Below are 144179 nucleotides of genomic sequence, written 5' to 3' on the forward strand. Positions count from 1 at the left end.
CGGGAGCGAGGCTGAAAGGAAAGGATGGCCTGTGGGGGGCGTTGGGGAGATGAGAGGGCGAGACACTGGTCTGGGGGAGAGTCGCAAGTGGGGTACAAGTGGTACGCGAGGTGCAGAGATGAAATACGACATCGGACTAAGTTAGAGCTTAACGATCATGTTGTCTTGGAAAGAGAAGCAAATACCAGCAACATTCTCCTAGCAGAGCACGTGTTTAAAGGGAGGCTTGGCGAGGATACAACCGTGAAGAGTGCCCAGGAAAAAGTCTAGAAACCATGAGCTGCCGTGTACACAGGGCAGACACGCTCGGTGCGGGGACAGCGGTACTGAGAACGCCAGGGCGCAGCTTGAGCACGCCTACTGTTTGCACTAGCGGAGTCTGTTTCCTGGGCACACATCCTATCTTGTGCGGAATGTCTGCAAGATTTAGCAGCAGCTCCCAGCCCCTCAGTCCCCTCCCGCTATCCCCCATTGCCTCCCTCCTACCCCTCCCAACCCCCACCACCCCAAGGGCTCTCAGACATTCTTCAGTGCCTCATTCTCACAGGCTCTTTCACCACCCTTTTCCCGCTTATCCCTCCGCTGCATTCCAGACTTGGAGCAGAAATAATCCCTCTCCCATACCTAACAAAAAATGGACCCCTTCCCTCCATCACAACCTTGCACACAGGAACAGCCACTCGTGTGGGCCATTTAACGCCCTGGGCGCCTCAGCCCCCGGTAGAGATCTTCTGTATGAAGTTGTCATCACCCTCCCTCCCCCACGACAAAAAAAAGTGTGAGAGATGAAAATCCTCAAAGGAATTCCTCCGCCATCCAGAGGCAGGATAACGAGATCCGCGGGACAGAGGCAGCAGACAGAGGCACTGCCAGGTCCGCAGACTAACTGTTTGAACGTACACAAACTTTTGCCTCGGGCATGAGGACAGCAACTATCACTCACATTGCTGCCGGGGGAAACTAATGGGGCCCTCGTGCGCCCTGTCGCCGGAAGAAGCAAAGGCTGCCGAAACAGAGCTGAAGGAAGAAGAATAAAGTACTTTAAAGCTGCAACAGGCAGCTCGGGTCCGGAGCTGCGGGGATTGCTCGAGCAGCAGGAATCCCAAGAACTGCAGGCATCGAGGACACCTCCTGAGCCCGTGAACTGTGTGAAGGGGTTCAAGTTGCCACCTACCCTCCTGCATGGAATCCGGGGGATGCAGAAAAAAATCGAAGCAGTTCTCTGAGCTGCAGGGGGTTCCCAACTGCAAGAAGTGGGGAAAATACAACAGATTACGGGGGCTCCCTGTCGTGCAGCAGGGAGTCCTGAAGCAACAGGTACCGAAACGAACCTCTGACTTCCTGTATGAGTATCTTTTCCTGCCAGAGGGGTGTGCATGGAGCACTGGAGCTCCTGGAAGGGAAAGCACTCATCTTCTGCCCTTCTTGCCGGAGTACTGTAGCTGCAAGAGAAGCTTAAGACATTGCAGTGAATTTTGGAGCTGCAGGAATATTACGAAGCCAGCCGCTGTCCTCCTGCAGGGAGATATGGAGCTGCAAATTTGCAGTGAAGACTTAATGTGCCCTCCATCAAGGAGTGTGTGGGCAGCAAGAGGGGAGTGAAAACACCATCTGCCTTCCTGCAGGGAGTGCTGGGACTGCCAGCAGGAGAGTGAGGGCCCAATCTGCCCTCCTGCAGGGAGTGTGGGAGCTGCATGGAGTCGGCTTCATCCATCCTACCTATTAGTGGGCCATATTTAAGACAATCTTGTCCCGACCGCATAGCTCGGAGCCTGTGCCGATCTCCCAGGAAAGGAATAAGCTGCAGAAATGGCTTGCTGAGAAAACACTGCCCTGGGCTTCCCCTCTGCCCTGCTAGTGCGCCTCTGATGAGCTCCACGTGATACTACTGTACTAACCCGGCGAGCAAACGGGGGTCTGATTTGCGTCCTCCTCGGTTTCACTGTATTTGCCTTGAGCCACTGATGTGATCCTCCGACTGTAATTGTCTACTGTATTGGCCCTGAAGGACAGCCCAGCGCTCTGGTTTGGGGGACCGTTTATTTCACTGTACTGGCCCTGAGCCCTGCTTCTGCACAAAGGCAACTTGGACCACCACCTTGTGAGTCTAGGGTGAAAAGGCCCTTGGGGATTTTCTTGCCTCTAACTTTGTCTCGGTTAATAGAGGTCTCGACACTGGGTTATTGCCCGCATTTCACTTCAAGTATGGACCGGCTCGGGGAGAAGGCCAGCAAGCTGCTGGAGAGGCTCCGGATCACCGACTCTGGGAGTGCCAAGTTCGGCCGCCGTAAGCAAGACCCGCCGGCCAAAGCCACCACCACGGCCACCCCCCGGCCGGACACCGACGCCCAGAGGCAACCGGCCCAGCCCTTCCCCGACCCCGAGAAGGCACCCAGGCCTCCCCCGCTGCGCATGAACGCCGCCCTGCGGCCCGGGGAGCGGCCGTGGGGCCGCAGCGGCTCGGGGGACGAACCGCCCGAAGGGGGCTACCGCTTCGGCGGCCACGACAGCGGCTTCCAGGACGGCGGGCAGGGGGTGGTGGCCCGGCGCCCGGACGCCCGCAAGCGAGCCTCGCTGGAGGCGCACCGCTACAGCGCCGGGGACTTCGGGGCGGAGTGGGGCCGGCGGTACTCGCACGACGTCGCCCGCCACAGCACGGGCAGCGACCTGGGCGGCCACCGCTACGGCAAGGAGCACCGCTACAGCACCGGCAGCGAGCTCTCGTCCTACGCGGGGCCGCGGGCCTTCCACCTCCCGGAGGCCGAGGGCGCGCAGGACGAGGCCCTGCCGTCCGGGGGGCACCACCACCCCGGGCCCGAGGCGGTCACCAGCCCCCGCTCCAGCTTCGCCAGCGACACCAGCAAGCACTCGAGCCCCAGGACCAGCCTCAACCTGGACTGCCCCAGCCGGCCGTGCAGCAACCGCACCAGCGGCATCAGCCTGGGCTACGACCAGCGCCACGGCAGCCCGCAGCCCGGGGGCTCCTACTCGCTGAGCCCGGCCGGCTCGGGCGTGGGCGAGGGCAGCGGCGGCCTGGTGCCCTACCCGGAGCTGGACGAGGCGCTGCACCGCCTCTGCCACCTGAGGCCCGGGGCCCTGGCGCAGGACAGCCGGCACTCGTACCCGCCGGCGCTGGGCATGGCCGGCCACCCCGGCTGCGGCCGCCCGGAGCCCGCCCAGCCCGTCCGGCGCTCGGTGGCCGGCTACCCGGAGCGCGGCCACGGCCTGCGGTTCTCCACCGGCGCGCAGTACCAGGAGGAGCTGGCGGTGATGCTGCGCGGAGGAGCGCGGCGCGGGTCCGAGGCTGCGGACGGCCCCGAGCGCACGGGCTTCTTCCAGCAGGTGGCCTCGGCTCAGCCCAGCCCGGCGAGCGCCGGTGCCCAGGAGGCGCTGGAGGCGAAAGAGGACTACTTCGGTGAGTGGAGTGTTTCCCGGTTAAACTAGGTAATCACTGAGAAACGTCACGTCCAGATGTTTCGGCTGCGGTCATTTGATCTATTAACGCAGCTCTCGCTACGATATAGAGCGCTGTGGAGTGGTAAAAGTGTAGTTACACCTATTGATGTGTCTAAAAAAACATGCGGCAAAGACCACAGGCTTGGCTTTTGCATAGTGAATGCACAGATGCAGAAGCCCATTCACACAAGTGAACAGTCACCCGTTTACTCACAGCAACAACTTAAAGTTGTCCCTCCCAGCTTTCAAAACAGAAGAACAGTCATCTCTGATATAGTGACCTAGCGATACACGCAGCCGTGTGCTTTCGAGAGCACACCGTGATGTGTAGCAGAGGACAAAGGGAGAGTGTGGCGGCTCAGGTTTCCTTTAATGATTAGGTATGTCACAGATATGATACTTTAGGATTCCGATATACACACAGAAGACGTGGAAACTGAACAAGTAGGGGACAGAGTGGAGTTCTCACCCTCAAAAACAGCTACAGCCTGCTGAGCAACAGATAAGCTTTCAGTACACACAGCAGATGTACAGTAGCAGCAACATGAGTCCCTCACACACACCTCTATGCAGTGCAGACTTACAGAGACAACAGGCATCCACGTACTGTAACTTACTTGCAGATGAAAGGGTGCCTTTCTAGCACGCTCACACCGGCTACACCATGTGCAGTCAGTGCAAGATTTCAGTGCACACAGGACAGGCACCAACAACTTACCCTAAGTTGTACGCACACAAGGGGTAGAACCCAGAAGCGTTACAGGCTTCCCTGACACATAAAGCGAACGACACAGGTGAAGACTGAGTTTCCCTTGCGCGCAGCACATTTCCAGCTCTACATGTGCATAAGCACCCCCCACGATAACAGTACAGTAAAAGAAGAACCAGTACCACGTCCCGCCACACAATGTAGGCATAGTACACATGGCAGCAGTACAAGCTTTGTTTGCACACACAACAGGTACAACACTGGAAGCAGGAGTAGAAGCGTCCCTCTGATGCAGAACAGGCTCAGTAGGGGAGCAGCATAAAAACAATAGGTACAAAATGGGCAGCACTGTAACAAGTGCCTTAACACAGATGTTCAGCACACATAGCAGTGACGCTTTATCGCTCACAAAGAACAGTTACTGCGTGAAAAAAGCTTTCCTCTTACAAGACAAACAGCTACAACTAATCCCATGCAGCGCAAGCTTTCCTCACACACAAAATGAATAAGGCACATATAGTAGCATTGCATTCATTCACACATGCATACCACAGACCAGAGGCAGTAGCAGTGGAAGCTTTCTTCAATAACTGTACACCTAGATCACAGTAGCATTGTATTCATTCACACATGCATACCATAGATGGCAGCAGTGCAAGCTTCCTTCACTAACTGGACACCTAGAGCACTGTAGCATTGTATTCATTCATACTGTGGTGCAGAGATGACAGCAGTGCAAGCTTCCTAAACTAACAGTACACCTAGAGCACAGTAGCATTGTATTCATTCATGCATGCATACCCTAAAGCAGAGATGGCAGCAGTGCAAGCTTCCTTCGCTAACTACACCTAGAGCACTGTAGCATTGTATTCATTCACACATGCATACCCTAAAGCAGAGATGGCAGCAGTGCAAGCTTCCTTCGCTAACTGTACACCTAGAGCACTGTAGCATTGTATTCATGCACACATGCATAACATAGAGCATAGATGGCAGCAGTGCAAGCTTTATTCAATAACTGTACACCTAGAACACAGGAGAATTGTATTCATTCACGCATGCATACCCTAAAGCAGAGATGGCAGCAGTGCAAGCTTCCTTCACTAACTGTACACCTAGAGCACTGTAGCATTGTATTCATGCACACATGCATAGCGTAGAGCAGAGATGGGAGCAGTGCAAGCTTCCTTCACTAACTGTACACCTAGAGCACTGTAGCATTGTATTCATTCACACATGCATAGCATAGAGCAGAGATGGCAGCAGTGCAAGAATGCATCACTTAACTACACCTAGATCACTGTAGCATTGTATGTATTCACACATGCATAATGTAGAGCAGAGATGGCAGCAGTGCAAGCTTCCTTCACTAACTGTACACCTAGAGCACTGTAGCATTGTATTCATTCATACTGTAGTGCAGAGATGACAGCAGTGCAAGCTTCCTAAACTAACAGTACACCTAGAGCACAGTAGCATTGTATTCATTCACACATGCACACCATAGAGCATAGATGGCAGCAGCAGTGCACGCTTGCATCACTAACTACACCTAGATCAAGTTAGCATTGTATTCATTCACACCTGCATACTGTGGAGCAGAGATGGCAGCAGTGCAAGCTTCCTTCGCTAACTGTACACCTAGAGCACTGTAGCATTGTATTCATTCACACATGCATACCATAGAGCATAGATGGCAGCAGCAGTGCACGCTTGCATCACTAACTACACCTAGAGCAAGTTAGCATTGTATTCATTCACACCTGCATACTGTGGAGCAGAGATGGCAGCAGTGCAAGCTTCCTATTCCAACCGTACTCTTAGAACACTGTAGCATTGTATTCATTCATACTGTGATGCAGAGATGACAGCAGTGCAAGCTTCCTTCTCTAACTGTACACATAGAGCACTATAGCATTGTATTCATTCACACCTGCATACTGTAGAACAGAGATGGCGGCAGCAGTGCAAGCTTCCCTAAATTGCACAGAACAGGTATTTCAAAGGCCACAAGAGTGGAAGACACCCCTGCACACAGCAGCTGTAACAACAGAAACACGGCAAAAGCTTTCCTCGCGTATGGGGGGGGGTACCGTTTATACAACACCAATGCAAGTAATTCTCATACACAGAGCAGGCACTGCAAGGGCTGCATGAGGGAACACTTCCTCGACACACAGCCCAGGTAGAGCACAAATTCAGAGTAAGTTTAAAGTCAGACGGAACTATAAGGGCACAGACAGCGTCAGTTCAAGCACCGGTGACACAGAAAGGAGCGGTATATCACAGGATGCAGTAGTGCAAGCTTCCTTCACTCACATTAGGACAAGCAGCATAAGGCAGGCTGCAGTGCCAGCTGTCCTTGTACACCAGAGAGGTCCAGTATAGTCCGGAGTAAGCATCCTCCAGACTTCATTCTGCATGGCAATCTGCGTGCACTCTGCCCTAATGCACGAAAGTACAGCATGGGCAGCAGGGCGGTAAACTCCGCTTTCACACAGAAAAGGTAGGGACAGCTCAAATATCCATCACTCACGGAGAACAGAACAAGTACATCATTAGCAGAAGGGCACAATGATGGCACCCAGTGAAAATGCAGAACACAGGCAAATGAGTTACAAACTCCCGTAGCGTTCACAAAAACTACAGCAGTCCGTAGAGAACACCCCACCCCCAACCCCGATTCGTCGATAAGAGCAGCGGTGCTGCTAAACGTAACGGGCAGCAAGAGAAAATGGAGTGCTTGCATCACTCATTTTTGGCAAGTAGTCTGGACCGCAATATAGCAAACCCCCTCACATAGAATAGATAGAAGCTTGGCAAACCTCAATCACACACAAAAGAGGTACAGTGAGGGCAGCTGAAGGGCAAAAACCCAGAAACAGAAAATGCATCTCATATACAGTGGTCAGAGCCTTCTCTCTCTTTCTCTCTCTCTCTCTCTCTCTCACACACACACACACACACTTCATAAAGTGGTGGCAGCACAAGTGCAAGTTTCACTCACACAGCCCAGCAACACATAAAGGAAAAACTACACACACAAAACTGGTCGACCACAACCAGTAAATGCACGCTTCTGTCACAGGAGACTAGTTACACCATTGGCGACAGCTGTGCAAGCTTTCTTCTCTGATACACAGAGGCACCAGCGCAAACTTCCTTCTCTGATACACGGAAGCACCAGTGCAAGCTTCCTTCTCTGATACACGGAAGCAACATTGCAAGCTTCCTTCGCTGATACACAGCAGCAACGGTGCAAGCTTCCTTCTCTGATACACAGAAGCATGAGTGCAAGCCTCCTTCTCTGATACAGAGAAGCACCAGTGGAAGCTTTTCTGATTCACAGAAGCACCAGTGCAGGCTTCCTTCTCTGATACACTGAAGCGCCAGTGCAAGCTTCTCTGATACACTGAAGCAAAAGTGCAAGCTTCCTTTGACAATACATGAATAATCCATTGCAAGCTTCCTTCTCTGAAGCCCGGGAACTCCAATGCAAGCTTCCGTCTCTCATACACAGAAGCTTAAGTGCAAGCTTCTCAGATACACAGAAGAACCAGTGCAAGATTTGTTCTCTGAAACACGGAAGCTCCAGTGCAAGCTCCGTCTCTGATACATGGAAGCGCCAGTGCAAGCTTCATTCTCTGATACACAAAAGCTCCAGTGCAAACTTCCTTTTCTGATACACAAAAGTATCAGTGCAAGCAACCTTCTCTGATACACAGAAGTAACGGTGCAAGCTTCCTTCTCTGATACACAGAAGCACCAGTGCAAGCTTCCTTCTCTGATACATGGAAGCACCGGTGCAAGCTTCCTTCTCTGATACACAGAAACACCAGTGCAAGCTCCCTTCTTTGATACATGGAAGCACCAGTGCAAGCGTTCTCTGATACTTGTAATCACCAGTGCAAGCTTCCTTCTCTGATACAGAGAAGCACCAGTGGAAGCTTCCCTGATCCACAGAAGCACCAGTGCAGGCTTCCTTCTCTGAAACTCTGAAGCAAAAGTGCAAGCTTTCTTTGACGATACATGAATAATCCATTGCAAGTTTTCCTCTCTGAAGCCCGGAAACTCCAATGCAAGCTTCCTTCTCTCATACACAGAAGCTTAAGTGCAAGCTTCTCAGTTACACGGAAGTACAAGTGCAAGGTTCCTTCTCTGAAACACGGAAGCTCCAGTGCAAGCTTCCGTCTCTGATACATGGAAGCACTAATGCAAGCTTCATTCTCTGATACACAAAAGCTCCAGTGCAAGCTTCCTTTTCTGATACACGAAAGCATCTGTGCAAGCATCCTTCTCTGATACACAGAAGTAATGGTGCAAGCTTCCTTCTCTGATACAGAGAGGCAACTGTGCAAGCTTCCTTCTCTGTTACACAGAAACACCAGTGCAAGCTTCCTTCTCTGATACACTGAAGCACCAGTGCACGCTTCCTCCTCTGATACAGGGAAGCACCAGTGGAAGCTTCCTTCTCTGATACACGGAAGCTCCACTACCAGCTTCCTTCCCTGATACACAAAAGCTCCACTGCAAGCTTCTCTGATACACAGGAGCACCAGTGCAAGCGTCCTTACACTGAAGCACCAGTGTAAGCTTCCTTCTCAGATACACAGAAGCTTCTGGGAAAAGTTCCTTCTCTGATACACAGAAACACCAGTGCAAACTTCCTTCTTTGATTCACGGAAGTACCAGTGCAAGTTTCCTTCTCTGATACATGGAAACACCATTGTAGGCTTCCTTCTCTGATACATGATAGCACCAGTGCAAGCTTCCTTTCCTGATACACATAAGCACCAGTGCAAGCTTCCTTCTCTGATACACAGAAACACCAGTGCAAGCTTCTCTAATACACAGAAACAGCAGTGCAGGCTTCCTTCTCTGATACACAGAAACATCTGTGATGGATCCTCAGATACATGGAACCTCAAGTGCAAGCTTCCTTCTCTGATACAGGGAGGCACCAGTGCAAGCTTCCTTCTCGGATATACGGAAGTACCAGTGCAAGCTTCCTTCTCTGATACATGAAAGCTCCAGTACAGGCTTTCTTTTCTAATACAGGGAAGCACCAGTGCAAGCTTCCTTCTCTGATACACGGAAGCTCCAGTGCAAGCTTCCTTCTCTGATTAATGGAAATGCCAATGCAGGCTTTTCAGATATAGGGAAGCACCAGTGCAAGCTTCCTTCATCCACCACAAGCCAGTGAGAGTGGGCTTTGTATCTGTGGAGGAAGCTTTGCTTTGGTAATGTAAGACCACTGTGGAAGGGCTGGCTGCGGGGCTATGTGTTTTAGCTGGGCTTTGCTCTTTGGAATATTGTTGCAGCCATTGCGATTGGACCTTGTGGAAGAGCGGACTTGCTTACTCGGGAAGAGGCCCATAGGCGCTAGCTCTGGGCGGTGGTGTGTGAGCGCTAGCTGTGAAGTAGGAAAGATATCTGTGGAAATGGCGATGGCATTAGAGCCCTGACAGAGAAGGGCGAAGAAGCGCCATTGGGTTTAGAGTTTAGGCGCACTTGCTCCCCTTAGAACCCACTGGAGGAAGGCATTAGATGGCAGCTGAGGAAGGTGATTTACGAGGGTGACCTTGAGAATGGGTGAAAGTGCCCACTTCCGAGGCCGGTAGAGGAATGCCGGCTCTGTGGACGGTGAAGGGGTGCTGTCTAGGGGGGTGGTTTAGGAGCTGTGGCTTCGAGGATGCTGCGAAAGAGTGTAAGGGGGGCTTTAGCACTGGTGAAAAATATGTGGCCACGCAGTCGGCTTACTAGCATGCTGGCTCTTGTGACGTTGTGAGACAGCAGGGTCTGGGAATGCTGGCTCTGGTACGGTGTGAGACGGCAGGGTCTGGGAGGGTCTGGGAATGCTGGCTCCTGTGACGGTGTGAGACGGCAGGGTCTGGGAGGGTCTGGGAATGCTGGCTCCTGTGACGGTGTGAGACAGCAGGGTCTGGGAATGCTGGCTCTGGTACGGTGTGAGACGGCAGGGTCTGGGAGGGTCTGGGAATGCTGGCTCCTGTGACGGTGTGAGACGGCAGGGTCTGGGAATGCTGGCTCTTGTGACGGTGTGAGACAGCAGGGTCTGGGAATGCTGGCTCTTGTGATGGTGTGACACAGCAGGGTCTGGGAATGCTGGCTCTTGTGGCAGTGTGAGACAGCAAGGTCTGGGAATGCTGGCTCTTGTGACGGTGTGAGACAGCAAGGTCTGGGAATGCTGGCTCTTGTGACGGTGTGAGACAGCAAGGTCTGGGAATGCTGGCTCTTGTGACAGTGTGAGACAGCAAGGTCTGGGAATGCTGGCTCTTGTGACGGTGTGAGACAGCAAGGTCTGGGAATTCTGGCTCTTGTGACGGTGTGAGACAGCAGGGTCTGGGAATTCTGGCTCTTGTGACGGTGTGAGACAGCAAGGTCTGGGAATTCTGGCTCTTGTGATGTGTGAGACAGCAGGGTCTGGGAATGCTGGCTCTGGTACGGTGTGAGACGGCAGTGTCTGGGAGGGTCTGGGAATGCTGGCTCCTGTGACGGTGTGAGACGGCAGGGTCTGGGAATGCTGGCTCTTGTGACGGTGTGAGACAGCAGGGTCTGGGAATGCTAGCTCTTGTGATGATGTGACACAGCAGGGTCTGGGAATGCTGGCTCTTGTGACGGTGTGAGACAGCAGGGTCTGGGAATGCTGGCTCTTGTGGCAGTGTGAGACAGCAAGGTCTGGGAATTCTGGCTCTTGTGACAGTGTGAGACAGCAGGGTCTGGGAATGCTGGCTCTTGTGACGGTGTGAGACAGCAAGGTCTGGGAATGCTGGCTCTTGTGACAGTGTGAGACAGCAAGGTCTGGGAATGCTGGCTCTTGTGACGGTGTGAGACAGCAAGGTCTGGGAATTCTGGCTCTTGTGACGGTATGAGACAGCAGGGTCTGGGAATTCTGGCTCTTGTGACGGTGTGAGACAGCAAGGTCTGGGAATACTGGCTCTTGTGACGGTGTGAGACAGCAATGTCTGGGAATGCTGGACCTTGTGACAGTGTGAGACAGCAAGGTCTGGGAATGCTGGCTCTTGTGACAGTGTGAGACAGCAGGGTCTGGGAATGCTGGCTCTTGTGACAGTGTGAGACAGCAGGGTCTATGAATGCTGGCTCTTGTGATGGTTTGACACAGCAGGGTCTGGGAATGCTGGCTCTTGTGACAGTGTGAGACAGGAGGGCCATGGTGTGAGACAGCAGGGTCTGGGATTTCTGGCTCTTGTGACGGTGTGAGACAGCAGGGTCTGGGAATTCTGGCTCTTGTGACGGTGTGAGACAGCAAGGTCTGGGAATGCTGGTTCTTGTGACAGGGTGAGATGGCAGGGTCTGGGAATGCTGGCTCTTTTGATGGAGTGAGACAGCAAGGTCTGGGAATGCTGGCTCTTGTGACAGTGGGAGACAGCATGGTCTGGGAATGCTGGCTCTTGTGATGGTGTGAGACAGCAGGGTCTGGGAATGCTGGCTCTTGTGAGGGTGTGAGACAGTAGGGCCATGGTGTGAGACAGCAGGGTCTGGGAATTCTGGCTCTTGTGACGGTGTGAGACAGCAAGGTCTGGGAATGCTGGTTTTTGTGACGGTGTGAGACAGTAGGGTCTGGGAATGCTGGTTCTTGTGACGGTGTGAGACAGTAGGGTCTGGGAATGCTGGCTCTTGTGATGGAATGAAACAGCAGGGTCTGGGAATTCTGGGTCTTGTGATGGAGTGAGACAGCAGGGCCTGGGAATGCTGGCTCTTGTGACGGTGTGAGACAGTAGGGTCTGGGAATGCTGGCTCTTGTGATGGAGTGAGACAGCAGGGTCTGGGAATGCTGGCTCTGGTACGGTGTGAGACAGCAGGGTCTGGGATCGCTGGCTCTTGTGATGGTGTGAGACAGCAGGGTCTGGGAATGCTGGCTCTTGTGACGGTGTGAGACAGCAGGGTCTGGGAATGTTGGCTCTTGTGATGTGTGAGACAGCAGGGTCTGGGATCGCTGGCTCTTGTGACGGTGTGAGACAGCAGGGTCTGGGAATGTTAGCTCTTGTGATGGTGTGAGAGCACAGGCTTTGGGACTGTTTGGGGAGGCTGGCTTTTGTGATGATATAGGAGTGCAGGCTTTGGGCGGTCTAGGAATGCTGGCTCCGGTGATAGTGTAGGAGCTCAGCCTTTAGGACTGCCTGGGATGGTCTGAGAATGCTGGCTCCTGTGATGGTGTGACAGCTTAGGGTTTGGGACTGTCTGGGAATGGTGGGTCTTCTGATGATGTAGGACTTCAGGTTTTGGGAGTGGCTGGGAATGCTGGCTCTTGTGATAACGTGATACCACACGCTTTGAGACTGTCTGGGAATGCTGGCTCGTGATGGTATGAGAGCTCAGGCTTTGGGGCGGTCTGGGGATGTTGGCTCCTGTGATTTTGTGAGAGCTTGGGCTTTGGGGCAGTCTGGAAATGTTGGCTCTTGTGATGGTGTGACAGCGCAGGCTTTGGGACTGTCTGGGGAAACTGGCTCCTGTGAGGGTGTGAGGACACATGCTTTGGGATGGTTTGGAAATGCTGGCTCCTGTGATGGTGTGACAGCTCAGGCTTTGGGATGGTCTGGGAATGCTGGCGCTTGTGGCGTGTGAGAGCGTAGCCTTTGGGAATGTCCGGAAATGCTGGCTTTTGTGATGGTGTGACAGCTCAGGCTTTGGAACGGTCTGGGAATGCTGGCTCTTGTGATGGTGTGACAGCTCAGGTTTTGGAACGGTCTGGGAATGCTGGCTCTTGTGATGGTGTGACAGCTCAGGTTTTGAACGGTCTGGGAATGCTGGCTCTTGTGATGGTGTGAGCGCATAGGCTCTGGGACTGTCTGTGAATGCTACCTTGTGATGGTGTGGGAGCTCAGGCTTTTGGACTGTCTGGGAATGCTGGCTTTTATGGTGTGAGAGCGCAGGATTTGGGACGATCTGGGAATGCTGCCTTGTGATGGTATGAGAGCTCAGGCTTTGGGACTGTCTGGGAATGCTGGCTCATGATGGTGTCGGACCGCAGGCTTTGGGACGGTCTAAGAGTGCTTGTGATGTACGAGAGCTCAGGGTTTGGGACCGTGTGGGAATGCTGGCTCTTGTGATGGTGTAGGAGCGCAAACTTTGGAGTGGTCTGGGAATGCTAGCTTTTGCGATGGTTAGAGCGCAGGCGTTAGGACGGTCTGGGAATGTTGGTTCTTCTGCTGTCGTAGGGGCGCAGGCTTCGGGAATGTCTGGTAATGCTGGCTCTTGTGATGGTGTGAGACAACAGCCTTTGGGATGGGATGAGAATGCTGGGTCTTCTGATGGTGTAGGCTTCGGGACTGTCAGGGAATGCTGGGTCTTACGATGGTGTAGGGGTGCAGGCTTTGGAAAGGTCCGGGAATGCTGGCTCTTGTGAGAGTGAGAGACAACCGGCTTTGGGATGGGATGAGGATGCTGGGGCTTCTGATGGTGTGGGAGCTCTGGCTGTATGGATGGTTGAGGAACTTTGTCTTCGAGGATGATGCAAGAAAGTTTGGTTTTGGGCTGGTTGTAAAAGCTCTGCCCTTGGAGTTGACATGAGTGCTAACTTTGTTGGGTGGTGTGACAAAGCTGTCAGTGGATATGAAATAAGACCCTTGGCAACGGGGGTTGCGAAATGACCATGGTTGCAACACGTCCGATGTCAGGGGTGAAATAAATACTGTTAGGTTGGTGTTAGGTTCCCGGGATGGTATACACGTGATGGCTTAAGAATGGTGATGTAGGGTCGCTGAATCTCAGGATACTGCACGTGATGGCTCTGTGGGGTGGTGTAAAATCACTGACCCTCTGGTATTATGTAGGTGATCGGGCTCCGAGTTGGTTGCTAGCACAGCGTCCTTGGGGTAGTGAGCGCAAGAGAGCGGGCTCTGCGGCGAGGGGGCGGCGGATATGAGCATTAGGTTGAAGAATGATGATCGATGACTGTGGGTGGTTCAGGGGCGCCGCGGGACGGTGCGGATTAGACTCTGACACCGGTGTTGGTGGTGAGATGGCACTCCTTTGAAGGTGTGCCATCCGTGCCACCGCCTCCCTTGCAGAGCGCCGCAGGAATCCAAGGCGAGCTCGCAGACGCCCGCGCCCTGCCTGTCTTAGCAAGTCCTAGATTGCGGCGGGCGCCCTTGCCCCCACACGCCCGGCGGCAGGCTCTGCCCGCAGGAATGTCCGGCATGTCTCCGCGGCACCGTGCCAGCGCCCGCCTGCAGGGAGTAACGGGGACGAGCGCCGGCGATCCCCGTAACTGAGAGCCCCGCATTCTCCCTGCACACGTTCAGGTATGGGGGCGCGTCGTCAACGCCCAGCCCCCGTTAAGAGACCCGTTGAGCTTTCATGCGCGGATGCACTAGCTGGCTGCAGATCACCAGGGCCACCTTATTCTAGTCCAGTCGTTCTATAATCAGAGCTTGGTAACAGGAGTCTGAGCAGTGACCGGGATGTCCCGGGGCATTTTTAACCAGGCCCTAAGTGCAACAGCAGTCACACTGAAGAGTGACAGTAAACCTCAAACCTCAGTGTCACGTGCGACCACAGCAGGCACGCCCCTCTCTCTAACCAGGGGCCTACACAGTCCAACTCCTTCCATCAGGCCTCGGGCTGCTGTGAGAGTCAAGGTCCGGTCAAGACTTAGTTGAATCACTTGGGCTAAATTTCTTGATTGCTTGCCATTACTGAGAAACAATCTCGGAATAGGTGCTGTTTATCGCACTCGATAAACTCAGATCATTGGGGTTTGGTTTTAAAATATTGGGTCGGCTGTCCCTCCGAGGCACTCATAATAATGCCCTGAGAGCGTAGCCCTCCTAGACTGAGTGAGGTCTAGGAGGTCTGGGGATTGTGTTTCCCTACAGAGGCTGTGTCACATACAAAGTGGTGTTTGTGTGCACACCAGGTTTGCTGCCACACAAAGTTCTGGCCAGGTAAGAATTGTACACTGAGGCCTAGGTGCAGAGATGTCACGAGGTGTAAGTAGGTGATCCATGAAAGGGAAGTGGATTTCCGGGAATTGAATTACGTTTATAGAAACCAGGTTAGCTACATCAAGGAATGTTCAATGCATTGTGCTCAGGAAAGGCCATGTAGCGGTTTATGAATGGAGAGGCAGTAGGGACAGAGGAGTCGGAGTTTCTGCTACTGTGCTTTGTGGGTTACAGCCATACACGGTTGTGGGGCTGTTGTATTAATTTTGGACAAGGTGTTGTGAGACACTGGTTGGTTGTGGTCACACATTCAGGTGGGAGTTGTTCATTATAGCTAGGGTACCTCTTGTGCGCTCGTGACACCATCATGGTAGGTAGGTAGTGTCATGCGGCGAAGGTGAGAGTTGCTGCCACATGTGGAATTGGGGCTTGCCGCCACACACTTGGGGTGTGGGTTGATTGTCTCACACTGGGCTGTGTGGTTGCAATTATACCCTGGTGTTGGAACAGGAATGTCGCCTGCCTGTTAAACTGGAATGTATCCCTGTCCTGAGTGCCCAACTGCATGTGAAACTTGTATTCTGACTTTTATGTTGGCCTTGGTTTCAGGATAATCTACAGTATGAACAGAGTCCTAACGCTACCCCTAACAGTGTGATGTCCATGTCCTGTCCTTTGACCTGGAGGTGTGCACCCAGCGTGTCCTCATTGTGGGCAGAGGACTACTGACCCTATCCTTTGTTTAGCACATAAAGCAGTGTTGATAGCGTACCAAGTTTTGTGATTTTATCATTGACTAGACCTTATCTGTGTCAGTGACAGTATGGATTACTGACCCCTCGTATGTAAAGTGATGCTGTTATCTGAGACCCAGAACCTTGCACTGACATCCTATGTGTATTTGAGTGTATGTGCCTACATAGAATAAGTGTTGTACATGTGAGGTAGTAAGACTGTGGCCCTCATTATGATCTTGACAGTTAAAACCGCCGAGATCCGCGCTGGTGGTCAATAGATGACTGCCAGGGCGACTACCCCCCGCCGGCCAAATAATGTTTTCCCTGCTGGGCCAGTGGGCGGAAACAGTGTTTTTGCCCGCCGGCCCAGCTGGGAAAAGGACCGTAACATTGACAGCGGCTCCAAATGGAGCCGCCACCAATGTTGGTGTGCGGCGGGTGCAGCTGCTCCTGTTTCGTAGATCACTGCCCGTAAATTGGGCAGTGACCTGCACAATGGAACACTGCACAGGGGCCCCTGTACTGCCCATGCCAAGTGCATGGGCAGTGCAGGGGCCCCCAAATCGCCCCAAGATACCCATTCCGCCAAACTTTCCCTGCTGGTGTGAACCGCTTAGAAAAGGCTGGCGGAATGGGTATCATTATCCAGCGCTGCCCTGTCGGATTGGAATACACCGCCCCTGCCAGCGTTTCCGCTGGCGGTGTATTCCGCCGTGGGGTTTTGGGCGGGTCATTATATGGCGGTCTGGGCCGCCATGCCGGATGGCGGTATTTACCGCTACCGCCGGCATGGCGGCACAGACCGCCAAGATCATAATGAGGCCCTGTGTGTCTATGAGTCTGAGTACTGAAGGCAGCAACGGTTTGGATGCCACTGGGTTAGCAAGGCACAAGGTGGAGAATTTAGACAGTTTCCCCAAACTTTGGAACACTAATGCCAGTATTTCTGTTTGCTGGAGGATGGATATCTAGACAGTGGAGTGAGGAGGGACAGGGATACCTTTAGAAATCCGACTACAGCTTTGTTAGTAAGGAGCTGCGGTTTAGTTTTCTGAGCACTACCGTTTGTTTGATGGTAGGGTAAGAGGTGGGACTGCTGTTTCTATTGTTCATGATGAGGACATTTTTAAGTCAGGCCTGCCTTTTTGTCTGTCTCCAATTACTCCTTCAGAAATCCTGATGACAGGCAAATGCAAAAATCCCAGACTACATTGTGCTTGTGTTGTGGGAGACAGCCTCAGTACTACCTGCTGTGAGAAGCATCAATTTACACACAGGCAGTGTTTGAAGAGCAACAATAAAAAAACTGTCAGCTCAATACTTTAACAAAGGTATCACTCCTGGAAATCTATAATTGCTGATGATAACATTGGAGCCATAACAATCAATAATTCATGCCACTGATAAAACAATTCGAGAAAAAAATATTTATTGGATCATATAGCGTAATTTATCTCACTTTTTGAGAGTAAAGTTTCACATATACATATACAAGAAGATTCTGTTCCAATATACAGTAAATAAAGACAGACAATGCTAGTGACAGAATATTCGAAGTAGTTCCACCCATACCCCGCAAACAGTCAAATTAGTTCTCACACAGTCATATCACAAGCATGCTCCATTCATATTAATCATACATCACACCATCCCTGCCAATTAAAATATGAAATGCTGGGGTCGAATACCAACCATATAAGATATACAGGAGGAAGCTTTTGTAAATAATAATTGTGCACCGGAATTAACCGGCATCTGTGTCCTTTCCACTTTCATATAACTTCAGGGATATTTCCTAGATCACCTGAAAAAAGGCAATGCTTAGTGGTCTTCATTTCATACAGTGCACATTTGTATAAAGCTCCGGGTGATTGTTTATCACTCTCAGGATATTCTTCGAGCAAAGTTATGGCCTTCAGGCATCAATTCAAAGAGCGTGTCTGAAGAGCAGCCTGAGAAGAACACTTGAAAAGAGAACAAACCAAAAACGGCTCTGAGGGTTAAAATAATGCATAAAAGTGGAAACCAAACCACCTCACCTTCAAGTTCTTCATGACGAAATAAGGAGAGCTCGAAGGACTGCTCTGTGACCAAGCCTGACAGTCTTCCAGAGGTGAGAGGGCATCACCTAAAGCGAGGAGCTGTGGGTCTGGCTAGTGCCTAGAAACCTGTCTGCTGTGAGAGGGAATGAGCCTGCTTGGACCTGCAGGAGGACAGGCTTACCAACAACCCAAGTGGATAACGGTGTTGAGCAGAAGGAAGGAACTGTAGAAGTTTTGGTCTCTGTTTGTGTGGCTGCAGTAGACCCATTTAACGACCCATCAATGCACATTGAGGGGTAGAATAGTCTTTGCTGCAATAGCTTGAGTTTAACAGTATCAAAAGCAGATAAGAAGTCAAGAAAGAAGACTCCATTAGAATCACAGCCTTCGTGAGGTAACCCCGGATAGCAGTCCATGCAGATTTGGTGCCTCCTCCAGGGTAATTAATAGCTCATAGATGTGGATGATGCTTTTGCTCCATGCTCTGGCATTGATTAGGATGCAAGACAGTGGTTTGTCAGAGCTGGCGGTCGGGTGTTCCCTGATGGTCTAGATGAGAATGACTATCACTCTTGCCAGAGTGGCAGCAGAGGATGAAAGGAAGGGGTGAGCAGGGCCGTGCATCTAATGCATTAGTTGACTAGTGATCAGTTGACTGCCCTGGTTTTCCTCAGACTGAGTGGAACAGGCAAGATAGGTGATTTCTCTTGACTGTGAAGTGTCAAGGAATGCGAGGACTGGTTCAGTAGGTCCCAAGACAGAATGTATTGTGATCGTTGATCAGCGCTCTGTTGACTGCTCATGTGATTGCTATGGCTGGGGTATCAGCAGAGAGTGGGAGCAAGGAGTACCAGGAAGTTCATCAGGCAGCAATTACAAATTGAGTAGCAATTCAACGGAGATAGGATGAATAAGGAGGGGTAAGTACTGGGTGGGGGGATGACAAGTGACGGATTAATCAATAAAGTCACAGGAGAGAGGTCATAAAAAATATTTGGTGAAAGGTGTGACCATGGCAGTGGCCGAGAAGGTGTGAAGGGAAAGATAGGATATCAGTGAGAAATGTTTGCTTGGATTGAAATGAAATGTGGTGTCACATTGAAAGCACGTAAGGGTGTACGTGTGTGTCTGTTTAAATAACGAAACAGAGTACATTGAAAGGAAGGGATTTACAATTAGGGTCTCATTTTTAGGGTTGAGCCTGCGAGTCCATACGCTAGTGCATGTGTCTCACTTACTAGACTCTGTTGTGTACAGTAAAGGGCTTGAATTCCGCCTGTCGCTTACCATTTGTTAACTTAAGAAGCACTCTTCTTTACAGCCTCGTAATTCATCATTGCAGGCCAAGTATCGTTTCTATTCCTCTGTGTGGAGCAGGGACCACACACTAATTGATTCAATTTAATCAGTGCCCATCTGCTGCTCCCAAAGTGATTGAGGTTCTATTTTGTTCTTTTTAACTTCTAGTGCCCTGCAAACAGAAGGTTTGTGACTGTTAAAAACGTGCCCAGCAGCTCAAACAAAATTGCAAAGTCATCTTTCTCACTTTGCACTCATGTATTCTTTTGTTTTTGCTTGCAGGCGCTGTTTTCAAAATCTGACGATTATCTTGTTCTAAATAGTGAAAAGTGTAATTGTTTCTTAATTATGTGTAATTTCTGAAATGCTGCTTTAACACATAATCATGCACTGTACTCCAATCTCTCCCATTACAATCCACCCTTCCTCACCCACACTAGTTTACCTTCCTCCAATCCAAACCACTCACCTCAATCCAATCCACTTCAACCCCCCACTCCAATCCACTTCAACCCCCCCTCTAATCCTTCCAAACCACCCCAATCTAACCTGCCCCACTCCAGTTTGCCCCACTCCAATCCAAAACAATCTGCACCTATTCCAAAACAATCTGACCCACTTCAATCCAAAACAATCTACTCCACTCCAAACCAGAACAATAAGCCCCACTCCCATCTACCCCACTCCAACACAAAACAATCTACCCCACTCCAGTCTGCCCGACTGCAATCTGCTGCACTCCAATCCAAAACAATCTGCCCCACTCCAATCTGCCCCACTCCAATCCAAAACAATCTGCATCACTCCATTCTGCTCCACTTTAATCTAAAACAATCTACCCCACTCTAATCTGCCTCACTCTAATCCAAACAATCTGTCCCACTCAAATCTGCCCCACTCCAATCCAAAACAATCTGCCCCACTCCAGTCCGCCCCAATCCAGTATGTCCCACTACAGTCCAGAACAATTTGTCCCAGTCTAATCTGCTCCACTCCAATCCGCCTGCTGTATTCCAATCCACCTCACTACAATCCAATCCACCCACTCCAACCTTATTCACCCCACTCCAATTCACCCTACTTTCATCCAATCCACCCCACACTAGCCCAATCCGCCCCACTCCAATCCAATCCACCCCACTTCCATATACCCTAAAACAGTCTGCCCCACTCCAGCCTGCCCTACTCCAAACCAAAACAATCTGTCCCACTCCAATCTAAAACTATCTGTCCCACTCCAATCTACCCCACTCCAATCCATTTCAACCTTTCCACTACAATTTGCTCCACTCTAATCCAAAACAATATGCCCCACTCCGCCCTACCCCTCTCCAATCCCAAACAACACACTCCAATCCAAAACATTCTGCCCCACTCCAATCCAACCCACCTCTCTCCAATCCAATCCACTCCTGTCATCCCAATTCACCCCACTCCAATCCACCACTATCACCCCACTACAGATTCAGTCCACAGTACACCAGTCTAATCCAATCAACCCACACCATCCAATCCACCCCAATCTATCCCAGTCCAAACTACCCCTCTCCAATCCAATACACCTCACCTCACCCCAATCCAATCCTCCCGACCCCAATCCACTCCAGCCCAACCCACACCTGTCCGATCCACTCCACTCCAATCCCTCCCAACTCAGCCCAATTCAACCAAACCCACCCCACTCAAATCCAACCCAATCCACCCACTTTTATCCACTCCATTCATGATCACCATTACCCAATCCACATCACTCCAATCCAATCCACTCACATTACCCCAATCCATCCCACTCCAGTGCAATTCACTTTAATCCACCCATTCCAGTCCACATTCATTCATCCTACTCCAGTCCAATCCACCCACTCCAAATCACCTTAATCTACCCCACTCCAATCCAGTCTACCCCTTTTCAATCGAATTCACCCCACACCAATCTCATCCACCCCTCACCAATCTGGTCCCACACCATACCAATCCACCCCATTCCAAACCAACCCACTCCAGTGCACCCACCCGAGTCCAATCCATCACAGTTCACTTCGATCCACCGACCCACTCCAATCCACCCCACCCCCAAAACATTCCACCCTGTCCCACCTCTATCTAATCCAGCCCAATCCACCCCACTCAATCCAATCTACCTTAATCCACTCCAGTCCACCCCTCCAATCTGATCCACCCCACTCCAATCTACCCCACTCCAATCCAATTTACCACACACCAATCTAATCCACCTCATCTCAATACAATCCACCGCACTTCAGTCCACCCCACCCCATCGCAGTCCATTCCAATCTAATCTACTCCCTCCAGTCCACCTCACCCAAATCCACCCCATCTCATTGAATCCACTCCATGTCAGTCCACCCCAGTCTAATCCACCCCATACCAATGCAATCAACTACACAATAATTCACCCCACTACAATCCACCCCAATCTCACCCACTCCACTGTCATTGTCCACCCCACTACAATCCAATTCATCCACCCTAATCCAATCCACCCCACCTCAATGCAATCCACTATGCTCCAGTCCACCCTACTCCAGTCCACCCCAGTTTAATCGACCCCAATATAATCCAACACACCCACTCCTCCAAACCACCCCACTCCACTCCAATCCATCCCACTGTAGCGCAACACACCTTACTCCAATCCACCCCACTCTATCCCAATCCAGTCCAGCCCACCCAATCCCATTCCAGTCCACCCCACCCCATTTCAATCCAGTCCATCCACTCCAGTCCATTCCATCCCACTCCAATCCTCCCCATTTCAGTCCAATCCAACACACTCAAATCCAGTGAATCCAGTCCACCCCACTCCAGTCCAATGCAGTCGCTGCTCGTTGTGCAGTGAAGGGGCGGCACGTGGACGGGGGTTGGGAGGGAACAAACATTAAATTAAGGAAAAAAGCAAATTTACCTGCCTCGCTTCGTCGGTGCGCCGCCACGCCTTTTTCCTGACAAGAGGCACAGGCTCCCAGCCTACCCTGTGGCCAATCCTGAAGCTGCTCAAAGCAGCGTTAGGATTGGCTGGAGCTCCCAGCCAGTGCACTCCCAGACAGACTGGGAGCCAGTGCATGATCTGTCCAGTCCGGCAACACAGTGCCAGGCTGGAGAGAGCACAGTGTGCATGTGTGTTTGGCTCTCCCGAGACGGCCGGCCAAACATATATGCACACTAAGGGGAGTGCACAGTGCACTCCCCTGATCCTCGTCATCCCCTATGCCCCGCCTCTTTAACAACGAAATGATAATAAACATGGTTTATTATCGTTTTGTTATTAAAGGTTTGCAGCAGCTGCTGCTGGCGGGGGAAGGGGCGGCGCTACTCTGCCATAGCGGACAAGCCGCCATTAGTCCAATCTCATATATCCCAATCCCGTCTAATCCACCCCGACCCTATCACTTCCATCCAAATCACCTACCCCAATTCAATCTAATCCACCACACTCAAATCCACATCAGTCCAATCCACCTCACCCCATTTCAGTCCACCTCACTCTAAAGCACCTCACGCCACTCAATCCACCCCACTCTGCCCCATCCAATCCACCCCACTCTACTCCAAACCACCCCACTACCTCAGTCCACTCCAGCCCACTCCACCCTTTTCTACCCCACTCCACCCCATGACACTGTCACTGAACCACTGAATTCTACTTCCCCCTACTCAACTCTACAACCCTCTACTCCCCCTACTCCATTCTACGACACTCCAACAAATCCACTCTGACACTCTACACCCCCACTCAACTCCGACACTCCACGCCACTATCTATTAGCCATACTGAACAGCAGCCACACCAATGTACAACATGGCAAAACACATTGCCAAAGCCAATACCTCTTGTATAGGCAAGACCTATTGGCTTTGCCAATGCTTGTTTAGGGTCAAGCCTGCAAGAACATGCGCTAGCGCATGTGTCTTGCTTGCAAGAAACTTATGTTAACAAAAAAGGGCTTGGAACCTCCCGTTGTTTACCATTTGTTGACTTGCCTGGCACTCCCATTTACAGCCTCGTAATTCGTCACTGCAGGTCTGACATCCTTTCTGTTCTTCTCTGTGGAGCAGGGACAAAGCACTGATTGATTCAACTTCATCAGTGCCCATCTGCTGCTCACAACATGATTGCAGTACTAGTTTGTTCTTTTTTAACTTCCAGTGCCCTACAAACAGAAGACGTGTGACTGGCAGAAACATGCCCAGCAGGACAAACAAAATTGCAAAGTTTTATTTTCTATAGTTAACTTTCTTTTATTTTGCCAAGTCTTCTTTCTCACTTTGTACTCATTTTTTGTTTTGTTTTTGCTGATGGACACTGTTCTCAAACGATGACGATTATCTTGTTCTAAATATTGCAAGCAACATTAATGCCTTGTTAGGTGCAATTTCCGAAACTATGTTTTTAACACATAATCGTGCAGTACACCCCAGTCCACCCCACTCCAGTTAATGCCAATCCACCTCACATCTATCCACTCTGACCAATGCAATCCAGCCCACTCCAATCCACCACACTCAACCCAATCAAATCCACTCCAGTCCTCCCAAACCAACTCACTCCAATCTGCCCCACTCCAATCCAAAACAAGCTGCTCCAGTCCAAACCAATTGGCCCCACTCCAGTCTGCCCCACTCTAATCCAAAACAATCTGCACAACTCCAATTCAAACCCATCTTCCCCAATCCAGTCCACCCCAACAACCCCGGTCCAATACCCCACCCCATTCCAATCCAACCCAATCCTATCCAGTCCACCCTATCCAGTCCAATCCACCCCACTCCAATCCACCCCACCTCACTCTACTCCAATCCATCCCACTTAGCCCAATCCATCCAGCCCACCCCACTCCATTCACCCCACCCCCTCAAGTCCAATCCACCCACTCAAGTGCAATCCACCTTACTCCAGTCTAATCCACACCACTCCAGTCCAATCTTCCCTGTTAATCCAATCCACTCCACCCCACTCCACCATATTCTACCACATTCCACTGTATGCCACTCTGCACTGTGACACTGCAGATTATGCTACTGTTTGCCACTGAATTGTACTCCCCTCTACTCACCTTTATGACACTCTTCCCCCAATCCACTCTACGACACTCTACACCAACAAATACACTCTACGCCATTCCACGCCACCAACGTTTAGCCATGCTGAACAGCAACCACACTGTTATACAACATGGCAAAAACACGTTGCCATAGTAAGCAGCTTTTGTATAGGCGAAACCTATTGGCTTTGTCAATCCTTGTGTAGGTCTGGCTTGACAATGTAGTTGTTGGCAGTGCTATACTGCATCAGGGACCCAAATTAAGAATGCTAACAGGTCAATCAATCATTTGTAAAGCGCGCTACTCACCCGCTATGGTCTCAAGGCGCTGAAAGGGGGGGGGCTGCTACTGCTCGAATAACCAAGTCTTGAGGCGTTTCCTGAAGGTCGTGAGGTCCTGGGTCTGTCGTAGGTGGGCCGGGAGGGTGTTCAAGGTCTTGGCGGCGAGGTGGGAGAAGGATCTGCCACCGGCTGTAGTTCGATGGATGCGAGGGATGGCGGCGAGGGCAAGGTTGGCGGAACAGAGTTGGCGGGTGGGAGTGTGGAAGGTGAGTCGCTTGTTGATAAGCTTGAACTGTTACTGCTAAGACTGATGGGAAAGGGGAGTGTATCTGTGTGTTTCCAGAGCTGCTGCCATTGCTGTCCCTGTGCCCAAGAGGAAAGCTTGCACTGCTCAAGCGCATGCGTTACTCATTCTCTATGCTATAATGAAGGTTGAAAAGCAATTTCACTATTCAGAAGAAAAAAGCAATTTCTTGTTTTGCATTTGAGAGTAGAACGTTCCTCAAAATATACTCATTTTCAAACACCATTTTCGTGACTTACATGACTTATTAGTTCCGCAAGTTTTTCAAGTTTTAATTAGGGGTGGGCGGTGAACTCCCCTTCGCTCACTAAGTTTGGGGAGTTTTTCCCACTTTGTGCTCCGCTTAGAGTGAAGAATTGTAAAAAAACTCAGTGGAGGGCAGTTTTATTCCTTGTTCGCGCTCGCCATCATTAAGTTAGTGACAGCGAGTGGGGAAAATCTTACTCCAGACCACCTCCCAGCGAGATTTCTCAATGCGGGCTGTCACGGATGGTTGCTACTGCTCGTGTTGAGAAACCATCTGTTCACGTTGAGGAACCTGCCGCAGAAAAGAAGAGGCGCTCTCTTTCACTGGCCGTGGTGTTTTTCTGGCTGATTTTACAGCGCAGGACAAACACCTGGCGCTAAAAATCAGAGCGAACGCTGCGACCTAATGCACTCCGCCGCTTGCGGAATTCTGCGTAGCGCAGTATAGTTTTTTGGACGCAGAATGCCACAAACTCCACCCAGGCCTAGTTCTGATTTGACTGGGTTGTATGTTCTAAAGACGTATAGATTTTGTTGACAGCCATAAATTGGCCAATGACTCCATGTCCTCAAGGAGATTGTTCTTTAGTGCTGAGCTGTACTTCCAACAAATCTTTGCTTTCAGATGTGTTCGTTCTATTTCATCCACTGAAGTGAACCAGTACTACAACCTCCAGCATTCAATAGGTTGTTGAATGAAACTGTGTGGTTGGAATAATATAATAATACAACATACCGTTGTTGCAAGCAGTCACGTTGCCTGCCCGGTTGTATTTATGTGTGACACTGTGGTTTCCGATGGACATGGTGCCCGTGCTGACCCTCCCCATGCTCTCTCTCCCTGTTGCAGGCACGTGTATCAAATGCAATAAAGGCATCTACGGGGTGAATAATGCCTGCCAGGCTCAGGACAGCCTCTACCACACCCAGTGCTTCGTGTGCGCGACCTGCGGTGAGTGAGGGGTCGAGGCGGGTGTTTGGGGGCGCCAGAAACTGTGTGTATCGGGGATTGGGGTTTAGGGTTGGCGAGAGAAGGCTCTGCTTACATAGAAAGGCGGGGGAGAGGGAGACGGAACTGGTCGAGCGCGAAAGGTGCAGCCAGGAGGGAGGCGGGGAGAGGGATGGATTATGAGGAGGGAGGAAAACAAGCATTCCTCACATTCCCAGCCCTTTACGTCAGTCCCTCCCTCCCCGACGGCCCCCTGATAGCCCCATCAATACTCTGCTATCTGCTCTGCCAGTGTGTGCAGTACTCACCCTCCCAAACAACTCTTAGTTCTGGGTCGCCCGTCTTTGTTCATTTGGCGCCTTTGGGGGCCATTTTCTGGCGTTGGGAATCCTCTTAGTCCAAGATGCTTTACCGTGACAGGGCGACTGCGAGCCTGTTCAGATACATTGGCGCATCTCCAAGCTCCGCGACTTCCCTGTCTGCCCACAGGTGCCGTCAGCTTCTGGACGTCCCTCTGAGAGCCCGCGGCATCTCTCAACCCCTGGGTTTGCTCTTCATCTTGCCATATCTATAGGTCACTGCTAAGCCGTTAGATGCCCCATTCAGCATCCACGTGTTTCCTTCTCAGCCCCTAGAACCCTCTCCCCCACCCTTCTAACCACTGTCTCCCTGCTTTCGAAGCCACATCTTGTTCCATAACATTAGGACACGCCTTTACGGCTTGTAGGCTTTCATTTGACGTCATAGTATGTTGAGTGAGCTGTAGACGCGGATTACTCCCACGGAACCTTTCTGCCTCATTCCCGAGCTCCGTCTTCTTCTTTACCCCTTCATTTGCAGGCACTTTCATCTTTCTCTCAAATCATGTTCATTCCTTTGTGTTTTCAGTTTGCTGGGCCAGTTCTTGGCTCCCTTCTTGTTTATAGCGTTACCTCCACAAATGACACCCCTTCTTTTGCTCTTTCATACTCGTTTATGTAGTTGCTTCCCAGGGCTTCATCTCTTTTTCTACTTTCATATCCATGTTTCAGGGTACCATTTTCTCATCACATTCAGAAATAATCACCTGGATGTTTTCTCACGCGTTACACTTTGACCAGTCAAACCTGAAAGTATTTTCTTTATTGCAACCTCCCCTCACTCTTCCTCTCCCCTTCCAACTTTTCTCCCCTTCACATCTTTTCTCCCTTCCCACCAAAATCTCTGCATCACCTTCGATTCAAGATTTGTCTGTTGGACCACCAATGCTCTCTTTTCAGTGGTTATTTCGCCTCATCTTGAGCACTGTTGGCCCAGCTGGCTGGTTGCTCTTTGTGTCTGGTCACTTGCTCCTCTGATGGCGCTTTTTAATGACACATGTCTTTCTTTTTACTCTCCCATGCCCCACGGGTCAACTCTCTCTTCACCTCATCTTTCTTTGTCTGCCTTTCTCTCCTTCTCCAATTCTAAATATGTGCAGGGTCGCCCCTCCACCCCTTATCTTGCTTCTCCCGTTAAGCTCTTCCTTCTTTCCTGCTCCCTTTGCCCCTCCACCCCCATTTTAGCCTGCCCCCCCCGCACTGATTCAGACACGCCTACTCTTGCTTCAGACCTTTTGGCATTCTTATTCCTAAGCTGCCAAACTCCTGTACCTGTAAGCTCCTTCTGCATGTTCCATCTCTTTTAGGCCTCTTTGAGATCCCATCCTCTTTATCGGGTGTACTTGACAGTTTCTAGGTTTTTCTTTGGCACAGCCTTTTATGGACTCCCTCTAATGCATGTTTATTACTCTCTGAAGAGTGCCGAGGCATAAGCACAATATACGTGCATAACATACGTAAAAAAATAAACCCATTGGACTAACGCACCTGACTAGAGTGATTACAGAAAAGCCAAGTACTAGTCGCATGCCTCCCATGTGACACATAGCTAGATGTGAAGGGAACTAATGCCTAGCAGGGGGCCACTGGCTGCAAGTAGGTCACAAATCCCAGGTTTTAATGGGCTTGGTCTGCTAGAGGGAAGGGCAACTTCTTCCATTAGTCATGATGCAGATGGTGCCTTCCAGAAAGAGCCCCGAACAGGGGAAAATGCTCAAGGGCAAAAAAACTCATAGATGGCAGCAAGGCTACAGTGGGATAGATTGAGACACCCAAGGAAAGAGTCAGCAGTTCCAAGGAGCAGGAGAAAACCGGAGTAAAGCTGGGAGCAGCCAAGGACAGGAACAACTAGAGACTATCCCAGCAATGATCCACAGAAGGTCCGGAGCAAGAAAACACATTGCAAGGCAAGGAGTAAAGGAATCCCTTCCTTTTATACCCTTTAAATAGGAAATTGCCTCAAAGGAAGTGGTGCCTCCTTGTTGGGTTGGGAAATTCTTTTAGACAATAATGGTGTGGCAGCCATGTTGGATTGGGCAATACATTTATCCGAAGAATTCTCACTAGTTTATTAAAGGAGTGCGGCTGCATGCCAAAGTTTGTAAGACCCTGCTCATGCCAAGGAAGCTATGCGGTCTGCCTAGAACAACTAGAGAGCTGCCATTGGACATGGCGCCGGCAGCACCATGACAGCTAAGTGGCACCTATTCCCACCTGCCCCCAAAATTTGAGAACACACATCTTTTAGTCACTGTCTAACAAAGGTCTCAGAGCGAGAAATGGGAGGGAGAAGGGCAGAGTGGGCGATTGCTCTAGGTGGAGAAGAAGGTTGGGGGAGAGGTGAATAGAGTGGAAATTGAGATGTTGCCTCTAGTGCTCAGTTTTTCTTTGATCTCACTCTTCTGTAGGACGCACTCTGAGGGAGAAGGCCTTCTATAATGTAAAGGGTTCAGTGTACTGCGAAGAGGACTACTTGGTGAGTATTTAGTAAGGTTGCCATGGTAAGTGATTTGTGAGGATTGCCTGGTGTATATTTTAGGAGGACAGCCTATATGAGGTGATTTACGTGTGAGGACTCGCTGAATGGTAAACATAGGTTACATAAATATCCTGAGTAAAGTGTAATGACTGCCTGTTAAGTGAGGTGCGAGGACTAGCTGGTGAGCGATGTGAGAAAACAATTTGTGGTCAATGCGTATGAACAACATGATTACTGCTGCCTTGTAAGTGATAGATGAGAGTTGACTGGTGAGTATTATGCAAGGACTAGTAAATAATTATTTTTATCTCCAACAAATTTCTTCTTCCTTTTGTCTTATCTTAAACTTGGTGCATTTTTCTCTCTTCTAGTTTTCAGGCTTTCAGGAAGCTGCAGAAAAATGTTGTATGTGCGGCCACCTAATTTTGGAAAACGTGAGTAGTTGCTGCACATTGTGTGCAGTTACAAACAAAGGGTTTATAATCAGACTTGAGATACATTGTTAGAACTCCTTGAGTTCGCTAGTAATGGAATAACTGGGTTGAGTTACCTGGAATGCTCGAAACCACCCTGGCGGGATTCCCCCTAGGAAGCCCCGCAGACTAGGAACTTGAGCTGTGCATGTGTGTCTGCAAGTAGAAGATTGAGGTGCCATAAAGGAGCGGTGTGTGTCTTAGTACTCCCAGAGGATGTTGTGCTATTGATCATGGTACAGATCAGGCTTAAGGTGCTTTAATATAGCTAAGTAGGAAGTGATGTGAATCATCAGAGTGACACCCGGGCACTGTTGGTTAAGATGTGGCACACTAGCAAGCTGTGATTGTGGTCCCACCACTAAAATAGCAGAATCTGCTGGGTGTCATTATTGGGCTATACTTGCAGAGCGGTGCCTGGTCCCAGTATACCAGCAGAGCATTGATTGTGGTATGTGCAGGGACAGCAAGAGGTATTAAAGGCTAGGATTGAGGTGCATGGTTAGAACTGTGTGGGCCGCAGTACTGTAATAGCGGGTGGTGCTGTAGGTTCAGCTTCAACTGTTGTAGCAGGCAAGGGCTGAGGTGTTAGAGGTCCCACCTAGGATGCCAAAGTAGATCAGTTTGGAGGCTCTAGTCACATATGTTGGGTTGTTCTTGTGGAGTTATCCACAACGATGTGCTCTGCTAGGCCAGGGTTAGGTGCTGTAAATCATACTAAAAAGCTGTGATAGATGAGATGTTGAGCTTGTGAGGTCCTATAATTATGCTGACTGTGCTGCTGAAGTATGTTGTGTGGTGCTTAGGTCGCCTGGATTAGGAGTTTTGGTAGTTTGGTAGTGTTTTGTAGGCTTGTGTGGTTGGTGCAGTAGTAAGCCAAACTGGTGTAATTTAGTAGGTACAGGCTAGTCCACTGCATTTCGTCATGTTTGTTTGGTTGGAACTTGGTTAATCAGGCCTTAGGGTACTGCAGTATGTCATACTTGGCCGCTGTAGGATGCACCAGTGCTGTAACAAGTACTGTTGTTGATAAACGTCATGGAATGCTACATAATTGTTTCCCTTCTCTGAACCCCTGCCAAAACACAACACGAGACACACCTAAGCACACAGACAGAAATGCAGTCTAGCGAATGCATGGCCTCTTTGCAAATATGTGTCATTTGCCCTGTTTCTTGGCATGCAGTGTTGATTGACCACCACTTTCCTGATTCTGAAGCGGTGAGAGTAGTTTCCAAAAACAGTCACAAGGCTGGTCTAGGCATTCTCCCTGAAGTATGTATGTATTGTTGATCAGCATCTGTTTGCAATTACAAAAAACACAAAAATCCTAGGTTCGAACAATGAGTGTATGGATGGAATCTCCTGAGCGCACTAGTAAAGTTAGGCTTGCGTGCTGTGGTAGTGGGATGAAGTGCCCTGTTGTGCTGCAGTCTGGCATATTCAGTCTCATGCTCTTTGTGCTCCCTCTAGATACTGCCTGCTCTGGGGAAGACCTTCCACCCTGGCTGCTTCCGCTGTGTTGTCTGTAACAAGATGCTGGATGGGATCCGGTTCATGGTTGACTTCAACAACAAGGTTTACTGCGTGACCGACTTCCACAAGTAAGCACCCTAACCCTCACCCTTCCTCTTATCCTTAAGTACAGGCGTACATACAAGGTGTACGGTGTTAAGGCTCCCCATATCAATTCAGTTCACAATATTGTGTTTATCATCACAGGAGCCGCAGAGCACCCTCCTTTGTCACCACACAATGCATGCTGCACTCCATTGTATTCCTACAGGCCTCCCACATTTATTCACACACAATCCATTTCTCACCTCCAAAAACACACACAGTATGGTAATCATTTCCTGCATGTTGCTTCAGCATTTGTGTCCTGTACTTATTTGAAGCAAGAGTGATGCATACGATTGCTGTGTGACTAGAATGCAGAGCATAAGTATGTTGTTGGTAGGTTGACAACATATAGACATTAAGCAAAAGACAGTACAGCGCACAGAGAAACATCTCACAATACATCTTTACGTTATGGTAGCAGAGCCATAGGTGTGTAGGCTCTGGAGTGAGTGAGGGAATATTTTGCAGATGGTTCTCACATTTGAGAATGTTGGCTTTCAGGCCAGGCCTGATCATGGGAAAGGAAGAATCCGCAAGTATTTCCAGATTGTTTCACTTTATAGTATGGGTGATGGTTCTTAGCTTCAAGGCTTCTTTGTCTCCCCCAAAACGTATGTAAGTATGTATGGTGCAAACACAGCCAAAAGTCAGCAAATCACTGTAGATAGTCCAAGCAAGGACACAGGCAGTGAATAATTGCAGAGGTATCTGGTTTGTGGGAGCAGGAGTCTACTTTTTCATCATGCAGTGTTCTTTAAAAAATTGCTAACTTGAAGCAGGGCCGAGGCAGTCATCAATCAATCACATATTTGTAAAGCTCAGGTTATCACCTGGGTGGTCTCAAGGCAAAAAGGGGGCACAGGTCGGTAGAAGAGCCACGTCTTGAGGTCCTTCCTGAACTAAGCCAGCAAGGGTGACTGCCCGCAGTGAAGTGGCAGCGTGTCCGACATTGTGAAGGGTCTTGTAAGCGTGTGTCAGGAGTTTGAAAGTGATGCATTTGTTGACTGGGAGCCAGTGTAGATCTCTCAGGTGGGCAGAGATGTGACTGTGGTGGGGGATGTCCAGGATGAGTCTGGCAGCGGTGTTCTGTATTGTCTAGAGTCTTGTTTGGAGTTTCTTGTTGATGCCGGCATAGAGTGCTTTGCCGTAGTTGAGTTTACTGCTGGGTGACTTTTCTTCTTGCGACAATGGGGATCCACTTCAAAATCTTCCAGAGCAGTAAAAGTGTGTGGAAGCACGAGGATGAGACGGTATTGACGTGGCGGGTCATAGAGAGCGAGGAGTCAATACCGATGCCAAGGTTGCGTGCGTGGTCGGTGGGAGTTGGGGCAGTTCCGAGGGAAGTGGGTCACTAGTAGTCATCCCAGGCAGTGGGGGTAGGGCCCAGGATGAGAATCCCTGTCTTATCTGAATTGAGCTTGAGGCAGCTGGCTTTCATCCAGTCGGCGACTGCCTTCTTTCCATTGTGAAAGTTGCTTTTGACTGTCGATGGTTCATGGGTAAGAGAGAGAATTAGCTGAGTGTCGTCGGTGTATGAGATGATGTTGAGCCTGTGGTGTCTGACGATCTTGGCGAGCGGGTCATATAAAGATTGAAGAGGGTGGGACTCGTAGAGGGGCCCTGGGGTACTCTGCAGCTGGTTTCCGTCGGTTTTGAGGATGTCATTCCAGATTCTGGAGCAACAAACGTCACATCAGGTTAAATGATGCCCATCAGGTTAAATTATGCCCTTTCAGACATGTGTCAACCTTAACCACTTCCTGAGCATGTGTTCCGCTTGCAATTAGGGTTGCTACCTGACCAGCATTTTATCAACATGATCAGTATTTTCCTGTCAAGATCAATCAAATTAAATTGATATATATCCAGAGACTTTATTTTGCAGTATGTAAACTAGTATTACTCCTACTATGCTGTTTTCAAACCTACAGCTAGAGACCTCTGCCTCCACTTTGCCTATCTTTTCTCCACCAACAGATCTCTGCCAACATAGCTATAGGTTTTTGCAGTAAATGTGCAGGGTAAGTGGTTAGAAAATGGGAAATAATTAACAATAATTGGAAAGGGTAAAGGGAAACTTAAGTAGGTGTTTTGGAAAGGGTAAACTTATAAAATCACACAACCACAAAAGACTACAGTTTATAAGTGTCAAAACAGGCTCAATTGTACTCCAACCCAACCTTGGAGTACATTAAGCACACACATGGCCCCTCACAGATAATGCAAACCAGTTATGTAAATAAATAAAGACAGTGAAATAAAATTTCCCCCAGCCCCATTGGAAGTAATGCTAATTTAATATTATTGTATTACAACATGTGTATAGCACGTATTACCCCTATAGGGACACTGAAGCGCTTGCCTATCTAGGTAGCACGCTACATTGAGTAGGGTGAGTGGTTGGAAGTATGCTTTCTTTGTTTGGACTCTATATGGAAAGTGTTTGCCTATCATGTATAAATGACCAATGTGATGCGGTTATCATGTTATGGGATGTAGCGCTTAGTGTGATGGACGAAGAAGTATGAGAGAGGCAGCCACAGAGTTTATGGGTTTCAGTAAGCTGTAACTTTTGAACAACAGCTCTGGAGGTCCCTTTATGGTATTTTTCTATCATCATAATCCATTTAGCTCCTTACATCTCGGAGTTGTTAATTCTGAGATATTTTGTTTACAGTTTGTGGTCTTGAGCAGGCATATTCTGTAGGGAGAAATGGTGGAGAAATATGCTTGGATAGGTGTTTGTTTTCTGATTGTCACTGTGAGATTTCAGGAAGTGGTCACATTAGGTAGCTTTTCAAGACCTGGACTGGTGGACTAAACTAAATTCTTCAGTTGGGGCGTGGCGTTTGATAGACCTCTTCAGGTATCCCATGCCTGTTCCCATGGGGTTGGGTGGTTTATTGCAGTGGCCTTTTATGCTACTGGTGAAAGCCATGACCCATAGCAGCTTTATCTTATACAACTTTAAGAGTGTCAAGCAGTATATGGGAACTGTTATGCAGCCTATATGATCTATAATCAACCGAAAGACACCTGAGTGTTTTGTTATTAGTTTTAATTAAGCCAAGATGGGCATGTATTGTAATTACATTCATGTAGCACTTCCTACCCTTGAATAGATGTTAAAGTGCTCAACGCTGGGCAGCATGCTGCTCCAGAGTCCAAGGTGCTTTTTTTCTACTGGCTATTGTTGGTTATTGGAATTAGCCTTGTGCTCTTAATGAAACCATGCCATGCATTACTCCATTTTCTAAGTGGTAGATTAAATGAATAGGAGTTATATGTGATCTTTAGTGAGAGAGGAGGTATGTGAATTCATGCAAATAGTTGATGTATAAATACATGAGCTACAGGAGATAAATTATTGTTAGGCCGCAGGGATGTACCTTTTAAATGATAGGTTGTGATCTTTGAAGTGAGTTGTGGGCAATTTGCAGAAATCCAGTAATAGGGATTAAGGCAAACATGCATGTGGGCTATGCTCAGAGAGAGTAGGCATGCTGACCAGTACTTAATTTTTAAAAGAATAAGTACCAGTGCCAGAAGCTCTGCTCAGAAGCCCTCGGCCAGTACTATTAAATGCCCATGTGCCAAATAACAAGGCTGCATAAGGTTGGATCCATCTCACTCCTCTTTAATCCACTACCAGATACTGCCTTCCCCCTTATTTCATTCTTGCCGGTTTTGCTTTCTCCCTTTGTGATGGGTTTTCCGTCTTTCTCTTTCTTTCTCCTTTGTGTGTTTTTTGCTGTCGGTCAATGTCTAATGAGTAAAATAAGTTCCAGTCCCCAAAAATGAGTGCTGTTGGGCCTCACTGGCTCAAATTAAGGAGTGTGCAGAGGATAGAAAGCAACTAGAGGGACATATTAAAGAATTAAAAGTTTTAAATCAAGGTCGATTTTCAAGGGAATTCGGAGAAAACTTAGGACATGACATGCAATCTGAGGACAAAAGAAAATGTAGAAAGAAACATTATCTGCATGTAAGACAATACTACATTAGGTACTTTTGATCAGCAGTAGAATCAGGCAAACATTCTATAAACCGAAAGGCTATTGTGGGATCTCTGCAGAAGGGCAAAGTAATGACTGGATCCATATGTAGGGAAATATGGAGAGGTTTAGGCTGTGGCAAAGGCAGCAGTAACCTCATGATCATAGCAACATGAGAGGGTAAATGGGGTAAATAAATAAAACAAACATTGAAGAGGAGTTTTGCAAATGTTGGAGCTGACAACATTTGATGTTAAATTTTACAGGTTGGATGTGTTTGTAATGATGCCATTCTGGCCTCTGAGATTCGGGCTCCCTTTTTCTGTCCATGGCTGAATTCCCAGCCTGGAGGATTCCGATCACTCTGTCTCCAATTCTATCATTGAGTTGCTCTCCTCTTCGATATCTTTGTGGATGATTTTTGGAGAATGAACAGTTGGGTTATAGATTACTTAAAGTATTTTTCTTTTTCAAGACGTGTAATTAAATTTTTCTTCCCTCTTTGGGACTTAACTTTACCTTTGGTCTAAAAACGTTTAAAGGTTTTCCATCTGAACCTTTTAAAGCCATTGAGTTAAAATTCTTTACTTTATAAATTGTATTTGTAGTTGCTATAACATCTGCAAGGGGAATTAGAGAGCTGAGTGCTCTTTTGTGTAAACCACCTTATCTAAGAATTCTGTGGGATGGCATTGTTCTCAAGCATAACTCTAAAAGGTCCTCTGTGGCATGGAGGGATCAGCAAATCTTTCTTTCAGCCTTCCTTCGATCCTTCCTCTGATAATTTTGGAAATAATGTACTAAAGTCAGTAGAAAAAACTAAAAAGGGTATGATTAGCAGCCACTCAGTATCATTGTGTACAGATGATATTGGGCTCAGGCCTTTGCCACTGACCAATTTGACATCTTATTATTATTCTTTTTAACTTTTTTTTGGTTTGAAACTTTTTATTTACTTTTTTATTTTTACCAAAAATGAACTATAATTAGTATAACTACATATGTGTTCGAGTTACAATATAAAATCACTGATTAGTTTTAATATTTATAATTTTAACAATACACTTAATTAAAAAAAGAAACTAAACTTTTGTTGGAAAACTTAAAATAGGATAGCTTAGCAACATTTATGATATAATAAAAATAGTAATAAGGATGCAATTCTTTTTTAAAATTATTTAAAACTAATTGATGAGTATTCTTAGCATATTTAAATTAATTACTTAATATATGCTTAATTTGTGCTAATGTGATATAACAGTTTATTTCTATTTCTTGGTTACTAAATATTTTAAATTAATGTACATTTATTTACACATGATATATTGTATAGTTTGTGTGCATGTACATATATGTTGTACATATTAATAATAAACTTTTGTCATGGCCCCTATACTTTTCGCTCTGCATACTTCTGCTATCTATTGTTGGGTCCGGATATCTGCAAGTTGTTTTTCTTCAAAGAAGCTGTTGGAGTCACGAGATAAAGTGACCCCTCCTCTCAGTGACAGTGCACATGGGCATCAACTCCATTGTTAGATTGTTTGCTTTCCTCCATCGGGTTTGGACGTGTTCTTCGGTGTTCCAGTTTGAAATCGTTTAAGGCACTCCTCGTAACATTCTACGTTTCCATACTCGTGGCATTGTTTTCAATCACAGTCCACCAACATACATCGAGAACAAAAGAACATTCTCCTTTGTTGGTTCGGTGAGATTCTCTCCCAGCCTTCAGACCTTGCATGTTCGGGCTTCACCTTCTTATTTTCACAAGCGTTCGAACAGGTGAAGAATGCGCTGCTAATGGAACAGACGCCATTTCGATTTTGTCCCTGCTGCACACTAAATACCAGCACGCAGACCTTCATTCCGTTTCTAACCTCTGCCTTTCTCTGGAACACAACGAGGAGAGTTGTGAGGCCTGTTGATTGCTTCGATCGAAGAAAATTCTGCAGGATCGTCTAGCGTGCAGGAAAAGACATGGAGGGCAGGAAGAACTGTAGGCAACTGAGGAAGACGCCTTTTCCATCCCAGACTCCGAGTTGGGCCCCGAAGCAGGGATGAGTATGTAACGCAGGATGTTCCATCTGCGCAGAGCACAGTGAGTACAAAGGTCCCTATCCTACCGACCAAAACACATTTGACACTTACCTAACATTCGGCTTCTGGGCCACCACTGCCAACAGGCTATGGTAGGCACCGAACAATTGCTAAGGACGCTCCGCCTTCAGGCTCGGCACGGAAAGCTAAGCTGACAACTCCTGCCACTCACCAGGCCCGAAAGGTTTTGGGACTGACTCAAACATCTAGCGCTTCATTACTGACCACATCGGCACGACCACCTTGGCACCGAAACAGAAATCCACTTCGGTACTGAAAAGTTCGGCTCCAGCATCAAAACAAACTACTTCTGAATCAGAGCCTATTTTACAGACTATGGTGGAGAAACTTGATCCAAAACAGAAGACTCTTCATATTCAACCGAATACAGTCGGATCACTGCTAAATCTATGACGCAGACATCCACACAAACTAAACGTCAGTCTTCAACAGAGGAGGACATTACTTTACTGCCACCTTAGAAAAAGAAAAGAAAGAACATTGCCCCTAGTCCTATTTCTCCCCCTCCACCACCCTCTCCTCCACCCACTTCACCACACCCTCTCCAACGCCTATAGGGGATATTGTTGGGATAACTCCACAAGGTTCTCCACATCCTTACATGGGATAACAAGGGGGTGATGATGATGATAATTATACACGGTAGCCAGTAGATCCTTAGGATATGTATGATGTTGACTCACCAGGTGATAATGAACTGGCTATATATCCGGCTAAACCATCTCCACCAGATGACACAACAACTTTTAATGAGTTGGCAGCTAGGACAGCTGCATATCATCAGTTCTCATTACAAAAGGACCCTATAGAAGAAGAATTTCTATTTGAGACCCTCGCCCCCACCACTAGGGCATGCCAATACCTGCCCATGTTGAATGGAATGGTTCGTCATGCAGACGATATTTTTAAAGATCCTGTCCTTCACCAGAATAATTACACCCAGATTCAACAAAAAATGTAGACAGCCCCATCTGATCCTGCATATACTAGAGGTCACATTCCACCACATTCTCTAGTGGTATCAAAAGCTCGCAAGTGAGGAAACTCACAAACCACGGGAGACGCACCTCCACCAGATAAAGAATCAAAATTGTTGCGTCAGGTAAAAGGGTGGGGGTACAAGCAGCTAATCATTAGAGTATTGCTAACACCCAAGGGCTGGTAGCTAGATACAACAGAGCACATTGGGATGAGATGGAAGTTCTCATTCAACATCTTCCAGAGGAATTTCAAAAGAAAGTTCAACAATTTATACAGGAAGGAATGTTGATTTCAAATAATTCCATTAAATGTGCTCTTGATACAGGAGAAACAGCTGCTAGGGGGACAAACACTAGGTTGGTTATGTACCTCAGGCTTTAAACATGAGGTGCAGCAAACATTGTTAAATGCCCCTTGTAATAAACAACACCTTTTAGGCCCTAAGGTAGACCAAACTCTGGAAAAGATGAAGAAAGACACAAAGGTAGCCAAACTTATGGGGACACTTCAAACTCCCACTAATCGTGGTTCCTTTTGAAGGCCTACATATAAGGAGGGCAATAAACAGTTAATGTCAGAACCACCTACCTCTTTTAGACAACACCATCCAACCTCCCTTTCAAGGGGTATCTATATAGGCACATATAGTGGCAACAAATTAAAGGGACAAGGGAAAGGTGCCTCCTCTTTCGCTACCCCCTCCACATCAAACAAGTGATTCTCTTCTCATTCCCCCCGATCATTCATTACCTGTTGAGGGGATGTTTACAACAGTTTTCCCAAAATGGCAAAACATATCAACAGATCAGTGGGTGTTGGATATTATCCAACATAGTTATTGCCTGGAGCTCATCAATACACCTCCACAGATACCACAGCACAACCACAAACTCTCTGTAGAAAACCTACAATGACTAAATCAGGAAGTTGAGGCTCTCCTTCAAAAGGGGGCAATTGAAATATTCTCAATTCATCAGAGAGGAACAGGAGTATATTCACTGTACTTCCTTACTCCTAAAAAGGACAGCTCACTTAAACCAGTACTAGATCTCAGACCCTTAAATCAGTACATTCTATCAGAACATTTCCATACGGTAACTGTCCAAGATGTAACACCTCTATTACAACAAGGAGACTTCATGTCCGCACTGGACTTGAAGGATGCATATTTCCACATCCCAATACATCCAGCCACAAAAAATATCTCAGATTTGTAACAGAGGAAAGACATTATCAATTCTAAACGCTCCCTTTTGGCGTAACAACTGCACCTTGCATATTTACAAAATGCCTGGCTGTAGTTGCAGCACATCTATGCAGACAGAACATTCATGTCTTCCTGTATCTGGACTACTGGCTAATCAAGTCCAATCCACTCCCGCTATGCATTCAGCACACTCAGACACTTCATCTTGTTCACCAGCTAGGATTTACCATCAACATCGAAAAATCCCATCTTCGGCCATCTTAGATACAGCCATATCGAGGGGCTGTTCTCAACACACATTTAGGATTGTCCTACACAAATCCACTCAGGATTCAAAATGTAGTAAGCCTCTTGCAACAGTTACATCTCAACCAACTGATAACAGTGAGAACAATCCAGAGAATTCCAGGGATGATGACTTCTTGCATTGCAATAATACAATATGCAAGACTACACATGCAGCCACTGCAAGAGTGCCTGGTCAGTCAATGGACTCAACCACAGGGTTATCTCCAAGATCTAGTGTTGATAAACAGCCGCACACATCATTCTATGCAATGGTGGAACACACAGAATCTGTCAAAAGGGTGGCCGTTTCTAAACCCTGTTCCCCAGGTCACTCTCACAGCAGATGCATCTCTCACAGGCTGGGGTGCTCACCTACACAACCTGTCAATACAAGGACTTTGGGACTCCAAACACAAAGTCCTACACATCAACTACTTGGAATTCCAAGCCATTTATCTCTCATTGAAAGCTTTTCTGGTTTACCTTCAAGGCAAAGTTGTCTTGGTCCAGACAAACACAACAGCAATGTTTTATTCACAGAAACAGGATGGGAACACACTCTCTGCAGTTGTCACGCCTATACCAGACAATCCGGCATTCAGCAATTCGACATCACATTCACTTGTTAGCGGAACACCTTCCAGGGATGGACAATGGCGTTGCCAACCTGATCAGCAGGATGTGGCAACAAGTCCATGAATGAGAACTTCACCCTCGAGTCCTCCAACCTTACCTCCAACGGTGAGGATGTTTTTTTTTTTTACAAATAGACCTGTTCACAACCACAAACAATGCAAAATGCCCAAACGTTGCCTCCAGGCTCCCACACCCACGATCCAAGGTCAGTGCTCTTTGGATGAAGTGGTCCTGGATATTTGCCTACACCTTTCCACCTCTCTCTCTCTTCTTCTATTTGTGGTGAGTAAACTTAGGCAGACCTCTCTCAAACTCATTCTGGTAGCTCCCACTTGGACACATCAACCATGGTTCACAACCCTACTCGGACTGTCAATAGTTCCTCACAAGAAGGTCCCCCTACACTCGGACCTTCTCACTCAGAACTATGGAGAACCATGGAGAAATCAGGCACATAAATCCCAATCTTGCGATTTGGCTCCTGAGGTCATAAAGTTCTGATATTTTAACTTACCTACAGAATGCATGAACATTCTTAAAGAAGCAAGCAAGTCTACAGCTAAAGCATGCTATGCTGCCAAATGAAAAATATGTGCTTTCTATTGTCAAAACAAACAGCTTAACCCTTTCAATGCAACTATTCAAAATATTGTTTGCTATTTGTTTAATTTACACATTTGTGGGTTAGCATATACATCAATTTGGATACACCTTGCAGCGGTAGCTGCATATCTACAGAATAGACAACACTTATCATTGTTCAGTATACCTGTGATTAAGGAATTTATGGAAGGCCTTAAAAGAGTAATTCCACCTAGGGTGCTGCCAGCACCAATATGGAACCTTAATATTGTACTTACTAGACTAATAGTACCACCATTTGAACCACTACATAGCTGTCCAATTCAGTTCCTTTCATGGAAGGTAGCATTTTAGTAACAATCACATCACTAAGACATGAGTGAGCTTCTGGTATTATCCTTAGAGGAATCCTTGTTCCAACTTCATAAAGATAAAGTAGTCATACATACCAATCCTAAATATCTTCCGGAGGTTGTCTCTACATTTCCCCTAAATCAATCGGTTGAATTACCGGTTTTCTTCCCACAACCCGAATCAGTTGCAGAAAGAGCTCTACACACTTTAGATTTTAAAACGGCTCTAATGTATTATGTTGATAGAACTAGAGTTCCGTAAAACCAAACAGCTCTTTGTTACTTTTTCATCCCCACACACAGGGAAGACTATATCTAAAGCAGGTGTCTCAAGATGGATACTTAAATGTATCCAACCCTGTGATGCTAAAGCTAAAAGAACTTTCCCTACACCACCTAGAGCACACTCAACTCATAAAGTAGGTGCATCTGTGGCTTTTTGGGTAATATACTAATTGCTGAAATTTGTAAAGCAACCACGTGGTCAAATCCACACACTTTCACTAAACACTATTGTGTGGACGTACCAGCACAACAACAAGCAAATGTTGGATAGGCAGTACTGGGGGACACTGCTTTACAGTCGGTGCAGAGCATGTGTATCTACACAGCCACACATGCCATCAAACAGATTATGTTACTTACCCTGTAAGCATCTGTTTGTGGCATGTAGTGCTGTAGATTCACATGTGCCTGTCCTCCTGGCAGAACACCCATGGCTGTTGCAGTCATTTATTACACTTTACTCACTTTATTTGCATGGACATTGTTTTTGTAAACACTCTACACACACTCCATTCTCACCTGACTGACTGAAAACAGTCTAACAATGGAGTTGATGCCCATGCACACCATCACTGAGAGGAGGGGTCACTTTAGCTCCTGACTCCAACAGCTTCTTTGAAGAAAAACAACTTGCACCCATCCAGACCCAACACTAGATGGCAGAAGTGTGCAGAGCATGTGAATTTAGAGCACTACATGCCAAGAACAGATGCTTACGGGATAAGTAACATAATCCTTTTTTTTCCTTTGAGGCATAAAGCTAAAATAGAAAATATAAGAGGTAACTTAAGATATATATTTTAGAGCTGTCTGAGCTATTGGTAAATGGTTTTAAAGCAAAGAGTTGTCCGACTGCCCTGTTAAAAATAAATTCATAGGACTGTATTAAAATCCTCTTCCTATTTCAGTTCCAGGATCTTCTAAAATCTCAAAATGGAAAACAAATCAATGTTTCTTGTTGAAAGGTGTTAACTGTGATTTCTACTCTACACAAAGCCTGTTATTATAGAACCAGTTCATGCTGCAAAATTAAGTTACCATTTAATATTGTTTTTTTTTTGCTTTACCTCTATTAAAAGATGGAAACATGCTCTCCCACATAGTAAATACGTTTATAAAGTTTCAAGATACTCTCTTCCAGTAAAGGCATCTAAGAAGTTATTTGCCTCTAGTATATTCCATAGGATGTTCATCAAATCCAGTACAAACCTCATTTGTTATTTGTGTTTCCTTCCAGGATTTTTGCCCCAAAGTGTGCAGTGTGTGGGCAGCCCATTCTTCCTTCCACGGTGAGTTGCGCTTCTGGGGTCAGGCAATGTGAATTGTTGTTTTTTGAGTTCAGTTGTGGAGGAAGAATTGTTAGATAGTTAGATCGTTCTCCGTTTATAAACCAGTGTTCTCTGCCTCGGGAGGGGGGGGAGTTGGCGGAGGAAGAGGGTAAGTGCCCTCTTTAGCCAGCTTTGAGCGAAGAGCCCACCCTAGAGTCATCTGAGTAAATGATATAGGTTAGCATCAGTAGAGAATTATGAGCTGAGTCTCAGCAGTGAATTCCCCAGTTCACTGTTGGCTGAAGAGCAGAAGGTTACCTGTGTGTCATCATGAGGGGGAGCGCAACTCTGCCTAGATTCAGTATCAATGAGAAGAATCCATTATAGGATGAACTGAGAATGGAATAGCCCAGATTAGTTTAATGTCATCTGAAGAGAAAGAACTTACCTTGGTGTCAGCAGAGTATGATATTGTAATTCAGAGTTGGCACTGGAAAAAGTACTGTTGTTAAACAATAAGAACACAAAACCCACCTCCTAAAATGGTTCCAAAGGGAATCCAAACAATAATTAAGTTAACGTTGAACCTGAAAAATAATTGTCAATATATATGTTTCAAAATATCTATTATAATAGTTCACAAAAATATATACCGCATATGTAATTATATAAACAAGCACTTTAGGACAAACTGGACAGCTCTCTTACAATCAACATTCATATTCATTTATACCCCATTCAACCATGAAAAAATAAAACAATAAATAACAATGGCAAATTATTGAAAAAGTACGTGTCCGCCCATATTATTATTCTTCAAAATATTCTGTTCAACATGTCATAATTATATGGAATCCGTTGTCAATAAATCAATTTCCTGTAATAACCAAAATGTATCACTGATTCAAACAATTCTTCAAATAAATAATTATTCAAAGAACCCCTGCTTCTGTTCAATGAAGACTTCACTGACATCCTACTGGATATCTGGTCCAAACTCAGCACAGGGGCTCCTGTGAACAGGCCAATTACCCGCCGCCATCGCCCTGCACCTGGGGACCTAAATTGCTTGATGCAAAACCCCACTCCTGTCAGCTTGGTGGTCCAAGCATTTACCTTGCATGGCATGTTCCCTTCTGCTCCCCCGGATAGGAAATTCAAAAGGCTGGTCTCACTTGAGAACAAGATGTTTTCTTTCACTAGCATTGCATTACAGTCCGTGAACACTACATGCCTTTTGGACCGTTATTCCCACATACTGTGGGACACGGTTAAGCAAGTGCTGCCACAGGTCCCTGAGGAGGGGGGCCAGGCTGTACTTTCTCAGGCTGTTGCGGACGGGAGAGACACCGCAAAGTTCACAATCCATTGCAGACTGGTCAAGACTGACTTGCTAGGCAGAGCAGTTTATCGACAGTAGCCCTGAGGTGCCATGCCTGGTTGAGGACATCTGTCTTTTCAGGGGATGTCCAGGCTTCTTTGACTCCCCCCACCACCTTGTTCCAGTTAGTGGCAGGATGCGCCATCACCTACTCTGCTGGCAATTCATTACGACAGACAGGTGAGTTTTGCAGATAGTCTGAAGGGGCTGTCGCTTAGGCTCTCATTATTCTAATGAGACTACTGGATTTTGAGCAGCAAGATTGTCCACAGTGTGGGGGACTGAGTCTGACCCACGGCGGGTGACACTTGTCGCTCCAAATCCGGGCTTTGCTCCAGCTAACTAGCAGTGCCTCATCTCTCCCGAAAGGTAGAGATGATTGGGCAGCCGAGCGCGTGACATATCGTACTTCTCAGGGAAGTCGTGGACACTCAGGTCACATCCAGTTCTCTCACTCACAATTCGTTCTCATATATAAATGACAATAAAAGCAGTATAAGTTTTAAAGACTGGTTTAATAAAACAACTGCATTTTGGATAGCAAAGCGTGAGCTGCAATAACCAGAACAACACAACACAAAAGTATTAAAATGGTGGCTATGAGAGTGAAGCATAAGAATAATGCTATCATATTGCCACTAGAATCGATTGACTATTTCCTATCTAAATCATATTTTGAGCATGTCATGTTAAGGTCTAATCCTGCCTTTCAGGTTCCCCCGGGAGGACATCAACCCTCATACCTGAGCAAAGGCCTGCAATCTGCGTCAGCATCTGCAGTGAAGCATTCAGCATACAGTTGTGGTTCCCTGGCTGGAATCTCCCTCTTGACGTGTAAAGGGACTAGAAAGTGTTTTTATAATTAACACAGCAGATGTTCTAAGAAAATGTCCCTACGTAAGGATGTGTATTTTCTATGAATGTTGGAGACTAAACTTCTACCACGTTTACCGGCAATGTACCAGGCTGTAGCCTTGACTGAAGCACAGAGTGATCAAGAATGCGTTGTTTGAGAACACAGTGCTGAACTAAGCAAAACAGTTAGATAGAAGAAATTAAAACAAGACCGTAAAACTGGTTATTGTAAAAATAACAATGCGAAGCTGAATAAAATATATCTAGGTTAAGGTGCACAGCGGCCTAGTGTAATAAACTAACGTGCATGGAGCTACAATTAAAAATGGCTACACAACAGGGCTACTCGCTCCCCTTTGAGACTAGCCCTCCATCTATGTCACCATCCTAGGATCGGATGATGGAGAATCATTTGTCCCTTCTTCTCGAGGAGGTTATGACTCTCTTGGCCAAGGGAGCCATAGAGAGGGTTCCAGTGCCAGAAGTAGGCAGTGGTTGCTATTTTCGCTAATTTCTGGTTACCAAAAGGGACAAGGGCTTTCCCCCATCCTAGACAATCAATCCCTCAGGCTTTTCCTCAAGAAGGAGATGTTTAAGTTGTTCACATTGGCTCATGTTCTACTTGCCCTGGACACAGGAGACTGGATTGAAGCGTTGGACTTGCAGGGCGCTTATTTTCACATCCCCAACCTGCCTGCTCGCTTACATTACCTGTGGTTCATGTTAGGCCATAAGCACTTTCAGCTCACCATGCTTCCCTTTGGCCTCACTACCACCCTTCAGTTGTTCACCAAGGTGATTCCAGTGGTTGCAGCTCATCTGTTGAGATCAGGGGTTTCAGTTGTCAAGGTGGCAATCACTCAGAGACAGTTTTCATCTCCTACCCAGAGTTCTCAAGAATATCAGGGCTGGGCATGGAGAGTTTGGTATCCCGAGTTACTGAGCAAGGGGCAGATCAGACTGTCCCTTCAGAAGGATCATCTGTCGCAGCATCAGGGGAGGGTTCTCCACCCGAACCTATCCACTCTACGCTTTCTTGCATGGAGCTTGAGTAGCGCGAGTGGACAGCTTTTGACCTTCCTCCCGAAGTCTGCAATGTAAGCGTGGCACCCAGGCGTCTCTGTGCCACAGCGGTATACGCCGGTTGTTGGAAAAAATTGTGGCGTGGTGCACAGACAAGTCTGTTGACTCCCTTTATGCCCCTCTCTCTGAGGTCATGTTTTTAATTATTTCCCTTGCCCAGCAGGGCTCTGCTGTGACCACTCACAAAGGATATTTGTCTGTTATTTCTGCTTTTTGAAGGTTGCCTAATCAACCTTTGTTGTTTAAGTCTGCTCTTGTATATAGATTGCTCAAAGGTCTTGCACATCTTTTTCCTCCATCCCCATTCATTATGCCCCAATAGGATCTGAATTTGGTTTTGACCTTTCTGGTGAGCACTAATTTCGAGCCTCTCCCCAATTGTCCAATCCCACTTCTCACTTTGAAAACTGCTTTCCTTGTGGCGATCACATCTGCCCGCACGGTGAGTGACCGGCAGGCATTGGCATCTAAACCACCCTACCTTTCTGTCTATCCTGACAAAGTGGTGCTTTTCACTACGGCCTCTTTTCAACCAAAAGTGGTCTGGACCTTTCATGTAGGCCAATCCATCACCTTACCTACTTTTTACGCACACATCCTTCTAAGGTAGAGGACACACTCCATTGCCTGGGCCCAAAAAGAGCATTGGCCTTCTACCTTGATTGAACCAAAGAGTTCCAGGTGGATGACCAACTCTTTGTAGGGTATGTGGGTGCAAAGAAAGGTTGGGCAGTGCAGAGTGGACCATCTCCAGATGGGTCATACTCTGAATTAAGATCTGCTACGCACTGGCCAAAAAGCCACCCCAGAGTGTTTGCACCCTCATTCTACCTGAGCTAAAGCTGTGACCACTGCATTAGCAGATGGAGATCCAGTCATTGACATTTGTCTGGCAGCAACATGGTCTTCTCTGCACACATTTACCAAACACTACTGCCTAGACAGTCTTGTCTGAAGGGACAGGTACTTTTCTCTCTCATTCCACCTGAGCTAAAGCAGCAATGGAGCCTGAACCACATCTGAGAGCATGGAGGTGCAACAAGCTTGCCCGGTCCCAGGGTCCATGTGCAGTCCTTAGTATCTGTCAGGCAGCAACGTGGGCTTCTCTGCACACATTTACCAAACAGCCTGGACAGTCAGGTCTGTAGGGGAGGGTGCTTTGGCTGTTCGGTCCTACAGGACTTTCTAGTCTGAACATGGTTCGCAGACCCACCTCCGGGGATGGTATTGCCTGGATATCTATTCAAAGGTAAGGAATCTGCAGCTTGAAGTCTATATCAGATGAAAAAGTTACTTACCTTTGGTAATGCCTTATCTGGTAGAGACTATATCAAGCTGCAAATTCCTTACGGACCCATCCATCTTCCTCACTCTGCAAACTGATTTCTAGGGGCAGGGACTCCTCTTTTAGGGCCTTAGTTTTGATGCACCAGTGGTCAATGTTCTTCATGGCTCTGTGCTTCTGGCATGGAAAGTCATGAAAAGGAACTGATGTCAATGTGCTGGGGTGGCGCCTATATAGGACTCGAAACATCATATCTTTTCGCCGACGGCAGACCTTATCTATGCCACCTAATGGTGCACAATAGTACTGCTCACGAAAATCTCCAGATCCAGTCTGATGCCTGGGGAGACTTCAAAGGTAAGGAATCTGCAGCTAGATATACTCTCTTCCAGATAAGGCATTACCAAAGGTAATTAACATTTCCTTTTATGCTTTTTTAATAAACTTCATTGAGTTTCATAGGATCAAGACATTGCATACTCAGTAGCACAATAACAGCATGTGACGTACTCAAAAAAGAAGAGAAAAGAAGAAAAAAATACATTTCCTAACTCCCCCCTTAGCTACATACAATTCCACTTATGGGTATGTCCTGTATTTACAGGTGATCTATTTAGAAGAGGTTTATCTAGACGTGTAGTACCCCTAGTGCATCCTGTAAGTGTATTATTCTCTGATTTTGTCTCATCTTTCCCGTGCCGGAACCATCCGAAAGCGCAACCTTCAATATAAGCAGCCCAAATAAAATACGTCCCATGCGTGTTCTCTTCTGTTATAGGCTAGCTCCCCGCCGATGAAGGCATCTTAACAGCAGCACACAGATCTGACACCATCTGATCCCAGGCGGGCAAATTGTCTTCTAGGCATTCAGCTCATCCCACATTTCATTCTTACTGCTTCAACCACAGCCTACTCAGACATATCTCGCAGCCACTCAGCAAAGCTTGGGGGTCGGGAACCACTCCATCTGATACCAATTCCTCACTTCGGCAATTGTTTCCTACTAGTTTCCTAGCAGCTGGGGCAGGGAGAAAATCCAACAGTATCTCACATGGGGCATAGGGTACCTCCCAACCAGTTGCATCGTTTAAGCTTTGCACCACTTCCCTCCAGTAGGGGGTCAATGAGGGAACACTCCGCACCACATGTGTGAAGCCTGTAGCAGGGGCCCCATACCTAGTACATTGGTCAGCGCGCAGGGTAAATAGCGCGCAGTATCTTGGATGCAAGTATCCGAGCACCGCACATAAGTAGTTCAGGGAACATCCTCTCCTCATGAGTGCTCCTCTGAAGTTTTCTCTCCCAAGTTATGTTCCTCGTCTAGTCAGTTCAATATTAGGGACTTCCAGTCACCCCCTGATCCCAGGGCTGTTTCAACACAGAGTTTGATAACAGTATGTTAATATGTTATGTATGTTGCCTTTTTCATGCGGTATCTTTACCATGCAGTCTTTGCCACACAGGTAAGTATATAACATAGGTTTTTAGCTTCACCATCCATCCTTTACTCTCTGATACTTTGCCATGCATATGTTAAAAAAATAATATATATATGTGTGTGTGTGTGTGTGTATATATATATATATATATGTATCTATATATATATATATATATATATTTATTTTATTTTATTTTTTATGGTTTTAGGTAAAGGGTGGGAAGGGCGATTTTAGGGTTAAGAGGTGGGGAGAGGGAAAGGGAGGTAAAAGAGATTTTAGGGTTGAGGGATGATTAGAGATAAGGGGGTGTAAGGGTGATTTTAGGAGTTGAAGAGTGATAGAGGTAAAGGGAGGTAAGAATGATTTTAGCATCAATGGGTGGGCAGGGGTAGAGGATAAGGGTGCGTTTTGGTTAAGGCGTGGGTAGAGATAAAGGGAAGCAAGGGTAATTTTAGTATTTAGGGATGAGTAGATGTAAAGGGAGGTAAGGGGGGAATACATTTTAAGAGAAGGTAGAGGTGATGGAAAATTATTTAAAGGGCTAAGGTGATAGAAATTAAAAGGAGAGGTTGAGGACCTCCACAAATCATCTCACAAAACATATATATGTATCTTTGCATATATGTGTATGTGTATTGTTCTCTAGACTGCAAAGACTTTCACTCAGAAATGGAGGGCAAGAGTGTTCAAATACAAACAGATAATACTAGGACAATGTTATACATCAACAAAACAAGTGTGAAAAGAATCATATCTTTTTGATCAAATCTAGCACAAGAAACAAAAGAAGAACCGTAGTTTTGCAGTCATGAATCATTTTTGGATTCACATGCTGTGCATTATTCCGCCATCTAGTGGTTGGGTCCAGAAACTTTCTTGTTTTTGTTTTCTCTTTTTTAGGTCGAGCGCACAAGTGTTTTTCGACCTGTTGTAGGTATTCTGTGGGCTTTTAACCATGCCCATCTCATGTCCATCACTTTCACTCGTTCGTGGCCTTGCCTTTCAAAAATCCCTTGATGTCATTGGAAAATGGGTTTGTCTCGTCTTGGGGGCAGTTTGGTTACCACCTTGCAGACTGACCCTGTTACATGGATTATTGCTTGATTGCCGATATGTTTTACTGGGGGCGAACAATTTTTTTGTGTGTCTCTCTCCTTCACGCTCATGACGGCCATGGCGCTTTGAAGTTTCGTACAGCACGAACTTGATCGACGGTATTGGAGCGCTTTGCGTGACTACTAGTTACGTAATATTGTTTCTTTTGTCTCTACTTTGCACTCCGTGGGGGCCATGCCGCTTTGAAGTTTCAGAGAGTGAGAACTTGTTTAGCTTAGACTTGCCTTTTAAAAGGCATGTTTGTATCTCACTGCTAACACACCCATTGGGAAGACCTCGCTTTTTATTTTTACGTCGCCCGTGACAGAAAAAAAATACCCTAGGCAACTGTTTGCACTTTGGGGAGCTAGCTTGGTGTGTGGGATTGTAAAAAGTGTTGCAGTGGACCTGAGGGATCTGCAAACATGCCCGTCACAAAGCAAGGTAAGCAGAGAGTGCAAGTTTTCTCTGTTACATTGTGCATGTTTTGTGGGCATCTCTGCAGCAAGTGTGCATGATTGATTGCAGCTGCTTCATAACTTTAAGTGGACCCGTGCATTCTTGTAGGCTGTGGCAGCCGCTTCTGGATTGGAAGCCTGGGCATGCCTAGTTAGGATTCCTGGGCACTGATCCACACAATGCCTGTTGCATGTGCAATTCCCCTTGTTTAATGCTTTCGATTAGACTAACTGTTTTGCTGCATAAGCATGAAGCCATCGAGCTGCCTGGACTGAGTTTTATAACACGTCAATTCCCTGGACCTGATGACATTAATCTACTTAACATCCAAATGTACAGAGGGAGAAAGGCGTGCTGTTGTTTTTCCTCAGTGACATGCTTGACACGTCTCCTCATTGGGTCTACACACTAGAAGTTGTTTAAGTAACAGCACAGCTGCACGACATAAGGGGGCGTATTTGGGTGCAAACGAGGGGCATGCTCAGTCTTTACCTTCCAAGAAGCTCTGGGCGTCGCAGGGTTGTCGGCAGGAAAGTGGATGTACGGTTGTATGTGTTGGTTACCAGAGAGGTCTGGCACCCTTAAATGGAGCAGGCGACATGTTGGTGTAACACAACTCAATTTTTTTCATTTCATGCTCGTTCCTGTTGTTTTGCTCTCAATTCCCATTACTGTTGTTTTGCTCGCCATTCTGGTACTTGTGCTTTCCTTTTTCCACAATAGGAGCAGGTCTACAAGTACCAGAATAAAAAGCTTAAGTAACTACAAAATAAAACCTCCCAACTTTACTTGTTCTATGCGTGAGTAGCTTTTCCAGCCTGTGTTTTACTTGTTCCCTCTGGGTCTTATAGCGCCTTATAAACAGGACTGCAAATCCCATTTTTTGGTTGAATTCTGGGTCTGGTAGTCTTCTTCGTCCCATTATAACACTGCACTACAAGTCCCACCATGCACAGGAATAGGTCTGGGAAATTTGAGTTCTGCAAGATCAAACAGGCTTCACGCACTCCACAACTTGAGGGTTTTCTGTAGTGGGTTTTGGACTGCATGCATTATGTGTTTATTAATGCGGTCACTTCGAGTGGTATTCCGTTGTAATCACCATAGCAGATTTAAATTAGGATGCTAAATGGCAACATTTTAATTTTTTGCTGCAGATACATGGAGACGGTAAATGGAAGTGCTTAAGTTATATGCAGGGCCACTGGAATTATGTGGCAGGAAAAGACCAAATTATGAGGCAAGCCCAATTATGCATTTACACCTCCTATAGCTCAAACTCTTGCAAATGAGAGACCTATTGCATTGCAAATGCTTCCTTTTTGTTGTTGTGGGAGTCATCGACCGCCATTTGGGGATAAGTCCATCGTTCGTGTAACGTCACACTGCGCCCCGAAAGTTCTGACGAAGTAAACATGATTTAAAAAACCAGGGCACACCATAGATCTATCTATTTGAAACAAGGGAAATGCAAACACTTAGCATTCAGGTACCCACACCAACAGTACAAGGGCAATGTTTTATCTCTGCCTTAATCAATGTGCATTCCAAGAACGTGGATAATTTAAAACATTTCTGGCCTCAACCACTAAATGGTGGAATAATGTACAGCATAGAAATCTAGAAGTGTCCTAAAGCTGTAAAACCATTGTTGCACTTAAGGAACTGGTTTTGTATCAGGAGAGGAGAAAAGGCTTTACTCAGTGTCATCTGTGGAGGGCGTAGCTGAGCTTCATATTAGCAGTGGTTGGAATAGCTGGGGGTTAGGAGAAATGGGACAAAAGCTGTGTTGGGAACTAGAATCCCAGTATTGGTCAGGAGAGAGGAAATGGCATGCTTTCGGATTAAGAGGAACAGAAAGGCAGAGAGAATGGTGAAAAGGGAATGGGAGGGACTGCATGACAGGCCTTTCATGTTATCTCTACTGTGCTGTGCTTTCCAGGGATCTGATGAGATTGTCCGGGTGATTTCCATGGACCAAGATTACCACTTTGAGTGCTACCAATGCGAGGTACGTGTCAGTGCCTTGTGGGAACCCTTGAGCCCACACAAGGGCTATAGGGTGGGTTGAGAAGCTGGGACTGATGGTGTAATTCCTAAACATATGCAGCATACAGATCTATGCCCTGTTTACTAAATGAGGAGGAATAGGGTGTATGAATTGAGTCCCATAGGCTTACAAAGTAGACTTGAGATCTTGTTTACTATGGTATGGTGTGATGGGGTAGTGCTGTGAATCACAGGGTTGTATCCCATGGAAGTCTCTCACCATTTCCTATCATCGGGTGGTACAGGAGCAAGAGGGGTGGGTCCCCTGGTTTGTGAGCCCAACCAAAATCCAAGTGGGCCTGCCATGTTAGGTGTTAGTTGACTAGGAGTTCTCTGCAAGCCGTGTGTGTGTATCCCTATATTAACGCGCCTTGTTTCCCTCTCTTCCTGGCAGGATTGCGGACTACAGTTGAGCGACAAGGAGGGATGCAGCTGCTTCCCACTGAACGGGCACCTCCTCTGCAACTCTTGCCACATCAAGCGCCTGGGAAGCACTCTGAAGACCCCATTGACATACCGCTGAGATGGTTTTCGAGAAGCTTCCTGACTTAGTCCAGGAGGTATGTTCTCCTGAAATCCTGAGGCAGCCGTGGAGTTTAACCAGGCTTCGTGTCTCCCACTGCTGTTTATGCAAAGAGCACATCGCTGTTTTGTGCTGAAAGGACCCTCTCAATCAAACGAGAGTTTGAGAGACCAGGGTGAGGAAGATTATTGTCCTGGCACACTGCATCACCTCACCTGAGAAGAACTTTTTCCAGTAGACACTTACTGCTGTGTGTCGACTGAACTGCTGTGACACCACAAAATGCGGGTTTTGACTATAGCTGCCACAAAGCTGAACCGTGAGCACTAGACAAGCTCTGTCCGTGCTCGGGAGGAGCTTTCACTCATGCTGATATTGTGACATGAAGCTTCCTTCTACTGATCCCGAGTTGAGCTTCATCCTACTGATCCTAAGCTGAGCTCCATCCTACTGATAACCAAGCTGAGCTCCACCTTACTGATATCCAGGCTGAGATCCACATTATTGAGAAGGCACTGAGACGAATCCCACTAAGGGCAAGATATGTATCTCCATCTTTCTAAGCCAAATCTCAGCTCCATTCTATTGACACCAAGCTGAGTTCTATCCCATTGATTCTAATCTCAGCCCTTTCCAGCTGACACTGGGCTGAGTTCAGGTGCATCAAGTTACAAAATATAATTTCCTGCTTCTGATACTAAGCTGAGCTGCATCCTTCTGATCTCAAGCTCGTCTCATGTTTTCTGAAAGCGGCCTGCAGAGCTCCATGCTACTGACACTAAGCTCAGCCTTATCCTGCTCATTGCTGGTTCAGCTGCATTCTACTGAAGCCAACGCTCAGAGCGCCATCTTACTGATACCAAGCACAGCTCCCTTCTTGCGACAAGCGGAGCTCTTTCTACTGACACCAGGCTCGGTCCTATCCTGCTGATTCCAGGTTCAGCTCCATTCTCCTGAGGGCAACACACAAAGCTGTGTATTCTTGACACAGAGCTCAGTTCTATCCTGCTAATTCCACGCTGAGCTCTAGTCTTGTTACAAGTGAAGCTCCTTCCTACTAAGGCCACTGAGCACAGAGCGAGTCCACATTTGCTGTAAAGATGGGCCGACGGTACATTTTGACCCAAAGACTGAGCTCTGTTTGGAGAATAGAGAGCAAAGCCGTAGTAATGGTGCCCCAAACTCTGTTCTGCTGCAGGCCTAAGCATATGCTCGTCCGCCCTCTTGCTGCTGCCAGCAATCTGAGCTGCATCCCAGCGTGTCCATATCCAGCCTTGCTGCCTTCTTCCTGGCTGGTAAGCACAGAGCACTTCCAAGGACTCTAGCTGCACTTCACGCCCCACACCCGGCCATCGCTGTCTCTGGACCAAGGAAAGAACGAAAGCCTCGCTGATCCCCATGACTTTGACAGCAAAGGAACCTCACTGGCCAGCACCAAGAGATTGCTCGACACTACTCCTGTGGGCTCGCAGTGGCCTTTCTTGTGACACGAGGCTTGTGAGGCAGCGCAGATGGAAACTTACCACCTCACCTCCTTTCCCAGCACCCACTACCCTCCAACCTCTAAACTATTTAGATCGAACTATTACTGCCTTCACTTGAAAAATGGTGAAGAGAGGATTACAAAATGCACTTTTAAAATGTTGTTTTTTTAAAGAAAATGTTTCTTTTGTATTTTTCTCTTGGCTATTAAAATGTCTTTAAATGCTGTAGGAGATCTGCCTCGTGTTTTTACCTAGCTAATCACTGACCACCAGCCGATCCTCGTGATGTGACTCTCTCAGGGCTTACTAATAATTCACTGCTTTTTTCAAATAAAGTATTTATGGAGAAGAAGTACAATTACGTTGCTTTGTTGCTTCATTATCTATGATGGTAGAGCTGGTGGTCTGACTTTGGTCTGAATGTCTTGCAGAGTCAAGAGGCAGAGCTAGGTGAGCCTGAGGGTCAGAGAGTTGGCATGACAAGGCCACACCAAGAGCCAGATGTAGTAAAAATCTGGATTGCGACTCGCAAATTGCGAGTCAGACCGACTCGCAATTTGCGAGTCTCAATCCAGTATGTAGAATGGTGTCCCTGACACCATCTGCGACTCGCAAGGGGGTCGCAAATGCCCACCTCATTAATATCAATGAGATGGGTCGCAATTTGCAACCCCCTTGCGAGTCGCAGCACTCACAGGAATGGTGGCCTGCTGGAGACAGTAGACCACCATGTCTGTGATTGCTTTTAAATAAAGCAGTTTTGTTTTTTTTGTAATACAGACCGTTTTCCTTAAAGGAAAACGAGATGCATTATAAAACTAAAACATGAAACGTTTTCGTTTCATTTTTTCATAGCAGGCAGTGTCCACGCCATTCACAAAGGGGAAGGGGTCCCACGGGGACCCCTGCCCTTTTGCGAATGGGTTACCACCAGTGTGACACTGGTGGTAACTGCGATTGCTTTGCGACCGCGTGCGCGTTCACAAAACAATACAGCATCGCGCTGCGACTCGCAAATAGGAAGGGGAACACCCCTTCCTATTTGCGACTCGCAGTCCCATTTTGCGAGTCGGTAACCAGGTTACCGACTCGCAAAACGGGGATTGGGCATCGCGATGTGCTTTTTTCACTGTTAACTGTTTGCGACGTGCAAAAAGTTTGGAACATCTGGCCCCAAGACTTGGAGCTAGAGGCTTTGTCACAGGAAGGGGCATGGAGAGGAGAGAAAGCGATAGTCAAAGATGAAGGGATCAGGTTACACAGACACTTACTGCATGCCATTGAGTATACCATTATTTTGGTAAATGTGTGTTTGGCTGTATTTGGTAGGTTTAAATGTGAATGTCTCAAATATATAAGTTTTCCTAAAATTATTCATTACTACGCATCTAAAAGATTGGAAAGGGACTTTGCTTATATATTATGCTAAAGCAACATTATCAGAGCAGAAAATGTTTTTTGTAAGAGAAAGTGTGTTTTTTAAGCTTCAGCAAAACCACTCGGTCAGCATTTAGGTATGTCATTTAACATCCAGGAAGGATCTGGATTCACAAAAACATTAACAATTATATGAAATATTATGTTCGATGGCATCTGTCGCTGTAGATACGCATGTTGTGCAATAGCTCGCCATCTGGTGTTGGGCCGGAGTGTTACAAGTTGTTTTTCTTCGAAGAAGTCTTTCGAGTCACGGGACCGAGTGACTCCTCCTTTTGTCTCCATTGCGCATGGGCGTCGACTCCATCCTCGATTGTTTTTTTTCCGCCATCGGGTTCGGACGTGTTCCTGTCGCTCCGAGTTTCGGAACTGAAAAAATAGTTAATTTCGGAAGATTTTCGTCGGTATTGTTGCGTTCGGGATCGGCGTACTTAGATTCAACACCGCATCGAAGATCGAAGAGCTCCGGTGCCCTTCGGGGTAGTTTTTCGATCCTCCGTCGGGGCCTGGTCGGCCCGACCGCGTGCTGAGGAACGCCGATGGAACGGACCCCGTTCCGTTTCTGCCCCAAATGCCACAATAAATACCCCTACACAGACCAACACTTGGTCTGCAACCTGTGCCTGTCACCTGAGCACAGCGAAGACACCTGCGAGGCCTGTCGTGCGTTCCGGTCCCGAAAAACACTCCGAGACCGTCGAGCCAGAAGACTTCAAATGGCGTCCGCACCGACAGCCCAACGGGAGTTCGAGGAACAGGAAGAGGAAGGTACCTTCTCGATCCAAGACTCAGACTCCGAAGGATTCGACGATACACAAACCGTGAGTAAGACGTCGAAAACCACACAAAGAAACATTTACAAGGCCCAGGGGACGCCACTGCCACCAGGCCATGGCTCAACCCATAAAATCGGTGACCGACCGTCGGCACCGAAAAAGGCCCAAACAGTGCCGAGATCGTCCGACTCCGGTCGAGACACCGGCACGCAGCCTTCTCGGGACCGAGAAAGTGCTGGAGACAAGCCTCGACACCGAGATGCCGGTGTGGACACGGCTCGACGCCGAGACAGCGGCACCGAAACAGATCGACGCCGAGAGGTTTCGGCCCCGAAAAGAAAAAAAGTCACCTCGGAGCCGAAAAAACACGCAGACACAGTTTCGACGCCGAAACAAACTGCAAGCGACCCAGCTTCAGGCTCTTATACAGAAGAGCACTCGCTAACCTCCCAAATGCAGAAGCATAGGTTTGAGGAAGAGCTACAAGCAACTGATGCGGACCATACGCAAAAGCGTATCTTCATTCAGCAGGGGACAGGAAAAATAAGCACCCTTCCCCCCATTAGGAGAAAGAGAAGGTTGGAGTTCCAGGCGGAACAAGTACCACAACCAAAAGTGGTGAAAAGAGTTACACCACCACCCTCTCCTCCGCCCGTGATTAACGTTTCACCAGCACAAACGCCATCACACTCCCCAGCTCACACCACCATGAGCCAGGGTGACCAAGACCAGGACGCATGGGACCTATACGACGCCCCAGTGTCAGATAACAGCCCAGAGGCATACCCTACAAAACCATCTCCACCAGAAGACAGCACCGCGTACTCTCAGGTGGTGGCTAGAGCAGCACAATTTCACAACGTAAGCCTCCACTCAGAACAGGTCGAGGATGATTTCCTGTTCAACACACTCTCCTCCACCCACAGCTCCTACCAAAGCCTGCCTATGCTCCCTGGTATGCTCCGGCACGCAAAAGACATATTTAAGGACCCGGTCAAAAGTAGGGCAATCACACCAAGGGTGGAAAAAAAGTATAAGCCGCCTCCTACAGACCCGGCTTTCATCACAACACAGCTGCCACCAGACTCTGTTGTTGTAGGAGCAGCTAGGAAAAGGGCCAACTCTCACACATCTGGAGATGCACCACCCCCAGATAAAGAAAGCCGCAAGTTTGATGCAGCTGGTAAAAGAGTCGCAGCACAAGCTGCAAACCAGTGGCGCATCGCGAACTCCCAGGCACTACTTGCGCGCTATGACAGAGCCCACTGGGACGAGATGCAACATCTCATTGAACATCTGCCCAAAGACTTCCAAAATAGGGCAAAACAAGTGGTTGAGGAGGGACAGGCCATCTCCAACAACCAGATCCGCTCCTCCATGGACGCTGCAGATACAGCTGCACGGACAATTAATACATCTGTAACTATCAGAAGGCATGCATGGCTCCGAACGTCTGGATTTAAACCAGAGATTCAACAAGCAGTTCTCAATATGCCTTTTAATGAAAAAGAACTGTTCGGTCCAGAAGTGGACACAGCGATTGAGAAACTCAAAAAAGATACGGACACTGCCAAAGCCATGGGCGCACTCTACTCCCCACAGAGCAGAGGGAATTACAGCTCATTCCGTAAAACGCCCTTTCGAGGGGGGTTTCGGGGTCAAAGCACACAAGCCAGCACCTCACAAGCCACACCGTCCAGTTACCAGGGACAGTATAGAGGAGGTTTTCGGGGACAATATAGAGGAGGGCAATTCCCTAGAAATAGAGGAAGATTCCAAAGCCCCAAAACCCCTACTACTAAACAGTGACTCACATGTCACTCACCCCCTCCACACAACACCAGTGGGGGGACGAATAGGTCATTATTACAGAGCATGGGAGAAAATCACTACAGACACTTGGGTTCTAGCAATTATCCAACATGGTTACTGCATAGAATTTCTACAGTTCCCTCCAAACATACCACCAAAAGCACAAAATTTAACAACACACCATTCCAATCTCCTAGAGATAGAAGTGCAGGCACTATTGCAAAAGAATGCAATCGAATTAGTGCCAAACACACAAATAAACACAGGAGTTTACTCACTGTACTTTCTGATACCAAAGAAGGACAAAACACTGAGACCAATCCTAGACCTCAGAGTAGTCAACACTTTCATCAAATCAGACCACTTCCACATGGTCACACTACAAGAAGTATTGCCATTGCTAAAGCTGCACGACTACATGGCAACTTTAGACCTCAAGGATGCTTATTTCCATATACCAATTCACCCATCGCACAGGAAATACCTAAGGTTTGTATTCAAAGGAATACATTACCAATTCAAGGTACTGCCTTTCGGATTAACAACCGCACCAAGAGTCTTTACCAAATGTCTAGCGGTAGTCGCTGCACACATCAGAAGGCAGCAAATACATGTGTTCCCATATCTAGACGACTGGCTAATCAAGGCCCATTCGTTGATAGAGTGCTCAAATCACACAAATCATATCATACAAACCCTCTTCAAACTAGGGTTCACCGTCAATTTCACAAAATCCAAGATTCGGCCACGCAAGGTACAACAATACCTGGGAGCCATAATAGACACATCAAAAGGAGTAGCCACTCCAAGTCCACAAAGAATTCAAAATTTCAACACCATCATACAACGCATGTATCCAACACAAAAGATACAAGCAAATATGGTATTACAACTCCTAGGCATGATGTCATCATGCATAGCCATTGTCCCAAACGCAAGACTGCACATGAGGCCCTTACAACAATGCCTAGCATCACAGTGGTCTCAAGCACAGGGTCACCTTCTAGATCTGGTGTTAATAGACCGCCAAACTTACCTCTCGCTTCTGTGGTGGAACGACATAAATTTAAACAAGGGGCGGCCTTTCCAAGACCCAGTGCCACAATACGTAATAACAACAGATGCTTCCATGACAGGGTGGGGAGCACACCTCGATCAACACAGCATACAAGGACAATGGAACGTACATCAAACAAAACTGCATATCAATCACCTAGAACTTCTTGCAGTTTTTCAAGCACTAAAAGCTTTCCAACCAATAATAGTTCACAAATACATTCTCGTCAAAACAGACAACATGACAACAATGTATTATCTAAACAAGCAGGGAGGGACGCACTCCACGCAGTTAAGCATGTTAGCACAAAAAATTTGGCATTGGGCAATTCACAACCAAATTCGCCTAATTGCACAGTTTATACCAGGGATACAAAATCAACTCGCAGACAATCTCTCTCGAGATCACCAACAGGTCCACGAATGGGAAATTCACCCCCAAATACTGAACACTTATTTCAAACTCTGGGGAACACCTCAGATAGACTTGTTTGCGACAAGGGAGAACGCAAAATGCCAAAACTTCGCATCCAGATACCCACACAAACAATCCCAAGGCAATGCCCTATGGATGAACTGGTCAGGGATATTTGCTTACGCTTTTCCTCCTCTCCCTCTCCTTCCTTACCTGGTAAACAAACTCAGTCAAAGCAAACTCAAACTCATATTGATAGCACCAACTTGGGCAAGGCAACCCTGGTACACAACGCTGCTAGACCTATCAGTGGTACCCTGCATCAAATTGCCCAACAGGCCAGATCTGTTGACACAGCACAACCAAAAGATCAGACACCCAGATCCAGCATCGCTGAATCTAGCAATCTGGCTCCTGAAATCCTAGAATTCGGGCACTTACAACTTACCCAAGAATGTATGGAAGTCATAAAACAAGCAAGAAGGCCATCCACCAGGCACTGCTATGCAAGTAAATGGAAGAGGTTTGTTTGCTACTGCCATATTAATCAAATACAACCATTACACACAACTCCAGAACATGTAGTGGGTTACTTGCTTCACTTACAAAAATCTAACCTAGCTTTCTCTTCCATTAAGATTCACCTTGCAGCAATATCTGCATACCTGCAGACTACCTATTCAACTTCCCTATATAAAATACCAGTCATTAAAGCATTCATGGAGGGCCTTAGGAGAATTATACCACCAAGAACACTACCTGTTCCTTCATGGAACCTAAATGTTGTCCTAACTAGACTTATGGGTCCACCTTTTGAACCCATGCACTCCTGCGACATACAGTTCCTAACCTGGAAGGTGGCATTTCTCATCGCCATTACTTCCCTGAGAAGAGTAAGCGAGATTCAGGCGTTTACTATACAGGAACCTTTTATACAACTACACAAAAATAAAGTCGTCCTAAGGACCAATCCTAAATTTTTGCCAAAGGTTATTTCACCGTTCCATCTAAATCAAACAGTGGAACTTCCGGTGTTCTTTCCACAGCCAGATACCGTAGCTGAAAGGGCACTACATACATTAGATGTCAAAAGAGCATTAATGTATTACATTGACAGAACAAAGAACATCAGAAAGACTAAACAACTCTTTATTGCATTTCAGAAACCTCATGCAGGAAACCCAATTTCAAAACAAGGTATAGCCAGATGGATAGTTAAATGCATCCAAATCTGCTACCTTAAAGCTAAGCGACAGCTGCCCATTACACCAAGGGCACATTCAACCAGAAAGAAAGGTGCTACCATGGCCTTTCTAGGAAACATCCCAATGCAAGAAATATGTAAGGCAGCCACATGGTCTACGCCTCACACATTCACCAAGCACTACTGTGTAGACGTGTTATCCGCACAACAAGCCACAGTAGGTCAAGCTGTATTAAGGACATTATTTCAAACTACTTCCACTCCTACAGGCTGATCCACCGCTTTTGGGGAAATAACTGCTTACTAGTCTATTGCACAACATGCGTATCTACAGCGACAGATGCCATCGAACTGAAAATGTCACTTACCCAGTGTACATCTGTTCGTGGCATCAGTCGCAGTAGATTCGCATGTGCCCACCCGCCTCCCCGGGAGCCTGTAGCAGTTTGGAAGTTACCTTCAATTATTTATATATGTATCATCTCAACCTTAAATAAGTGCATACTTAGTCACTCCATTGCATGGGCACTATTACTACAATTCAACTCCTACCTCACCCTCTGCGGGGAAAAACAATCGAGGATGGAGTCGACGCCCATGCGCAATGGAGACAAAAGGAGGAGTCACTCGGTCCCGTGACTCGAAAGACTTCTTCGAAGAAAAACAACTTGTAACACTCCGGCCCAACACCAGATGGCGAGCTATTGCACAACATGCGAATCTACTGCGACTGATGCCACGAACAGATGTACACTGGGTAAGTGACATTTTCAATCTGTAATGGGGTCGTTACCATACATTTGTCTTCAGACAGCGGAGAGGATAATAGCATCCTACATGAAGTTGGTTCCACGTGCACTTTGACAGTTTCCTGCAAGAGTGTTTAGCAGGTCATGTGTCTCACGTGGTGACATGCTGGGAGGGTACAGTGGTGTTGCCACCCAGTGTGTGCACTGAATTCTTTGGTGGAACTGAATCAGTTTATTGATGAACTGACCGTTTCCATACCCTTAGCCAGAGTTTGCCATCTCCATGAATGCAGAACTGACGGGGTGGGGACCACATGCCAGGAATTACCACACAGGACAGCAACAGCAGCTTGCCAGCACACCAATATGTCGGAACTGGCAGCTGTAGCGTTACCACCCAGTGTTACCACAAAATGTTGCTGATATGCAAAGATAACATGACAACCATGTCCTACATGCTTACTGGTCCTCCGCAGATAAACAGTTAGTTCAAGCTTTAAGCGCTAAACCCACAGATCCTAATGAGGTGACTTTGTTTCGCTCTATATATAAAGCTGCATGCAAAAGAAGAAAAAACAAGCTGAAGAAAGACAATTGGGAGCAGTTAGTAACTGATGCAGAGTAAAAGAATTTTAAGGATTTTTGGTCCATCGTACATTTGCTTAGATCATTTGATAACTAATAATATAATGAGTATCCACATTAATGGTGATCAATAGGTTAATTTTTCAGTTGTGAATGGCTCCTTTTGTAGCAGCACTTTGCAGAACAATTTAGGGATTTATTTTAATCAAAGAAGCAAACTTTCTAAGAAAGACAGTCGCTCTGAGCCAAGATTTTATCGTCCCATTTCACTCATTGATACATAAGTTAAAATTATTGGTAGAGTGGTTTATACAGTATGCGGGGTTGGGCTAAAAATATTCTCGACTCTTGCAAATACAGCTTTAGAGAACCACTAGATATGGTGGAGCAGTGCTTAAAGCTTAATCTCATCATAGGCAAATATATTATTGCCAAACACTGCCTGCTGTACCTAGTCTTTTTGGATCTGATAACAGCATTTGACTGTGTAAATCGAACCAAGTTATGGGTGATCCTTCTCAAGTTAGGGCTGGATGTGGCACCAGTGCACTTTCTACATGTCTTATTTGAAATTCCGTCTGCTAGGGTCAAATATGACACCAGTGCGGAACTTTAGCAGCACATAAGGATGGTGGGCGGAGTACTGAACAATGCAAACACTCACCCCCAATCACAGATCTGGGTTTAATCCATCATTCTTTTGCCCACCATTCCACCCCAGTTTAGACCCAGCCATATGCAACTCAGTCTTGACCCTGTTCCTCATGGGAAGACTCCAGACCGAACTGCCAAGCCAGGTCCTCCCTGGACTGGAAACAAGCATCCTGGGACCGGTTTCAGGGTATCACCCTTCATCAGCCAGGCTAGCTTCAATCCAGTGGCACAGTGAGCACGGGACCCACGTCTGGGCATACCCTGAAACCGGTCCCAGGATGCTTGAATCCTGTCCAGGGAGGACCTGGCTTGGCAGTTCGGGCTGGACTGCTCCTATTGGGAGCAGGGTCAAGACTGATTTGCATATAGCTGGGACCAAACGGGGGTGACGTGGCAAGCAAAGTAGCAATGGATTAAACCCAGATCTTTGACTGGGGGTGAGTGTTTGAAAAGTTTCAACACTCCGTCCATGATTTTATTTTGTGATAATGCCTTGTGCGCCCTAAGTGGCTGGGGTATGCCCAGACGTGGGTCCCTTGCTTGCTGTGCCACTGGATTCAAGCTAGCCTGGCTGATAACGGGTGATACCCTGAAACAGGTCCCAGGGTGCTTGAATCCTGACCAGGGAGGACCTGGCTTGGCCGTTCTGGCTGGATTGCTCCCATAGGGAGCAGGGTCAAGACTGATTTGCATATAGCTGGGTCCGAACTGGGGTGACGTGGGTGTTCGAAAAGTTTCAACACTCTGTCCATTATTTTATTTTGTGATATTACCAGTGGGGAACTATAAGTCTCCTTTGTTCTTTCACAGGGTGCTTTCTTGCCTCCAACTTTTTCATCTTACAACTGATAATTTGAGCGTCTTTTTGGCTAGAGTCACAATTGATTTCCCAACTGTTTATATTCATCCCGTTCCTGAATTGTATGCGTGGTCTAGATGGCCCATATGCCTAAGCCCTAAGGCAACTCGATAAATGAACAGACGATTTTATACCGTTAGCCACTGTTTACCATATCCATGAATGCGCCACTGACTTGTTCAGGCCCACATGCCAGCAATGACCACACAGGATAAACAGACAGCCACCGAAGTCTGCCAGTACACCAATATGTTGGAACTGCAGCTGTGGCATTAGCACTCAGTGTTACAATAGAAACTTTACATAAAAAAAATATGGCAACCATGTACCACATTAAAAAAAAACGTAGGCAGTGACCATCTTGTCCAAGATGACGCAACAATTTTGGCATAGAGTCTGTTGTCCTCGGATATACCTCTGGACTGAAAAAACTGCCAGGGGTGGACAACAATGTTGCAGACCTTTTGAGCATAAATCATCGGGAAACCCAGAAGTGGGAGATCAATACCAGTGTTCTCCACAAATAATTTCATGGTGCAGGGTCCCAGAGAGATATGTTGAAAACAATACAAACAAAAATACGAAAATTACACAAGAGACATCTGCAGCTCCAGTTGGTTTGGAATGCTTTGTGCAATAGAATGATCACCATGGTTCTCAGTTTTGTTGGAGATGCCAATATACCCATCTAACAGTTGCCACATTAGACAGACCTGCTAAGCCACTGAGGGAGATAAATCTTACATCTGAGGCAACAGTCACACAGCCGGACCATGTGGCACCAAGGATCTTAGAATTTGTTTATTTGCAACTTCCTGAAGAAATTAAGAACGCTAGACATGAGATGAGCAGAGCATGTTATGCAGCAAAATGGAAACACTTTGCAAACTAGTAATGCTATTCATATCAAAATGCTGCAAGCTTCAGCTTAAGATTTCATTCAGCATCTATTGGCATTAGAAAAAGCAAGCTTGGTGTACATACCTATACGTGTACATTTGGCCGCAACTGCAGCCAGCGTACAAAACAAACATTGGTCCATGTTTAAAATAGCAGCCATAAAGGCTTTGTTGGGGGGGGTGTTCTAAAAAGAATACGTCCATGGCATTTTTGAGACTTAACCATGATACTTATTATGTAATGGTAGCACCTTTTGAACCACTACGTTTGTGTACAACATACCACCTTACTTGGAAGGTGGTACTCTTAGTAGCTATAACATAATTCTACAAAATCAGTGAGTTACAAGCCTTTTTAGTAGAAAAAACATAGTCCAGCAGGACAGCGTAGTTCAACATACATACCCATGTTTTCTATCAAAGGTCTCCTCACCATTTCGTATCAATCAATTCACCGCCCTACCGAATTTAGCACAAATGAACAGAAAAGTCTATACGTGCAATTTATATAAGGAGAGTTCTTGTTTACTCTGTTGCCTGTACTAAACCTATCAAAGATTCTTAACAACTGTTTGTTGATTTTGCACAACCACCCCAGGGGGATGCCTTTTAAGAAATAGGCATTACTCAATAGATTCTTTGATTTAACCAAATTAGGTATGTAAGAGCAAAATTAAGACTTCAAGGGATGGTGTTTAAAAGGCCCAGTTGTAAGAAATGTACTGTAGTGGCCATTCCTTTAATTCACGGATGTTTGGCAGCTGCATTGACATACATGCAGAATTTTAGGCAACGTACTACGTGGATCTACAGACCAGTAGAAAGCTCATTTTTTCTAATGGATACCTGCAAATCACTCACCTTGTGAATACCCACAAATGCCAGAGTGGATCTGGAGATTTTTCTCAGCACTTTCCTTGCATACTGGTAGATGGTGTTGTACGGCTCCTCATAGACTTCACCCTACCCTGGAAATGACGCCAAAGCCACATATAGCTGCCAACACTGTGTGCTGACTTCAGTTCCTTTCTTTCTGTGCCTTTCAGCATGGATCCGGAGGGTGCTCCCTCATTTCCTGTCATTTTCCAGAACATACTTTAACCAAAAGTTTAACTTTCATGCTGTACAAAGGATATGTTTCACCCTAAAACAACAGGATTCAAACCCTCCAAAGATGGCCATAAGCAGATGTCGATGACGGACTTACACCAGATATGTCTGTGGTATGTAGTCTCCACTCATGACTGAAAGTCATGCAAAGACTGCACCAGGATGAACCTGAAGATCTTCCAGGACTGAGAGGTCAAGCTCTACATTGCTGAATATCACAGTTACTCTTCTAAACAACAAGGGCAACCAAAAAGTCCACATGAACATGGGTATAAAGCTGAAGCGAAGCACAATGATTCACATGAAACTCATTTAATAATTTATATGTAATAAAGCAGAAAGTTCTGTGTAGAAATGAATCAGTGTGGGAACATTTCCAATAATAGGTTTATGGAACATGTAGTCTCAATAAACACTTGTCCGCAGTAAAGACGGGCTCCGATTGGAGATACGCCCTAGAGATATGGTATCTCTATGGCGTATCTCTGATTGGGAGCCTCCCTTTTCTTCACTGCATTCCTCAGCCCTTAGGCTCCATCGGGAGGCTTTAGCTGCCGCACATTGATACATACGGCCATTCCGTGAATACTTCTTATAATTACTATTATACAAATCAGTGGCATGGTATTCTTGCTGTTCCTTGATAAGCAGCTTTTACCAACTACTCAACACATCACTGGCATGGTATCCTTGTTATTTCTTGGTCACCTGGAAAACATGTAGTGGCTCACAAGTGGTTATTGTGACTATGTGTTCCATAGATCTTTTCACTTGGGCAACCATCCCCAAGGTTGCTATATGTCCTGATAAGACCCTTATATCCCCCAAAAGGGTTGAGGCGCCGTCAACACTCAAAAGACAAACATTTGTTGGTATTTCAACACAGGGAATTACTGTGTGAGACTATCTGTATTCAAACAATTGAGGCTGTCTGAATACTCAGTACCAATATTTTTTGGCTTGCTTCACTTGGAGTGTACTTTCCACTATTACCTTACTCACCAGTTGCAAATGTTTTGGTTCCTTTTGTGTACTTTTTGTGAACTATACATTTTCTTATTGTTGACTGATTATATGTACTGGTTGCTGTGCTAACATTATGATTATTATAGGTTTCCTCCTGACAGGATGCATACTATCTTATTGGAAATGTTATCCCACTGATTAATTTCTATGCAGAACTTTCTGCTTTATTACATACACATTTCTAAATGGGTTCCATATGAACGATTGTTCTTTGCTTTAGAACATCACCATAAAGCAAATGAGGGCCAGTCTTGCTCGAAGTCGAGGATGCTCTTGAGAGACGTCCTCTTTGCATTTGAAGTCATCAGGTAAGTCGATGTCCAAGAAAAAGGAAAAGAAAAAAAAAACGCGACTCCCTGCTAAGAGAAGTCACTCGGACGTCAGGGTGTCTCCCTTATCTCAGTCTCGGTTCCCCATCACGGAGCCAATTTTCCAGCTCATCCTGATCCTACCTCGTTCTGATCCCTCACCTACACTGCAACAAGTCGAAGCCTTCCAAGAGGCCATGTTGCAAATCTGCATCCTAACTGCTCCCTCCGGCACTCCAGCTATGCTTCTTGACACCCTTCTGATGTCAACCACAACTGCGGATCCAACGCCTGCCCAGACTTCTCACCTGGGGCCAAGATCCTTACTGTTCCCTGTGCATTGATGCTGGTACAGATGCTACTAATGACGTAGGAAGACCCAGTTGTTCTCTCGGAAGAGAATCAACCTCAACCTTGATAATCGTCTCACCCATTTCAACCTCAGATACAATCCTCCCGAGCACTCGGTGGTACACTACCACTACCAGCACATTACTCTGAGCCAGAACCACGCAATGAGGAGGGGTGGTGTTTCCTAGCACTGTGAAGAGGAAAATTGTTTTCTAGATCTACAAGATGCCAGTGGGCTAGACAAGTCCTCTGACATTGGCCTAAGCTAGTTACCTGGCTCTTCCACTGAGGAATCAGTGTCCTTTGCTATGATCATTGTGGAAGTTAGAAGTTACAATGAGGACCCCTTGATTGGGCACAGTATGGCCACCTTAAAAAACACAGTACTCCATATCAACTATTCATAAATTGACATGAGACACAAACATTTAAATTAGTATCAATGCATTGGATGTAGTCTACAGAACTAAATATAACAATCAAGCATCCAGAATCAAAAATAATACTTAAAATGTGGATTTCGAATCTAGAAAATACCCGAAGTTTAAAGGTGGATTTCAGACCAAAACACAAAAGGCTAAAAGATACCTCTAAAACTATACACAATAGTTCAGATGAAGCCTCTGGAACTGGGCACAACACAGGTTCTTTTTTCCAAAACGTAAGACACTGAGTATACTGTACAGTGCCAATACCTTCATCCAGTGCTCTCTGGGAGACACGGGTGTGACCTGACCAGACCTCAAGCCATAAATATGCCAGAGACAACCATGCGCACAAGTAAGCTGGAGCTCTATCTTCTTAGAGAAAATACGAAACAAATCTGTTCTCTCAGCCCTCCCGTCCCTTCCCTTCACTGTCTCTCTAGGTGCTTGTGTCTCTGGAAAGCATCAATGGTTTCAGTAATTTATCATTGCTAGTTATGCTCGTTTTATTTCTTCCTGCAGAGTAATGACATGTGATATGTCATATTAAACAGATGTAATCTGCAGCTCAAATAAAAGTGTAGCTTGTATCACTGAAACTGTTGGATACTGGATGGGTGAGGCTATGTGCGTTTGTGTGAATACGTGTTTGCAGGGCTTGACTGAGTGGCTGAGAAAATGTGGGTATCTGTGTATAAGAGTTGCGTGAATGGCAGTGGATGGCTTAATGTGAATGAGTGAGTGGGTAGGCGACCAAAGGCAGTGGGTGAGTAGGTGAATGTGAATAAGTGGGTAGTGAGGCTCACTCACATGGTGCAATTCCGTCTTGTATTTGTGCCCCAGCACTTCTTTCAGCCACCACTGCACTGTGCATTGTAACGTAGTGTTCCTTAAAGGGGTGCATTGTAACTATTTCCTAGCAGCGCTGAGACGACCCTGATGGATATGGGGATATTGTTCCAGATCCTAGGTGCATAGATAGAAAAGGCGTCCTGCCTTGTTTTTGTCTTATTTACATTCTTGATGTGCTGCAGGAGGAAGGTGTTCTGTGGCGAGAACCACAAAAGATGGTGAGTTTGCAAGGTAAGGGTTTCTCGCTGTGATGGCTTTGTAAATGTTGCAGCTTGGTTTGAAGGTGTTGCAGGCCTGTAAGGCGAGTTGTCCCTGTGCTCTTGTCATAAATGTCTGCTGGTTGAAGTGTGGTTCAAGATGACAACGCAAATAGTCAGAAACAAACAGGAATGCTGCATCGCTGCTCTCAATGCTTTACATGGTTTGTGTGTGCGGCAATATTGCATTTCTGATTCTCATGCAGTTCCCGTTTCTGCCTATGATTTGCTGTGTATGTGTGAAAGGGAATTTTGCCCTGCTGCCTCCAATAACGTAGTGTTTTGGTAATATGTGTGTGTGAATCTTGACTTCTGCGACCCCTCTGGTACCAGTTAACAATGTTTTAACGAAGCTTGAGAAAATATTTTCACTATTTGAAAGCCAAAATAATTCGCTTTGTCAGTTTTGTGTTTAACAAAAGAATTTGTAGTGGCAACATATTCTAGATTCACATGCCATGGATTGTTGTGCCATCTACTGGTTGAGTTAGGAATTGTTCTTTGTAAAAATAAAATTCAATAAAGTCAATATTACGCATGATTTCCATCATACCTACGCTATGCCCGTTGAGTATTTTTTTAACCATTTTGGGTATGGGTATGTGTACAAGTGTAATTGAAAATTATTTTGTTGGATCTTACAGGAGAAGAAAGAAGAAGAGAAAGAAAACTTTTATTCGGTATGAAAAAGTTCATCCATTACAGCAAATAATCACCAATACATTATTAATATACCAATAAACCCATATATGATAAAAACACCCATCATAGATATGAACATATAAAAAACACATTCATAAAAAACAATAAAATAGAAGAACTCATTCTAAAAACTCTACATTATTACGCCAGGTGATAGCTCCCTTCAAGAATGATCCCAGGCCCTTCCATACCAATATATCTGAGGCCATTTGTAACCACAGAAAAGCAGGACAATATTGCACGAAACCCTTGGGCCTTAGGAGAGGTAATAAAAAACGAGTTCTAAACGGTGCATAAAAAACACAAAACAATGTCAAATGGAGCAAGGTCTGATGGGACACCCCATCGCAGGGGCAAAGTCTAATACATTTGTCCCCATACTGACCTAGCGGGAAACACAAATTACTTCTAATGCTTCCCAGGCGGAATCGAGTTATGAGAGACCTTTCCCTCACATCCTTTATTTCTAAAAGATAGCGCTCAGGGCCCACCCACATCTTTAACATGATGTAGTCCCTGATTGATTTTTTCCCTAAAGCCTCCCCCTCCCTTTTGGAGGCCTGTATTCTCAGAAAATTGTCCTTAACCCATTTCTTGTCATGGCTAGTCAGACCCTCGGGATAATCAAACAATTCAGGCCGCCCCAGGTCATGAGCCATCTTCCTTATGTGCATCAGCCAGGGAATATTCTTTGCATTGTCGCAAGCCAAACAATCCCTTAGGATTTCCCTATTAAGAGTAGCATGTTCGTTACTCCAGATTGAGATCCATAGCAGAAGGGGAGCCAACTGGATAGTATCCTGCACAAACTCAAGCTCCAGTTCCAGGTGAAGGCAAAAACCAGGGATGTTTTGTCCAACTCCCAGGAGCCTTCTACAAAAGCGAGTTTCTTCCACCGTAAGAGCTGGAGTATCCCTATACCCCCAAAGTGCCGTGCCATACAGCAGGACAGGAAGGCATTTCCGCCTACAGATTTCAAGCAGGGGCTTGATAGGTCTACTACTTACCCTTACAGCAAAGTCAAAAGCCGCACCAACTGTTGCATGGAAAAGCACAACCCTTCTGGCAATACAGGGTTTCCAGGATCCTTTCTCATCAAAAATCACCCCTAATTATGGGAACTCATGGACCCTGCTAATAACTTGATCCTCCACCCTAAGCTCCCCACCCTGCTCAGGGGTCTTCCACAAACCATAAAATGTGATTTCTTAAAATTGACCTCTAAACCCAAAGCTGACATAAAAGTAACATAAGCTCTAACTATTTCCCGGAGACCATTCATCGTGCGGGCCATGAGGACTGCGTCATCCGCGTACGTCAGCACAGGGATATCAATACCCTTCACCTTTGGGACATCCCTACAGTGTTTCATAAAAAAATCAGACAGTCCATTTGTATATAGAAGGAACAAAGTAGGAGCCAGGACACACCCCTGGCGCACACCTCTTGAAAGCTTAAAAGCCTCTGAGCATTCCCCATTAGGTCCCACCCTCACATTTGCAACTGTCCCAGAATGGAGATATCGGAGCAGCTCTACAATATTAGGATCCAAACCTAAATGATTTAGCCTCTCCCATAAAATAGACCGGTTCACTTTATCAAAGGCACAACTAAGGTCCATAAAAGCAAGATAAAGGGTACCTTTCCTGGCCTGCGTGTATTTACCGATCATCATCAGTAAGTTAAGACATTGTTCTCGCGTACCGAGGCCTTCCCTAAAACCATACTGTTCCCGGCTTAAGATGGCATTTCCTATCATCCAGGCCTCCAGACGCCTTAGAATGATCCGTCCCAGAATCTTCGCAGAGGAGTCCAGGAGGGATATAGGGCGATAAGACTTAGGGTCATTACGATCGCCCTTTTTAAACACTGGGACAATACATGCCAGTCTCCAAGAGGCAGGAATGCCCACCGTAACTGCTGCATTGAGAACATTTAGGAGAATAGGTGCCCATAGCTGGGGGTTAGCTTTATATAAATCCATAGGGATTGAGTCCGGGCCCGGAGCTTTATTGCTCGCGCTACTCTGTAATGCATCAATAACCTCCTGGAGCGAAAACCTGATTGCTAGGTTAGGGGCCACATCATATACGTTCTCCCGGATATTTCTTAAAGGAATACCCTCAAAGATTTTACAAAAATGAATTACCCAGGCCTCTGGGGCGATGTTACAGCCAAGGCCCTCAGATGTTTCTGTTTCAAAGGAACCTCTATTTCCCACCTTCCAAAACAGGCCAGGGTCCTTCAGAGCAGTGGAACGCTCTAACTCTTCCCAGGCTTTATCTTTATGTTTTAGCTTACTATCCCTCAGGGTCCTTTTATACCTCATTCTAGCTTCTTTTACAAGGGCCCAATCTCTAGGGTGATTCTTGGTAGCCATCTTTAGGTTTGCCCTTGCATCATAGCAGGCCTTGTCATACCAGCCACATTTACGTTTACTGGGGAGGCTGCCTACTGAGAGAAGGCAGTCTCTGACTGCTGCATTTACCACTGTTATAGCATCCAAAACAGTCTTAGGATTCGGAGCCTCTATCAGGAGTATTTCCATAAATAGATGTAAATTTCCCCCCACCACCTTTCCTACAACTTTTTGGGGGTCCACTTGCTTCCACCCAAGCCGCCTCCCCTGGTCCTTTATCACCATTGCTACAGGCCTACCTCATCCTAGTTTACGTAGGGCCCCAGGCAGTTTAAAGGACACTATAAGGGGATTATGATCGCTAAAGCACTCCCCTAGCACTTCACCCCCAGTCACTAAGTCAAATGAAAAAATTGGGGTGTAATAACAGGGAATTCGTGGCACTCAGGACATCAATCGGCCAAGTGTATCATTAGGGGTTGCCTACACAAGGGAAAACACCCATCCCTCAGAGGTTTATAAAAACCCAACAATAATTGACACAATGTGAGGCCCCCCTCGCCCAAATTAGATATTCACAATTAAAGTAGGTCAAAGTACTCGCAACATGGCGTTCTTGTAACTTGTGGACGCCGTACTTGGATCGATTACATAATATTAGTATTGAACGGAACGGTTTCTCAAGCATTGAATATTCAACATTTCAGGAGATTGACGTAAGGTGATTGGTACTGTATTGGTACTGTATTTGACAGTCACAGTAGGAACATAACCTACCTCTTGAAGCTACTTATTATTACTTGGGATTGGATAATATATAAGAGCCCTGAAGAAGTCGTTGGGAACTAGAGGACTTCCCCATGACGAAACACGTGTTGGCTCGGATTGTTGTCCCATGGATGATGCTGTAAATTAGAAGATGTGATCTAATAAACCTCTGGACTAGATTGGACTTGTTACTGTTTGATGTGAAACTTTGGACTGCATTTCTTTGAACTCAACTCACTTGTAGTTTGACTCACTTGTGTTGAAACATTACTCACTTGATTTTTGACCTACTTTACTTGTGAATATCTAATTTGGGCGAGGGGGGCCTCACATTGTGTCAATCCCAGTCACTAAGTCTCTGATAGGGGGAGACACAAAAATGTAATCAATGGTGGATCCAGACCCTCTTCCCACATAAGTTGGAAGTTGGTGGGTACCTACTGCTTCTATGTCATAAAAATTCAGAAAGCCCATCTTCCAGAGTTCCTTTATTAGCTCCCTACCTCTCGAGTCCTGCAGACCATACGCTGAGTAGTCCTCGCAGTCACGAATAAAGGGATTAACCACAGTGCTGAACCTGCCGAGCTTGGCATTAAAATCTCCAGAGACGATAGCACAAAATTCCAGCCCCACCTTCTCCATTCTGTATTTCAGAACCTGAAGAACGGAGAACAGAGCCCCAATTTGGCACCCCCCATCCCACACAGCGTTATAGAAGTTAACCAATAAAATATTAAAATTATTGGAGAAGATTACCCATACCAACAATATACCTTGGTGGTTGCAGTTAATTTGAAAGGCACCCACTATCTTGGAGAGGCGAATTAGGGTAACCAGGCCACCTTTCGAGCGGCCACCAAGAGACTGCACAGCTGGAACTGCATATCTATCATACCCATCCCACACGGACAGCCCCTCCGACCAGGTTTCCTGAAGCATGATAATATCATAGTTAGTCACACACCCAACCCATGCTTGATCGGATAACTTAGCATCATAACCCGCAATATTCCATGAGATAAGATTACATTGGGGAGGAACCTCTTCCTGTACAGCCAATGCATTGGCGCATTGTCATTCCACCCCATCCAAGGATAAATTGCTATTGGTAGCAGTTCTTCTCCTAGTCGCCTGCAGGTTATTCTGACCCTGGCGGGGATTCTTGCCGTAGCCAAGAGACACCCCAGTACTCAATCGCATGTGGTTGTAAAAAAAGCCCAGAGGGACCATACTCATTGAGCCTGCTCTGAGGACAGCAGAACGATAGGTAGAAAGGAGCCTTTGGGTCAGAGCAGGATATCTAACATTTATAATGATACAGTCTTCTTTCCCCACCTTATTTTTGGGGCCGACCCAGCCAATTCTTCTAGCAAACAGAATGTCCTTAAAGTCCTTATATGAAAAATCACAGTTGTTACTCAGCCAATGGCCCACCTTATTTATGAGTTGGTTCGTAGACTCAATTGCCCCAGGAGCAAGGACAGGCACATTTGTCAACAGTACCACGTAGGGGGCACATGCTGGGGGGAGATCCAGACAGGCCAGGGAAGGCCTGGCCATCGGCAAGTTTAAATTATTGTTTCCAATCAGCTGTTGGCCAATCCCCCCGGCTGCCACAAAATCCGGATCAGGCTGCCTACTGCAACTAGACATGTTAACAGTCCTACCCGCCCTCAATAGAGAGGTCGGTGCAGCCGGAGCAGTCTCAGCACAAACACCCTGACCCCCATAATTTACAGGATTTACCACTGGATAGGACGTTTTTCCCAGGGGCCCCGCAACTTCCTCTGGTAGGGACAACTCATCACCGGGGTGGGGATGCCTAGTCAAGGCCACACATCCACCTACCCCATGCCTTCCTTGTCTTCCTTGCACACATATCTGCGAAACTGTTTTTTCTATGGCTGATAATTTCACCAAAACGGGGGACAGAATCTCCTGGATCAATTCCCGAAATTTGGACAATAAATTGGTTGCATCACACCCCAGGTGCTGACAAGGTGCGGGGTCACTGCTCGCACCTTTAGGGAGCTCCAAGAAAGTTGTTTTTGGCTTGGATATCAATTTCTTTAGGGCCTTTTTTTTCCTCGGGGAGGGCTACATTTATCCATGGGGCAGGCCGGGGGAGAAGATAATAAAAGTCTTTTACTTCTTCTAGAGGGGCCTTGGCCACCAGAACCCTCTATTGACTCTGTCCCCCAGATAAGCCACCTCCACATCCATGGCCTCACGAGGACCATTGTCTATTGGGGCCTGGCGCCAATCCTCCAGTTCCATGGATAACCTCCTCTCTGCCAAATCAATTTCCTTTGTAACAACCCCGACAGCTCTTGCGAGGAAGGAATCCAATGTGGTAGTGCCACTACCCTGTCTGCTACCGCCACCACCACCCCCCAGTGGACCAGTTAATGGACCTTTTTTCCTGCCCATTACTACAAAAATTGCAGTATAAATAAAAACAATGCAACAGCAGAGCAACAAACAAAAACAGACTAATTAAGCTGTCAAAAACCCAGTAAAAGCAAAAACAAAACCACCTGTTTATACTCCAAGTGTTATTAGATATGAATAGTCACCTTCCACTGAAAACGAAGGAGGGGTGGCCCATCCCAGCCTCTTATGGGCGATGACGGGCCCGCCCTTGGCCCGGGCTTTGCCCGGACGCCACCCGCGCGCGTCCCGCGGGCGGGGGCGCGAGAGTTCAAATTTGAAGGGCTCCTGCCCTTCAACAAGTGGCTGCCGCCGCCTCCCGTCAATTGCGCGCTTCCCGCAGGGCGGGGGCGCGAGTGTTCAAATTTAAAGGGCTCCTGCCCTTCAACAAGTGGCTGCCTCCGCCTCCCGTCAATTGCGCGCTTCCCGCAGGGCGGGGGCGCAAGTGTTCAAATTTAAAGGGCTCCTGCCCTTCAACAAGTGGCTGCCGCCGCCTCCCGTCAATTGCGCGCGTCCCGCGGGCGGGGGCGCGAGTGTTCAAATTTAAAGGGCTCCTCCCCTTCAACAAGTGGCTGCCGCCGCCTTCCGTCAATTGCACGCATCCCGTGGGCGGGGGCGCGAGTGTTCAAATTTAAAGGGCTCCTGCCCTTCAACAAGTGGCTGCCGCCGCCTCCCATCAATTGCGCGCTTCCCGCAGGGCGGGGGCGCAAGTGTTCAAATTTAAAGGGCTCCTGCCCTTCAACAAGTGGCTGCCGCCGCCTCCCGTCAATTGCGCGCTTCCCGGGAGAAGATTACCGTCACCTCATAAGAGAGATTACCACCACCAGAGAGTAACAGAAGGTCAACATCGTTGAAACAACATGACACTGAAGTGAGAGCTGCTTTCAATTGATCAGCAACTCCCATCAAGCGTGTTTTCAGGACTTCAACCACGGGAAAGTGACTGAATTTGAATGTCTTTTTTCTCTGTAACCTTTTCTGTATTTTATTGTTTTTATTTAGTGACAGAACACTTTTAAGGTATGTGTGCCATAGGATAACTGCTTGCGAAAATTCTCCTTTCATACCATCAACCGGATAACAACACAGTCTTCCTGGAGCAACTTATGGAAATGATAACAATCAAAGCTACATCATTCTCTAATGCAATATTATTAGGAGGTTTTAACCTGTATTGGAACTGTGACAAAGACCCCGCAGTGGCTGCACTCAGTAACCTACTCCAGGTCCTCAACATGATTCAAGCATGCAATGGAACAAAGGTACCACACCTGACCTCATCATTGCTAAACTGGATCAGTTAACATGCTAGACATCCCCCCAATAGACTGGTCTGTCCCCCTTTGAATTATTTTCCAAATATCCACACAAGTAACTAAAATCAAGGGTTAATCGACAAGGAATAAAACCTGGATGAGGGACTACAGCCGCGTAAACAGAACAGAACTGGTGGCCCTATGCTAAACTTTCTTGGAACTCAGAAGGACCAACCATCGATTTATGATCTGACGCATCTCTGCAACAACAGTATGACTGACACAGCTCAGAAGGTGGCTCCACTTAGTTTAAACAGGCATAAGATAAAACGTTCAGTACTATGGTTCAACCAAAACATAAACAGCAAAAGACAATTAACCACTTCGCTGCCGGGCCTTTGCCAAGTCTTTTTTTGACTATTTGGGATAGTTCGCATTTAGGGCCTTATAATATTTTGTCCACATAAGCTATCCATGCTAAATTTGCATCTTTTTTTCCAACATCCTAGGGATTCTAAAGGTACCCAGAGTTTGTGGGATCACCTAGAGGAGACCAAGAAATTAGCCAAAATACAGCTAAAATTCGGTTTTTTTTCAGAAAAATGGGAAAAAAGGGCTGCAGAAGAAAGCATGTGTTTTTTCCATGTAAATGGCATCGCCAAAGGGTATGCAGTGTTAAAATAACCATCTTCCCAGCTTTCAGGAACAGGTAGACTTTAATCAGAAAACCAAATTTTTCAACATAATTTTGGATTTTACTGGGACATACCCCATTTTTACTATTTTTGTGCTTTTAGCCTCCTTCCAGTTAGTGACAGAAATGGCTGTGAAATCAATGGTGGATCCTGGACAGCTAAACATTTCTGAAAAGTAGACACAATTCTAAATTCAGCAAAGGGTCATTTAGGTAGACCCTGCAAGGTTTTCCTACAAAAAATAACACCTGAAATAAAAAAAATATTGACTTTTAGCTGAAAAAACCCAGCCATTTCTGTCCACGTTTTCTTCTGTAACTTTTTCCTGCTATGACAGATTTTTTAAAGCAATATACCATTACATCTGCTTGACTCTTCTGGTTGTGGGGATGTATAGGGGTTATAGGTTCATTAAGAATCCTAGGTACCCAGAGCCAATAAATGAGCTGCACCTTGCAATGGGTTTTCATTGTATACCGGGTATACAGCAATTAATTTGGTAAAATATAAAGGGTTAAAAATAAGTATCAAGGAAACCTTTGTATTTCCAAAATGGGCACAAGATAAGGTGTTGAGAAGCAGTGGTTATTTGCACATCTCTGAATTCGGGGGTCCCCACACTAGCATGTGAATTACCGGGCATTTCTCAAATACACTTCTTTCTTACACACAGCTTTACGTTTGGAAGGAAAAAATATAGAGAAAGACAAGGGGCAATAACACTTGTTCTTCTATTCTGTGTTCCCCCAAGTCTCCCGATAAAACCTTGTGTGGGTGGGCCTAGTGCCCGCGACAGGAAACGCCCCCCCCAAAAAAAACATGGACATGTCACATTTTCACATTGAAATCTGACGAGTTTTTTGGAAAGTAACTAGCTGTGGATTTTGGCCTCTAGCTCAGCCGGCACCTGGGGAAATGTAGCAAACCTGGGCATTTCTGAAAACTAGACAACTAGAGAAATCCAGGATGGGGTAACTTGTGGCACTCTCATCAGGTTCTGTTACCAGAATCCTTTGCAAACTTCAACATTTGGCAAAAAAAAACACTTTTTCCTCACATTTCGGTGCTGCAAAGTTCTGAAATCTGAGAGGAACCACAAACTTCCTTCCGCCCAACATTCCCCCAAGTCTCTTGATAAAAATGGTACCTCACTTGTGTTGGTAGGCTTAGTACCTGCGACAGGAAACACCCCAAAACGCAACATGGACACATCAAATTTTTACATTGAAAACTGATGTGTTTTTTGGAAAGTGCCTAAGTGTGGATTTGGGCCTCTAGCTCATCCAGCACCAAGGAAAACCTAGCAAACCTGGGCATTTCTGAAAACTATACACCTAGGGGAACCCAGGATGGGTTAACTTGTGGTGCTCTCACCAGGTTCTGTTATCCAGAATCTTTTGCAAACCTCAAAATGTGTAAAGAAAACACTTTTTCCTCATATTTCGGTGCTGCAAAGTTCTGGAATCTGAGGGGAGCCACAAACGTGCTTCTACCCAGCATTCCCCCACATCTCCCAATAAAAATGGTACCTCACTTGTGTGGGTAGGCAAAATGCCAGTGACAGGAAATGCCCCAAAAGACTACGTGAACAGATCAAAATGATCAATTACAAAACTACCTGTTTTTGCAGGGAGGCACCTGCGTTTTTGGTCCTGGGCACAGCAACCATCTAGGGAAACCTACCAAACCCTGACATTTCTGAAAATTAGACACCAGAGGGAGTCTAGGGAGGAGTGACTTTCATGGATCCCCCAGTGTTTTCTTACCCAGAATCCTCAGCAAACCTCGAATTCAGCTAAAAAATCACATTTCCCCCACATTTCTGTGTGGGATGACCACACCTGCACACATTTCTACCACCCAATGTTCTCCCTAAGTCTCCCAATAAAAATGATACCTCACTTGTGTAGGTGTGCCAAGTACCTGTGACAAGGAACAGCCAAAAACATGTCGCAATTGAGTGGGAACCAAAGCCGGTCCAAAAAGGCAGTTTGAAAAAAAACCTTTTTAGGCTGACAAGTGGGACAGAATTTTTATCAGTATGGATGGGAGAATGCTGGGTGGTAGGAATTTTGTGGATTCCTACAGATTCTGGAAGGTTCCATCACAAAAATGTGGGGAAAATGTGTGATTTCAAGCAAAGTTGGAGGTTTGCAGGGCATTGTGGGTACGAAAATGGTGCAGGTGCATGTGAAGCACACCACCCTGGACTGACCCAGATGTTTAGTTTTCAGATGTGTCTAGGTCTCGTAGATTTATCTAGATAGCAGCGTCCCAAAGTCCAAAAGGTGCAGCCCTCATCATTACAAGCTGGATGATTTTGAGAGTTAGCCAAGCTCTCATTGTCCAAATGTAAAATCAAAACCCATAATAATCAAATGTCCTCCTGCTTGCCGTTGGGATAAGATCTTTTAGTGTATGGGGAGCAGAAAGACTGTTACCCCCTTCAGTTGAGGTGGGGGCATAACCATGCCCTACCATTTGGTAGCCACAACCCCACTTTTTTTGTTGTTGAATTCCCCGGTATTTAGTAGGCTTTCTGCCCCCCTGGGGAGTTGCTCGGGGGAAATTGTCCCATCTGCCCACCCCGTGGGCAGAACAACTTTGTCCCCATTTATGTGGGGTGGGGGTTATTTTAAATAAAAATTCTTCACTGGTGTCTAGTGGTTTCTATCCCCTTAGGGGCAGATTGGCCAAATAAAATAGTCCGATCTGCCCCCAAGGAGGACAGAAATGGCCTAAAATACATTTTCCCCTGGGGGAGCCACCCTTGCCTAAGGGGTCGCTCCCCACCTGTAAAAAAAAAGAAAAGAAAAAAAAGAAAGATCCCTGATGCCTAGTGGCTTCTGCCCGCCTTATGGGCAGATCGGCTAATTAAAACAGGCGGATCTGCCCCCAATAGGGGCAGAAATGGCCTTATAAAAATGCTCCCCTTGGGGAGAAACCCTTGCCCAAGGAACCGCTCCCCTTATTTGTTTACTAAATGTAAACAATAATCCCTGGTGTCTAGTAGCATTCCTGCAGCACGATTATGCTGCAGAAATGCTCAGCGAGACATGAAAGGAAAGGAACACCCTTTCCTTTCCTGCCTCTCCGATCTCCCCCACCCCGATCGGAAGAGAAACAAATATATTTCCCTTCTGATCGCGCTGGAAGCTGAGTTTACAGCGCATCGGGTGCGACCTCTGATGAGGATTGCAAGCTGACTTCATCAGACATCACAGTCCCACTGGCCCAAGATAAAACTGAGCCTTTTGGAACAGTTTCAGATCTCTTCCCCCCCACCCACTGAAATAGATCCACCAACTATTATTTTATTATTATTATTATTTATGAATGGAGAGTGCAAGACAAATACCCACTCAGGGTTTCCCAGTGCCAATAGCAAACAGGTAGGAGTTTCTGGCTTGGATGTTTTAAAACAACCAGGTCTTTAATTGTCTGTGAAAAGCTGATAATAATGTGCAAGATCTCAGTTGTTTTGGCAGAGAATGCCAGAACTTAGGGCCTATTAATGAAAAAGAATGACCTACCCTACGGGTAAGCTTAATCTTAGGGACAACAAACAAAGAAAGATTGCTAGAGTGCAAGCATCGCAGAGGTTGATATGGTTTTATCAAACCATTAATATGGTGGAGGGCAGTGCCTTCTCTAGATCTAAAGACAGCACAGAGCTTCAAAATGGACTCATTTTTCCACCTCTAACCAATGCAACTCACAGCAGAGGGAGGTAATTGAGGCATGTTTTGGCAGACGATAAATCAGCTGTGAAGCCGCATTCTGCACCCCCTGCAGGTGTCTCATAGGTGTGATGCCACACTTTACCGTGGCGTCCCTTTCTCAAACCGCAGTTGGGCCGCCGCTCTGAGTATTGGAGCGCCGGCATCGCCACGGCCCGCATTTCTGTAATTCTTTTCTTGCGACGCGGCCCAGAAAGCACATTTCGTACTCCCTGTCGCGCAGCTATTCTAGCCTGCTTCTCTGATATTTTTCCTTCCTTACCAGGCGGGGGGGGAGGGTAATCCTCTTTTCTTCTTTTTTTTTTTCTCTTTCCACTTCACTTTTTCCTTGTTCTGCCATGTTGTCTTCTTCTTTGTGTTCTTTTTCCCAGCATGCCTTTTTCTTTTATACTGCTACTTTTTTCCTATTCTTTTCCATTCGGCCTATACCAAACCAAGATGGTGTTGCTCTTTCTTCCTGTTTGTCACTTCCTGTCTCCTGGTATATAAGTCCTTCAGTTCTGGTCTTCCTTGCATTGCAAACACTTCCGCTTTGTGGTGATCCTCGCTCCTGTTTCTTCGTGTTTTTCTCCAGTTCCTGTTGCTCTTGGTTGAGATTTTTCAATTTTTTCCCTTTTTTCATTATTTGTTTTCCTCTTTTCCAGGAGTTCCTGTGTGGAGCTTTTTCCCACACCTGGGGGTTTTTCCTCTGGGACTCCTCCTGGAGGGTACGGTCTGCTTAGACGTTTCCTGTCAAGCAGCACCGTGGCTACTAGAAAGTGTCACCCTTATCTTGGTCAGTCCAGAAACAGCAGAAGACCGGGTGCTCCTTCAGGTTCTCCAGCCAACGGCGTGAAGCGACGTGCAGACCAATGCAATAGGGGCTTTGCCAACACCCAGTTAGAGGATGTTGCCATAGTCCAAGCCAAGCAAGATTGAATGAGGGCCTGGATTACAGTTCTTTGGGCACATGTAGGAAGCATCCAGATAAATTTCTGTAGCCATATCATAGTTGCAAAACAAGCTACAGATAACTTTGCCATCTGTGGTTTCATGGAGAGCTTATTATCAGTCAAGAAAGCTAGGTTCTGAACTTTAGACGCAGGGATCGGAGTCTCCCCAAACACCGCTGGCCAATGTTGTGGTCCCCAGAGGCTCAAACTTTTTCCAAGGATCAGGATGAGCACCTCCGTTTCATCACCATTCAATTTCAGCGAACTGCTATTCATCCAAGAAGCTACCGGAGTAAGGCAGGAGTTAAGAGAAATAAAGCTGTGGTCCTGGGCAGATGATAAAGAAAAGATGATTTGCATATCATCAGCATAAGAGAATAAAATAAGTCCATATTCTTCTACCAATTCAGCCAGAGGGCGCACATAGATATTAAAAAGCGCCAGACTTAAAACCGATCCCTGTGGTACTCCAGAACCCACAGGGTGACGCATGGACAAAAACTTGCCAGAGTAAACTTGAAAAGTATGACATCTCGAAAATGAGGATAGCCAAACCAAGGCATTCCACTGAATCCCCATGTACATTAGTCTCCCTATAATATGTCATAGGACACAGCATCAAAGGCAGCACTGAGATTGAGTAGCATGCCTAAGGTGTTCTGTGACTCCTAAAAGTGCTGCCTCAGAAATATGCCCTAATCTGAACCCTGACAAATTCTGAGATGCCACAAAGAGTTGCCTACAGACATGTTTTTCCCAGAATTTAGACAGAATAGGAAGACAGGGGATAGGTCTATAACTAGACCAACTATCAGGATCTAGAATAGGTTTCTTCAACAGAGGAAGAACCGACACATGCTTCCATTCCTGGGGGATGGAGCCCTGCTGCAGAGAGCAGTTGAGTAGTTTTACTAGAAGTAAAATGTCTGGATCTAAGAAACAAAGCTTTTTAAGTGGAAGGGGGTCCTTTGGTGAACCTGTTCTAATGGACTGCACCAAGGACACAAATGTAGACTGGTTCAAAGTATCCCACGAAACGAAGGTATGGCGAATAGGGGGAGAATTGGCCAAGACACAATCAAACCAGAGGGCGGAGGAGTGGTGTCTGACAGAAGAAGGTCCCTGCTTCCTTTCAGCATGGATTGCTGGATGTCCTGCACTTTGTTCACAAAAAAAAGGCCAGTTCCTCACATTGACCCTGGGACAAAGCAGTTGCTAGGGCAATCCTAACAGGGTCAGAAAACTCACTAATTATTCTAAAAAGTGTTCTTGGACAAATTTGAGCCAAATTATCTGGTCTGAGAAAAAAGTAGCACGGGTCAATCTACAATAGCTACGATAGAGCTAATTTATAATTGGCCTTCAAACTTCAAAGAGTGGTTTTGAAGTGCACAAGTTACCCTTTCAACCCAGTCCTGTCTGCCAGGATCCCTATGGGGGGTTATCAGTCCTTTGTGTGAGGGCAATCCACTGGCCTTTGAAGTTTAAGAGAGAGTCCCTCCACCCTTCCTGCCAAGGGATACCCATTCAGTATGCAGATGAATGCAGATGTAACTGAGTGTCCTTTGTTTATGGCTGTCTGGGTGGAATGCACAAGGGGAGCTGTCAACCAGCACAGGCCAGACGTGGATTACAGACAGGATGTAAGGCACAGATGGCAGTAAGTGCAGAGAAATGCCCACTTTCTAAAAGTGTCATTTCTAAAATAGTAATATTAAATGCAATTTCACATGTAAGCAGGATTTTCTATTACCATTCTGGTCATACTAAACATAACAGGGCTACTCCTCCTTCTTTCAGATCAGAATCTACCACTTATTATTATAAGGGCAGTTCTCTTGCTGGCATTTGAGAGGAGCAGATCTCACAGTAGGGGAGAACACATTTGTGAGTTTTTCCCTACCAGGACAGGTAAAACACATAAATTGATGTCCTGCCTTTTACTTACATAGCACCCTTGTTACCTAGGGCCTTCCTTAGGGATGACTTATATGTAGAAAAAGGGGAGTTTAAGGCTTAGCAAGTAGTTGTAAATGCTAAGTTGAAGTGGCAGTGAAACTGCCCACCCAGGCTTAGTATTGGCAGGTCTGAGACATGGTTAAGGCAATACTTATATGGGTGGCACAACCAGTGCTGCAGGCCTACTAGTAGCATTTAATTTACAGGCCCTAGGCACCTCTAGTGCACTTTATTAGGCACTGACAAGTGAATTAAATATGTCAATTGGGTAGAAACCAATGCTACCATGTTTAGGGGAGAGAGCACATGCACTTTAGCCCTGGTCCACAGTGTTAAAGGGTCCTAAAATCAGCAAAAACAGGGTCAGAAAAATGGACAGAGGCAGGCAAAAAGTTGGCAGATGATCACCCTAAGTCTATCAGGTCTAACAGAACCACTCACTGAAAACTTTAAACAATGAAAAATCTCATACCACGTGTATGCTGATAATACTCAGGTCTACATCAAACTCTCAACTCAAGAGGATATCCAGAGACTAAGTGACATGCTGAGGAAGCGACAGGACTGGCTGGCACACATCCATCTAAATCTGAATCTGATGAAAACCAAATTAATTCTTTCCTCTCAACCTTTAGATCTATGCAACCGCAACCATAGTCCCTTCACCTTAAATCGCTAAACTGCACCCAAATAATCTGCAAATCTGTTAAATCACCAGGCATCACACTAGAATAAAATCTAAATCTAACAAAACTAAAACCATTCATACCTCAGTGGCGGCAGGCAGCTTTAGGAGGGAGGGGGGCGGGCGGGACACACACACACACACGCACACACATTCTTTCACACACAGACACGCACGCACATCCATTAACAACACTCATACCATTCAGACATGCACGCATGCACCAAACATTCATTTTAAAAGATCGCACACACTCATTCTTTCACACACACACGCACGCACGCACATCCATTAACAACACTCATAACACTCAAACATGCACGCGCGCACCAAACATTCAATTTAAAACATCACACACATACACACACACTCACACTTACCTTCAGCCTCCAGGTCCCAGGAGGGTTGGGACTGCTGCCTTCCCTCACTGGTCAGCCAATGAGGGAAGGCAGCAGTCCCAGCCTCGTCACAGAGTGGGATGGGGTCAGTGAGACTGCTAACCCCACCCCACTCTGTGACAAAGTGTCACTGATTGACACTCGTCCTGGGCACTTCAGGGCTTAAACTGAACCGCCCAGGGAGAGTGTCAATTGGTGACGCTTTCCTCGTCACCCAGGGGAGGGCCTCGAGGCACCTTTGCTGAGCCGAGGAGGTCACACCCATAGGAGCTGTGACCTCCTCAGCTCAGCAAAGTTCAGCTCAGGCAGCCAGGAGTCTGCACAAATCGAGCATGTCTGCTCCTGGCTGCCTGAGCTGTACATGGAGAGTGTCTGTCAGGCTGACCTTTGTTCAGCCTGACAGACACTCTTCATGAGGGGGCAAAAGGTGGGGGGGCGTGGCCCTTTCCACCCTAAAGGACGGGCCGCCACTGTCATACCTCCAGATGACCTCAAAACAGAGGTTCAATCTCTAGTGCTCTCAAGACTGAACTATGGTAATGCAGCTCCCATAGGTCTACCTAAAGCCAACCTAGCCCCAATGAAAGGAACACTAAATGCAGCAGCAAGCCGTTTAACAGGCACATGCCATTGTCATAGCACTCCCCCATCGCTTTGGACCCTTAACTGGCTCCCAGCTGAAGCTAGGATCCAACTGAAGGCTGCATGCATAACACACAATGCGCAACACAATTCTGATCCTAAATACATGGCGAATAGAATCAAGCTATCTGGAGGTGAAAGGGATTCTAGAAGTGCTAAATCTTTCATATTAGAACCAGCCAGATTAAAAAAAACACATGGCCGCACTTTCACTGGATCTTCTCCAAAAATATGGAACTCCGTACCAACCTCAACAAGAGCAACTACCTCACCCTGGCTTTCAAGAAGGAAGTGAAAGCCATACTTCTAGAAAAATGTGTGTCATAAGAAAACTGTTTGAAACTGTCATTCACCCTATTTTATATTTTACGTAACTCTTCAAACTCTATTTACAGTGCATCTGAAGTCACAGGTGTGTTGTAGTGTACGGTAACCCTAATCAGGTGTCCTCACAATAAATACATGAAATAAATAAAAACGGTAGGTGTGCTACCTCGGTATGTTACTGGACCAAACTACACAGGGCGCCAATACAGTTCGCAGTGTAAGAAGAAACACCAAAAAGTAGAAATTAAACGCATTAGGCTGATTATGCTGTACATTAGACACTGGATTCTGGTAATCAGCAGGCCTTCCAAACCAAAGTCCTTGGGTCACTGGTCCGAGGATGAGGGTTAAGTCATGGAAGGAGCAGGGGAGGCTGAGGAGACCATTTGTTTGGGCTGGAGACTGAGGCATGGTGAGATACAACTCTTACTGATTCCCTGAAATCAGTTCCATAAATACTGATGTCTGTGACAAAAACATGAAAGTCTCCCACAGTAGAACTTGAAAATAGTTTAATTTAAATGAGCCTAAGCCATCTTTAAATTAATGAACACTGAAAAAAAGACAGAAGTTATATACTTTTAAGATAGCTGAATGGATACCACCCTTCAGGTTGGCAAAGAAAAAAAACACTGTTTAAGGTCCATAGCTCTTAAGGTAGAGTTATGCTTAAGGTATGTTCTATATGACCTAGTTTTCAAAGTTTAGATTTCTGTACTGCAGCTGTTAGAAGCAGATAGCTTCACTTGTCTGTGTGCACTGTTTTATTTCATAAGCAACCTGTGCAGCTAATAGTTTATCTGGTGATCTGACTTGGGAAGTGGCGGCGAGCAGAAAGCCTGCACAAGAAAGAAACTGCTGCACAAAAAAATGGAAAGAAGATGAAAAATAGGACATGGAATACCTGGAAGATCATCAACAGTGTAGATAACTGTTTGGACACACTGTCTAAAGCTATGTGGTGTTTCTGTCACTGGGCACAGTGAAAGCACGTCAGAAGGTGAGCCTCACAGTGGAGTGAAACAAGCTGTCTCAAAAAATACACTCATGGTTGAAAACAACTGCAAATGCCCATAGAAAACAACCCTCAACAAAGTGAGGTGGCCATTTTGTGACATTGGGAAAGCTTCCAAAGGATTAAATTGCCTGCAGAGTTTGTTTCAGTGACTGGCATAACTATTTTTTTCAAATTTGCATTTACTATCACTGGTGATAATAAATAACAGCCAGTTCCTGTGACAGCCACACACATTTTCTTCAAAACTACATTTCATCTATAAGCTGAAATTCATCACAAAACTTGAAGGAAAGGAATATTGTAACATTTCACAGTAAACAAATGTATTACACACATGCCACCGTTTTAGAAGAGGAAAGTGGGAGATTTAAAGAAAATAATCAGAAGAATGTATTTTTCCAATGGACTTCTATTGAAGCAGAGAACATTTCAGTGGGGGACAGTCTAAATAAAGCTATTTTTTGCCTGAATTGGATCTATTGGCATGGGTGGTATTATTCACATGAGCACATACAATAATAATAAGATAAACTTCCATACATGTAAATAAAAAACGTTAGAAGTGGTACATACAAAAATGATGTTAAAACCAAAATCTCGGTCATGTAATCAAATAATGCCATGCAGTACAGCCAAATGGGGCAATGAAAAACAAAGCATAGCAAGTTCATTGCTCAGAAGACGTCCACCATTTGACATGTCAGAAATGCAACATAGGTTCTAGATGGGAAAAATCTCATTTAAAATTCAGTGGGAGATGATGATGGAGATGTATTAGTAGAGTATCCTACTGATTAAACTGAGACATAGAGAGGGATAATAGGATGCCTGAAAGAACTATTCAACCCACAAAGAAACATTGTGAGAAGTATATCTTTAATACTCATACATGTCCATATTTCAGAACAGGAATGAGGGAGATAGTGAAAAAAATCAGGGTGGGTGTTATTTTCCTCATTGACTTTTATTGAAATAGATGCACTTTTATCCAAGGGAACAGCCAAAATAAAGCTGATTTGGCTTTCAACATCATGAATCTCCTGCCTATATCAGGTATGTTGGCATGTATGAATAAGGTATTCAAACAGAGGACGAGTCCTTATATGACTTAACACAGCTAAGTAAGCAGGTAACTTACTGTGATTTTCACAAGTTTAATATTGAAGAGCCAATAAAATGCAAGTAATATAAGGATGTTATTCAAATGAATTCAGCGTTACATTTTCAAAAGAAACAATGGATTTGATGAAAATACTGTAACTATATACAATTAGGGTTGCCACCTTTCTAAGAAAAAAACCCCAGCCATTTTTTGTTTTTTAAGAGTCTACAAAGTTCCAGGATCGTTACTAAGTAGGACTTTAAACAAAGTGAAAAGTATTGTTTTGTAACATTACTTTTCTGCCATTGTTTTCTAAAATTATTAGTCAGAGATCACCAACACAGCTCTAGAATACATTTAAAAGTGTTTTTGTTTTATATTTGTTGCTTGAAATATGTAAAGATAAAATCTAATTAGGTGATTTTTCAAATTTTTGTACTGGTGGGGGCATTCAAATACCAGTAGTGTCGGTAGAAAAATGGCCAGGTGGCAACCCTATATACAAGGGCAAGGGAGCACATGCAATAGACATGGAAAGGGAATAAGCAGAATTGTAGAACAAGTACAACAAATGAAAATAACAGACAAAAACAAAAATAACTTGATGAACCTGACAAGAAAATAAATTGGAAACTAAATAATGTTATAAATGTTTCCTGGCATGTCCAGCATAAGTCTAGTGCCAGAAATGTGGGAAGTGTAATAATTTTGAATGTGTTTGCAAAGGCAAAGGATACAGGCCTACTGGTGGTATAACCCATGACATTAGAATTAAACGGGATAGACAACATGTATGGCAGACAGGCAATCAAGAAATAGAAAATAGACAATGCAATACTTGCTGAAACTTACCGAATAGCTGTACATGATAGAAAGTAAACCTGAACAGGAAATATACTTTGTAGATTGAAATAAGATAAATAAAACAGCAGCAGTACTATTCAAAGTTGGAGAGCACTTAGTCACATTTCTATTAGTTAGCAGGTTAACCTGCAACAATGTGTGTATAACAGAGTATAAAAATTGTTAGCCAAACTATGCTTAAGCCATCTGATGTCAATAAATGTCAACGGGGAGCATGAAATCCTATGGAGAATTTGGCTAAGTTTGATGAGATCATAACATATGATAACACTGTCTCCAGTTGTGGCTGGCGACTTGTCAAAGTGGCGGGGTGGAGGAAGCAAAACAAAAATAAAAAATATATATATAAAAAGTTCAACGTACCTAGTCACCACACTGCTGCCACGTCACCGCTGCTGCACTTCAGGCACAGGCTCCCAGCCTTCCCTGCGCCAATCATGACTCTGCTCAGAGCAGCGTTATGACTGGCTGGAGCACCCTGGCTGCGCGCTCCAATGCAGACTGGGAGCCTTGGCCTGCTCTCTCCAACTCGGCTACACAGTGCTGGGTTGGAGAGAGCTCTTGTGCGCATGTGTGTTTGGCCGGCCCGAGATGGCCGGCAAAAAATACATGCGCACTGAGGGGAGTGCTCTGTGCACCCTCCTCACTGCTCGTCACCCCCACGGCCCGCCCCTTTCGAAATAACACAACAATAAACAGGGTTTATTGTTGTTTCGTTTCTAAAGGTTTGCAGCTCCTGCTGGGTGGGGGGGGGGCGCTCCTCCTCCCTAACGGAGGAGCCGCCACTGACTGTCTGGAGAAGAAATACATGGACTGAAAGAAGAAATACCAGCACCTGGTTTGCTGCATAACGTCACTGCTCAGCTAATGTGGTTAGTTTCCATAACAATATGGGTGATTATCAAGTGGACATCAAAACTTCAATTTGTTTCAAGGGTTAGAGAAATTTCGATTCACAAATCACTCATCTCATAACCAAAGAGATAAAACCAGTAGCCCAGCATCACAGGAGGGTGCCTATACATCCCCAACAAAAGATTGAGGAAGTACTTCAAAGCTGGTTGTACCAAGATATCATAGAACCTATTACCCAACCATGTCTGTGGGTGTTTCCAATTGTGGCAGTGCCAAAAAGGGGACAGACAAAATTTGCTTCTGCATTGACATGCATGTTCCAAACATGACTATTGTTTGGGAACAACACCTTGGGCCTCTTTTATCTGATGTGATCAGTTTTTTAAATAGAGCTGCTGCAATTTCAAGATTAGATTTGTGTAAATGGTAGCATCAGTTGGAATTGGATGAACAATCAAGTTACATTACAGTTTTCGCAACACATCAGCAGCTATTTCAGTACAAGAGACTTCATTTCTGCATATCATCAGCGGCTGAGATATTTCAGGAAATCGCCAGGAAAGTAATTAGACCTGTCAAAATAGCCTGAAGTATAGTGATAGAGGAACACAGCAGTGCATTGTCAGATGTGTGTACAAAATTGTCAGAGGAAGGTTTAACACTAACTGTTGCCAAATGTGAACTGAACAAAAGAGAATTGGTTTTCTTTGGCCATATATTCTCAATTGAAGGTATGAGGCCAAGCCCAATCAGAGCAGAAACTGTACAAAAAAGCAGGTGCTTCTCAGGACATATCAGGACATATCAGAAGCGTGTTTATTTCTGGGGATGGTGAGTTATTGTGCTCACTATGTATCTCAGTTTGCAACGATTAGTGCACTGCTACGAGAGGTAACTAGAAAAAATCATGTATTCAAGTGGACAGAAAATTGTCACAGAACAGTAGCAAAAATCACAAAAGAAGTATCTGCTGCTGGAAACATGGCTTAATTTAATCCGTAGCTGTGCTCGTCCTGTTGATTTAGAAGCAATACTTGCACAACATGAACTGGGAAGAGAGTCGCAGCAGCAAATAATATTGTATGCAAGCTGAAGCCTGAGAGAAGTAGACAAGACGTATTCTCAAGCAGAGAAAGAGAGTTTTGCTGTTGTTTGGGTCTGTGAATACAGCCATTTATTGTAATATGGAAACCCATTCACAATTGTAACATCATTGGGCAATATCTCGCAATCTATTGAAATCCAAAAACAAAAATGCTGCCGAGGATTGAAAGATGAGTGTAAGGAAATGCCTCCTTGGCATGGTTACCCCCTGACTTTTTGCCTTTGCTGATGCTATGTTTTGAATTGAAAGTGTGCTGAGGCCTGCTAACCAGGCCCCAGCACCAGTGTTCTTTCCCTAACCTGTACTTTTGATTCCACAATTGGCACACCCTGGCATCCAGATAAGTCCCTTGTAACTGGTACCTCTGGTACCAAGGGCCCTGATGCCAGGGAAGGTCTCTAAGGGCTGCAGCATGTATTATGCCACCCTAGAGACCCCTCACCCAGCACAGACACACTGCTTACCAGCTTGTGTGTGCTAGTGAGAACAAAATGAGTAAGTCGACATGGCACTCCCCTCAGGGTGCCATGCCAGCCTCTCACTGCCTATGCAGTATAGGTAAGACACCCCTCTAGCAGGCCTTACAGCCCTAAGGCAGGGTGCACTATACCATGGGTGAGGGTACCAGTGCATGAGCACTGTGCCCCTACAGTGTCTAAGCAAAACCTTAGACATTGTAAGTGCAGGGTAGCCATAAGAGTATATGGTCTGGGAGTCTGTTTTACACGAACTCCACAGCACCATAATGGCTACACTGAAAACTGGGAAGTTTGGTATCAAACTTCTCAGCACAATAAATGCACACTGATGCCAGTGTACATTTTATTGTAAAATACACCACAGAGGGCACCTTAGAGGTGCCCCCTGAAACTTAACCGACTATCTGTGTAGGCTGACTGGTTCCAGCAGCCTGCCACACTAGAGACATGTTGCTGGCCCCATGGGGAGAGTGCCTTTGTCACTCTGAGGCCAGTAACAAAGCCTGCACTGGGTGGAGATGCTAACACCTCCCCCAGGCAGGAGCTGTAACACCTGGCGGTGAGCCTCAAAGGCTCACCCCTTTGTCACAGCACCGCAGGACACTCCAGCTAGTGGAGTTGCCCACCCCCTGCGGCCCCGGCCCCCACTTTTGGCGGCAAGGCCGGAGAAAATAATGAGAATAACAAGGAGGAGTCACTGGCCAGTCAGGACAGCCCCTAAGGTGTCCTGAGCTGAGGTGACTCTAACTTTTAGAAATCCTCCATCTTGCAGATGGAGGATTCCCCCAATAGGATTAGGGATGGGACCCCCTCCCCTTGGGAGGAGGCACAAAGAGGGTGTACTCACCCTCAGGGCTAGTAGCCATTGGCTACTAACCCCCCAGACCTAAACACGCCCTTAAATTTAGTATTTAAGGGCTCTCCCTGAACCTAGAAATCAGATTCCTGCAACAACAACAAGAAGGACTGCCTAGCTGAAAACCCCTGCAGAGGAAGACCAGAAGACAACAACTGCCTTGGCTCCAGAAACTCACCGGCCTGTCTTCTGCCTTCCAAAGAACTCTGCTCCAGCGACGCCTTCCAAAGGGACCAGCGACCTCTGAATCCTCTGAGGACTGCCCTGCTTCGACGACGACAAGAAACTCCCGAGGACAGCGGACCTGCTCCAAAAAGACTGCAACTTTATCCAAAGGAGCAGCTTTAAAGAACCCTGCAATCTCCCCGCAAGAAGCGTGAGACTTGCAACACTGCACCCGGCGACCCCGACTCGGCTGGTGGAGAACCAACACCTCAGGGAGGACCCCCGGACTACTCTACGACTGTGAGTACCAAAACCTGTCCCCCCTGAGCCCCCACAGCGCCGCCTGCAGAGGGAATCCCGAGGCTTCCCCTGACCGCGACTCTCTGAAACCTAAGTCCCGACGCCTGGAAAAGACCCTGCACCCGCAGCCCCCAGGACCTGAAGGACCGGACTTTCACTGCAGAAGTGACCCCCAGGAGTCCCTCTCCCTTGCCCAAGTGGAGGTTTCCCCGAGGAAGCCCCCCCTTGCCTGCCTGCAGCGCTGAAGAGATCCCTTGATCTCTCATTGACTTCCATTGCGAACCCGACGCTTGTTCTAACACTGCACCCGGCCGCCCCCGCGCCGCTGAGGGTGAAATTTCTGTGTGGGCTTGTGTCCCCCCCGGTGCCCTACAAAACCCCCCTGGTCTGCCCTCCGAAGACGCGGGTACTTACCTGCTGGCAGACTGGAACCGGGGCACCCCCTTCTCTCCATTGAAGCCTATGCGTTTTGGGCACCACTTTGAACTCTGCACCTGACCGGCCCTGAGCTGCTGGTGTGGTAACTTTGGGGTTGCTCTGAACCCCCAACGGTGGGCTACCTTGGACCAAGAACTGAACCCTGTAAGTGTCGTACTTACCTGGTAAAACTAACAAAAACTTACCTCCCCCAGGAACTGTGAAAATTGCACTGTGTCCACTTTTAAAATAGCTATTTGTGAATAACTTGAAAAGTATACATGCAATTGAAATGATTCAAAGTTCCTAATGTACTTACCTGCAATACCTTTCAAACAAGATATTACATGTTAAATTTGAACCTGTGGTTCTTAAAATAAACTAAGAAAATATATTTTTCTATACAAAACCTATTGGCTGGATTTGTCTCTGAGTGTGTGTACCTCATTTATTGTCTATGTGTATGTACAACAAATGCTTAACACTACTCCTTGGATAAGCCTACTGCTCGACCACACTACCACAAAATAGAGCATTAGTATTATCTCTTTTTACCACTATTTTACCTCTAAGGGGAACCCTTGGACTCTGTGCATGCTATTCCTTACTTTGAAATAGCACATACAGAGCCAACTTCCTACATTGGTGGATCAGCGGTGGGGTACAAGACTTTGCATTTGCTGGACTACTCAGCCAATACCTGATCACACGACAAATTCCAAAATTGTCATTAGAAATTGATTTTTGCAATTTGAAAAGTTTTCTAAATTCTTTAAAGTCCTGCTAGGGCCTTGTGTTAGTCCCTGTTAGCATTTCTTTTAGAGTTTAAAAGTTTGTAAAAGTTTGAATTAGATTCTAGAACTAGTTTTAGATTCTTAAAAAGTATTCCAACTTTTAGAAGCATAATGTCTAGCACAGATGTGAATGTGGTGGAACTCGACACCACACCTTACCTCCATCTCCAGATGAGAGAGCTAAGGTCACTCTGTAACATCAGAAAAATAACAATGGGCTCCAGACCTACCAAAGCACAGCTCCAGGAGCTGTTGGCAGAGTATGATAGAGCCAACCCCTCTGTGGATAACACAGAGGAGGATGATAGTGACTTGGAGGTTGATTCCCCACCACCAGTCCTATCTAGGGAGAACAGGGCCTCTCAAGCCCTGACTCCAAAAATAATAGTCAGAGATGTTGGCTCCCTCACAGGAGGGTCCAGCCTCTCTGAAATCACTGTGGATAACTCCAGTGAAGAGGACATCCAGTTAGCCAGGATGGCCAAAAGATTGGCTTTGGAAAAACAGATCCTAGCCATAGAAAGGGAAAGACAAGAGATGGGCCTAGGACCCATCAATGGTGGCAGCAACATAACTAGGGTCAGGGATTCTCCTGACATGTTGAAAATCCCCAAAGGGATTGTAACTAAATATGAAGATGGTGATGACATCACCAAATGGTTCACAGCTTTTGAGAGGGCTTGTGAAACCAGAAAAGTGAACAAATCTCACTGGGGTGCTCTCCTTTGGGAAATGTTCACAGGAAAGTGTAGGGATAGACTCCTCACACTCTCTAAAAAAGATGCAGAATCTTATGACCTCATGAAGGGTACCCTGATTGAGGGCTTTGGATTCTCCACTGAGGAGTATAGGATTAGATTCAGGGGGGCTCAAAAATCCTCGAGCCAGACCTGGGTTGACTTTGTAGACTACTCAGTAAAAACACTAGATGGTTGGATTCAAGGAAATGGTGTAAATGATTATGATGGGCTGTACAATTTATTTGTGAAAGAACACCTATTAAGTAATTGTTTCAATGATAAACTGCATCAGCATCTGGTGGACCTAGGACCAATTTCTCCCCAAGAATTGGGAAAGAAGGCGGACCATTGGGTCAAGACTAGGGTGTCCAAAACTTCCACAGGGGGTGACCAAAAGAAAGGGGTCACAAAACCTCCCCAGGGGAAAGGTGGTGAGACAGCCAAAAATAAAAATAGTAAAGAGTCTTCTACAGGCCCCCAAAAACCTGCACAGGAGGGTGGGCCCAGAGCCTCTTCACAAAACAATCCTGGGTACAAGGGTAAAAACTTTGATCCCAAAAAGGCCTGGTGTCGAAACTGTAGTCAGTCTGGACACCAAACTGGAGACAAGGCCTGTCCCAAGAAAGATACCACTTCTAACTCCCATCCAGCTAAAACTGGAATGGCCAGCCTCCAAGTGGGATCAACAGTGTGCCCAGAGCAAATCAGGTGTCACACTGAAGCTACATTAGTCTCTGAGGGTGGGGTGGATTTAGCCACACTGGCTGCCTGGCCCCCTAACATGCAAAAATACAGGCAGCAGCTCTTAATTAATGGGACAAGTGTAGAGGGCCTGAGGGATACAGGTGCCAGTGTCACCATGGTGACAGAGAAACTGGTTTCCCCTGGCCAATACCTGACTGGACAAACCTATCCAGTCACCAATGCTGACAATCAAACTAAAGTACATCCCATGGCAATGGTAACTTTAGAATGGGGAGGGGTCAATGGCCTGAAACAGGTGGTGGTCTCCTCAAATATCCCAGTAGACTGTTTGCTTGGAAATGACCTGGAGTCCTCAGCATGGGCTGAGGTAGAACTGAAAACCCATGCAGCCATGCTGGGTATCCCTGAACTGGTGTGTGTCAAGACTAGGGCACAGTGCAAGGCACAGGGTGAAAAAGTAGAGCTGGAGTCTGGAAAAATGGCCCAGCCTACCAAGAGACAAGGAAAGTCAGCTGGGAAACCAGTTGCAACACAACACCAAAAAGAGAACCTCTCTTCTCAGGAAGAAGTTCTGCCCTCTGAGGGAACTGAGCCTATGGAGCTGGAACCTTATCAGGTTGAGCTCTTGGGCCCAGGGGGACCCTCAAGGGAAGAGTTGTGTAAGGGACAAGAAACCTGTCCCTCTCTTGAAGGCCTTAGGCAGCAAGCTGCTGAAGAGTCCAAAGGCAAGAAAAATGGAACACATAGGGTCTATTGGGAAGATGGACTCCTGTACACTGAGGCAAGAGATCCCAAACCTGGTGCCACTAGGAGAGTGGTAGTGCCTCAGGGTTTCAGAGAGTTTATTCTGACCTTAGCCCATGATATTCCCCTTGCTGGGCATTTGGGACAAACCAAGACGTGGGAGAGGTTAGTCAACCACTTCTACTGGCCCAATATGTCCCAGAAGGTTAAGGAGTTTTGCCTCTCCTGCCCCACCTGTCAAGCCAGTGGTAAGACAGGTGGGCATCCAAAGGCCCCCCTCATTCCACTTCCAGTGGTGGGGGTCCCCTTTGAAAGAGTGGGTGTGGACATAGTTGGTCCACTAGAACCTCCCACAGCCTCAGGAAATATGTACATCCTAGTAGTAGTGGATCATGCTACTAGGTATCCTGAAGCTATTCCCCTTAGGTCGACTACTGCCCCTGCAGTAGCCAAGGCCCTCATTGGTATCTTTACCAGAGTGGGTTTTCCTAAGGAGGTGGTGTCTGACAGAGGTACCAACTTCATGTCAGCATACCTAAAACACATGTGGAATGAGTGTGGAGTGACTTACAAATTCACTACACCATATCATCCACAAACTAATGGCCTTGTTGAGAGATTCAACAAGACATTAAAGGGCATGATCATGGGGCTCCCAGAAAAACTCAAAAGGAGATGGGATGTCCTCCTGCCATGTCTGCTTTTCGCTTACAGAGAGGTGCCTCAGAAGGGAGTAGGATTCTCACCCTTTGAACTTCTGTTTGGCCACCCTGTAAGGGGACCACTTGCTCTTGTTAAAGAAGGCTGGGAAAGACCTCTTCATGAGCCTAAACAAGACATAGTGGACTATGTACTTGGCCTTCGCTCAAGAATGGCAGAGTACATGGAAAAGGCAAGTAAAAACCTTGAGGCCAGCCAACAACTCCAGAAGTTGTGGTATGACCAAAAGGCTGCACTGGTTGAATTCCAACCAGGGCAGAAAGTCTGGGTTCTGGAGCCTGTGGCTCCCAGGGCACTCCAGGACAAATGGAGTGGCCCTTACCCAGTACTAGAAAGGAAGAGTCAGGTCACCTACCTGGTAGACCTGGGCACAAGCAGGAGCCCCAAGAGGGTGATCCATGTGAACCGCCTTAAGCTCTTCCATGACAGGGCTGATGTAAATCTGTTGATGGTAACAGATGAGGACCAGGAAGCTGAGAGTGAACCTCTCCCTGATCTCCTCTCATCAGACCCTAAGGATGGCTCAGTAGATGGAGTGATCTACTCAGACACCCTCTCTAGCCAACAGCAGTCTGACTGCAGGAAGGTCCTGCAGCAGTTTGCTGAACTCTTTTCCCTAACCCCTGGTCAGACACACCTGTGTACCCATGATGTGGACACAGGAGACAGCATGCCTGTCAAAAACAAAATATTTAGACAGTCTGACCAAGTTAAGGAAAGCATCAAGGTGGAAGTCCACAAGATGCTGGAATTGGGAGTAATTGAGTACTCTGACAGCCCCTGGGCTAGCCCAGTGGTCTTAGTCCCCAAACCTCACACCAAAGAAGGAAAGAGAGAGATGAGGTTTTGTGTGGACTACAGAGGTCTCAACTCTGTCACAAAGACAGATGCTCATCCCATTCCTAGAGCTGATGAGCTAATAGACAAATTAGGGGCTGCCAAATTCTTAAGTACCTTTGACTTAACAGCAGGGTACTGGCAAATCAAAATGGCCCCTGGAGCAAAAGAAAAGACAGCATTCTCCACACCTGATGGGCATTATCAGTTCACTGTTATGCCCTTTGGTTTAAAGAATGCCCCTGCCACCTTCCAAAGGTTGGTGAATCAAGTCCTTGCTGGGTTGGAATCCTTTAGTGCAGCTTATCTTGATGATATTGCTGTCTTCAGCTCCACCTGGCAGGATCACCTGGTCCACCTGAAGGAGGTTCTGAAGGCCCTGCAATCTGCAGGCCTCTCTATCAAGGCATCCATATGCCAGATAGGGCAGGGAACTGTGGTTTACTTGGGACACCTTGTAGGTGGAGGCCAAGTTCAGCCACTCCAACCCAAAATCCAGACTATTCTGGACTGGGTAGCTCCAAAAACCCAGACTCAAGTCAGGGCATTCCTTGGCTTGACTGGGTACTATAGGAGGTTTGTGAAGGGATATGGATCCATTGTGACAGCCCTCACAGAACTCACCTCCAAGAAAATGCCCAAGAAAGTAAACTGGACTGTAGAATGCCAACAGGCCTTTGACACCCTGAAACAAGCTATGTGCACAGCACCAGTTCTAAAAGCTCCAGATTACTCCAAGCAGTTCATTGTGCAAACAGATGCCTCTGAACATGGGATAGGGGCAGTTTTGTCCCAAACAAATGATGATGGCCTTGACCAGCCTGTTGCTTTCATTAGCAGGAGGTTACTCCCCAGGGAGCAGCGTTGGAGTGCCATTGAGAGGGAGGCCTTTGCTGTGGTTTGGTCCCTGAAGAAGCTGAGACCATACCTCTTTGGTACTCACTTCCTAGTTCAGACTGACCACAGACCTCTCAGATGGCTGATGCAAATGAAAGGTGAAAATCCAAAACTGTTGAGGTGGTCCATCTCCCTACAGGGAATGGACTTTGTAGTGGAACACAGACCTGGGACTGCCCATGCCAATGCAGATGGCCTTTCCAGGTTCTTCCACTTAGAAAATGAAGACTCTCTTGGGAAAGGTTAGTCTCATCCTCTTTCGTTTGGGGAGGGGTTGTGTAAGGAAATGCCTCCTTGGCATGGTTACCCCCTGACTTTTTGCCTTTGCTGATGCTATGTTTTGAATTGAAAGTGTGCTGAGGCCTGCTAACCAGGCCCCAGCACCAGTGTTCTTTCCCTAACCTGTACTTTTGATTCCACAATTGGCACACCCTGGCATCCAGATAAGTCCCTTGTAACTGGTACCTCTGGTACCAAGGGCCCTGATGCCAGGGAAGGTCTCTAAGGGCTGCAGCATGTATTATGCCACCCTAGAGACCCCTCACCCAGCACAGACACACTGCTTACCAGCTTGTGTGTGCTAGTGAGAACAAAATGAGTAAGTCGACATGGCACTCCCCTCAGGGTGCCATGCCAGCCTCTCACTGCCTATGCAGTATAGGTAAGACACCCCTCTAGCAGGCCTTACAGCCCTAAGGCAGGGTGCACTATACCATGGGTGAGGGTACCAGTGCATGAGCACTGTGCCCCTACAGTGTCTAAGCAAAACCTTAGACATTGTAAGTGCAGGGTAGCCATAAGAGTATATGGTCTGGGAGTCTGTTTTACACGAACTCCACAGCACCATAATGGCTACACTGAAAACTGGGAAGTTTGGTATCAAACTTCTCAGCACAATAAATGCACACTGATGCCAGTGTACATTTTATTGTAAAATACACCACAGAGGGCACCTTAGAGGTGCCCCCTGAAACTTAACCGACTATCTGTGTAGGCTGACTGGTTCCAGCAGCCTGCCACACTAGAGACATGTTGCTGGCCCCATGGGGAGAGTGCCTTTGTCACTCTGAGGCCAGTAACAAAGCCTGCACTGGGTGGAGATGCTAACACCTCCCCCAGGCAGGAGCTGTAACACCTGGCGGTGAGCCTCAAAGGCTCACCCCTTTGTCACAGCACCGCAGGACACTCCAGCTAGTGGAGTTGCCCGCCCCCTCCGGCCCCGGCCCCCACTTTTGGCGGCAAGGCCGGAGAAAATAATGAGAATAACAAGGAGGAGTCACTGGCCAGTCAGGACAGCCCCTAAGGTGTCCTGAGCTGAGGTGACTCTAACTTTTAGAAATCCTCCATCTTGCAGATGGAGGATTCCCCCAATAGGATTAGGGATGGGACCCCCTCCCCTTGGGAGGAGGCACAAAGAGGGTGTACTCACCCTCAGGGCTAGTAGCCATTGGCTACTAACCCCCCAGACCTAAACACGCCCTTAAATTTAGTATTTAAGGGCTCTCCCTGAACCTAGAAATCAGATTCCTGCAACAACAACAAGAAGGACTGCCTAGCTGAAAACCCCTGCAGAGGAAGACCAGAAGACAACAACTGCCTTGGCTCCAGAAACTCACCGGCCTGTCTTCTGCCTTCCAAAGAACTCTGCTCCAGCGACGCCTTCCAAAGGGACCAGCGACCTCTGAATCCTCTGAGGACTGCCCTGCTTCGACGACGACAAGAAACTCCCGAGGACAGCGGACCTGCTCCAAAAAGACTGCAACTTTATCCAAAGGAGCAGCTTTAAAGAACCCTGCAATCTCCCCGCAAGAAGCGTGAGACTTGCAACACTGCACCCGGCGACCCCGACTCGGCTGGTGGAGAACCAACACCTCAGGGAGGACCCCCGGACTACTCTACGACTGTGAGTACCAAAACCTGTCCCCCCTGAGCCCCCACAGCGCCGCCTGCAGAGGGAATACCGAGGCTTCCCCTGACCGCGACTCTCTGAAACCTAAGTCCCGACGCCTGGAAAAGACCCTGCACCCGCAGCCCCCAGGACCTGAAGGACCGGACTTTCACTGCAGAAGTGACCCCCAGGAGTCCCTCTCCCTTGCCCAAGTGGAGGTTTCCCTGAGGAAGCCCCCCCTTGCCTGCCTGCAGCGCTGAAGAGATCCCTTGATCTCTCATTGACTTCCATTGCGAACCCGACGCTTGTTCTAACACTGCACCCGGCCGCCCCCGCGCCGCTGAGGGTGAAATTTCTGTGTGGGCTTGTGTCCCCCCCGGTGCCCTACAAAACCCCCCTGGTCTGCCCTCCGAAGACGCGGGTACTTACCTGCTGGCAGACTGGAACCGGGGCACCCCCTTCTCTCCATTGAAGCCTATGCGTTTTGGGCACCACTTTGAACTCTGCACCTGACCGGCCCTGAGCTGCTGGTGTGGTAAATTTGGGGTTGCTCTGAACCCCCAACGGTGGGCTACCTTGGACCAAGAACTGAACCCTGTAAGTGTCGTACTTACCTGGTAAAACTAACAAAAACTTACCTCCCCCAGGAACTGTGAAAATTGCACTGTGTCCACTTTTAAAATAGCTATTTGTGAATAACTTGAAAAGTATACATGCAATTGAAATGATTCAAAGTTCCTAATGTACTTACCTGCAATACCTTTCAAACAAGATATTACATGTTAAATTTGAACCTGTGGTTCTTAAAATAAACTAAGAAAATATATTTTTCTATACAAAACCTATTGGCTGGATTTGTCTCTGAGTGTGTGTACCTCATTTATTGTCTATGTGTATGTACAACAAATGCTTAACACTACTCCTTGGATAAGCCTACTGCTCGACCACACTACCACAAAATAGAGCATTAGTATTATCTCTTTTTACCACTATTTTACCTCTAAGGGGAACCCTTGGACTCTGTGCATGCTATTCCTTACTTTGAAATAGCACATACAGAGCCAACTTCCTACATTGGTGGATCAGCGGTGGGGTACAAGACTTTGCATTTGCTGGACTACTCAGCCAATACCTGATCACACGACAAATTCCAAAATTGTCATTAGAAATTGATTTTTGCAATTTGAAAAGTTTTCTAAATTCTTTAAAGTCCTGCTAGGGCCTTGTGTTAGTCCCTGTTAGCATTTCTTTTAGAGTTTAAAAGTTTGTAAAAGTTTGAATTAGATTCTAGAACTAGTTTTAGATTCTTAAAAAGTATTCCAACTTTTAGAAGCATAATGTCTAGCACAGATGTGAATGTGGTGGAACTCGACACCACACCTTACCTCCATCTCCAGATGAGAGAGCTAAGGTCACTCTGTAACATCAGAAAAATAACAATGGGCTCCAGACCTACCAAAGCACAGCTCCAGGAGCTGTTGGCAGAGTATGATAGAGCCAACCCCTCTGTGGATAACACAGAGGAGGATGATAGTGACTTGGAGGTTGATTCCCCACCACCAGTCCTATCTAGGGAGAACAGGGCCTCTCAAGCCCTGACTCCAAAAATAATAGTCAGAGATGTTGGCTCCCTCACAGGAGGGTCCAGCCTCTCTGAAATCACTGTGGATAACTCCAGTGAAGAGGACATCCAGTTAGCCAGGATGGCCAAAAGATTGGCTTTGGAAAAACAGATCCTAGCCATAGAAAGGGAAAGACAAGAGATGGGCCTAGGACCCATCAATGGTGGCAGCAACATAACTAGGGTCAGGGATTCTCCTGACATGTTGAAAATCCCCAAAGGGATTGTAACTAAATATGAAGATGGTGATGACATCACCAAATGGTTCACAGCTTTTGAGAGGGCTTGTGAAACCAGAAAAGTGAACAAATCTCACTGGGGTGCTCTCCTTTGGGAAATGTTCACAGGAAAGTGTAGGGATAGACTCCTCACACTCTCTAAAAAAGATGCAGAATCTTATGACCTCATGAAGGGTACCCTGATTGAGGGCTTTGGATTCTCCACTGAGGAGTATAGGATTAGATTCAGGGGGGCTCAAAAATCCTCGAGCCAGACCTGGGTTGACTTTGTAGACTACTCAGTAAAAACACTAGATGGTTGGATTCAAGGAAATGGTGTAAATGATTATGATGGGCTGTACAATTTATTTGTGAAAGAACACCTATTAAGTAATTGTTTCAATGATAAACTGCATCAGCATCTGGTGGACCTAGGACCAATTTCTCCCCAAGAATTGGGAAAGAAGGCGGACCATTGGGTCAAGACTAGGGTGTCCAAAACTTCCACAGGGGGTGACCAAAAGAAAGGGGTCACAAAACCTCCCCAGGGGAAAGGTGGTGAGACAGACAAAAATAAAAATAGTAAAGAGTCTTCTACAGGCCCCCAAAAACCTGCACAGGAGGGTGGGCCCAGAGCCTCTTCACAAAACAATCCTGGGTACAAGGGTAAAAACTTTGATCCCAAAAAGGCCTGGTGTCGAAACTGTAGTCAGTCTGGACACCAAACTGGAGACAAGGCCTGTCCCAAGAAAGATACCACTTCTAACTCCCATCCAGCTAAAACTGGAATGGCCAGCCTCCAAGTGGGATCAACAGTGTGCCCAGAGCAAATCAGGTGTCACACTGAAGCTACATTAGTCTCTGAGGGTGGGGTGGATTTAGCCACACTGGCTGCCTGGCCCCCTAACATGCAAAAATACAGGCAGCAGCTCTTAATTAATGGGACAAGTGTAGAGGGCCTGAGGGATACAGGTGCCAGTGTCACCATGGTGACAGAGAAACTGGTTTCCCCTGGCCAATACCTGACTGGACAAACCTATCCAGTCACCAATGCTGACAATCAAACTAAAGTACATCCCATGGCAATGGTAACTTTAGAATGGGGAGGGGTCAATGGCCTGAAACAGGTGGTGGTCTCCTCAAATATCCCAGTAGACTGTTTGCTTGGAAATGACCTGGAGTCCTCAGCATGGGCTGAGGTAGAACTGAAAACCCATGCAGCCATGCTGGGTATCCCTGAACTGGTGTGTGTCAAGACTAGGGCACAGTGCAAGGCACAGGGTGAAAAAGTAGAGCTGGAGTCTGGAAAAATGGCCCAGCCTACCAAGAGACAAGGAAAGTCAGCTGGGAAACCAGTTGCAACACAACACCAAAAAGAGAACCTCTCTTCTCAGGAAGAAGTTCTGCCCTCTGAGGGAACTGAGCCTATGGAGCTGGAACCTTATCAGGTTGAGCTCTTGGGCCCAGGGGGACCCTCAAGGGAAGAGTTGTGTAAGGGACAAGAAACCTGTCCCTCTCTTGAAGGCCTTAGGCAGCAAGCTGCTGAAGAGTCCAAAGGCAAGAAAAATGGAACACATAGGGTCTATTGGGAAGATGGACTCCTGTACACTGAGGCAAGAGATCCCAAACCTGGTGCCACTAGGAGAGTGGTAGTGCCTCAGGGTTTCAGAGAGTTTATTCTGACCTTAGCCCATGATATTCCCCTTGCTGGGCATTTGGGACAAACCAAGACGTGGGAGAGGTTAGTCAACCACTTCTACTGGCCCAATATGTCCCAGAAGGTTAAGGAGTTTTGCCTCTCCTGCCCCACCTGTCAAGCCAGTGGTAAGACAGGTGGGCATCCAAAGGCCCCCCTCATTCCACTTCCAGTGGTGGGGGTCCCCTTTGAAAGAGTGGGTGTGGACATAGTTGGTCCACTAGAACCTCCCACAGCCTCAGGAAATATGTACATCCTAGTAGTAGTGGATCATGCTACTAGGTATCCTGAAGCTATTCCCCTTAGGTCGACTACTGCCCCTGCAGTAGCCAAGGCCCTCATTGGTATCTTTACCAGAGTGGGTTTTCCTAAGGAGGTGGTGTCTGACAGAGGTACCAACTTCATGTCAGCATACCTAAAACACATGTGGAATGAGTGTGGAGTGACTTACAAATTCACTACACCATATCATCCACAAACTAATGGCCTTGTTGAGAGATTCAACAAGACATTAAAGGGCATGATCATGGGGCTCCCAGAAAAACTCAAAAGGAGATGGGATGTCCTCCTGCCATGTCTGCTTTTCGCTTACAGAGAGGTGCCTCAGAAGGGAGTAGGATTCTCACCCTTTGAACTTCTGTTTGGCCACCCTGTAAGGGGACCACTTGCTCTTGTTAAAGAAGGCTGGGAAAGACCTCTTCATGAGCCTAAACAAGACATAGTGGACTATGTACTTGGCCTTCGCTCAAGAATGGCAGAGTACATGGAAAAGGCAAGTAAAAACCTTGAGGCCAGCCAACAACTCCAGAAGTTGTGGTATGACCAAAAGGCTGCACTGGTTGAATTCCAACCAGGGCAGAAAGTCTGGGTTCTGGAGCCTGTGGCTCCCAGGGCACTCCAGGACAAATGGAGTGGCCCTTACCCAGTACTAGAAAGGAAGAGTCAGGTCACCTACCTGGTAGACCTGGGCACAAGCAGGAGCCCCAAGAGGGTGATCCATGTGAACCGCCTTAAGCTCTTCCATGACAGGGCTGATGTAAATCTGTTGATGGTAACAGATGAGGACCAGGAAGCTGAGAGTGAACCTCTCCCTGATCTCCTCTCATCAGACCCTAAGGATGGCTCAGTAGATGGAGTGATCTACTCAGACACCCTCTCTAGCCAACAGCAGTCTGACTGCAGGAAGGTCCTGCAGCAGTTTGCTGAACTCTTTTCCCTAACCCCTGGTCAGACACACCTGTGTACCCATGATGTGGACACAGGAGACAGCATGCCTGTCAAAAACAAAATATTTAGACAGTCTGACCAAGTTAAGGAAAGCATCAAGGTGGAAGTCCACAAGATGCTGGAATTGGGAGTAATTGAGTACTCTGACAGCCCCTGGGCTAGCCCAGTGGTCTTAGTCCCCAAACCTCACACCAAAGAAGGAAAGAGAGAGATGAGGTTTTGTGTGGACTACAGAGGTCTCAACTCTGTCACAAAGACAGATGCTCATCCCATTCCTAGAGCTGATGAGCTAATAGACAAATTAGGGGCTGCCAAATTCTTAAGTACCTTTGACTTAACAGCAGGGTACTGGCAAATCAAAATGGCCCCTGGAGCAAAAGAAAAGACAGCATTCTCCACACCTGATGGGCATTATCAGTTCACTGTTATGCCCTTTGGTTTAAAGAATGCCCCTGCCACCTTCCAAAGGTTGGTGAATCAAGTCCTTGCTGGGTTGGAATCCTTTAGTGCAGCTTATCTTGATGATATTGCTGTCTTCAGCTCCACCTGGCAGGATCACCTGGTCCACCTGAAGGAGGTTCTGAAGGCCCTGCAATCTGCAGGCCTCTCTATCAAGGCATCCATATGCCAGATAGGGCAGGGAACTGTGGTTTACTTGGGACACCTTGTAGGTGGAGGCCAAGTTCAGCCACTCCAACCCAAAATCCAGACTATTCTGGACTGGGTAGCTCCAAAAACCCAGACTCAAGTCAGGGCATTCCTTGGCTTGACTGGGTACTATAGGAGGTTTGTGAAGGGATATGGATCCATTGTGACAGCCCTCACAGAACTCACCTCCAAGAAAATGCCCAAGAAAGTAAACTGGACTGTAGAATGCCAACAGGCCTTTGACACCCTGAAACAAGCTATGTGCACAGCACCAGTTCTAAAAGCTCCAGATTACTCCAAGCAGTTCATTGTGCAAACAGATGCCTCTGAACATGGGATAGGGGCAGTTTTGTCCCAAACAAATGATGATGGCCTTGACCAGCCTGTTGCTTTCATTAGCAGGAGGTTACTCCCCAGGGAGCAGCGTTGGAGTGCCATTGAGAGGGAGGCCTTTGCTGTGGTTTGGTCCCTGAAGAAGCTGAGACCATACCTCTTTGGTACTCACTTCCTAGTTCAGACTGACCACAGACCTCTCAGATGGCTGATGCAAATGAAAGGTGAAAATCCAAAACTGTTGAGGTGGTCCATCTCCCTACAGGGAATGGACTTTGTAGTGGAACACAGACCTGGGACTGCCCATGCCAATGCAGATGGCCTTTCCAGGTTCTTCCACTTAGAAAATGAAGACTCTCTTGGGAAAGGTTAGTCTCATCCTCTTTCGTTTGGGGAGGGGTTGTGTAAGGAAATGCCTCCTTGGCATGGTTACCCCCTGACTTTTTGCCTTTGCTGATGCTATGTTTTGAATTGAAAGTGTGCTGAGGCCTGCTAACCAGGCCCCAGCACCAGTGTTCTTTCCCTAACCTGTACTTTTGATTCCACAATTGGCACACCCTGGCATCCAGATAAGTCCCTTGTAACTGGTACCTCTGGTACCAAGGGCCCTGATGCCAGGGAAGGTCTCTAAGGGCTGCAGCATGTATTATGCCACCCTAGAGACCCCTCACCCAGCACAGACACACTGCTTACCAGCTTGTGTGTGCTAGTGAGAACAAAATGAGTAAGTCGACATGGCACTCCCCTCAGGGTGCCATGCCAGCCTCTCACTGCCTATGCAGTATAGGTAAGACACCCCTCTAGCAGGCCTTACAGCCCTAAGGCAGGGTGCACTATACCATGGGTGAGGGTACCAGTGCATGAGCACTGTGCCCCTACAGTGTCTAAGCAAAACCTTAGACATTGTAAGTGCAGGGTAGCCATAAGAGTATATGGTCTGGGAGTCTGTTTTACACGAACTCCACAGCACCATAATGGCTACACTGAAAACTGGGAAGTTTGGTATCAAACTTCTCAGCACAATAAATGCACACTGATGCCAGTGTACATTTTATTGTAAAATACACCACAGAGGGCACCTTAGAGGTGCCCCCTGAAACTTAACCGACTATCTGTGTAGGCTGACTGGTTCCAGCAGCCTGCCACACTAGAGACATGTTGCTGGCCCCATGGGGAGAGTGCCTTTGTCACTCTGAGGCCAGTAACAAAGCCTGCACTGGGTGGAGATGCTAACACCTCCCCCAGGCAGGAGCTGTAACACCTGGCGGTGAGCCTCAAAGGCTCACCCCTTTGTCACAGCACCGCAGGACACTCCAGCTAGTGGAGTTGCCCGCCCCCTCCGGCCCCGGCCCCCACTTTTGGCGGCAAGGCCGGAGAAAATAATGAGAATAACAAGGAGGAGTCACTGGCCAGTCAGGACAGCCCCTAAGGTGTCCTGAGCTGAGGTGACTCTAACTTTTAGAAATCCTCCATCTTTCAGATGGAGGATTCCCCCAATAGGATTAGGGATGGGACCCCCTCCCCTTGGGAGGAGGCACAAAGAGGGTGTACTCACCCTCAGGGCTAGTAGCCATTGGCTACTAACCCCCCAGACCTAAACACGCCCTTAAATTTAGTATTTAAGGGCTCTCCCTGAACCTAGAAATCAGATTCCTGCAACAACAACAAGAAGGACTGCCTAGCTGAAAACCCCTGCAGAGGAAGACCAGAAGACAACAACTGCCTTGGCTCCAGAAACTCACCGGCCTGTCTTCTGCCTTCCAAAGAACTCTGCTCCAGCGACGCCTTCCAAAGGGACCAGCGACCTCTGAATCCTCTGAGGACTGCCCTGCTTCGACGACGACAAGAAACTCCCGAGGACAGCGGACCTGCTCCAAAAAGACTGCAACTTTATCCAAAGGAGCAGCTTTAAAGAACCCTGCAATCTCCCCGCAAGAAGCGTGAGACTTGCAACACTGCACCCGGCGACCCCGACTCGGCTGGTGGAGAACCAACACCTCAGGGAGGACCCCCGGACTACTCTACGACTGTGAGTACCAAAACCTGTCCCCCCTGAGCCCCCACAGCGCCGCCTGCAGAGGGAATACCGAGGCTTCCCCTGACCGCGACTCTCTGAAACCTAAGTCCCGACGCCTGGAAAAGACCCTGCACCCGCAGCCCCCAGGACCTGAAGGACCGGACTTTCACTGCAGAAGTGACCCCCAGGAGTCCCTCTCCCTTGCCCAAGTGGAGGTTTCCCTGAGGAAGCCCCCCCTTGCCTGCCTGCAGCGCTGAAGAGATCCCTTGATCTCTCATTGACTTCCATTGCGAACCCGACGCTTGTTCTAACACTGCACCCGGCCGCCCCCGCGCCGCTGAGGGTGAAATTTCTGTGTGGGCTTGTGTCCCCCCCGGTGCCCTACAAAACCCCCCTGGTCTGCCCTCCGAAGACGCGGGTACTTACCTGCTGGCAGACTGGAACCGGGGCACCCCCTTCTCTCCATTGAAGCCTATGCGTTTTGGGCACCACTTTGAACTCTGCACCTGACCGGCCCTGAGCTGCTGGTGTGGTAAATTTGGGGTTGCTCTGAACCCCCAACGGTGGGCTACCTTGGACCAAGAACTGAACCCTGTAAGTGTCGTACTTACCTGGTAAAACTAACAAAAACTTACCTCCCCCAGGAACTGTGAAAATTGCACTGTGTCCACTTTTAAAATAGCTATTTGTGAATAACTTGAAAAGTATACATGCAATTGAAATGATTCAAAGTTCCTAATGTACTTACCTGCAATACCTTTCAAACAAGATATTACATGTTAAATTTGAACCTGTGGTTCTTAAAATAAACTAAGAAAATATATTTTTCTATACAAAACCTATTGGCTGGATTTGTCTCTGAGTGTGTGTACCTCATTTATTGTCTATGTGTATGTACAACAAATGCTTAACACTACTCCTTGGATAAGCCTACTGCTCGACCACACTACCACAAAATAGAGCATTAGTATTATCTCTTTTTACCACTATTTTACCTCTAAGGGGAACCCTTGGACTCTGTGCATGCTATTCCTTACTTTGAAATAGCACATACAGAGCCAACTTCCTACATTGGTGGATCAGCGGTGGGGTACAAGACTTTGCATTTGCTGGACTACTCAGCCAATACCTGATCACACGACAAATTCCAAAATTGTCATTAGAAATTGATTTTTGCAATTTGAAAAGTTTTCTAAATTCTTTAAAGTCCTGCTAGGGCCTTGTGTTAGTCCCTGTTAGCATTTCTTTTAGAGTTTAAAAGTTTGTAAAAGTTTGAATTAGATTCTAGAACTAGTTTTAGATTCTTAAAAAGTATTCCAACTTTTAGAAGCATAATGTCTAGCACAGATGTGAATGTGGTGGAACTCGACACCACACCTTACCTCCATCTCCAGATGAGAGAGCTAAGGTCACTCTGTAACATCAGAAAAATAACAATGGGCTCCAGACCTACCAAAGCACAGCTCCAGGAGCTGTTGGCAGAGTATGATAGAGCCAACCCCTCTGTGGATAACACAGAGGAGGATGATAGTGACTTGGAGGTTGATTCCCCACCACCAGTCCTATCTAGGGAGAACAGGGCCTCTCAAGCCCTGACTCCAAAAATAATAGTCAGAGATGCTGGCTCCCTCACAGGAGGGTCCAGCCTCTCTGAAATCACTGTGGATAACTCCAGTGAAGAGGACATCCAGTTAGCCAGGATGGCCAAAAGATTGGCTTTGGAAAAACAGATCCTAGCCATAGAAAGGGAAAGACAAGAGATGGGCCTAGGACCCATTAATGGTGGCAGCAACATAACTAGGGTCAGAGATTCTCCTGACATGTTGAAAATCCCCAAAGGGATTGTAACTAAATATGAAGATGGTGATGACATCACCAAATGGTTCACAGCTTTTGAGAGGGCTTGTGAAACCAGAAAAGTGAACAAATCTCACTGGGGTGCTCTCCTTTGGGAAATGTTCACAGGAAAGTGTAGGGATAGACTCCTCACACTCTCTAAAAAAGATGCAGAATCTTATGACCTCATGAAGGGTACCCTGATTGAGGGCTTTGGATTCTCCACTGAGGAGTATAGGATTAGATTCAGGGGGGCTCAAAAATCCTCGAGCCAGACCTGGGTTGACTTTGTAGACTACTCAGTAAAAACACTAGATGGTTGGATTCAAGGAAATGGTGTAAATGATTATGATGGGCTGTACAATTTATTTGTGAAAGAACACCTGTTAAGTAATTGTTTCAATGATAAACTGCATCAGCATCTGGTGGACCTAGGACCAATTTCTCCCCAAGAATTGGGAAAGAAGGCGGACCATTGGGTCAAGACTAGGGTGTCCAAAACTTCCACAGGGGGTGACCAAAAGAAAGGGGTCACAAAACCTCCCCAGGGGAAAGGTGGTGAGACAGACAAAAATAAAAATAGTAAAGAGTCTTCTACAGGCCCCCAAAAACCTGCACAGGAGGGTGGGCCCAGAGCCTCTTCACAAAACAATCCTGGGTACAAGGGTAAAAACTTTGATCCCAAAAAGGCCTGGTGTCGAAACTGTAGTCAGTCTGGACACCAAACTGGAGACAAGGCCTGTCCCAAGAAAGATACCACTTCTAACTCCCATCCAGCTAAAACTGGAATGGCCAGCCTCCAAGTGGGATCAACAGTGTGCCCAGAGCAAATCAGGTGTCACACTGAAGCTACATTAGTCTCTGAGGGTGGGATGGATTTAGCCACACTGGCTGCCTGGCCCCCTAACATGCAAAAATACAGGCAGCAGCTCTTAATTAATGGGACAAGTGTAGAGGGCCTGAGGGATACAGGTGCCAGTGTCACCATGGTGACAGAGAAACTGGTTTCCCCTGGCCAATACCTGACTGGACAAACCTATCCAGTCACCAATGCTGACAATCAAACTAAAGTACATCCCATGGCAATGGTAACTTTAGAATGGGGAGGGGTCAATGGCCTGAAACAGGTGGTGGTCTCCTCAAATATCCCAGTAGACTGTTTGCTTGGAAATGACCTGGAGTCCTCAGCATGGGCTGAGGTAGAACTGAAAACCCATGCAGCCATGCTGGGTATCCCTGAACTGGTGTGTGTCAAGACTAGGGCACAGTGCAAGGCACAGGGTGAAAAAGTAGAGCTGGAGTCTGGAAAAATGGCCCAGCCTACCAAGAGACAAGGAAAGTCAGCTGGGAAACCAGCTGCAACACAACACCAAAAAGAGAACCTCTCTTCTCAGGAAGAAGTTCTGCCCTCTGAGGGAACTGAGCCTATGGAGCTGGAACCTTATCAGGTTGAGCTCTTGGGCCCAGGGGGACCCTCAAGGGAAGAGTTGTGTAAGGGACAAGAAACCTGTCCCTCTCTTGAAGGCCTTAGGCAGCAAGCTGCTGAAGAGTCCAAAGGCAAGAAAAATGGAACACATAGGGTCTATTGGGAAGATGGACTCCTGTACACTGAGGCAAGAGATCCCAAACCTGGTGCCACTAGGAGAGTGGTAGTGCCTCAGGGTTTCAGAGAGTTTATTCTGACCTTAGCCCATGATATTCCCCTTGCTGGGCATTTGGGACAAACCAAGACGTGGGAGAGGTTAGTCAACCACTTCTACTGGCCCAATATGTCCCAGAAGGTTAAGGAGTTTTGCCTCTCCTGCCCCACCTGTCAAGCCAGTGGTAAGACAGGTGGGCATCCAAAGGCCCCCCTCATTCCACTTCCAGTGGTGGGGGTCCCCTTTGAAAGAGTGGGTGTGGACATAGTTGGTCCACTAGAACCTCCCACAGCCTCAGGAAATATGTACATCCTAGTAGTAGTGGATCATGCTACTAGGTATCCTGAAGCTATTCCCCTTAGGTCGACTACTGCCCCTGCAGTAGCCAAGGCCCTCATTGGTATCTTTACCAGAGTGGGTTTTCCTAAGGAGGTGGTGTCTGACAGAGGTACCAACTTCATGTCAGCATACCTAAAACACATGTGGAATGAGTGTGGAGTGACTTACAAATTCACTACACCATATCATCCACAAACTAATGGCCTTGTTGAGAGATTCAACAAGACATTAAAGGGCATGATCATGGGGCTCCCAGAAAAACTCAAAAGGAGATGGGATGTCCTCCTGCCATGTCTGCTTTTCGCTTACAGAGAGGTGCCTCAGAAGGGAGTAGGATTCTCACCCTTTGAACTTCTGTTTGGCCACCCTGTAAGGGGACCACTTGCTCTTGTTAAAGAAGGCTGGGAAAGACCTCTTCATGAGCCTAAACAAGACATAGTGGACTATGTACTTGGCCTTCGCTCAAGAATGGCAGAGTACATGGAAAAGGCAAGTAAAAACCTTGAGGCCAGCCAACAACTCCAGAAGTTGTGGTATGACCAAAAGGCTGCACTGGTTGAATTCCAACCAGGGCAGAAAGTCTGGGTTCTGGAGCCTGTGGCTCCCAGGGCACTCCAGGACAAATGGAGTGGCCCTTACCCAGTACTAGAAAGGAAGAGTCAGGTCACCTACCTGGTAGACCTGGGCACAAGCAGGAGCCCCAAGAGGGTGATCCATGTGAACCGCCTTAAGCTCTTCCATGACAGGGCTGATGTAAATCTGTTGATGGTAACAGATGAGGACCAGGAAGCTGAGAGTGAACCTCTCCCTGATCTCCTCTCATCAGACCCTAAGGATGGCTCAGTAGATGGAGTGATCTACTCAGACACCCTCTCTAGCCAAAAGCAGTCTGACTGCAGGAAGGTCCTGCAGCAGTTTGCTGAACTCTTTTCCCTAACCCCTGGTCAGACACACCTGTGTACCCATGATGTGGACACAGGAGACAGCATGCCTGTCAAAAACAAAATATTTAGACAGTCTGACCAAGTTAAGGAAAGCATCAAGGTGGAAGTCCACAAGATGCTGGAATTGGGAGTAATTGAGTACTCTGACAGCCCCTGGGCTAGCCCAGTGGTCTTAGTCCCCAAACCTCACACCAAAGAAGGAAAGAGAGAGATGAGGTTTTGTGTGGACTACAGAGGTCTCAACTCTGTCACAAAGACAGATGCTCATCCCATTCCTAGAGCTGATGAGCTAATAGACAAATTAGGGGCTGCCAAATTCTTAAGTACCTTTGACTTAACAGCAGGGTACTGGCAAATCAAAATGGCCCCTGGAGCAAAAGAAAAGACAGCATTCTCCACACCTGATGGGCATTATCAGTTCACTGTTATGCCCTTTGGTTTAAAGAATGCCCCTGCCACCTTCCAAAGGTTGGTGAATCAAGTCCTTGCTGGGTTGGAATCCTTTAGTGCAGCTTATCTTGATGATATTGCTGTCTTCAGCTCCACCTGGCAGGATCACCTGGTCCACCTGAAGGAGGTTCTGAAGGCCCTGCAATCTGCAGGCCTCTCTATCAAGGCATCCAAATGCCAGATAGGGCAGGGAACTGTGGTTTACTTGGGACACCTTGTAGGTGGAGGCCAAGTTCAGCCACTCCAACCCAAAATCCAGACTATTCTGGACTGGGTAGCTCCAAAAACCCAGACTCAAGTCAGGGCATTCCTTGGCTTGACTGGGTACTATAGGAGGTTTGTGAAGGGATATGGATCCATTGTGACAGCCCTCACAGAACTCACCTCCAAGAAAATGCCCAAGAAAGTAAACTGGACTGTAGAATGCCAACAGGCCTTTGACACCCTGAAACAAGCTATGTGCACAGCACCAGTTCTAAAAGCTCCAGATTACTCCAAGCAGTTCATTGTGCAAACAGATGCCTCTGAACATGGGATAGGGGCAGTTTTGTCCCAAACAAATGATGATGGCCTTGACCAGCCTGTTGCTTTCATTAGCAGGAGGTTACTCCCCAGGGAGCAGCGTTGGAGTGCCATTGAGAGGGAGGCCTTTGCTGTGGTTTGGTCCCTGAAGAAGCTGAGACCATACCTCTTTGGTACTCACTTCCTAGTTCAGACTGACCACAGACCTCTCAGATGGCTGATGCAAATGAAAGGTGAAAATCCAAAACTGTTGAGGTGGTCCATCTCCCTACAGGGAATGGACTTTGTAGTGGAACACAGACCTGGGACTGCCCATGCCAATGCAGATGGCCTTTCCAGGTTATTCCACTTAGAAAATGAAGACTCTCTTGGGAAAGGTTAGTCTCATCCTCTTTCGTTTGGGGGGGGTTGTGTAAGGAAATGCCTCCTTGGCATGGTTACCCCCTGACTTTTTGCCTTTGCTGATGCTATGTTTTGAATTGAAAGTGTGCTGAGGCCTGCTAACCAGGCCCCAGCACCATTGTTCTTTCCCTAACCTGTACTTTTGATTCCACAATTGGCACACCCTGGCATCCAGATAAGTCCCTTGTAACTGGTACCTCTGGTACCAAGGGCCCTGATGCCAGGGAAGGTCTCTAAGGGCTGCAGCATGTATTATGCCACCCTAGAGAACCCTCACCCAGCACAGACACACTGCTTACCAGCTTGTGTGTGCTAGTGAGAACAAAATGAGTAAGTCGACATGGCACTCCCCTCAGGGTGCCATGCCAGCCTCTCACTGCCTATGCAGTATAGGTAAGACACCCCTCTAGCAGGCCTTACAGCCCTAAGGCAGGGTGCACTATACCATGGGTGAGGGTACCAGTGCATGAGCACTGTGCCCCTACAGTGTCTAAGCAAAACCTTAGACATTGTAAGTGCAGGGTAGCCATAAGAGTATATGGTCTGGGAGTCTGTTTTACACGAACTCCACAGCACCATAATGGCTACACTGAAAACTGGGAAGTTTGGTATCAAACTTCTCAGCACAATAAATGCACACTGATGCCAGTGTACATTTTATTGTAAAATACACCACAGAGGGCACCTTGGAGGTGCCCCCTGAAACTTAACCGACTATCTGTGTAGGCTGACTGGTTCCAGCAGCCTGCCACACTAGAGACATGTTGCTGGCCCCATGGGGAGAGTGCCTTTGTCACTCTGAGGCCAGTAACAAAGCCTGCACTGGGTGGAGATGCTAACACCTCCCCCAGGCAGGAGCTGTAACACCTGGCGGTGAGCCTCAAAGGCTCACCCCTTTGTCACAGCACCGCAGGACACTCCAGCTAGTGGAGTTGCCCGCCCCCTGCGGCCCCGGCCCCCACTTTTGGCGGCAAGGCCGGAGAAAATAATGAGAATAACAAGGAGGAGTCACTGGCCAGTCAGGACAGCCCCTAAGGTGTCCTGAGCTGAGGTGACTCTAACTTTTAGAAATCCTCCATCTTGCAGATGGAGGATTCCCCCAATAGGATTAGGGATGGGACCCCCTCCCCTTGGGAGGAGGCACAAAGAGGGTGTACTCACCCTCAGGGCTAGTAGCCATTGGCTACTAACCCCCCAGACCTAAACACGCCCTTAAATTTAGTATTTAAGGGCTCTCCCTGAACCTAGAAATCAGATTCCTGCAACAACAACAAGAAGGACTGCCTAGCTGAAAACCCCTGCAGAGGAAGACCAGAAGACAACAACTGCCTTGGCTCCAGAAACTCACCGGCCTGTCTTCTGCCTTCCAAAGAACTCTGCTCCAGCGACGCCTTCCAAAGGGACCAGCGACCTCTGAATCCTCTGAGGACTGCCCTGCTTCGACGACGACAAGAAACTCCCGAGGACAGCGGACCTGCTCCAAAAAGACTGCAACTTTATCCAAAGGAGCAGCTTTAAAGAACCCTGCAATCTCCCCGCAAGAAGCGTGAGACTTGCAACACTGCACCCGGCGACCCCGACTCGGCTGGTGGAGAACCAACACCTCAGGGAGGACCCCCGGACTACTCTACGACTGTGAGTACCAAAACCTGTCCCCCCTGAGCCCCCACAGCGCCGCCTGCAGAGGGAATCCCGAGGCTTCCCCTGACCGCGACTCTCTGAAACCTAAGTCCCGACGCCTGGAAAAGACCCTGCACCCGCAGCCCCCAGGACCTGAAGGACCGGACTTTCACTGCAGAAGTGACCCCCAGGAGTCCCTCTCCCTTGCCCAAGTGGAGGTTTCCCCGAGGAAGCCCCCCCTTGCCTGCCTGCAGCGCTGAAGAGATCCCTTGATCTCTCATTGACTTCCATTGCGAACCCGACGCTTGTTCTAACACTGCACCCGGCCGCCCCCGCGCCGCTGAGGGTGAAATTTCTGTGTGGGCTTGTGTCCCCCCCGGTGCCCTACAAAACCCCCCTGGTCTGCCCTCCGAAGACGCGGGTACTTACCTGCTGGCAGACTGGAACCGGGGCACCCCCTTCTCTCCATTGAAGCCTATGCGTTTTGGGCACCACTTTGAACTCTGCACCTGACCAGCCCTGAGCTGCTGGTGTGGTAACTTTGGGGTTGCTCTGAACCCCCAACGGTGGGCTACCTTGGACCAAGAACTGAACCCTGTAAGTGTCGTACTTACCTGGTAAAACTAACAAAAACTTACCTCCCCCAGGAACTGTGAAAATTGCACTGTGTCCACTTTTAAAATAGCTATTTGTGAATAACTTGAAAAGTATACATGCAATTGAAATGATTCAAAGTTCCTAATGTACTTACCTGCAATACCTTTCAAACAAGATATTACATGTTAAATTTGAACCTGTGGTTCTTAAAATAAACTAAGAAAAGGTATTTTTCTATACAAAACCTATTGGCTGGATTTGTCTCTGAGTGTGTGTACCTCATTTATTGTCTATGTGTATGTACAACAAATGCTTAACACTACTCCTTGGATAAGCCTACTGCTCGACCACACTACCACAAAATAGAGCATTAGTATTATCTCTTTTTACCACTATTTTACCTCTAAGGGGAACCCTTGGACTCTGTGCATGCTATTCCTTACTTTGAAATAGCACATACAGAGCCAACTTCCTACAATGAGTAATAAGACCCAAGGCTTGTAATACTCAGATTGCCACAAACCTGGCAAACAATACAATCCAGTTGACTATAGTTCACAACACCCAATATTAAACACAGACAAAAGCAGATCGTTTTCAGGAAAGTAAATACACTTTCTTATAAGAGAGTCAACCCCAGAAAAAGTAACGAAGGAGGAGATAGAAAAGGCCACCAAAGAAGATATAACGGTGCAAGAGGTAATAGAAATAATACAAACCAACAAGTGGAAACACATTAATTCTGCAACAAATTATCAAAAAGGTGTGAAAAGCGATGAGACGTTAAAATGTAAACAAATACATGAAGAAATCACCATACCTGCATTTTGGTTAAACAAAATGGTAATACCAGAAGCATCACGAAAATGGGTCGTTGATGTGTCTCATATGGAAGTCAATTGGGCATTATGGTAACAACAACAATTACTGACGGAAAAAAGAGTGGATTCGGAAGTTGAATTCTCTGGTTGAGCACACTATACAAGAATGCCAACTATGTCAAAACCTAGAGGAACAGAATTCATGTGCTAATTTTTTAATGACAGAACCTGCTGAGAGATGATGCTGATCTCCAGCAGTCCAGTGGAGTCAGACCGCTATTATTGTGTGGTTATTGATAAATATTCTCGTTTCCCTGTGGCAATTGTCCTCAACTTCTGCTGCAGTGGTCCTTCCAGTTCTTTACGTATGGAGGATGCCAACAATACTGAACTTCAATACTGGTTCCAGTTCCAGCGGTTTGTTTGATACTTAGAAAGAAAACATAGGAAGGTTACTCTATTGTGGCTCAAGCTTATGGGACTGCAGAAAGGTTCATTGCCTTAATAAAAAGAGGTATTCAAAAGGCTGCGCTAACATCACATCAAGCTATTTGTCATGTGGTTACTGAACAACTCCACATTCCATTACTGAAAAAACTGATGCTTCTGAGGATAACAACTATACAGCACCACTTCACAAAAAGTAATTTATCCAAACATGAAAGCATCTATGAAAGATATAGGGGGTCATTACAACATTGGCGGTAAAAGCCGCTTACCGCCGTGCAGAAGACCGCCAACATACCACCGCGGCCGCGGAATTCCGCCACAGCTATTATGACCCACATCTCGGAAACCGCCGAAATTCAGACACCCACACAAGTCCGCCACACCAAAGGTCAGTGATAAACTGGCGAAAACAAATCCTCCACTGTCACGCCAACAGAAACACGCCCATGCTATTACGACCCACGAATCCACGCGGCGGTCTTTCAACTGCGGTATTCCATTGGCGGTACACACCGCCGCGCTCAAAATACACACACATCTCCAAAACAGCGCCACATTGGACAATTCAAAATACACACACCTGATACACATACAAACACCACTCCAACACAATATAAAACACACACCCACATCACCCACAAACCCCTACGACTAAAAATTAAAGACGAAGGCCAGAGCGAGAGCACAGCAATAGACAACCCTACCACACAGAGGCACACAACACCATCACCCACACAACATCCACCACAAAACACCACACACCACTACACATCACCACACTCATCACCACATACACCACCCCACACACATCACCTACACCACCCAATGGCACGCCAAAGACACCCCAGGTTTTCGGAGGAGGAGCTCAGGGTCATGGTGGAGGAAATCATCCGGGTAGAGCCAAAGCTATTTGGATCACAGGTGCAGCACACCTCTATAGCTAGGAAGATGGAGCTATGGCGAAGAATAGTCGACAGGGTCAACGCAGTGGGAAAACACCCAAGAAATCGGGAGGACATCAGGAAGAGGTGGCACGACCTACGGGGGAAGGTGCGTTCCGTGGTCTCCAGGCACAACATTGCGGTTCAGCGGACTAGTGGCGGACCCCCACCTCCTCCCCCACAACTAACAACATGGGAGGAGCAGGTATTGACCATCATGCATCCTGAGGGCCTCGGAGGAGTTGGTGGAGGAATGGACACTGGTAAGTCTGATCTTAACTATCATATCCCCCACCCTACCTGCATGCTATCACACACCCCCACCCTCGCCCCATCCCCTATCACTCTAACTCCTCACTAATGTACTAATAACACAAACCACCCATCCCAACACCAAGCCCTGCATGACACAACAAAGCATGGACACCCATCACTAAAGCATGCCCACTGCACATACCCATAACAACCCCTAACCATCATCACACAAGCCCCCACACAGGAATGCTAGCACTGGGGTACACGCTCACCCACCCATTGCACACCATGACACACACAGATGCATTAATCATGCTTATATACCCCTGCAGGACCACTACCTAACATCACCAGACAGGAGGTTCCAGACTTCTCTGCCCCACCCACAGAAGAGGCCCACAGTGATGACAGCAGCTCTGGCCAACTGGATCCAGATGACCAGCCCAGACCATCGTGGGCCTCGGGACAGTCGGTTCCCCTCGCACAGGCACAGCCCAACACTGACCTTCCACCCTCTGGAAACACCAGTACAGCACCCACCCAGCGGGCCCATACCTCCGTACCCAGGACACGTCAATCAGCTGTGTGTCCACCACTACAGGGAACCCAGGAGAACCCACCACCCTAACAACAACAGGGACCTGGGGGCAGTAGTAGTGGGCACACGGTCCAGGGGACGGAGGCACAGGAATACAGGGGAACTGGGAGGGCTGCTGTGCGACAGGGGGCGGACAGGCCAAGGGAACCCACTCTCCACGAGCCCTCTCCTCCATCATGGGAGCATACCACCACTCCCAAGAGACGATGGCTACGGTCCTGGCCAAGTTTCAGGAGACCCAGCGCCTGCAGGAGGAACAGTATTTGGGCTTCAGGGAGGAACTCAGAACCATCAGCTCCGCCCTGGGCACCATTGTAGGGGTGCTGAAGGACATACAGAACACCATGAGGGACACCGTGGCACTCCAAGGGGCCCCTGACACTAGCATGGATGATGAACTGCCCACCACCTCCTCCGGCGCTAGTGGACAGGACGCCCCACCACAGGACCACCACACCAGCACCCCACCCCGTGCAGACGGACAACCACCACGCAAGCGGTCCCTGAGATCCAGGAACAGGACAGAGCACGATGGCAAGACCCCCGCCAAGAAATAAAAACACCCTGATTGTCGTCCCACTTTGTAACCCTGTCCATATTGGAACTGGCCCAGCTCCACTTCCTATGCCCATATGGGCAGTGCACCTGTGAGACTAATAGACTAGACTGCCATGGACATTCCTCCACCATCACCCATCACCATTTTACCACCCCCCTCCAATATTTAGCACTGCAATAAACACCCTTGAACCACAAAACAATCTGGAGTCAGTCTGTGATTTAGAAAATGTGTATTAGCTATAACAATGACAAAATCAGTTCTCAATAGTAATGTCAACATACCTATGTCACACATCACAAGTCCATGAAGGATACAAGCAGATGACACACGTTGATAACCACACCTGTGAAACTGTAATGGAAATGTACAACTCAGTTACCAAATACTGCTTGAAATTTACAGACAGGATAGAGGTAGAAGTGTGAAAGTAAAAGTTTTAGTAAAGAAAGTGTTCTCACCTGTGTGTCACTGGAAATATTGCTGTATGACTGAGTCCCTGTTGTCAATGTCTTCTTCCTCTGCTTCCTCCTCATCACTGTCCACTGGCTCCACAGCTTCCACAACACCGTCACCTGGACCATCCTCCTGCAGAAAAGGCACCTGGCGTTGCAAAGCAAGATTGTGAAGCATGGAGCAGGCGATGATGATCTGGCACACCTTCCTTGGTGAGTAGAATAGGGAACCCCCTGTCATATGGAGGCACCTGAACCTGGCCTTCAGGAAGCCGAAGGTGCGTTCGATCACCCTCCTAGTCCGCCCATGGGCCTCATTATAGCGTTCCTCTGCCCTGGTCCTGGGATTCCTCACTGGGGTCAGTAGCCATGACAGGTTGGGGTAACCTGAGTCCCCTAATAGCCACACACAGTGCCTCTGGAGTTGACCCATCACAAAAGGGATGCTGCTATTCCACAGGATGTAGGCGTCATGCACAGAGCCAGGGAACATAGCATTTACCTGGGAGATGTACTGGTCTGCCAAACATACCATCTGTACATTCATCGAATGATAACTCTTCCCGTTCCTGTACACCTGTTCACTCCTGTGGGGGGGACCAGAGCTACATGGGTCCCATCAATGGCACCTATGAAGTTAGGGATATGTCCCAGGGCATAGAAGTCACCTTTAACAGTAGCCAAATCCTCCACCTGAGGGAAAACGATGTAGCTCATCATGTGTTTCAGCAGGGCAGACAACACTCTGGACAACAAGTTGGAAAACATAGGCTGGGACATCCCTGATGCCATGGCCACAGTGGTTTGAAATGGCCCACTTGCTAGGAAATGGAGCAATGATAGCACCTGCACTTGAGGAGGAATTCCTGTGGGATGGCGGATTGGTGACATCAGGTCTGGCTCCAACTGGGTACACAGTTCCTGGATTGTGGCACGGTCAAACCTGTAGGTGATGATTAAATGTCGCTCCTCCATTGTCAACAGGTCCACCAGCGGTCGGTACACCGGAGGATTCCGCCATCTCCTCACATGTCCCAGCTGACGGTGCCTAGGAAGGACAACAGCGACCACAGAATCAAGCAATTCAGAGGTATGTACCCACAGTCTACACAGCACATGAAACAATTCGAAAAGAGTTGTCTGTATGTGTGTGTAGTCCAGGCCTCGGTATGTGTGACACAGTAGAAAATTAAGCCATGTGGGCCCCTGAAATGGCAGATGCCTGACCTCTAAACTGGGACAATGGGATGTGAGGTAACTGCACTGGCGTTATACACCGTCGCGGTAGGCGGTCTTAGACCGCGGCGCAATACTGCATTGGTTAACATTGGACCCTATGGGTCCCAGGAGCCAATTACGAAGTGCGCCGGCGGTGATGATACGCACCGCCGCGGACGTGACCGCCATTTTCTATCTGTTCAATCACTCAATACCTGATCTTCGACAGGAGAGGACCTATACTGCAAGTGCTGCTGTGACCTCGGTCTGGAAGAGACAATGGCGCGTGCGTCTGCGGAAAGGGCCCCTGCCTTCACTGCACAGGAGTCCTCCCCCAGTACATGCTACTCTACGGTCCTCCAGACCAACATGTGAGTTCATAGGGTGCAAGTTGTATTGGCTATGCCTGGGTGGAGAGGGCTGGATGTAAGAAGGAAGGGGGCACAGTTCAGCGAGCATGAATGAGTGTGAATGCATGTGGCACATGTCAAGGGCAGGGTTGTGGGCCACTCACTTCGACGGTGCAGTTGGTAATGACTTCTCTTCTTCCCCTGTACATGTCATGTAGGTCAGCGCCCACCAGAAGAAGGATATTTGGCGTGCCATCGCCAAGGACGTCCGGACCCTGGGGGTCCACCAGAGACGGAGCACCCACTGCCGTAAAAGATGGGAGGACAATCACCGCTGGAGCAAGAAGACGGCGGAGGCTCAGCTGGGGATGGCCTCCCAACGTGGGAGGGGTGCCCGTCGCACCATGACCCCCCTGATGTTCCGGATCCTGGCGGTGGCCTACCCTGAGTTGGATGGGCGCATGAGGGCATCACAGCAGACACAAGGGGGTGAGTACACTCTCATTCTGCTGACTTTGCGCGCAGTGGAGGTGTCTGGGTGGGGGAGGAGGGCTGTGGGTTTCCCTAGGCCAGGGTGAGTTCCGTAGGCTAGGCCCCTCCGTAATGCAGGCCATGTGGCACCCCACCCCACCTCTGTAGAGTGCCAAGTACAGGTATTTATGCCCCTGTGTCATCTATGTGTGCAGATGTCGGCCATAGCCATGTAGGCCATATCCCAGGAACTGCATCTGTAGAGTCCAAGATCGCGTCGTAGTGCAGGAAGCTGCTGTGTTTGTATTGTCCGCCAACTGCAGCGGTAAGCCATGCACTCAACCTGTCTTTCTTCTGTCGTCCCCCCCCCCTTTTTGTGCTCTCCCTGTTCTTCTGTGCATCAGCATCATCAGGCGGAGGTACAGTGGCACCGGAGCACGAGGGGGCTGCATCCCACATGGCCATGGAGGGCCACACCACAGACTCTGAGTACACCAGTGGGACGGAGGGCGAGGGGAGCTTCACGGTGGTCATCGGATCAGCAAACAGTGACACGGACTCGTCCTCCGATGGGAGCTCCCTTGTGGTGGCGGCAACATCTGTGCCCCCCACTTCAACAGGTACAGCCGCCACCCCCACTACCAGCACCGCCCTCCCAGCAGCCCCTCAGCCTTCGGCCCATGCCCGCTCACCCAGGAGGGTGGGCATCACCTTCGCCCCAGGCACCTCAGCCCTGTCACCCCTGCTGCCCTCAGTGAGGAGGCCATTGACCTCCTCAGGTCACTCACTGTTGGGCAGTCTACCATTGTGAATGCCATCCAGGGTGTAGAAAGGGAGTTGCAACACACTAATGCATTCCTGGAGGGCATTCATTCTGGTCAGGCTGCCCATCATCGAACCCTGCAATCTCTGGCCTCAGCACTGATGGCAGCCATTGTCCCTGTGTCTAGCCTCCCCCCTCCAACTTCCTCCACCCAGACCCAATCCCCTGTACCTCTGCCTATCCCAAGCACACCATCAGACCAGCCTTCACACACCTCAACACACAAGGGCAGCTCAGGCAAACATAGGCACCACACATCCCACAGGCACTCACACAGGCATCACCCACATACAGACACAGCAACACCCACTTGCTCCACTGTGTCCCCCTCCTCGTCGTTTCCCTCCTCCCTCCCAGTGTCGTCTACACTCTCACCTGAATGCACTACCACTACAGCCACTAGGACTCGCACCAGAACACCCATCACCACACCCCGCTCAACTGCACTCACCACCCCCACTACCATTTACACGTACCCTGTGTCCTCTCCCAGTGTGTCTGTGACGCCCCCTCCCAAAGTACACAAACGCGGGCACACACACACCCAACATCCATCCACCTCACGACAGCCTCCAGAACAAGCACCTGCACCCAAATCACCTAAAGTTACACCTCCTACAACCACCACCTCTTCCTCCACTCCCAGACCCCCTCCAGCTACCCGTCCCAGTGTTCGTCAGAAACTTTTCCTGAGCAACGTTGACCTCTTTGCCACCTCCCCCTCCAATTCATAGGTCCCGTAGTAGCATCTCAGCCCAAAAAAGTCCGGTACCAGTGGTGCCTGTTAGAGGTATGTGGAGTGCACCGGGCACCAGGGCAGCCAGTGTGACACGGAGCCAAAGCACAGCCAGTCCCCCCCCTGTGAAGCACCAGAAGTTGGACAGTGCCCGACGGGAGAGGGTGAAGACTCCTGCCGGCAAAGCCGCTCACAAGGGTCCGGGGGGAGTGTCGAGTCAGCTGTGACTCCTCCCAAGGTGGGGAAGGGGCAGAAGAAAGGGCCAAAGTCTGGGAAGAGCAGCACGGCGGAGAAGGCCGCCATCATCTCCGCTGCCCAGGACGCCACCGCCAGCACAGTCGCCACTGGTCAGGAGACCACCGCCAGAGTCAGTGCCCTGGAGGGCAGCACTATCATCACTGGTCAGGAGACCACCGCCAGAGTCAGTGCCCTGGAGGGCCCCGGCAGCCACAGCCCCGCTGGGCAATGAGGAACCGCCATGGCACACACCGCTGCACAGGTCAGAGACAGCAAAGTGAAGCACCGCTGAACAGGGCAAAGACCGCCATGGCAAGCAATGCTGAACAGGGCAAGCACCGCTGAACAGGGCAAAGACCGCCATGGCAAGCACCGCTGAACAGGGCAATCACCGCTGAACAGGGCATGCACCGTGAACAGGGCAAAGACCGCCATGGCAAGCACTGCTGAACAGGGCAATCACCGCTGAACAGGACAAAGACTGCTGAACAGGGCAGAAACCGCCATGGCACACACCGCTGCACAGGTCAGGGACAGCAAAGTGAAGCACCGCTGAACAGGGCAAAGACCGCCATGGCAAGCACCGCTGAACAGGGCAAGCACTGCTGAACAGGGCAAAGACCGCCATGGCAAGCATCGCTGAACAGGGCAAGCACCGCTAAACAGGGCAAAGACTGCCATGGCAAGCACCGCTGAACAGGGCAAGCACCGCTGAACAGGGCAAAGACCGCTGAACAGGGCAGAAACCGCCATGGCACACACTGCTACACAGGTCAGAGACAGCAAAGTGAAGCACCGCTGAACAGGGCAAAGACCGCCATGGCAAGCACCGCTGAACAGGGCAATCACCGCTGAACAGGGCAAGCACCGATGAACAGGGCAAAGACTGCCATGGCAAGCACCGCTGAACAGGGCAAGCACCGCTGAACAGGGCAAAGACCGCTGAACAGGGCAGAAACTGCCATGGCACACACTGCTACACAGGTCAGAGACAGCAAAGTGAAGCACCGCTGAACAGGGCAAAGACCGCCATGGCAAGCACCGCTGAACAAGGCAAGCACCGCTGAACAGGGCGTAGACCGCCAACTCAAGCCCCGCTAGCCCATGGGCGGCAGGGGCAGTGACGCAACTGGGACCGTCACGGGGTGAGTGATGCAGTCTGGGCACCAGTCCCCCTCCAGAACCAGTGGAGAACAGCATCCACTCTGTCTGTCCTTCACAGGATGAAGCACTCTTGGCACCAGTCCCCCTCCAGAACCAGTGGAGACCTGCATCCACTCCGTCTGTCCTTCACAGGATGAAGCACTCTGGGCACCAGCCCCCTTCCAGAACCAGTGGGGACCTGCATGCACTCCATCTGTCCTACACAGGATGAAGCACTCTGGGCACCAGTCCCCCTCCAGAACCAGTGGAGACTGTTATCGACTTGAGAGACTGTGGCTTTGCACTCCCCAGAATGGTCCAGTGGGCAAACCACCCACTGTAGAGACTTGAGAGACTGTGGCTTTGCACTCCCCAGGATGGTCCAGTGGGCAAGCCACCCACTGTAGAGACTTGAGAGACTGTGGCTTTGCACTCCCCAGGATATGGCAGTGGGCAACCCACCCACTGTAGAGACTTGAGAGACTGTGGCTTTGCACTCCCCAGGATATGGCAGTGGGCAACCCACCCACTGTAGAGACTTGTGAGACTGTGGCTTTGCACTCCCCAGGATACATCAATGGGCATGGAGCCCCGTCGTGGATCTGGCGTGGTGCTGTCATCCGGCTGAGGTGCCCCCCTTCCCTTCCCCCTGAGGTGCCTGTTGTATTTCTATCTGATGCCCCTGCAGTGTTCTCTCCGTTTCTGGACAGGTATCTAGTGTGGGCCTCGCCCATGCATTTTGGGACCAGTGGTCCACGGACATTGGATGGTGCATACCTGCACTACTGATCATGATGTATATATTTTGGCATTTGTAAATATTTCTGTATATATTACCTTACTGTATTTTGATACATTACAATGGTTGTAGTCATTTCCTTTTGTCTTTGCATTCTTCCGGGGGGGTTGGGGGTTGTTACTGTGATGTTTGGAAATGCATTGGTGTGTGTGTTGTAGTGTGCGAGGGTGGGGGTGGGGGTGTTGCATGTGTGTGTCTGTGACTTTTGCCTCCCCTCTCCCCTATGTCGTAGGTGCAGAACTCACCGTTGTCTTCTGCGCCGCCATTGCTGATGTTCGTAGAGGAGCAGGAACACTAGTGCAGGGAGTATTTGGAGTTCCGGCTCCATGGTGTCCTCCTTCCTCGTGGTGTGTGTAGAGGTGAGCGTTTTCCCATTGCAATGTCTGTTTCCGCCGTGTTTTTATCCACGTTGAATCTGCCCCGGAAAAGGTGGCGGATTGGCCTGTTGTAATACTGTGGGCGGTACTTTGTCTTCCGCCTGTCTGTTGGCGGTGACCGCCACGCTGCTTGTCTGTACCGCCATGGCGGTCGGAGTGTTAAAGTGGCTGTCTATGTTGGCGGTTTCCGCCACGATCATAATACCCTTTTTTTTCCGCCGGCCTGTTTGCGGTCTTACCGCCGCTTTAACACCATCCGCCAGGGTTGTAATGACCCCCATAGTCTTGCAAAACAGAAGATAAAATAATATGATGATTCCCATTGTCATGCAAGACACACACACATCTGAACGTTGACTAGGTGCTGGCGAAGCGGCCTCAGTTAAGAAAAACAAATGCCCTTTTTAAACGTACTCCCTTGCAAGTTACTTGAGTTATAAGTACAGCAGTGATATTTGCCACAAAGTCAAGAACAATTGTCCCAATTAATGTATCTCCTTTCAAGTGTGTAAAGGAAGTGAGTGGCTCACCAGGATTAATCCGCGACCACAATGAAGTTGAAGAGAAAGAACCCACAGAAAGGAATTATAAAGTAACTGAGTTTATCCACAGCAATGGCAATGGTAAACACCCAGTTGGTGACAGCATCATTTAAGTGAAAAAATACCGACCTGCAAGAATTATAAATAAACACACAGACTAATTCAATACACCAACTAGATTTGTTTGCCCTTTGTAAATAACCATATTCATGTATTGGCCTCCTTTTTGTGGAATGTGTAAAATAATTTAAAGGGGAAGAACTAATTGCCATGGCTCTTTAAGAAGAGGTATAATGAAGGTGGGTTCCATGTGACATACTTTAGAATGTTTAGAAAGTTTTACATTTGTTGGGATCTTGTTGAGATCTTGATTCACAGGTCTTCATGAATCTGCTTTAGGAGGTGGCAGGAGGCGAGGCATGCTTCTTGTCTTTTGGGAGCCTTCTGTTTAGAGATTGATTTTTATAAAAGTAGATATATTGGTATAATAATTGCAAGACGTACCACTTCACTATCTTCCCCTCACCCATGAACTAATCTCCAGTTTTCCTCCACCTTTCAAATCCTACTCCTCTCCTTCAACATAGTTTACACAACACAGAATATAAATGTCCCCATAGGTTTCTGTGACCCTGCGTGTAAGTCATATGTTCCTCTGTGTGTTATCTTTGCTACCTCATCTGGGCTAGGTATGCACTATTCAGAAACCACAAAAAAGTATATGTGATGCACAGGATTTTCTGTGAGATTCTTGTTTCCAGAGGTAATTACTAAAAGGTGATTTGACTGGGGTTCCTGAGACCAAACTTACTGTGGAGTAGAGGAATTCCTTTAGTGGTAATATCATGGGCTATGGTAGCCCTGCATAGATTGTGTTTCTCCAGCCAAGTGTGATAGTATTAGCTCTAAGACTGTTTGCATGAAACCACCTGCCAGAGCAGATGGGTTTCCTAAGTAGGTGGAGTTATTGTTAGTTCATGAAAGAAACCAGATTGGTACCTGGACAAGATTGTTAACTGATTTTGTTGTGAGTTGTGACTGAGCTCCCACAATGTTAAACAATTTAGCACCTAAAAATAAAAGCAGGTTTCTGAGAGGACTCTGGAGGTTTCCATTGGTTGCTTGTCAGAAATAGTAAGATTTCCTTCAAACAAAATAGGTGTGACGGGAATAGCGGCACCCAAACAATACTGAAGTCAAGAAAAGACAATAGAATTGTCAGCAATGAAGTTTATAAGTATGCCTAGCATACGTGTTAGATAGTGCGCTAGCAGCTGACTTCACCTCATGCATAACGTTGTACACCTGAAATTGACCCCCTGAGAGATTAACACATGTTACTGGCTTTGGTGTTAATAATATGCCTGAAAATCTGATACGGTTCAAGCCAAATATTTTCCTAGCATGGGCCATCCCTGAATTCAATGTTTCCAGATTTCACCCGCTTTCTACAGCACATGGAAATGTGTTCATTTCTCAGGGGTGTTATTTAAGTAGACTGTTCTGTGGAGCCCCAGTTGTAATATGCTGATTCACCAATCTAGATGTAAAAACGCATCTCTGCTGGTCCAAGGTCCAGGTGATACTTATTGTTGGTCTTTCTCTTGCTTATTGGCCAACTGGGCTGTGACGATCTGGAGGGTCCTGGGTGGTTTGGTTCCTTGACTCATCCTCCTTCCATATCTTGAGTCAACTGGACCTTGTGCAAGTCTACCAGTGGTCAGGGCAGCACATCTCCTTCCAGTGATATCAAGTAGAAACAAGGTGTTCCAGAAATCCAGGCATGGGCTATGTCTGAGGGAGAGCAAATACCATTGAAGTTTCTGCTCCTGGTAATGCAGATTCTCAAGAATGATGTATGGTGGGGATACTCATGTGGCCCTCCAGACCTTTACATGCGGCCCCCAGTTGAACAGCAGCACTAAGCTGTTGTTTACTTTACAAAGCACTAACATCCAAGCACACAATTAAATATATGGCAAGCATTTATTTACAGGGGAACTGAAGGGAAAAAAATGTATTGAAGGTGTCCTGTACCACGTAACTTTAAGAACACCTTCATTTTTAAAGTCATCTTGCAAAAAACATGTAAAAATATATCAAAGTCCCTTCAAAGTTTCCCAAAGTGCATTTCATTGACATTCAAAAGTGTTTCACCTAAGTACATCAGATGTAAATCAGTGCTTTGGGAAGTGTTTTTTTTTTTTAAAGTAACAGTTTTCAAACATGAATTTAGAAAGATTAATGCCGCCCACCCTGACAACAATGCCTATAGTGAACTAAGAGGCAAACCAGTTATGTGCATCCTCTGGCTGGCCTGTGCTGATATTATATATGGACAACATGATAGTTTCATAAATCAAACATGAGAGGTTTTATACAGGGCTCATCCTGAAGTCATATATTTCGAGGTACTGTTATATGAGATAATGAAGAAAAGGAAAGAAAGTAAAATAAAACAATTGCCTGGGATCACACAGTTTAGTCAAGTGGGGAAGCCGGGATTGATCCCAGGTGCAATTCAACCACTAGAACTACATGTGTCACTTCTCAACATCTACCTTACACCTTCCCCACCGCTAACTGCCAGACTGCTGGTATCAGTGCCGCCCTCAGTCACACTACAGACTTTGGTTTTTGGCCCCCTCGGAAAATATTTGTGAGTACCCATGATGTACGGGGTCCAGATGACGTACAGATGTCTTGACCCAGAGTACTATTATTTATCCCAGTTTGGAGGCACAGACCGGAAGAAGAGCATCTTACCTTTTTCTCCGCTTATATTCATGAGCTTTAGGACCATGTAGTCCAAGGTCAGGTCACACAGTAGTGTCTGGGGATTCATCCCAGTCAGACTTCAAAGGCAGCAACTCATGGGAACTGTACTTTGAACAATGTGAAGACATAGTAAACATTCCCTTCCCATCAGTAAGATTAGTTCCAGGTAGGGGGTCCCAAACACACAGATTTACAGGCAATAGTAGCCACACTAAAAAGACAGTCTGGAAGAAAAGCAGCATTTTCTGCAACCATGTCTAAGTGTCCCAAATGGAGATCCTCCATTAACCCATTAGCAACCGAGCACATCTAAGCATAGCACACGCATTATCCAGAGATGAAGGTAGGCAAAGGACACCAGATATGGAAGACTGGACTGATGTCTAAATTTAGGAACCCAGTAGCCAATCTTCTCAACAGGACTGCAGTAGAAAGGCCTGTACGAGTGAACTAGAGCCACAGCCACTCTCCTCTTAGCCTATGATGCGCGGGCAGCACTCTTATTCATGCTGAGTGTTCACTGCTGATGAAGAGCAAAGCAATGATGTAGAACATATCCAATGGACGATTGCAGACTGGTGAGTTCACCAGAGAAAAAAAAAATCAGGCCTTTCCATCTCTATGGGGAGATTGACATGTCCTCCGTTGGAATGTTCTGAGATTTGGTGGCAAATCCTACACCCAGCAACTCTCCAGAATTCACTCACCTTCATTTCCGACTGGACAAGATCTTCATGTACAGTATACCACAATGTTGTATCCGTGTTATGCTTCAGAATTATATTCAAGGCATACCTGGGAAAGACGTCAGGGATATTACCCCCAAAAATATTGTGTCAAATAAGCTTTTTGATTTGGGGACTAGATTTTCAGCATACTGTTTGTACAATTAATTTTCAAAGTCATCCTCTCCAGCATCCTTCCACCTGAGCATAGCCGTAACAGCTTCCAATATTTTGTGTTCTGCAAGTGGATATTGCTTGCGGCTTGTTTCGTCCTAGCACCAGTGTGGAATTACTGTCTTGTTCATAATGTATTTGTTTCCATTTGTTGTAGTCAACCATGCTGAATGTACAGCTTTGGTAAAGTTACAAAAAGATTCCCTCCTATTCCTCTGTTTTATAGATTAATGTAGTGGCTATAGAATCTTGCAACTCAAGTATCAATTTCAGGCCTCACAGTTAACCCCTTTTACAGTGTATGTATTTGAGATATATTTTCTTGCATCCTTCCATACTCTGCTTTTTCTCTCCATTTGTACAACAAAACAAAACAAACAACTGACAATCTTGCATATGTTTATTGAGGCTTGCGTAGGAAATCACCACCTCACAAGAGAACCGTTAAAACAACTGTCAGACATGTTATGCATGGCAACAACCTCAAACAATTGCATATCTTTAAAGAAAGAAACTGGGGGTGTGCTCCGCAGCTTTTGTGCAAAAAATGTCTCTATACAGCGGTGCTTTATTCATGTACTGGAGTTTCTAATAAGAGAACAATACGTTTTTAGGAACAATCACCAAAAATCGCTATCAGCTCTTGGCCGTCGAAATGTCTTGAATATTTAAAATAATCTGTGGGCTACATTTTCATTATTTCCAAACACGTGTAGCTGTTCACGTCACGCAGTATTTCTGCCTTGTACCATCTTCATTGACAGCCACAGATGTCAAAATATGCAAGGCCGCCGGAACACTTTTTTGAGATAAAAATATGCCTTGATAGTGACAATCTAAGGAAAACATGTAGAACATGTAGGGAGTTGCAGCCAGAATGCCTAAACACGCACTGCTCCTATTAGTGTCCAGCCCCTTCCGGGTCCCATTATGCTTTGCGCTGGCAGGTGTTGCACGTGCTCGTTCTTCGATCCTGTGTGAGAGGGGTCCAAGTTCTTGTCACTCTGTTCTGTCAAAAATGTTGTCTTCAAATTGAACCTCTTCGATTTTACTCATTGGATCATTGGTTGAGAGTAGACCTGGACCTTGTTCTTGATTCATTTTAGGTTTTGTTCTGATTTTTCTGTCACATCTAGATCAACATCCTGTCACCCTTTGTAACGTGATCCTGCGTGGCAGGAAAAAGGCAGGAAAAAGGCAGCAAAAGGCCACCATTGACCTTGTATTATTTTCAGTGGTGGCCGGCAGCTTTAAGTGGAAGGGGGCGGGCGGGACACACACACACACTTTCTTTCACACACAGACGCGCACGCACATCCATTAACAACACTCATACCATTCAAACATGCACTCACGTACCATTCATTTTAAAACATCACACACTCATTCTTTCACGCACACACATCCATTAACAACATTCATACCGTTCAAACATGCACCAAACATTAATTTTAAAAGATCGCACACACTCATTCTTTCACACACACACGCAGGCATGAATGCACGCACATCCATTAACAACACTCATTACACTCAAACATGTACGCACGCACCAAACATTCAATTTAAAACATCACACACATACACACACACTTACCTTCAGCCTCCAGGTCCCAGGAGGGTTGGGACTGCTGCCTTCCCTCATTGGCTGACCTGGTGTCAGCCAAAGAGGGAAGGCAGCGGTCCCAGCCTCGTCACAGAGTGGGATGGGTCAGTGAGACACCTGACCCCACCCCACTCTGTGACGAAGTGTCACTGATTGACACTCGCTCTGGGCGCTTCAGGGCTTAAACCTGAAGCGCCCAGGGCGAATGTCAATGGGTGACGCTTTCCTCGTCACCCAGGGGAGGGCCTCGAGGCACCTTTGCTGAGGAGGTCACGCCCATATGAGCTGTGACCTCCTCAGCCCAGCAAAGTTCAGCTCAGGCAGCCAGGAGTCTGTGCAAATCACACATGGCTCACTCCTGGCTGTCTGAGCTGAAAATGAAGAGTGTCTGTCAGGCTGACCTTTGTTCAGCCTGACAGACACTCTTCATGAAGGGCAAAAGGTGGAGGGGCGTGGCCCCTCCGCCCTAAAGGACGGGCCGCCACTGTTTTTTTTGTCTTGCATTCGCATCCTTTCCAAAGGACTATGAATGTTTCATTCAAGATGTCCCGGAGGACCTCAAAGGCCAAGTATTTGCAATGCAACGGGTCTTGCGTTTGCTTGTGTTAGAGCTGATAGCGTTGTAAATTCCTAACCCGACTTTTCACTCGTAATGAAACCTATTGGCAAAAGTGCATTTATGTACGTAACCAGAAAAAGTGCAATTAACTGTGTAACAGGGTCGATATTGTGTAAAGCGCTCGACTTCTGCCAGGCGAGATCGCGCTGGGAAAATAGAGAAAAAGTAGTCCACGAGCCGGACGGAAAACAGCGAGCCTCGCATGTTTTCTGTACTTGGTCGATGCGCTCGAGGAGGACAATCCACCGGAAAAGCCATGACGTATGCATGCCTTCAACTAATGAAATCAAGCAATTTCTAACAGGCAAGCCCATGAGCCAATGAAAGACACTGACGTGACGTGGACAGGGCTCTGAGCCCTTTTTAGTTCCTAAAGCATCTCGCTTAGCGAAACGCATGCAACGCAGGCTCGACCCTAAAAACGAAGGAGAGAGAAAGGGCGACCTGGTTTAGCAACCCTGCCCTTAGCCCCTAGGCATCCCCAAAGAGCAATATTCCATTTTTGCCACACATACGAAGTGTGAAATGGACACAAAGATATTACAGCTCGTTATATGATTACTGGTTACATTACACAAGGCCACTTTTATTTATAGTAGTAAGGGGAGATTAAGTAATTTGCCCGGAATCACAGGATGGTGAGCCGTTGGCAACATTCGAACCATGTTCTCCATCTCCAAAGTCGACAACTATGGCTGCTACGCCTTAGTAACAAGCCTGCCACAAGTTCATCAGTTTTCAACTCCGCTAACACACCTGTACGAGATTGAGTGGCCAGGGCTCCTCAGCCACCACAGGTAATAAATGTACTGTTGTAGGGAGCACATGTAATGGCGTAAACAAACAACGCAGATGTAAACATGTCACATGCAAAAATACACTTTTCTATATACCATCAAAAGAATAAGATTTTCGGTTGGTTCCCTTTGAGTTGGTAATTTCTACCTGGAATAATATACTTTAAGCTTGAGATACACAGGGCCTGATTCTAAGCTTGGCGGGCGGCGGGAGCCACCCGCCAAGCGGGAACCGCCAGAAGACCGTTCCGCGGTCAAAAGACCGCGGCGGTCATTCTGGGTTTCCCACTGGGCTGGCGGGCGACCGCCAAAAGTCCGCCTGCCAGCCCAGTGGGAAACACCCTTCCCACGAGGAAGCCGGCTCCGAATGGAGCCGGCGGAGTGGGAAGGTGCGACGGGTGCAGTTGCACCCGTCGCGAATTTCAGTGTCTGCAAAGCAGACACTGAAATTCTTTGTGGGGCCCTCTTACGGGGGCCCCTGCAGCGCCCATGCCATTGGCATGGGCACTGCAGGGGCCCCCAGGGGCCCCACGACACCCCATACCGCCATCCTGTTCCTAGCGGGCGACCCGCCAGGAACAGGATGGCGGTATGGGGTGTCAGAATCCCCATGGCGGCGCAGCAAGCTGCGCCGCCGTGGTGGATTCCCATGGGCAGCGGAAAGTCGGCGGTACACCGCCGGCTTTCCGCTTCTGGCCGCGGCTGTACCGCCGCGGTCAGAATGCCCGGCGGAGCACCGCCAGCCTGTTGGCGGTGCTACCGCCAACCACCGCCCTGGCGGTATTTACCGCCTGGGTCAGAATGACCCCCACAGTGTCAGGACTGACTGTAACCCCTCCTGCACTAGGGAACGCCCACCAGGCTTGTCTGCCTCCAACACATGTCTTCTGCAATGTCTGCCTGGAGGTAAAACCCAACAACGGACTTACTTACAACGCCTGCCTACAACGCTTCCCAGCAATTTCTTTCTCCCTATAGTGTGTGCAAGCGGAGATAGTCTCGATTCAATGTCTTCCAGGGTAGCCTAACTGCAACGTCTGCATTACCAACACACCTCTAGTTATTTTTGAAAACCCAACTGTTTTCTATATTACTAGGCAGTGACTGCCTGCGTTGTGTGCATATACGGATTGTCTGCACTCTGCCTCTAAATGCCTACCTGTCATGTGTGTCTGCCCTTTGACCCAAGAAACATGACACACGGGTCTTTGCAGTCACGTTGTCAGTAATTCCGTTCTTTTTATGGGTTCCACTAAGCCCGATTCCCGAAACCTGTCTCTGGCCACGCCTCAAGCCAAAGCAGCGCTTCTGAAATGTCTTTAGTTAGCATCACCCTCTAGCAAGGGAAGCAAGAGAAGCTGTTACAAGTCCGTCCTTCTTTTGTCTAGGAAAGTATTACTAAACGACAGGTAAAGGCCATCCCAAAAAAGACCCAAGGATATAGACCTAAAAGAATTGTCGAAAAGGCACGGGAAATAATACACTTTACATCTAGCTGTAACATTACACATATAACGATGTAAATAAATGTATCTGATAGCATTTGGGGGTTGTGTTAATGTGCGCAATAGTTCACTGTGAAGCGTGTCCTACAATAGTGGTCCCTGAAAGAAAATACGTGAGGCAGGGGGTGGTCAGTGCTTAATTTGCAAATAAAAACGTGCCGGTTCCCAAAGCCCTCATTTTAAACACGCGGCTGCTGCAAATAAATGTGCGAACACTGAATACTGAGGCACCGAGATCCTGAAGCCACCTTGGGCTTCTTCAATCCATTTAAAGCCGCTCCTTGCCCCTTCAGGTCACTCTTGCAGCTTGCTGCTTTCTCCCATTGTGACGCTTTTTCTTTTTTCTCTTTCTCCGTCTTTCCCATATGTGTCTTTTGCTCGCAGCAAATGCTTGAGGCAGAAAAATAAGTGCCGGCCCTCAAAATAAGCACCGGAAACAACAAGCACAAATTAAGCACTGGGGTAGTATATAAAAAAGAGCAAAGAATTAGATTGATACAGTGATCTGATGTAAAGACAGATAAGGAAAACAACTGCTGCTGTGGTCATAGAAACATGTAACAGTAAGAAAATAACGAAGGCAAAGAAAGAGTCTCGAAGCATATTAACAGAGATCGAAATAATAACTGTGTACACTGAGGTGCAGACTGTGACGCGCATATTGACAGATAACTGACGCTTGTGAAGAACGGGATGAAGGTAGAGAATGTGTGTGCGTGCAGATTGATGGACAGCCAGATACATAAACACAGCAAGAGGGGGCAAGAGAGTGGGAGATAGAATGACACTGCTGTCTGTGCTGTATCTGCTGTGTGTGAGGGAAGCATGAACTGCTGCTGCCTGTACTTTATCTGCAATGTGTGAGGGAAGCTTGCCTGGTACATTCTCTGTGAGGGAAGCTTGCATTGTACCTTCTGTGTGAGGGAAGCTTGCATTGTATCTTCTCTGTGAGGGAAGCTTGCATTGTATCTTCCTTGTGAGTGAAGCTTGCATTGTATCTTCTTTATAAGGGAAGCTTGCATTATACCGTCTCTGTGAGGGAAGCTTGCATTGTACCTTCTGTGTGAAGGAAGCTTGCACCAGTTCCTAAACTACCAATCCCTCTCTATCTTCCTTTCTATCTATTCTATGCAGCTCTCTCCCATATATATTCACCATGCCATATAATTCCACTATACAAATACACTACATACCGCACAATTCCACACTGCACAATTCCACAAGTAACAACTAAAATAAAAACCACAAATCTCCACTCCACACCACATACATCCCCACACTCTAAACCAAAACACATAAATAAAAGACCTTGCCATTTACAACACCAATAGCTCTAACTCTCGCAAATTTGAGACCTATTGCATTACAAATGTTTTTTTTCTTTGTGCAATATTATGAAACTGTCAAAATGAAATGCTGATTGTCTGTCTCTTGTACCACACTCCAATAATACAGTGGCCAGAGGTTAAAAAAGTAGTTTATATTCTTCCCCACAACTCGAGCATAGCCTTCCCTCAGCCAGTTCGCCTCCAGTTGTCATCCTTGGAATGCTTGCTCTTTAAATTGAACTCAGAGCTCACAAACAGAATAATACTGGTGTTCTTAGCTTTTCCATAACATTGGACTACACATTACCTACAACTGTATAGCCTAGTCACTGTACATACCAACAGACCGATTCAGGTAGGTTGCTTCTGCTCCAAAATAGGTCAGTGGACAAAGTACATTCTCCTGACTATTTTTTAAATCTTCCACTTGTCTGCTTTAACATGCTTGCATGTATGTAATACTTATCTCATTGCATGGACATAATTGCTTTGTTTTACTCACAATATGTCACTCAACGTGTCACATTTGTGACATTGAAATGTCAGAACTAACAAAACCAAAAACATGGCAATGGCACACACAGCCAAACGCAAAACCTGGTAGTTTTGTTGCAGAGAGACACTGTTGAATTAACAGGACTTCACATGAGGCCAAAACAGAAACTCTATTATAAGGACGTCATTCAGGACTCGTGATTCAGACAGTGACTGAGAAGCTCAGTGTCAGCAATAGACGACTCTCTTATGAATGGATATTGTCCGAATAATAGTGTTCGGAAAAGCCCCACAGTTGGATAAAGTAAAGAACATGGGATGCTTTAGAGCAGGCTTCTCCAACTAGTAGCTGGTAATATACTGGTAGCTCTCTAGGTACCTGTAAGTATCTCTCCTGTGTGCAGACCAGTTGACTAACTCAGAAGCTTTTGATTGATTGAATTAATATATGTGTACCAAAATTGAGAGTGTATGTTTGAGACAAAAATGTTTTTATTTTAGGAACTCATAAGCTGTTTGGAGAAAAATGGCTGAATTTCCAAAACTTATTTAGTCTGATATTTTAGTGATAAATCATATGGCAATGGGGAAACTTTTTACAATATCTTGGTACTGGAGGCATTGCCACTATGGTTGGTATGTATTAACCATGTAGAGGCATTCCATATTGGCAAAATCCTTTTCAGGTCTTGGCTAGACGGTGCATGCTCTGTCTTGAAGAGACATGTAGTATTCAATTTGTGGTCTACAGCCTGCCCATAGACTTACCATTTGCTCGCGTCATTGTCTCTCTTGTATCCTTTGTGCCCATTTGTCCATGGCAAAGCCCTATTGAGCCCAGGTATAATGAGGTTAGGTAGGCTTTCCCCTGTCTTTGAGACATTTGTCCATGGCATGCATGGTCATGCCTTTTCGTGTGTTTAGCTCTCCCCTAGATATTACCCCAAGTACTTGTGTCCTTCCACCCCACCCATCTTAAGAGCTACTTTTTTCTTTGTGGTTGGGCACTCTACACGAGTCCTCCTGGTTTTACAATCCCCGTCCCACCTGTCCCAACTCTGTTGTTTCTTTTTCTTCACAGATCGGTTTTATTATTCACCGCCTCATGCTATTTCTGTTCCGTTCTGTAACTTGCTTATGACGTTTCATAAACAAAAAAAACATTAAACAGATACCAACATTCCCCTTCACAAAGTTGATTTAGCTGCAGAGCTCTCTCCCTGCAGCTTTCAGACAGTCAGCCTGTTGCACCCTCCCTGCCTTTCTTCCTCCCCTTCCCTTTCCTCTCCCAGCAGCTTGTTATTTGATCCTTTGATAGTGCCCATTCTTGAAACATATACTGCCTCTGTTTGTCATTTATATATGAGACTGAATTGTAAATGAGAGAACCGGATGAGATCTGAGTGACCACGACTTCCCTGAGAAGCTAAGTATGTCATGCGCTCGGCAGCCCAGTCATCACTATCCTTGGTGTAGTGCTTTCCTCTTATCTAGTTTCTAAGCACTAACATAACACACCAGAAATGCACTTCTGAGTTCAAAGAAGACTTTTATTGTTGTTAATTCTTCCCCAACCACACTTTTTATGTTGACGAATTAGTAGCTTTCAAACCCGCGTTAATCAAACAAAATATATCAGTTTGCAATATACACAGCAGGTTATATTTATAAGATATTGAATGCAAAGCAAAACAAATACTTCACCGTGTGGGAAACTATTTACAGCTTCATCTTTCTAAGGTCTGCAAGCTGATGACCCCCTGTCAGCCGCGAGAAAGAGATTCATCTACCCACACGGGATTGCTGGCAGCTGGCGCCAAGCTCCAGCACGAGGTCCGGCAGATTCGAATCTGAATCTCTGCAGCCTGTGTCATTCGTTACAAAGGTGTGCCCCCTCCTCTCAGACCTGGGAAAACTGAGCAAGCCTTTTGGAGACTGGCCAGGTCTCCGAGACTACTCCTGTTCCCAAGCTCAAGCGGAGAGAAAAACACCCATGTACCCTCTCTTATCAGGTCTAGTCTACTGTGAGAAAAACATCTTGGTTACAGCTTGTGCAAAAACACAGCTTGGAAAAATACAGCTTGGATTCTCAACTGCAATGTCTAACTCCACGTTAAAGGCAATGGGCAGCTAACCTAAATATCAAATGCAATGTCTAGTGTCATATCAAAGCCAATAGGCAGCTAAGCTGAATACAAAATGCAATGTCTAATATCATGTCAAAGCCAATAGGCAGCTGAGCTGAATACAAAATGCAATGTCTAATATCATGTCAAAGCCAATAGGCAGCTGAGCTGACTATAAAATGCAATGTCTAATATCATGTCAAAGCCAATAGGCAGCGGAGCTGAATACAAAATGTAATGTATAATATCATGTCAAAGCCAATAGGCAGAATATCTAATAGCATGTCAAAGTCAATAGGCAGCTAAACTGAATACATCATGTCAAAGCCAATAGGAATGAAATGTCAAAGCCAATAGGCGGCTAGACTGGATACAGCATGTCAAAGCCAATAGGCAGAATACAGAATGTAATGACTAATGCAATGTCAAAGCCAATAGGCGGCTAAACTGAATACAGAAAGTAATGGCTAATGCCATGTCAAAGTCCATAGGCGGCTAAACTGAACAAAACATACAATGTGCTACTGGTGAACATTGAGCAACTAATATGCGCAGTGGTGAAACACAAAGTCATTGGTCAAAACAAACTCCATTAAATGGCAGTACATTCCGCCCTTTGACCAATGAATTTTTGTTTCACATATCTCTTGTTTCAAACAAAAACAACAAAAACAAAAAAAACAAAAAACATCAGCACAAAAAAAAACATTATCAGCAAGTCAGATTTGAATGATCAAAGCAATCCCTGTAAAGCAATAGAAGTGAATTAACACATTGATTTCATAACCTTTCACATCAGATACATCTACACAGAAAAGACTGAGCAATTTGTACTCTGAATGAGTCTCTAATTCAACAGTGTTAGCAATTTGATGTGGCATAAGTTCTACTCATGTAAAGATGCACGGTCCACCTGAAAGGTTTTCTGGAAGGTAAGCAAAAGTCAGAGTTCCATACGAGAAGGGAAAAAAAACAAACACACAGCTTAGTTCCAGTGGAAGAATGCAATCAAACAAGTTGAACTTGAACTGAAGGCGCAGTTTGCGCAAAATGGATCCATGGTGCTGGCACTTTACTCAGCCAGGTTCAGGTTGGGGATTCGGTCCCTTCCCCGACCCCACACGCACACACCGGAAGGGGGACCACACAGCACACTCAGGGACAGTGGCGAAACGTGGTAGGATCTGCAAAAGAAACAAGTATGACTTTTCTTGCAAATAACATTTTTCATTTAAACTGCACCCTTCCTCTTTCTTTCCCTGTTTTATAATCAGCAGGACGTTTTTGGGGCCCTTTATTATAATTTCTGCAGGTTCTGGAGGGTCACTTGGGGCTTCAGCCCACACATCAGCACTGAGGTTTTTATCTGCTGCACCACAGCTTCCCTTTTCTTGCACTGTCAGAAGGGCTGGGGCAGACTCCTTCTTTACCAAACCTCCATTCACTGCATTTTTGCCAATTTGGGCCATTCTGTCTCCAATTTGTATGAATGAATCAGATTATTTTCTAGTTATCAGCATAATTTCGATTTTTCCTTGGTAATTTGCAGCAATCACTCTCCCTAAAACCTGATCAATTTGCCATTTCTGTCCTGGTAACTTTCCTCTCCCCAACTGCTCTGTGACTGCTTGCATGACAGATTGCTTTTGTGCGTGCTGCACAGTTTTTATCAAATCTAGGGGAATGTGCATCCCTCTCATCTCTGCCCACCTGTAAGTGGCTTTTTCTCTCAGCTGTTCACATTTCTGGGGCACCCACTTAGCCATCCCCACTAAGGCAGAATTCTGGGTGAACACTTCTCTCTCTGAATTTTTCTCATTAACATCTGCAAGGTAATTGAACCAGTTAGGTACAAGCCATGTGAAAAAACAAACAGCTAAAACATTAGCAATGAACCAAAAATCAGTGTAAAAATGACACATCTCACGTAGCTCTTGCTTTAAAATCTGACACACATTATGCAACTCTATTCCTTCTACTGTGCCAGAAAACAACATTTCAGTCAATGAATCATTAGTAAAACAAACATGCTTTTTATCTTCAGTGGACACGAATTCAAATGGTGCACACAATTTCATTGTTGACTCTTTTATCTGTGGTACTCTAGCCCTGTTTTGCAAGTACCAGATCCAGTGTATGATCCTAGCTAGGGACACTATTTTCTTCCCTTGTTCTTGATTTACATGTACATAAGTATTTCCTTCTTGCACTGCGCAGAAACCTGAAATCTGAATTATTTCATTTGCCAAATCACAAGCGCGCAGCTGCATATTATTTTTCACAGTGACCATATACAAAAGTGTTAGGATTTCACTCAAATGAGGGCTATTCTTTTTCCAAAAATCAAACAAGCTAATGAAAGTCGGCTCTTACTCTAAAATCTTTCGTTTTACTTGTGCATTTTGCAACGGTGTCTCTCTCGTCCGTGTTATCAGTTAAGGAATGCATTTTGGCTGCCAAAAACCCTGGCTCACACGAAAACTCAGTGCAGCTCGGAGCTGTCTTAACCCCCTCATTACTGGAATGGGAAAAGAAAGATTCCTCTACAACAGCATGTTTATAACTTTCAGTCTGGCTAATTTGCTCACGTAAATTCCTATTTTCATGTTCCAACTGCCTACATTTCTTCTGCATTTCTCTATAAGCAGATAAAGGTATCCAGACCTTTCTGTCATCATTACTTCCAAAAGACACGTTTTCTACATATGTACAACAGGAATTATTTCTCAAAGCAGTATCAGGCAGTTTAGCTACACATGCATTTTCAAACATGGTCTGCCGTGCTTCTGTAATTCTCCAAACAGAAAACGATTCACAGTTTTTCCTAGCACCATCGGGCAGTTTAACAACACATGCATTCTCAGACATGGTCTGCCGTGCTACTGTTATTCTCCAAACAACAAAAAACAATTTCTGTAATTCTCCAAACAACAAAAACAATTACACTTTTAAAGTGTACACTTAGAAATCTATTAATTCGTCAAACCCCTTAATCAACTCTTAATGATCCACCCCACTCCTGGTACCAATTGTAGTGCTTTCCTCTTATCTAGTTTCTAAGCACTAACATAACACACCAGAAATGCACTTCTGAGTTCAAAGAAGACTTTTATTGTTGTTAATTCTTCCCCAACCACACTTTTTATGTTGACGAATTAGTAGCTTTCAAACCCGCGTTAATCAAACAAAATATATCAGTTTGCAATATACACAGCAGGTTATATTTATAAGATATTGAATGCAAAGCAAAACAAATACTTCACCGTGTGGGAAACTATTTACAGCTTCATCTTTCTAAGGTCTGCAAGCTGATGACCCCCTGTCAGCCGCGAGAAAGAGATTCATCTACCCACACGGGATTGCTGGCAGCTGGCGCCAAGCTCCAGCACGAGGTCCAGCAGATTCGAATCTGAATCTCTGCAGCCTGTGTCATTCGTTACAAAGGTGTGCCCCCTCCTCTCAGACCTGGGAAAACTGAGCAAGCCTTTTGGAGATTGGCCAGGTCTCCGAGACTACTCCTGTTCCCAAGCTCAAGCGGAGAGAAAAACACCCATGTACCCTCTCTTATCAGGTCTAGTCTACTGTGAGAAAAACATCTTGGTTACAGCTTGTGCAAAAACACAGCTTGGAAAAATACAGCTTGGATTCTCAACTGCAATGTCTAACTCCACGTTAAAGGCAATGGGCAGCTAACCTAAATATCAAATGCAATGTCTAGTGTCATATCAAAGCCAATAGGCAGCTAAGCTGAATACAAAATGCAATGTCTAATATCATGTCAAAGCCAATAGGCAGCTGAGCTGAATACAAAATGCAATGTCTAATATCATGTCAAAGCCAATAGGCAGCTGAGCTGAATATAAAATGCAATGTCTAATATCATGTCAAAGCCAATAGGCAGCGGAGCTGAATACAAAATGTAATGTATAATATCATGTCAAAGCCAATAGGCAGAATATCTAATAGCATGTCAAAGTCAATAGGCAGCTAAACTGAATACATCATGTCAAAGCCAATAGGAATGCAATGTCAAAGCCAATAGGCGGCTAGACTGGATACAGCATGTCAAAGCCAATAGGCAGAATACAGAATGTAATGACTAATGCAATGTCAAAGCCAATAGGCGGCTAAACTGAATACAGAAAGTAATGGCTAATGCCATGTCAAAGCCCATAGGCGGCTAAACTGAACAAAACATACAATGTGCTACTGGTGAACATTGAGCAACTAATATGCGCAGTGGTGAAACACAAAGTCATTGGTCAAAACTAACTCCATTAAATGGCAGTACACTTGGGTAGAGATGAGGCACTGCTAGTTAGCTGGAGCAAAACCCGGATTGGAGTGACAGATGTCACCCACAGCGGGTTAGACTTAGTCTCCCACACCGCAGGCGATTCTGCCGCTCAAAGTCCAGTAGTCTCATTAGAATAATGAGAGTCTTCGCGACATGGTGCTGCCAGCGTTTGGTCAGGCTCTAATTTTCAGGTCCTCCGGAGTATCTCGGTCTCATTACATATAATGACGCCTCAGTATTGTATACAGAGACGTCCGTGGTACCGAGGATTTCCACCCCAGCTATGTAGGCTATCCTATTAGTGACTGGGGTTGTTCAAGCTTGAACTTTAAAAGGGAAGCCCTATTTGGTGTGCCTTCTCTAAACTTACAGTTTGTC

The 144179-nt window shown here is 46.9% G+C and overlaps 1 protein-coding gene across 2 annotated transcripts; it reads left to right on the forward strand.

The window, feature by feature from the left end:
- The first annotated feature begins 814 nt into the window (after positions 1 to 814).
- On the forward strand, positions 815 to 54538 carry AJUBA (ajuba LIM protein). 2 transcript variants are annotated; one of them, XM_069238231.1, is made up of 8 exons: positions 815 to 3415; positions 25914 to 26015; positions 28780 to 28847; positions 29222 to 29284; positions 30797 to 30927; positions 42629 to 42680; positions 52199 to 52267; positions 52700 to 54538. In XM_069238231.1, the coding sequence occupies exons 1-8, from the start codon at positions 2206 to 2208 to the stop codon at positions 52826 to 52828; spliced, it is 1824 nt and encodes a 607-aa protein (XP_069094332.1). In that variant the 5' UTR covers positions 815 to 2205; the 3' UTR covers positions 52829 to 54538. The 2 variants fall into 2 exon arrangements, with proteins under 2 accessions (XP_069094332.1, XP_069094333.1); XM_069238232.1 differs by lacking the exon at positions 52199 to 52267 and having other exon boundaries at positions 2057 to 3415; positions 52700 to 52990.
- Positions 54539 to 144179: the final 89641 nt, after the last annotated feature.

Source organism: Pleurodeles waltl, chromosome 6, assembly GCF_031143425.1.
Source record: "Pleurodeles waltl isolate 20211129_DDA chromosome 6, aPleWal1.hap1.20221129, whole genome shotgun sequence".
Classification (NCBI taxonomy): domain Eukaryota; kingdom Metazoa; phylum Chordata; class Amphibia; order Caudata; family Salamandridae; genus Pleurodeles; species Pleurodeles waltl.

Bases quoted from the DNA above. Each gene is read 5' to 3' on its own strand.
- AJUBA (XM_069238231.1), top strand. From the start codon at position 2,206: ATGGACCGGCTCGGGGAGAAGGCCAGCAAGCTGCTGGAGAGGCTCCGG. The intron at 3,416-25,913 runs GTGAGTGGAGTG...TCCCTGTTGCAG, and splicing joins GGCGAAAGAGGACTACTTCG to GCACGTGTATCAAATGCAAT. The intron at 26,016-28,779 runs GTGAGTGAGGGG...ACTCTTCTGTAG, and splicing joins CTTCGTGTGCGCGACCTGCG to GACGCACTCTGAGGGAGAAG.